The sequence below is a fragment of the Hemiscyllium ocellatum genome, chromosome 26 (assembly GCF_020745735.1).
Source record: "Hemiscyllium ocellatum isolate sHemOce1 chromosome 26, sHemOce1.pat.X.cur, whole genome shotgun sequence".
Lineage (NCBI taxonomy): Eukaryota > Metazoa > Chordata > Chondrichthyes > Orectolobiformes > Hemiscylliidae > Hemiscyllium > Hemiscyllium ocellatum.
The window spans coordinates 3,788,243-3,932,421 of record NC_083426.1 but is presented as its reverse complement, the minus strand read 5'-3'; the positions used below and the strand labels follow the sequence as shown (position 1 = coordinate 3,932,421).

The 144,179-nt window shown below is 42.3% G+C and overlaps 1 protein-coding gene across 1 annotated transcript; it reads left to right on the top strand.

Moving 5' to 3' along the window:
• The first annotated feature begins 40,172 nt into the window (after nucleotides 1-40,172).
• lrig2 (leucine-rich repeats and immunoglobulin-like domains 2) lies at nucleotides 40,173-136,696 on the top strand. The gene is made up of 19 exons (XM_060845280.1): nucleotides 40,173-40,379; nucleotides 89,848-89,919; nucleotides 90,018-90,092; nucleotides 94,475-94,609; nucleotides 97,841-97,984; nucleotides 101,146-101,289; nucleotides 102,799-102,942; nucleotides 103,941-104,084; nucleotides 107,274-107,354; nucleotides 111,537-111,608; nucleotides 112,417-112,485; nucleotides 113,917-114,080; nucleotides 118,430-118,750; nucleotides 120,064-120,345; nucleotides 121,428-121,877; nucleotides 124,679-124,831; nucleotides 125,165-125,323; nucleotides 125,711-125,995; nucleotides 131,825-136,696. Exons 1-19 carry the CDS (start codon nucleotides 40,180-40,182, stop codon nucleotides 132,055-132,057), a joined length of 3,327 nt encoding a protein of 1,108 aa, XP_060701263.1. The 5' UTR covers nucleotides 40,173-40,179; the 3' UTR covers nucleotides 132,058-136,696.
• Nucleotides 136,697-144,179: the final 7,483 nt, after the last annotated feature.

Below are 144,179 nucleotides of genomic sequence, written 5' to 3'. Positions count from 1 at the left end.
ATACTCCAACACACTCACACCACCCTGTCTAATACTCCATCACACTCACACCATCCTGTCTAATACTCCAACACACTCACACCACCCTGTCTAATACTCCATCACACTCACACCATCCTGTCTAATACTCCAACACACTCACACCACCCTGTCTAATACTCCATCACACTCACACCATCCTGTCTAATACTTCAACACACTCACACCACCCTGTCTAATACTTCAATAACGCACTTACTCCAGCCTGTCTAATACTCCAACAAAACACTCACTCCAGCCTGTCTAATACTTCAACAACACACTTACTCCACCCAGTCTAATACTCCAACAAAACACTCACTCCAGCCTGTCTAATACTCCAACACACTCACAACACCCTGTCTAATACTCCAACAACACACGGACTCCACCCTGTCTAATACTCCAAAACACTCACACCACCCTGTCTAATACTCCAACAAAACACTCACTCCAGCCTGTCCAATATACCAACACACTCACAACACCCTGTCTAATACTCCAACACGCTCACAACATCCTGTCTAATACTCCAACACGCTCACAACACCCTGTCCAATACTCCAACATGCTCACAACATCCTGTCTAATACTCCAACAACACATTCATTCCACCCTGTCTAACACTCCAACAACACACCTACTCCACTGTGTCTAATACTCCAACACAATCACACCACCCTGTCTAATACTCCAACACACTCACACCACCCTGGCTAATACTCTAACAACACACTCACTCCACCCTGTCCAATACTCCAACACACTGACCCCACCCTGTCTAATACTCCAACAACACACTTACTCCACTCTGTCTAATACTCCAAGCCACTCACACCACCCTGTCTAATACTCCAACACACACCACCCTGTCTAATACTCAACAACACACTTACTCCACTCTGTCCAATACTCCAACCCACTCACACCACCCTGTCTAATACTCCAACACACTCACACCACCCTGTCTAATACTCCAACACACTCACTCCACCCTGGCTAATACTCTAACAACACACTCACTCCACCCTGTCCAATACTCCAACACACTGACCCCACCCTGTCTAATACGCCAACAACACACTTACTCCACTCTGTCTAATACTCCAAGCCACTCACACCACCCTGTCTAATACTCAACAACACACTTACTCCACTCTGTCTAATACTCCAACCCACTCACACCACCCTGTCTAATACTCCAACACACTCACACCACCCTGTCTAATACTCCAACACACTCACACCACCCTGGCTAATACTCTAACAACACACTCACTCCACCCTGTCCAATACTCCAACACACTGACCCCACCCTGTCTAATACTCCAACAACACACACACTCTACCCTGTCTAATACTCCAACACACACACACCACCCTGTCTCTAATACTCCAACTCACTCGCACCAGCCTGTCTAATACTCCAACAACACACTTACTCCACTCTGTCTAATACTCCAAGCCACTCACACCACCCTGTCTAATACTCCAACACACACCACCCTGTCTAATACTCAACAACACACTTACTCCACTCTGTCTAATACTCCAACCCACTCACACCACCCTGTCTAATACTCCAACACACTCACACCACCCTGTCTAATACTCCAACAACACACTCACACCACCCTGTCTAATACTCCAACAACACACATACTCCACTCTGTCTAATACTCCAATACACTCACACCACCTTGTCAAATACTCCAACCCACTCACACCACCCCGTCCAATACTCCAACACATTCACACCACCCTGTCTAATACTCAACAACACACTTACTCCACTCTGTCTAATACTCCAACCCACTCACACCACCCTGTCTAATACTCCAACACACTCACACCACCCTGTCTAATACTCCAACAACACACTTACTCCACTCTGTCTAACACTCCAACCCACTCACACCACCCTGTCTAATACTCCAACACACTCACACCACCCTGTCTAATACTCCAACAACACACTTACTCCACTCTGTCTAACACTCCAACCCACTCACTCCACCCTGTCTAATACTCCAACCCACTCACACCACCCTGTCTAATACTCCAACAACACACATACTCCACCCTGTCTAATACTCCAACACACTCACACCACCCTGTCTAATACTCCAACACACTCACACCACCCTGTCTGATACTCCAACACACTCACACCACCCTGTCTAATACTTCAATAACACACTTACTCCACCCTGTCTAATACTCCAACAAAACACTCACTCCAGCCTGTCTAATACTTCAACAACACACTTACTCCACACTGTCTAATACTCCAACAAAACACTTACTCCAGCCTGTCTAATACTCCAACACACTCACAACACCCTGTCTAATACTCAACAACACACTTACTCCACTCTGTCTAATACTCCAACCCACTCACACCACCCTGTCTAATACTCCAACACACTCACACCACCCTGTCTAATACTCCAACAACACAGGTACTCCACTCTGTCTAATACTCAAACACACTCACACCACCCTGTCTAATACTCCAACAACACACTCACTCCACCCTGTCTAATACTCCAACAACACACATACTCCACTCTGTCTAATACTCCAATACACTCACACCACCTTGTCAAATACTCCAACCCACTCACACCACCCCGTCCAATACTCCAACACATTCAATGTTACCACATGAGCTGCTACAACATGCTACCTCATTGTCAGTCTCTAATGTTCCCCAGTAGCAGCTACTCATTCTCCCAGGCTGATCTTTATCCACTCTTTTGTCTGTCCAACTGCTTTTCGCGCTCTCTGTCTCCGGGGTCCATCCCCACCTATTGTTTCCTATTTGTTGTTCATTCATGGGTTGCGGGTGTCACTGGCTAGGCCAGCTGTTATTGACCATCTCTACAACCCCATTGCTGTGGGTCTGGAGTCACGTGGAGGCCAGACCAGGTAAGGATGGCAGTTCCCTCCCTGAAGGACATCAGTGAACCAGATCAGGTTTTTTCCAGCAGTCAAACTCTTAATTACCCCGGAAGACTTACATTAACTCTGTTTCTCTCTCCACAGATGCTGTCAGACCTGCTGTGTTTCTCCAGCGTTTTCCCCTTTTGTTTCTGTTTTCAAGCATCTTTGGTTTTTTTGTCACCAAGTTTCCAACACCAGGTTTGGTGAGAGCTTTGGCTCTGCACTAATTGCATGAATTCATCTCCCTTCAGCTCCTCTAAATTCCCTCTGATCTCACTGGTTTTAATTCCGGGTAATTAAAAACACATAATTAGTCACCTCTCTCTCTCTTCAGCGCATTTCCAAACTCCATCATCAGCTCTCTCTTATACCCACGAGGCTAGTGTTCTTAATAATTAATATCACAAGGAATTTTAATATAATCACTGGCATTTATGTTAACATTCTGTCACGCAGACACTCACAAAGGGTAGTCAGGATGGGCCCAAGCATTTTCCAGCCGACAAAGAGCTTTTTGAAGTCCACTTATGATGTGGAGGTGCCTGTATTGGACTGGAATGGATAAAATGTCTAAAGATGTGCAGGTTACATGCACTGGCTGCGCTAAATTGCCCATAGTATTGTTCAGGGATGTGTAGGTTAGGTGCATTAGTCAATGGTAACTATAGGATAGTAGGGGAATGGGTCTGAGTGGGTTACTCTTCGGAGGGTTGGTGTGGACCTGCTGGGTCGAAGGACCTATTTCCACACTGTAGGGAATCTAACATCACAAATCACACAACACCAATAAACCTGTTGGACTATAACCTGGTGTGGTGTGATTTTTGACTCTGAAGTATAGCTGGTATTTTAACATCTGAAGTTCAGCTCAGAATTATTACAGGGCAAGCTCCCTTAAGCAGCAATGACTGGGTCTTTTCAAGTGAATTGGAGGATAAAGGTTTTGCTAAGAATAAACAGGGCACGGTTGGAGTGCTGTAAAAAGGCTTTGGGCTCCTTATTTTCAGAAAGATATACTGATATTGGAGATAATTCAGGGTAGGTTCACTGGACTCAGCCTGGGTACGGAGGGGTTGAATAGATTGGATTTGCACATGGTGGAATATAAAAGAATGAAAAGCAACGTTATTGAAACAAAAACTTCTTAGGGGACTTGGCAGGTCAGGTGCAAAGAGGTGATTCCCCTTGTTTCTTTCATTCATTGGATGTGGGTATCACTGGCCAGGACAGCATTTACTGCCCATCCTGAATTAGCCAGCAATGGGTTAAAAGGCAATCGTATTATTGTGGAGCACATGGAGGTCAGGCCAGGTAAGGATGGCACTTTCCTTTTCTCAAGGACGTTACTGAGCCAGATGGGTTTTCCCAACATTCGATCCTGGTTTCTTGGTTATCATGAGACACTCAATTCCAGACTTTGGACTGAAATGCCATCATCTGCCATTAGCAGGATTTGAACCAGAGGAATGTCTTCTCTGAAAGGGGAGTGAATCTGTAGAATTCTTTATGGTCGGGGCGAGAGAGGTTGGGTCTTTAAGTAGATTCCAGGCTGAGATAGACAGATTTACAATCAGGAAGAGAATCAAGGGTGATGGGGATCAAGGGATTTATCAGATCAGCCATGATCTCATTGAACAGCAGAGCAGATTAGATGGGCCTAACATCCTGTTTCTGCAGCTGGGTCTTGTGGTCTTATAATCATTTATCTGCATTCAAAAGGGGGACAGTCCCACACACACTGACCCTCACTGGGGTACAGTCCCACACACACTGACCCTCACTGGGGTACAGTCCCACACACACTGACTCTCACTGGGGTACAGTCCAACACACACTGACTTTCACTGGGGGACAGTCCCACACATACTGACTCTCCCTGGGGTACTGTCCCACACATACACTGACTCTCACTGGGGTACTGTCCCACACACACTGACTGTCACTAGATTAGATTACTTATAGTGTGGAAACAGGCCCTTCGGCCCAACATGTCCACACTGACCCGCCGAAGCGCAACCCACCCATACCCCTACATTCACCCCTTACCTAACACTACGGACAATTTAGCATGGCCAATTCACCTGACCCGCACATCTTTGGACTGTGGGAGGAAACCGGAGCACCCGGAGGAAACCCACGCAGACACGGGGAGAACGTGCAAACTCCACACAGTCAGTCGCCTGAGTCAGGAATTGAACCCGGGTCTCAGGCGCTGTGAGGCAGCAGTGCTAGCCACTGTGCCACCGTGCCACACACATTGACCCTCACTGAGGGACAGTCCCACACACACACTGACTCTCACTGGGGGACAGTGTCTCACACACTGAGTCTCAAATGTGTATGATTCAATTACAGAAAGGGTTAGTGACAGAGACCCTGGAGCAATGAGCAGAGTGGGTGGATGATGATGAATGGAAGGGAATAGTCTCTGAACCAGTTCCAACCCCTGAACCAGCAGCAAACCCTGCTCCGAGTCAGCTTCTGATGTAGAATGCTATGAGGCAGGATCAATGGTGAGTGAGTGACTTGTAACAGTTCAGGCTCTGACCCACTAATCCAAATGGGGAGATGGTCAGAACCTTGAAGCAACTCTAGTGAATATGTCCAGCCTAGTCTCCCAGCAAAGTCTCTGCCAATTAACTGCTCTGCAACTTCACACAGCCGCATCCTGATGATGGGACGTGATACTTTTCAGTAAAATTTTAAATTAAAACAAAACCTGCATCAAAGGGATTTTGAATTGTCTGAACTGCAAACTTGAGTAATTTCAGGTTCACAGGTCATTACTCAGAGGGGGATTGGAGGATTATGGGAGTGGGGCAGTGCAACGTGGGGAAACTTATTTTCATCTCAAAGATCTGGATAAACTAGGAATGGTTTCTGGTGGTTCTCTTTTGTTGTCCAGTTGCTCCTCCTGGTGGTGATTTAGGAAATCTTCTCTATTTAAACTCTCAGAGGCAGCAGCTACATAGGCACTTCTGGCGTGGATTTTCCCAATAGCCAGCCAGTTGTTATTCCATGCAGCATCAGCGTGGGAATCCCTGTAGAATTCCCATCCAACCTGATGCCAAGAGAATTTCCCTGGGAATTGAGGATTCTGCGGGGCAAACTCTGTCCAAAAGTGTCATTCAGTAAAAGTTACTCAGGAGATATTAGACTCTATTAAAATCTCCATCGAACCCCTGAGTAATTATTCAACTGACTGCTGACATATCTCACATGCTCCTGGCTGCACTTTGCCCCCCAACGTCTCTTCCACATCCCAGACCTGGATCTAACCTGATCTCCGTCCAAGGTCTGACCCCCTGCCTCACTCCCCCCACGCCCCCACCCCTGCCACCTTGCCATCAGCCCCAGGACTCCCCAACAACACCCTACCTCCCAATTATACATACGGCAACTGCTCAGCCCAAGACTGTAAGAAATTACAGAGAGATGTCAATGCAGCCCAGTCCATCCTGAAAACCAGCCTTCCATTCACTAACTCTGTCCACACTTCCCACTGCCTCGGGAAAGCAGCCTACATCATCATAGACCCCTCGCAATCTGGTTAGACTCTCCTCCACCCTCTTCTATCGGGCAGAAGATACAGAATTTTGAAAACACATACCAACAGAATCAAGCACATCTTCTTCCCTGCCATTATCAGATTTATGAACAAACCTCTCATATATTAGAGTTGATTTTTCTCTGAACCTCCTCTCTAACCTTTACACTATATTCTGCATTCGGTTCCATGACTCTGATGTACCTTTGTAAGGTATGATTTGTCTGGGTAATGCAAAACAATACTTTTCCCTGTACCTCGGTACATGTGACAATAATAAATCAAATCAAATCAAACTTATGCCCTTTTGCCACTTTGTGCTTTATCATCTGCTCACCTACTTCACTTGGCCCCTTGCAGCTTACTCCCTACTCTCTGGCTTGTTATCTACCTGGAATCTTAGCTATCTAACAACCTACTTAACTAGCATCTTCCCCCTTCCCACCTGGCACTGCACTGCACTCACTTGGTGTCCCAGCACCTTCCCCCACACGTCCTTACATACTTATACTGTCAAAGCGCCTGACTGTGTGGCTGAACATTAAAACCTTAGAATACGCATTGACTGCTATGAGAAAGAGGACATGGCTTGACTTCCCTCGTTATCCTGAATGGGAGGGACCAGTTAGACTGAAAGTGCTCTCCTCATTTCTGTACAGAATCTCTGATTTGATTTGATTTATTATTGTCACACATACGGTGGAAAGTTTTGTTTTGCACGTGGTACAGGCAGATCGCACCATACAAAGTGCATTAGGAAGAGAGCGAGGAATACAGTGTTACAGCTGCAGGGAAGGTGCACATTAAATTTAAAATTTGGGAGGTCCATTCAGCAGTCTAATAACAGCAGGAAGAAGGTGTTCTTTAACCTGTCAGGACATGTGTTTAAGCTTTTGTACCTTTTGCCCTGATGGAAGAAGTTGGAGGAGATTATGACCGAGTTGGGAGGTGTTTTAATGATGTCGGTACCTTCCCGAGACAGTGAATCTCCTGTCAGAGACACACAGCTGCTTCTGCAGGGAATGAAGGAGCAGAGCAGCAATCTGCGAATGATTGCCTCTCTCCAAAACTCGAGCCCAATGTTTTCCAACAACTCTCCTCTTTATTTTAATCCTTCAAAGGCTGTGGACAATTTTGGTTTGAGAAAGAAAAAATTGGGCATTAATTATTTTGTAATGTGTTAAAAGCTGTAACAAACACAGAAGTTGCTGGAAAAGCTCAGCAGGTCTGGCAGCACCTGTGAAGAGAAGTTAGAGTTAATGTTCCGGGTCCGGTGACCCTTCCTCAGAACCTCAGGTTCTGATGCTGCCAGACCTGCTGAGGTTTTCCAGCAACTTCTGGTTTTGTTTCTGATTCACAGCATCCGCAGTTCTCCAGGAATTTGTGTTAAAAGCTGTCTCTGCCAGTGCAGTACCAAGGGAGTGCCACACCATTGGAGACGGCAACTTCTGGATAAAACATCACAGTGAGGCTCTGTCTGCTCGAGCAGCTGGATATAAAAGATCATTTGGAAGAAGAGAAGCAGCTCTGGTCAATACTTATCCTTCAAACAGCATCACATCGTATGGTCATTACCATAATGCTGACTGAGCGCGCTCACTGGGCACAGCCTTGCTGCTCTGGTTATAACAGCATCTACACAACTTGAGAATTTCGTCAGCTGCAAAGCTTTTCTGGGAAGTCAGACATGGTGAAAAACACTGAATAAATGCAACGTCTGTTTTAGTTACAGAATAAAGGAGGATATGAGATGACAAGGTGGGAGGGATTAGGGGTAGAGGATATGGTGGGAGAGGATACGAGGGAGAGGATATAGAGGGAGAGGATACGGGGAGAGGATACAGGGGAGAAGATACGGGGGAGAGGATACAGGGAGAGGATACGGGGGAGAGGATACAGAGGGAGAGGATACAGAGGGAGAGAATACAGGGGAGAGGATACAGAGGGAGAGGATACAGAGGGAGAGGATACAGAGGGAGAGGATACGGGGGAGAGGATACAGAGGGAGAGGATACAGAGGGAGAGAATACGGGGGAGAGGATACAGAGGGAGAGGATACAGAGGGAGAGGATACAGAGGGAGAGGATACGGGGGAGAGGATACGGGGGAGAGGATACAGGGGGAGAGGATATGGGGGAGAGGATACAGAGGGAGAGGATACAGAGGGAGAGGATACGGGGGAGAGGATACAGGGAGAGGATACAAGGGGAGAGGATACAGGGGGAGAGGATACAGGGGAGAGGATACGGGGGAGAGGATACGGGGGAGAGGATACAGGGGGAGAGGATATGGGGGAGAGGATACAGAGGGAGAGGATACAGAGGGAGAGGATACAGAGGGAGAGGATACGGGGGAGAGGATACAGGGAGAGGATACAAGGGGAGAGGATACAGGGGGAGAGGATACAGGGGAGAGGATACGGGGGAGAGGATACAAAGGGAGAAGATACAGGGAAGAGGATATGGGAAGAGGATACGGGGAGAGGATACGGGGGAGACGAAACAGAGGGAGAGGATATAGGGGGAGAGGATTCAAAGGGAGAGGATACAGGGGGAGAGGATACGGAGGAGAGAGGATACAGTGGAGAGGATACAGGGGGAGAGGATACAGGGGGAGAGGATACGGAGGAGAGAGGATACAGTGGAGAGGATACAGGGGGAGAGGATACAGGGGGAGATGATACAAAGGGAGAGGATGCAGGGGGAGAGGATACAGGGGAGAGGATACAGGGGGAGAGGATACAGGGGAGAGGATACAGGGGAGAGGATACGGGGAGAGGATACAGGGGGAGAGGAGACAAAAGGAGAGGATACGGGGAGAGGATACAGAGGGAGAGGATACAGAGGGAGAGGATACAGAGGGAGAGGATACAGAGGGAGAGGATACAGAGGGAGAGGATACGGGGGAGAGGATACGGGGGAGAGGATACAGGGGGAGAGGATACAGAGGGAGAGGATACAGAGGGAGAGGATACAGGGGAGAGGATACAGGGAGAGGATACAGGGGGAGAGGATACAAAGGGAGAGGATACAAAGGAAGAGGATACGGGGGAGAGGATACGGAGGAGAGAGGATACAGTGGAGAGGATACAGGGGGAGAGGATACAGGGGGAGATGATACAAAGGGAGAGGATGCAGGGGGAGAGGATACAGGGGAGAGGATACAGGGGAGAGGATACAGGGGGAGAGGATACAGGGGAGAGGATACGGGGAGACAATACAAAGGGAGAGGATACGGGGAGTGGATACAGGGGTGAGGATACGGAGGAGAGAGGATACGAGGGGAGATGATATGGGGAGAGGATACCGAGGGAGAGGATACAGGGTAAGACATTACGGGGGAGGGGTTATGCAGAAAAGATACTGTGGGGTGAGGATATGGAGGGGAGAGGATACGAGGGAGTGAATACGGAGGGAGAGGAAATGAGGGGAGAGGATACGGATGGAGAGGATATGGTGAAAGGGAACACATTGGGAACACGTCAAGAAATTTAAAAAGTTGCATTCATATAGTGCCTATTACAAATTCCAGCCCTATCTTTTCCAGCTCTGTATCTCCTTTGGTATATGATTAATAGTCGGGCCAGGACAACCGATGATGGATAAATAATGGGGCCTTGCAAGTTGCATCCATATCCCAAGTATGATAATGATCTGTATTTATATATCACCTTTAAGATGTGATAAATTCCCACAGGTTTTCAAAGAAGTGACAGTCAAACGCAACATAAAATCAACCACATTGAGGTAAGATTGGGGCAGGTTTGGTACAGACAAAGATCTGGGTCTTGGGGAGGAGTGAGAGGTGGAGATCTCGAGATTTTAGGGAGAGAATTCCAGAACTAAGGATCCAGGGAGGCATTAGAGGTAGTCAAGAGGCCAGAATTGGAAGATCACAGATGTTGTAGAGAGTTCCAAGGCTGGAGAAGATTATAAAGATGGGAACACCATGCAGAAAATTAAAAACAAGGATAGAATTTTTAAATAGAGAGGCTGTTCAACTGACAGCCAATGTAGACCAGCAAGCCCAGAGGAAATAGGTGAACAGGACTTGGCGCAAGTTAAGAAATATTCAAAGTTTTATATGAGTTCCGGTTTGTGGAGAATCAACATATTTCAAGCATTTGTTGTTTGCTCCAAGTCACTCTTGGCTGTTGTGCATCTTCCACTAAAACAGTGGCTGTGTGTTAAAAATATTTACTGAGACATGACTAGATTACTTACAGTGTGGAAACAGGCCATTTGGCCCAACATGTCCACACCGACCCACCACCCACCCATTTCCCTAACACTACGGGCAATTTAGCATGGCCAGTTCACCTGACCCGCACATCTTTGGACTGTGGAAGGAAACCCACACAGACACGGGGAGAACGTGCAATCTCCACACAGTCAGTCGCCTGAGTCAGGAATTGAACCGGGGTCTCTGGCACTGTGAGGCAGCAGTGCTAACCACTGTGCCAACGTGCCGTCACGCTATGTTAAAACCACATGTATTCCTTTATTGAGCTGATTTAACCCATTTGTTGCCAGAAGTCACATGACACCAGGTTATAATCCAACAGGTTTATTTGAAATCACAAAGTTTCAGAGTGAGGTGAGAGAGAAGCGCACAGGCACATGATTTGAAGGCAGAGAGCTCAATGGGCAGAGGATCAAAAAATCATATAAATGGTGCAAGTGGAGTGATGATGGGCTGAATAATAAGTCTCTGCAGGTGATCAAAAGTGTCAGACAGTGTGAGTAAAGTGTCAACAGCTGAATCGCAAGGGAAGGGATGGCCTGTAATCTGATTAATTGAGGCAGAGACATAATTATAAAAAATGAAAATTAACGTAGTGCTTGAAACAAACCAAATGACTGGAATAGTATGATAGGGATAAGAGTCAAATACTGAGTGTCTAACCAAAGTAATAAGTAATCTAAAACAGTACAAACTAGTTAAGGGAGAGAGAACATAACAAGGTGATGGTGTCATAACAGAACATAAGTTGCTCATGTTGTACCCCTGTACAAGAAAGGTAGTAGGGATATTCCAAGTAACTACAGACCAGTAAGCCTGATATCAGTGGTGGGAACGTTGCTGGGAAGGTACTGAGGGATAAAACCTAATTATATTTGGAAAAGAATGAGCTTATCAGTGATAGGCAACATGGTTTTGTGCGGGGGAGATCATGCCTTACAAATTTAATATTGGTCTTTGAGGAATTGACCAAGTTGATGGAATGAAGGAAGGGCCGTAGATGTCATATACATGGACTTTAATAAGGCGTTTGATAAGGATCCCCATGGTAAACTAATGGAGTTCTTTAAGGAGGTGACAAGGCAGGTTGATGACGGTCGAGCAGTGGATGTGGTGTATATGGACTTCAACAAGGCATTTGATAAGGTTCAACTACGAGAAAGTGAGGACTGCAGATGCTGGAGACCAGAGTTGAAGAGTGTGGTGTTGGAAAAGTGCAGCAGGTCAGGCAGCATCCGAGGAGCAGGAGAATCGATGTTTCGGGCATAAGCCCTTCTTCAGGAATGAGGCTGGTTTGCCAAGTGGGTTGAGATAAAAGGTAGGGGGGGGAGTTTGGGGGAGGGGCACTGGGAATACGATAGGTGAAAGGAGGTGAGGTAGAGGGTGATAGGCCGGAGAGGGGGTGGAGGCAGAGAGGTCTGGAAGAAGATTAGAGGTCAAGAGGGCAGTGCTGAATCCGAGGGTTGGGACTGATATAAGGTGGGGGGAGGGGAAATGAGGAAGCTGGAGAAATCTGATAAGGTTCCCCATGGTAGGCTCATTCATAAAGTCAGGGGGTATGGGATACAGGGAGATTTGGCTATCTGGATTCAGAATTGGTTGGCTGGCAGAAGGCAGAGAGTGGTTGTAGATGGAAAGTATTCTGCCTGGAGGTCAGTGTTGAGTGGGGTCCCACAGGATTATGTTCTTGGGCCTCTGCTCTTTGTAGTTTTTATAAATGATTTGGATGAGGAGGTTGAGGGGTGGGTTAGTAAATTTGCAGATGACACAAAGGTTGGAGATGCCATTGATAGAATTGAGGGCTATTGCAGACTGCAGCACGACATAGACATGATGCAGAGCTGGGCTGAGAAATGGCAGATGGAGTTCAACCTGGATAAATGCGAAGTGATGCATTTTGGAAGGTTGAACTCAAATGTTGAATATAGGACTAAAGACAGGATTTTTGGCAGTGTGGAGGAACAGAGGGATCTTGGTGTTCAAGTACATAATCCCTCAAAGTTGCCACCCAAGTGGATAGGGTTGTTAAGAAAGCATATTGTATTTTGGCTTTCATTAATGGGGGATTGAGTTTAAGAGCCGCGAGGTTTTGCTGCAGCTCTACAAGTCCCTGGTGAGGCCACACTTGGAATATTGTGTCCGGTTCTGGTCACTCTACTATTGGAAAGATACAGAGGCTTTGGAGAAGGTGCAAAGAAGGTTTACCAGGATGCTGCCTGGACTGGAGGGCTTGCCTTATGAAGAGAGATTGACTAAGCTCAGACTTTTCTCTCTGGAGAGAAGGATGAACAGAGGTGACCTGATCAAGGTATACAAGGTAATGAGAGGCTTAGATAGAGTCAATAGCCAGAGACTTTTCCCCAGAGCAGGATTGATGGGAATGAGGGGTCACAGTTTTAAGATATTAGGAGAAAGGTATAGAGGAGATGTCAGAGGAAGGTTCTTTACACAGAGAGTTGTGAATGTATGGAATGCGTTGCCAGCAGTGGTGGTGGAAGCAGAGTCATTGGGGACATTTAAGCACCTGCTGGACATGCACATGGATAGCAGTGAGTTGAGGGATGTGCAGGTTAATTTATTTTATTTTACATTACAATTAATCCTCAGCACAACATCGTGGGCCAAAGGGCCTGTTCTGTGCTGTACTTTTCTATGTTCTATGTTCTATGACATGAAGATTGGTGGAGTAGCAGAAAACATAGTGGACTGTCAAAGAATACAGGAGGATATAGATAGACTGGAGAGTTGGGTGGAGAAGTGGCAGATGGAATTCAATCCAGGCAACTGTGGGGTAATGCATTTTGGGAAGTCTAATTCTAGAGCGAACTATACTGTAAATGGAAGAGCCTTGGGCAAAGTTGATGAGCAGAGAGATCTGGGAGTTCAGGTCCATTGTTCCCTGAAGGTGGCTGCACAGGTGGATAGAGTGATAAAAAAGGCATGTGGTATGCTTGCCTTCATTGGTCAGGGTATTGAGTATAAGAGCATGGCAGGTCATGTTAACATTGTACAAGACATTGATTCGGCCGCATTTAGAATACTGTGTACAGTTCTGGTCACCACATTACCAAAAGGATGTGGACGCATTGGAGAGGGTGCAGAGAAGGTTTATGAGGATGCTGCCTGGTATGGAAGGTGCTAGCTATGAAGAGAGGTTGAGTAGGTTAGGTTTATTTGCATTAGAAAGAAGGAGATTGAGGGGGGACCTGACTGAGGTTTACAAAATCATGAAGGGTATACACAGGGTGGATAGAGACAAGCTTTTTCCCAGGGTGAAGGATTCAATAACGAGAGGTCACATGCTCAAGGTGAGAGATTAAAAGTTTAAGGGAGATACATTTAAAAAGTACTTTACACAGAAGGTGGAACGCGTTGTCAATAGAGGTAGTAGAGGTGGTAGAGGCAGGCACGGTAGATTCATTTAAGGAGCATCTGGACAGATACATGAGTAGGTCAGGAGCAGAGGGATACAGATCCTTTGGAATTGGCGACAGGTTTAGACAGTGGATTTGGATTGGCTCAGGCTTGGAGGGCTGAAGGGCCTGTTCCTGGGCTGTAAATTTTCTTTGTACTTTGTTTAACACTAAGGTCCTTTTATACAAATAGAGAACACTGGGGTTACATGTAGCGTGACATGAATCCAAGATCATGATTGAGGCTGCCTTCATGGGTATGGAACTTGGCTGTCAGTTTCTGCTCGGCGATTCTGCATTGGTGTGTATCTTGAAGGCCACCTTGGAGGATGCTAACCCAAAGATCAGAGACTAACGTCCCTGACCACTGAAGTGTTCCCCAACTGGGAGGAACATTCCTGTCTGGGGATTATTGCACGGTGTCAATTCATTGTCGGAGCATCTGCATGGCCTCACCAAAGTACCATGCCTCAGGGCATCCTTGTCTGCAGCGTATGAGATCGACAACATTGGCGGAGTCACGTGAGTATCTGCCGTGTACATGGGGGATGGGGTGCCCATGTGTAATGGTAGTGTCCAAGTCGATGATCTGGCATGTCTTGCAGAGGTTGCTGTGACAGGGTTGTGTGATGTTCTGGTCGATGTGGTCCTGAAGGCTGGGTAGTTTGCTGCAAACAATGGTCTGTTTAAGGTTTGGCAGTTGTTTGAAAATGAGAAGTGGAGGCTTAGGGATGACCATAGTGAGATGCTCATTGTCATCGATGACCAGTTGAAGGCTGTGAAGAACATGGCATAGTTCCTCTGCTCTGGGGAAGTACTATTTGCCAAGGGTACTGTATTGGTGGTGTCCTGTCATAGAGTCATAGAGATGTACAGCATGGAAACAGACCCTTCGGTCCAACCTGTCCATGCCGACCAGTTATCCCAACCCAATCTAGTCCCACCTGCCAGCACCCAGCCCATATCCCTCCAAACCCTTCCTATTCATATACCCATCCAAATTCCTCTTAAATGTTGCAATTGTACCAGCCTTCACCACATCCTCTGGCAGCTCATTCCATACACGTACCGCTCTCTGCGTGAAAAAGTTGCCCCGTTAGGTCTCTTTTATATCTTTCCCCTCTCACCCTAAACCTATGCCCTCTCGTTCTGGACTCCCCCCACCCCAGGGAAAAGACTGTCTATTTATCCTATCCATGCTCCTCATAATTTTGTAAACCTCTTATAAAGGTCACCCCTCAGCCTCCGACGCTCCAGGGAAAATAGCCCCAACCTGTTCAACCTCTCCCTGTAGCTCAGATCCTCCGACCCTGGCAACATCCTTTTAAATCTTTTCTGAACCCTTTCAAGTTTCACAGCATCTTTCCAATAGGAAGGAGACCAGAATTGTACGCAATATTCCAACAGTGGCCTAACCAATGTCCTGTACAGCTGCAACATGACCTCTCAACTCCTGTACTCACTACTCTGACCAATAAAGGAAAGCATACCAAATGCCTTCTTCACTATCCTATCTACCTGCGACTCCACTTTCAAGGAGCTATGAACCTGCACTCCAAGGTCTCTTTGTTCAGCAACACTCCCTAGGACCTTACCATTAAGTCAATCCAATCATTGTCAGAGCTCAGTGCAGAGTCGAAAAGGGCGGTGCTGGAAAAGCACAGTAGGTCATGCAGCATCCGAGGAGCAGGGGAAATCAATGTTTTAGGCCTAAGCCCTTCATTAGGAATGTAATGAAGGGCTTATGCCCAAAACATTGATTCTCCTGCTTCTCGGATGCTGCCTGACCTGCTGTGATTTCCCTGCACCACCCTTTTCGACTCTGACTCTCCAACATCTGCAGTCCTCACTTTCTCCGAGAGGTCATTGCTAACACCAGGCGGCGCTGCAGCATCAGACAGGACAACCACTGGTGGAGACAGAGTTTATTTCTGAGAACTCTGAGTAATAATACCAAAGGGAATTTCTTTTTCCCAAAAGAGACTTCAAACATTAAAGAGTTGAGGAGGCAGGAGGGGTGAAGCCAGGCAAATCTGTGGAGATTTACTGCTGAGAATCTTTGTTTTCAGAATAATTCTTTCCTTTAAAACTGCAGGGGTTTGACTATATTCTCTAAAAGTATTCTGCTATAAAATATATGTAATGTGTTTAAGTTATTTTCAATTATTTATTTAATATTATTTCAGTATACGGCAGAACAGGTTGGATGGGCTGAATGGTCTACACTTGCATCTCTTTTATTCCAAAAAGACGTTGACAGGTTGGTGCAGGGGTAGATGGTCGGCAGGTGAAACTCAACACAGACAAGTGTGAGGTGATATACTTTCATCAGAGGAACATGGAGGCACAGTACAAAACAAAGGCACAATTATAAATGATGATCAGGAGCAGAGCGCTGAAGTTATTAACAGTAACAGGACAGGTGAAGGGAGCAGTCGTGAATACACTGTACCCGAGGCGTTATTAATGGGCCTTAGAGTATAGGGGCAAGGAGAAAGAACAAAGAATAAAGAACAAAGAAAATTTATAGCCCAGGAACAGGCCCTTCAGCCCTCCAAGCCTGAGCTAATCCAAATCTACTGTCTTAACCTGTCGCCCATTTCCTAAGCATCTGTATCCCTCTGTTCCCCACTTACTCATGCATCTGTCCAGACACACCTTAAATTAATCTTCAGTGCCTGCCTCTGCTACCTCTGCTGGCAACACATTCCAGGGTCCCACCACCCTCTGTGTCAAGTACTTGTCACGTGTATCCCCCTTAAACTTTTCACCTCTCACCTTGAAAGCGTGACGTCTCGTTATTGAATCCTTCACCCTGGGAAAAAGCTTGTCTCTATCCACCCTGTCTATACCACAGGAGTTGTTGAACATGTATAAGGCAGTCGAGTGTCCACAGCTGGAGTATTGTGTACAGTTCAGCGTGCCACACTTTGGGATGTGGACACATTAGGGAGAGTGGGGAGAGATTTGTGAGAATGAATCCGGGGACAAACAGGTTTTGGTTATGATCATAGATTGGATAAGCTGGGACTGTGCTCCTTGAGGAAGAGAAGACTAAGGTCTGATAACAGAGAGTAAATGTTCCCAATCATGGAAAGATTGAGAATTTAGAAGGATTCAGAATAATTCATCATACAGAATCCCTACAGTGAGGAAGCAGGCCATCTGGCCCATCAAATCCACCATGACATTTCAAAGTGCATCACAGTCAGACCCATCCCCTACCCTATCCCTGTAACCCTGCATTTCCCATGGCTAATACACTGAACCTGCGCATCTTTGGACTATGGGAGGAACCCAAGGCTGGAGTCAAACCTGGGTCCTAGTGCTGTGAGCCAGCAGAGCTAACCACTGAGTTACCGTGCCACCCTGTGTGGTTCAACATTTTCATGCACAACTGGTCAAAGTCTGGAAGGTACTGCCTGAGTGATTGCTGGGGGCATTCGGAAAGGAGTTAGACTGTGATCTGTAAAGGAACAATGTGTAGGGTTCTGGGGAGAAAGCTTGAGAATGAACCAGCAAAGACACACTGGACCAAATGAACACCTTCAGCATTGTGACAATCTTGTGCCCCTACGTTTAGTGAGTTTAAATCGCCAGGAAAGGTTTGGACTTTTTAAAATTGGAATTGTTTTATTTTAGCTGATGAGCTAATTCCAGCTGAGTTTGTTAAACTTCCTCAGGCTCTTGCTTTTAAACGCATCAATGGATCAGAAACACAGGCATTCATGAACAGCTTCATTGTGATGAGCGCCATGCACCTGTGTAAGGCTTCTCGCTAACACAGCGTGGACAAAGTCAGAAGTCACATGACACCAGGTTATAGTTCAATAGGTTTATTTAAAATCACAAGCTTATTTGAGCACTGCTTCTTTATACAATATGGCTGGCGTTCTGACTTTCTCCAACCCCAGCACCTCCGCAACAACACAGCAAGAGTGGTCCTCGCTAAAAAGAAAATAGACAAGGCAGGGTTCCTCTGCCGCTGACCCTCAGCACTGGGACCTCAGTCCAAACCCTGTATCCTGCACTTGCGGAGAGATGCTAACAATACTGCAGTGCTTGAGGAGTACTCACTCTACACAGTCAGCCTCCGGGCATGAGCATGGGTTAAATAAATATCAAGAAGTGCCATACAATAGAAATCAGGAGAAGAGTACATGATTATTTCTGACAGTGCAGTTTGAGAACAGGAGTTGGTAAGAGGTTGACAAGAGCCAACAAGATTCTATGCCATGATCTGTCATACAAAAGAACAAGACCTCATGAGCAAAGTGACATTAGGATATCTAAAACATTCTTTCACTCCTTGATCCCAAATAGAGATTGACTGTGGAGTGAAAACCAACATCTTCCACTCACATCATCCCTCCAGACAAGGTAATGGTGTTGTGGTATTATCACTGGACTATTAATCCAGAGACCCAGATAGCATTCTGGGGACCTAGGTTCAAATCCTGCAATGGCAAATGGTGGAACTTGAATTCAATAAATATCTGGAATTAAGAATTGAATGATGACCATGGATCCAGTGCTGATTGTTGGGGAACGACCCATCTGACTCACACATACCTTTAGGGAAGGAAACTGCCATCCTTACGTGGTCTGGTCTACATGTGATTCCAGACCCACAGCCTTCTGGGATGGGCAATAAATGCTGGCCCAGCCAGTGATGGCCTCATCCTGTGAATTAGTTAAAAAGCAAGGGAAAAATTGACAATAAAAAAGACAGAGCTGAGCTGACCAGGGCACTAAGCAAGAGAAATGATCAATAAGAAATGCTCTCTAAATGAAGTCTTTAAATATGGCAGAGATTTTCAAGTAACCCAGGCAACATCAGCAAAGCTTTCAATTAAGAACTGTGAGGAATTTGCACATTCTCTCCATGTCTGTGTGGGTTTCCTCTGGGTGCTTTGGTTTCCTCCCACAGTCCAAAGATGTGCAGGACAGATAGATTGGCCATGGGAAATTACCCCATAGAGTCCAGGGATGTATAGTATAGGTGGATTAGCCATGGGAAATGCAGGTTTGTAGGTATGGAGCAAATTGAGGTGGGATGCTCTTTGGAGAGTTGGTGTGAACTTGTTAGGCCAAATGGCCTGTTTCCACACTGTAGGGATTCTATGAAGAACGTGCATTTTTGTAGGATATTTTACAATCTTAGCCTGTTTCAAATGTGCATTACAACCAATTAATAGGATCTGAAACCTGAGGTCTGTTGTAAAGAAGGGAGTAGGACTGACAATTAATACACAGCAAGATTCCATAGAAAGCAGTGTGATAGTAGGCAAACAATTTACTTTCAGTAAGTGTTGGCCACTGGATAACTATTGGCTGGAGGTCTGGGGAGAATGCTGCTGTCCTTACAGAGGGATCGTCCACACCCATGCAAGGACCTTGGTTAAAATCTTATCTAGTGGATGGCACTTCTGACAGTGCAGCACTCCCTCAGTGTGGGAACTGGGACTTGCAGCTTGAGTTTTATCACTGGGGTTGAAGATCAGACTCAGGAGCCAGATGGCGCTACACTCTGAGCCACCACCTCACAGGGACTTCTCAATTCCAAAGGCCCACAGGAATAAAAAAGGCAGGCTTTGCTAGGTTCTGCATTTCAGAAAATCTGTGTGACTTTACTCTCTCTCTCCGCACTGCGCTCTTCCTTTCTGAAATGAAAATGTCTCACTTGTTTTTTTTTGCAGATGCTCAACAGGAGTTGATTAATGGGAACTGTGTCCCTTTACAGCAATCCACTGATTGTTACAACTCCATCTGCTGCTCTCCTGCTTGTTAACTGACACTAATCATCCCTAAAATCAATTAGAAAATGGTCATGGAGGGGAAAGAAGTTATTCACATTTTCGGCAGTTTAACACAGTTCGACTGAGTGAGACTTTTATTAAAGGCGTGTTGATATCATTGACATCTGAGTTGAAAGCCAAATGATTCTCCTCATTAACAGGCAGTGTGCTGTAAAGGAGAGGTGTTTGAGATTATTTGCAGCATCTGCCACTTGACTGGGTCATGGAGAATCATTCCAAGTGTTCACCCTGGTGAGGTGAGCAGTTTTAAAATCAATCTTTACATCACAGCTTTTGAAGTAGCTCTTTAATTTGGGCTGATAGATCATAGTTCTACGCTGGTGGATTGTCACATACTCTTCAACTTATAGACATAGAGATCCTCTGCCTGTGCTGACAAAGGTCAGAGTTCTGCAAGGGTTGACACAGAGCGCTGATGCTACATTAACTGTTTCCTTCCCCTCAATGTGATCAAGTCAGAGACACAGTCTGTCTACTACGAGGGAATATAACATTTAGTGAGAATCAGCCTGCTATATCTGGATAATGATCAATGGGTGCCCAGCATAAATAAATTAATTGTTAATAAAAAAAGTTTCAATTTCTAGTGTAATATTTAAAGTCCAGACTACAACCATTGGACTTATGCTGCAGGGTTAATGTCCCTCCCTTTTGGGTAGAAGGCTCTAGTCCTCCATGTTCCAGACGTGTCTGAACAGGTTATTTAACAATAGTCAGTTCATCTAAAAATGTCATGGTTGGGTTCTTGTGCAACCCTGCGTAATAGAAAATCACGCTTAAAGTGTTGGTGGTGTAATTATGTGACAGCCAACACCTGTTTTCAAAGTTCACACTTTAGAAACAATATCCCCAATTTGTCAGCATTGAGGAAAGGTGCATTATAGTTGAACAACCTGTATCTCCAATCTTTGGCTCAATGAAAGGAACTTTTAACCCACTGCTCAGTGATCCCACTGCTCAGTTCAACATTTTGGAAGTGAGAACAAAAGAATTGAACATTATTTAATCAAAGAGAAACTGTAGAAAGCTGCATCACAACAGGACTTGTGGGGACTTGTGCATGAAACGCAGAAAGCTGCTACACAGGGGCAGCAGGGAGTGAGGAAGGGTAAAGGAATGTTGCCATGGGCACCCGCATGGGCCCCAGCTATGCCTGCCTCTTCGTAGGATATGTGGAACAGTCCATCTTCCGCAACTACACTGGCACCACCCCTCACCTTTTCCTCCGCTGCATCGATGACTGTTTCGGCGCTGCCTCGTGCTCCCACGAGGAGGTTGAACAGTTCATCCACTTTACCAACACCTTCCACCCCGACCTCAAATTCACCTGGACCGTCTCAGACTCCTCCCTCCCCTTCCTAGACCTTTCCATTTCTATCTCGGGTGACTGAATCAACACAGACATCTACTATAAACCGACTGACTCCCACAGCTACCTGGACTACACCTCCTCCCACCCTGTCCCATGTAAAAACGCCATCCCGTATTCCCAATTCCTTCGTCTCCGCCGCATCAGCTCCCAGGAGGACCAGTTCCAATACCGTACAGCCCAGATGGCCTCCTTCTTCAAAGACCGCAGATTCCCTCCAGACGTGATCGACGATGCCCTCCACCGCATCTCCTCCACTTCCCGCTCCTCCGCCCTTGAGCCCCGCACCTCCAACCGCCACCAGGACAGAACCCCACTGGTTCTCACCTACCACCCCACCAACCTCCGTATACAGTGTATCATCCGCCGTCATTTCCGCCACCTCCAAACGGACCCCACCGCCAGGGATATATTTCCCTCCCCTCCCCTATCAGCGTTCCGAAAAGACTATTATCTCCATGACTCCCTCGTCAGGTCCACACCCCCCACCAACCCAACCTCCACTCCCGGCACCTTCCCCTGCAACCACAGGAAATGCAAAACATGCGCCCACACCTCCCCCCTTACCTCTCTCCAAGGCCCCAAGGGATCCTTCCATGTCTGCCACAAATTCACCTGCACCTCCACACACATCATCTATTGCATCCGCTGCACCCGATGTGGCCTCCACTATATTGGGGAGACGGGCCGCCTACTTGCGGAACGCTTCAGGGAACAGCTCTGGGACGCCCGGACCAACCAACCCAACCATCCCGTGGCTCAACACTTTAACTCTCCCTCCCACTCCACCGAGGACATGCAGGTCCTTGGACTCCTCCATTGCCAGAACATAACAACATGACGGTTGGAGGAAGAGCGCCTCATCTTTCGCCTGGGAACCCTCCAACCACAAGGGATGAACTCAGATTTCTCCAGTTTCCTCATTTCCCCTCCCCCCACCTTGTCTCAGTCGATTCCCTTGAACTCAGCACCGCCCTCCTAACCTGCAATCTTCTTCCTGACCTCTCCGCCCCCACCCCACTCCGGCCTATCTCCCTCACCTTGACCTCCTTCCACCTATCACATCTCCATCGCCCCTACCCCAAGTCCCTCCTCCCTACCTTTTATCTTAGCCTGCTGGACACACTTTCCTCATTCCTGATGAAGGGCTTATGCCCGAAACGTCGAATTTCCTGTTCCTTGGATGCTGCCTGACCTGCTGCGCTTTAACCAGCAACACATTTTCAGCTCTGATCTCCAGCATCTGCAGACCTCACTTTTTCCTAAAGGAATGTTGGCCCTTATTTCTGTGGGTCAGAGTATAAAAGTAGGGATGTATTACTGCAACCGTACAAGGTGCTGGGAAACCACCTCTGGAGCACTGTGAGTAATTTTGTTCCCCTTATCTGAGGAAAGATATCATTTCATTGGAGGCAGATCAGGGAATGTTCACTGGGATGATCCCTGGTGTGGAAGGATTGTCTAATGAGCAATGGCTAAACATGTTGGGGCTCTACTCACTTAAGTTGAGGAGAATGGGAGGTGATCTCACTTAAACATGTCAGATTCCTAAGGGGTTTGACAGAGTCAATGCTGAGAGAACATTTCCCCTCGTGGGAGGGTCTAGGACCAGAGGGCAAATCTCAGAATAAAGGGGCACCATTTTAAGACTGAGATAAGGAGGAATTTCTTCTCTCAGAGGATTATGAGTCTTTGGAACTTCTGGGAGAAGAATCCTTGTCTATATTTTAGTCTGAGATCGAGAGATTCTTGATCAGTCGGGGAAAGAAGGGCTATGGGGATAGGGCAGGAAAGTGGACGTGAGGAATGTTGGAGCAGCCATGACCTAATTGAATGCGTGGAACAGGCTGGAAGGGCTGAATGGCCTACTCCTGTTCCTATTTCTTATGGTTTTATAGAAGACTTGGGTTTTGTCCCATTGGCTCCAGACATGTCTGAACAGGTTATCTAATTATAACTATTGGTTCATTTGAAGGATGTTTCAACACCAAGCACTCATCTCACTGTCCCATGATCCATTTCAATGTAGCCCTCAACCCACCTGACTGTTTCTCACTACAACATAAAATAAAGGCACTGGAGGGAAAAATTCCACTTAGAGAGAGCACGCTGATGGTTGTTTAATCTGAGGACCACTACACATCAGGCAAGGTTGAGAAAGTGGGACCCCTAGTAACCGCAACTGGCCTAGGAATTGAACCTGTGTTGTTGCTGTCATTCTGTGTCATAAACCAACTGTCCAGCCTACTGACCTAAACTGCCCCATCATGATCCTTAACCCAACCACCCAGCTTGCTATAACCTCTCTCCAACTTCACTATTTCACTCAACTCTAGTCATCACCTTCATTATTTTGCTTCGGTTTTGCCTGTGCTCTTTCTTGCTGTATAAGAAAACTCTGGCACTGGGCGAATGTGAACTTTTTTTAGCAAATTTCATCAGAGCACGGACTCTCTCTGTTAGTCTTATCACAGCTGCAATGTCCTGGTTCTCACACTCTTTGTCAGACCCTGAGTATTAAACAGGGATTTTGCTACAACTCTGTTTGAGAAACACTGACAGATTCCATGGATCAACTGAGGGGCTGAGATTTATACAAATAATCTGCAGTGTCAATGGTCAGCTCTTCAAAGGAGTTTTGGTGGCTAGCACGTCATGCTGATGTGCTTCACAATGTTTAACTCTTTCTCATTTAGTTTCTGATTAGACACAAAACCCACAGTTCTACATGGAGAGTACTGTCATTCTCATTTACACTGTCATGATGGTGATATTGGACCAGCCCGATCCCACAGCGAAACCAGCTTTGCAGGTTGTATACTAGATGAACAAAGACTGAAAGAACTGCAGATACTGGAAATCTGAATCAAAAACAGGAATTGTTGAAAAATCTCAGCAGTTCTGGCAGCATCTATGGAGAGAAATCAGATTAACATTTGGATCCAGTGATCCTTCCTTAGATGGTAGCTAGGAAAAATGTATTTTTTATACAGAAGACAGGTTTAGGGGGAACAAAGAGAACAAAGAGAGCAAAGAAAATTTACAGCCCAGGAACAGGCCCTTCGGCCCTTGTCTAAACCTGTTGCCCAATTCCTAAGCATCTGTATCCCTCTGCTCCCCACCTCCTCATGCATCTGTCCGGACGCATCCTAAATGAATCTACCGTGCCTGCCTCTACCACCTCTGCTGGCAACGCGTTGCAGGCACCTACCCCACTCTGTGTAAAGTATTTGCCGTGTGTATCCCCCTTAAACTTTTAATCTCTCACCTTGAAAGCATGACCTCCTGTTATTGAATCTTTCCCCTGGGAAAAAGCTTGTCTCTATCCACCCTGTCTATATCCTTCATGATTTTGTAAACCTCAATCAGGTTCCCTCTCAATCTCTTTTTTTTATAATGAAACCAATCCTAACCTACTCAACCTCTCTTCATGCCTAGCACCTTCCATACCAGGCAACATCCTCTTAAACCTTCTCTGTACCCTCACCAAAGTATCCACATCCTTTTGGCAATGTGGCACCCAGAACTGTACACAGTATTCTAAATGCAACCGAACCAATGTCTTGTACAATGTTAACATGACCTGCCATGCTCTTATACTCAATACCCCGTCCAATGAAGGCAAGCATACTATATGTCTTCTTGACCACTCTATCCACCTGCGCAGCAACCTTCAGGGTACAATGGACCTGCACTCCCAGATCTCTCTGCTCATCAACTTTTCCCAAGGATCTTCCATTCAGTGTATAATTCGCTCTAGAATTTGACTTGCCTATATGCATCATCTCATATTTGTCTGGATTGAAATCCATCTGCCACTTTTCTGCCCAACTCTCCAGTCTATCTATATTCTCCTGTATTCTCTGACAGTCCCTTATGCTTTCTGCTACTCCACCAACTTTCATGTCATCTGCAAACTTGCTGATCATACCAACAGTGCCCTCTTCCAGATCATTTATGTCTATCACAAACAACAGTGGCCCCAGCACTGACCCCTGTGTGACACCACTGGTCACCTTTCTCCATTTCGAGAAACTCCCTTCAACTACTACTCTCTGTCTCCTGTTGTTCAACCAGTTCTTTATCCACCTAGCTAGAACACACTGCACACCATGTGACTTCACTTTCTCCATTAGTCTACAACGGGGAACCTTATCAAACACCTTACTAAAGTCCATGTATATGACATCAACAGCCCTTCCTTCATCTAACACTTGGTCACTTCCTCAAAGAACTCTATTAAGTTGGTAAGGCACAATCTCCCTCACACAAAACCATGCTGCCTATCACTGATAAGCCCATCCTTTTCTAAATATAAATAGATCCTATCCCTCAGTACCTTCTCAGCAACTTTCCCACCACTGACATCTGTAGTTACTCAGAATATCCCCACTACCCTACTTGTACAAGGAGACAACATGAGCAACCCTCCAGTCCTTCGGTGTTTAAGAATGCCAAAAAGATATCTGTCAGGGCCCCAGACAGATTTCCTTTCTCACCTCCCTCAGCAACCTGGGATAGATCCCATCTGGTCCTGGGGATTTGTCCACCTTAATAACCTCTAGCCTACCCAATACATCTTCCCTACTTATGTCAACGTGATCCAGACTAATCAAACTTCTATCTCTATTCTCAACATTCATCATGTTCCTCTCCTCAATGAGCAATGAGGAAGATGAGAGAGTTTTTTTTCTCTCTCTTTCGATTCTATCCCCACCTATCATTTATTCTTTCCCTCTCTCCCCCACTCCAACTTTTGTATAAAAACCCTCCTTTTCCGAGCTACCATCAGTTCTGAGGAAGGGTCACTGTATCTGAAACATTAACTCTGATTTCTCTCCACAGATGCTGCCAAGACCTGCTGAGATTTTCCAGCAATTTCTGTTTTAGACTGGCTGTACATTTGACTTTTTGCAGTTGGTTAATGTGGTGTATAATCATGGAAACATATTCATTAGAGGCTGCATATGTTCTTTAACAACAGAACGAATGTTTATTTTACATAAGAGAGGCTTCAGTCAAGCAAAATGATAAATACAAACATGAAAGATTTTAACAAAAAGTGCCAAAATGATGTTACAATGTGTTTCACAACACCATCTATTTACAGACACTCAGTTCCACAAGATATCACTCATATCCCCAACTCTTCAAGAGTTAACTTTTAAATCTTACATTTCTGATTCCTCCCAATTCTTTTCCCTTTGACTAAGGAGACAATTTTATGATTCATGTTTAAGTCTAGGGCATGAATCTTTCACAATGCTGACAGCATGGAGTTTTTTTCAGTTCTAACAACTCGAAAATTTCTGTCCAACCTCCCCTGGCTTGGAAACTTCACATACTAAGACAGTTCAGTAATGGATTGCCCTGACCTGAAACTTAATTCTCTTGCTGGAAGAAATTGTTTTTTCTCCTGAACTGAACACCTAATTCTTCTGAGATAAAGTGAAAAGTTAAAACTAATGACATTTTGGTCTGTTGTAAACTCAGCAGTGTAAACATTCTGTCCATTAACACCACAGGAATACTACCAGGCGCTTAACTGAAATCATGTGCTTTCTTAGAACTGACACACTGAGGTCACTGCTCTCAATGAGTTTCTGACTTGCTGTTTAAAAAAGAATTACTCTCTCAGAACTGACCCACACCCATCTGCCTCCAGGTTATAATCCAAAGCCAAAAGTAAAAGATATAATACACCTTCCATCACAACATGAAATGGATTAACAGAAGTTAATAGCATTGTTTCTGCAACATATTTTACTATCCTGTGATACCCAGTATAGCTCTTATCAGAAATGCAACAGCTACCATTAGGTACAAAAGGCAGCAAAGGAAGATCCCACAGACAGCAAGGTGATTATGACCACGCTATCAGTGTATCTGATGTTGGTTGAGAGACTAATTTTAGTTCCAGTGCCAGGAAAATCAACAGAATCTATTCCATCAGTTGGGACCACCTGAGACAGTGCAGCATTCCTTCAATGAAGCACAGTGACTGTCGGGATGGGTTAAATGGCCCAGTCTCTGAAGTGGGACTTAAACATGCAACCATGACTCAGGGGAGATAGTTGTGGGAACTGGTAGTGCAAAAGCTGACTGCTGTATTTCCAAAATTATGGGAGCGACTGTATTTCAAAAGTGCTTTGTTGGCTGTGAAGCATTTTGAACACCTGAATGCAAATGCGAGTCTTTGCTTTAATCTCATGTTCCCATGAAGTCACAAACATGGAGGGGTAAAGAGAGGGTCCTCTCCAAGTGGATGTTTCTGGCACAATGTCATGAAACATGCTGGGTGACAGAAAAGTGTAAGGAGATGACACTGAAGATCCTGATAGGTTTCTCTGTGGGAGGATAGGCAAACAGCAGAGCCAGGTCACTGCCACTCTCATCTCACTATCATCAGTCAAGTCAAAACTGGGGGAGGGGATTTCATAAAACAATACAGCACAGGAATGGTCTCTTCAGCCCACCATGTCCATGCCAATCTCAGTGCCATTCTAAAGTAATCCAATCTCCCTGCACATGCTCCCTCTCACTCTATTCCCCTGCCTATTCATGTCGGAGAAAGTGAGGACTGCAGATGGTGGAGTTGAGAGTGTGGTGCTGGAAAAGCACAGCAGGTCAGGCAGCATCTGAGGAGCAGGAGAATCGACGTTTCAGACAAAAGCCTTTCATCAGGAATGAGGCTTGTGGGCCGGGGAGTGAGAGATAAATGGGAGGTGGGTTGGGCTGGGGTGAAGGTAGCTGAGTGTGCAATAGGTAGGGAAAAAGGGGATAGGTCAGAGAGGTGGGTGGAGCAGATTGATGGGAAAAACGTTGGACAGATCAAGAGAGCAGTGCCCAGTTGGAGGTTTGGGACTGGGATAATGTGGGGTGAAGGGAAATGAGGAAACGAGTGAAATCCCCATTAATCCCATGGGGTTGCATTGTCCCAAGGTGAAAGATGAGGCATTCTTCCTCCCGGCGTTGGGTGGTAAGGGTTTGATGGAGTGGGAGGGGGAGTGGAAGTGGAAGTGTTCAGCCATGGGGTGGTGCGTTGGTTGATGTGGGTCTCCCAGACATGTTCTCTGAAACAATCTGCAAGTTGGCATCTTGTCTCCCTAATGTCGAGGAGACCATATCTAGAGCAATGGATGCAATAGATGACATTTGTGGAAGTACAGGTGTCAGATGTGGGAATGATCCTTTGGGGCCTTGGATGGTGTGGGTGCAGGTTTTACACTTCTTGCGGTGGCAGGGGAAGGTGCCAGGAGTGAGGTGTGGGTTGGGGAGGGTGGGGGCCTAGATCTGACATGGGAGTCATGGAGGGAATGGTCTCTCCAGAATGCTGATAGGGATAAGGAGGGAAATATGTCCCTGATGGTGGAGTCTGTTTGTAGGTTTCTTCCTCCGTTTCTTCCTCTCCCACCATCCCAACCAGTATCCAACCATCGACACCCTCATCTGCTTGGCTGAACTGGTCCTCACCCTTCACAACTTCTCCTTCCAATCCTGCCACTTTCTCCAAACCAAAGGGGTAGCCACGGGCACCCACATGGCTTCCAGCTATGCCTGTCTGTTTGTTGGGTATATGGAACAGTCCACCTTCTGCAGCTACATTGGCACCATTCCTCACCTTTTCCCCTGCTTCATCGATGACTGTATTGGCACTCCCTCATGCTCCCACAAGGTGCTTGAACAGTTCATCAACTTCACTAACACCTTTCACCCCAACTTCAAATTCACCTGGACCATCTCGGACATCTCTGTCCCCTTCCTCTCCATCACCACCTCTGGCGACTGACCAATCACAGACATCTACTACAAGCCCGTGGACTCCCACAGCTACCTGGCCTACACCTCCTCCTAACCTGCCTCCTGTAAAAACACCATCCCTTATTCCCAATTCTGCCGCATCTGTTCCCAAGATGACCAATTCCACCTCAGACAGTCCTAGATAGCTTCCTTTTCCCAAGATTGCAATTTTCCCTCTCACATGGTCGATGATGCCCTCCAACTCATCTCCTTCACTTCCTACACCTTCACCCTCAAACCCAAACCCTCCAATCACAACTAGGACAGAACTCCCTGGTCTTCTCCTTCCACCCCAGTAACTTCCATATACATCACATCATCCTCCACCACATCTGTCACCTACAAAGAGATACCACCAGGGATATATTTCCATCCCCATCCCTACGAGCATTCCGGAGAGACCATTGCCTCCATGACTCCCTCGTCAGATCCACACCTCCACTCTCCCCAGCCCACACCCAACTCCCAGCACATTCCCTTGCCACCACAAAAAGTACAAAATCTGCACCCAGACCTTCCCCCTCACCTCTGTCCCAAGGCCCCATGGGATCCTTCCACATCTGACAGAAATTTACCTGTACCTCCACCAATGTCATCTACTGTATCCGTTGCTCCCGATGTGGTCTCCTCTACATCGGGGAAACAGGACGCCAACTTGCAGATTGTTTCAGAGAACATCTCTGGGAGACCCACACCATCCAACCCACTGACCCGTGGCTGAACACTTCAACTCCCCCTCCCACTCTGGCAAGAACATGCAAGTCCTGGACCTCCTCCATTGCCAAACTCTTACCACCCGATGCCTGGAAGAAGAACACCTCATCTTCCCCCTTGGGACCCTGCAACCACATGGGATCAATATAGTTTTCCTCATTTCCCCTCCCCCCACATTATCCCAGTCCCAAGCCTCCAACTCAGCACTGCCCTCTTGACCTGTCTATCGGTTTTCCCATCTATCCGCTCCACCCATCTCTCCGATCTATCACCTTCTTCCCCACCTTCATCTACCTATCTCATTCTCAGCTACCTTACCCCCAACCCCTCACCCCTCCCATTTATCTAGCCCACAAGCCTCATTCCTGATAAAGGGCTTATGCCCGAAAACTTCGATTCTCCTGATCCTCGGATGCTGCCTGACCTTTTCAGCACCACACCCTTGACTCTGCCTATTCACTTGTCTGTCTAAATGTCTCTTAAATGTTGCTATTGTATCTGCTTCTACCACCTTCCCCAGACAGCACATTCCAGGCACCTATCACCCTCTGTGTAAAAACGTTGCCTCACACATCTCCTTTATGCTGTCCCCCTCTTATCTTAAATCTATGCTCCCTATTATTTGACATAACCACCATGTGAAAGAGTTCCTGATGGCATTAAGCCATTCACAATGCCAAGGACATATTAACAGATAATACCTCTCTTAAGGGGTAATGTATTATTAGAACTGGGACTGAGTTACTCGAATATTTTTTATATTGTTCACACAATCTGTTATTAAAGACCCTTTGTCATTAAGGTGACACCCCATCTGATTTTCCAGGGGAGTGTGTGGCACACTTAAAAGTTGAGCAGTGACCTACCCAATCTCTAAGCTCAAACAGCTGGCCATTAATTCAATTTCTCATCTCGAATTTGGCTGTGCACAGTTGCTACATTTGCAAATAAAACTACAATAACAACATTTCTAAAGTTAAAAATCACACAACACCATTTTATAGTCCAACAAGTTTATTTGGAAGCACTAGCTTTCGAAGCGCTGCTTCTTCACCAGGTGGTTGTGGAGCAGATTCATAGACACAGAATTTATAGCACATTTCTAAAGTCCTTCAATGTCTATAAAGCACTTTGGGTCATCCTGAGGTTGTGAGGGCACTATCTAAATGCAATCAGTTTCTTTCTCTCTCTGTTTTATTGTTGAGCTTTGAGAATAAGGTACTAGGTGAGATGGAGACTTTTGTTTCTATAGTCCCCATCCCCAATTATAATGAAAATTATAACCATTTCTCTTCAGATCTCAGCAGCACGTCAGTATTAAATGAACTAAAAGTTTGCAATTATAGAGTAGCAGATGGCTGTCTCTTGATAATGATTGCCTGAAACATATCAGACCAATCTGAGGCTCAAAACCATACCCTGAACATGGTAATTATATAATTAAATAGATAAAGTGATAGGTTAATGAGAATTTCATACTTGAGATCTAATTGTCAAAGCACAAGTTTGTAACACACTTTTCACATCCTCCGAAGTATTTTACAGATACTGGAATGCTTTAACTTAGGAAATGTGGCAATCATTGATGTCTCAACAAATTTCCAATCTTCTAATGGCCACTCTAATTGGATCTGCTTAAGGAATAAATATTAACCAGAATATCAATGATAAAACTCCCATTATTCCTCATTAATTCCTCAGTTGAAAGACTGAACCTCTAACAGTGTAGTACTCTCTGAAGAAGGGTCACTATAGCTGAAACGTTGACTCTGTTTTCTCTCCATAGATACTGGCAGACCTGCTGAGTTTCTCCAGCAATTGTTGTGGTTCTGTTCGCCGAGCTGGAAGTTTTTGCTGCAAACGTTTCGTTCCCTGGCTAGGGAACATCATCAGTGCTATTGGAGCCTCCTGTGAAGCGCTGCTTTGATGTTTCTTCCGGTATTTATAGTGGTAATAAATACTATAAATACCGGAAGAAACATCAAAGCAGCGCTTCACAGGAGGCTCCAATAGCACTGATGATGTTCCCTAGCCAGGGAACGAAACGTTTGCAGCAAAAACTTCCAGCTCGGCGAACAGAACCACAACAACGGACACCCGAGCTACAAATCTTCAACCAGACTTTCTCCAGCAATTTCTGTTTTTACATGTAGCTTCTGTCAGTACCCCACTGGAAGTGTCAGCCTAGGTTGAATGATTATGGTTGGATTCAGGATTGAGAGATCTAATAATAGAGGCATGGCCAGCTCTTGATATTACAAAGGAGTATGGATTAGAGTGGTGCTGGAAAAGCACAGCAGGTCAGGCAGCATCTGAGGGGCAGGAAAATCGACGGTTTAGGCAAAAGCTCTTCATCAGGACTCCTGATTCCAGAATCAGCAGTCCTCACTTTTGCCTATTACAAAGGAATGTGGTGACTTTAGTCAGGTCAGAGTTTAATAGTGTGCCTGCCTAGTTCTACGAGATAGTTGTTTCTTAACAATGTTGAAGAACTAGTCACAGTGACATTCACTTTGTAAATACGACCATGTCAGTAGGCAGTCAAATTGTGTAATGATATTCGTCTGTCTAGCTCAATCAGTACAGCATGGGACTCTTATTCCATCCCACTGCTGTACATTCGAGCCCCATACTTGCCACTGAATCATTTCCACTGGTGAAAAGAATGAGATTTAAAGTAATTGGCAAAAACACTATAAGAAAGTACTTGTTCCACAGCTATCGGTTAGGTTTTGGAATGCACGTTGAGAGTGTGGCACAGACACATTCAAAAGGAGTCGAGAGTGTGGTGCTGGAAAAGCACAGCAGGTCAGGCAGTGTCCAAGGAGCAGGAGCAGGGCCTGATGAAAGGCTTGTGGCCGAAATGTCGATTCTTCTCCTCCTCGGATGCTGTTTGACCTGCTGCGCTTTTCCAGCAACACACATTTGACTCTGATCTCCACATTTGCCGTCCTCATTTTCTGTGAGCACATTCAAAGGGAGTCAGACTATTATTTGGAAAGGAGCAACGTAGAGGGAGAAGGCAGAAGGATAGCATTCAGTGAAAAGCTCATCCAGAGAGCTGGTGCAGACCCAATGGCCTGAAAGGCCCCATTCTGTGTTCAATAGTGCTAAGATGTTTCGGGCAAAAAGGAGAGCCAGTGATACGCTCACAAGAATCACTCACTGAAACAGAATGAAAAAGTGAAAAACCCTTGCATTTGCATTGTGCTTCTTGCAACTTTACGATGCCCAGAAATGTCCTATACAGGAACAGACTTTGGCCATTCGTTCTCTCATTTCGATAAGATCATGACTTTCTAATTACTCCACCTTCCTGCTTACCTTCCATTAAAAAAAAAGACTCTTCCATACCAAAAATCTACTCACCTCTGCCTTAAAAATATCCAAAGTCAGAAGTCCCACGACACTAGATTTATTTAAAATCCGAGCTTTCATAGAATCCCGAGAGAGTGGAAGCAGGCCATTCGGCTCTTTGAGTCCAGACTAATCCACAGCGAGCACCCCGCCCAGACCCACCCTCCTACCCTACCCTGTAATTCCAAGGGCCAATCCGTCTAACCTGCACATCTTTTGACTGTGGGAGGAAACCCACGCAGATACAGGGAGAACGTGCATACTCCACACAAACAACTGCCCAAGATTGGAATCAAACCCAGGACTCTGGCTGTGAGGCAGCAGTGCTAACGACCGAGTCACCGTGCCACCCCTTCATCAGGTGAAGTAGAGGGAAGCACACAGGCACAGAATATATGACTGTGAACAGATAAGTGCAAATGGTATCAGTGGAGTGGCAATAAGCTGAATAATAAGTCTCTGCAGGTGATCAAAAGTATCAGACAGTGTGAGTAAAGTATCTACAGCTGAACAACAAGTGAAGGGGTGTCTATGAACCAATTGATTCAGTTAGAAAGATAATTACAAAAAGTCAAAAGTCAGATGGTGCTAGAGACAGACCAAATGGCTGGAATAACATGAGTTATTCAAAGATTCTACTCCAACTGTTCTTCAGGAAGAGAATACCAAAGAGTTGTGACCCTCTGAGGAAACAAGACATTATCCTTGTCTCTGTCTGAAAGGAGCCATCCCCTATTTTAATTCTGCCACAAGAGACAACATCCTCTCCACATCCATGTGGTCAAGTCCTTTCAGGACTTTACATGTTTCAATCAAGTTATTTTTCCAAACTCCAGTGGGCTCAAGCCTTTTGTCATAAAACAAACCCCATATTCCAAGTGTGTGGTAAATCTTTTCTGAACTGTCTCCAACAAATTTACAGGAGAAAGTGAGGTCTGCAAATGCTGGAGATCAGAGCTGAAAATGTATTGCTGGAAAAGCGCAGCAGGTCAGGCAGCATCCAAGAAACGTCGAATCTCCTGTTCCTTGGATGCTGCCTGACCTGCTGCGCTTTTCCAGCAACACATTTTCACCAACAGATTTACAGTCTTCCTAAAAGAAAGAGATCAATACTGTTCACAGAATTAAGAGTTTAATGATGACCATGAAACTGTTGTCTAGTGTCAGAAAAACCCATCTGATTCACTAATATCCTTCACTAATATTCACCTGGTTGAGCCTACATGTGACTCCAGACTCACATTTACCTCTTAATAATAAAAATAAATAAATAAACTAATAAATAATAGACGTTAGCCTACCCAGTGCCACCCTTGACCCTGAGAATGAATAATAGAAAATAGTACCAAAGACTTATGCCCCAGAATTGGCTTCTTTCCTAGCCGAAAATGTGTTGCTGGTCAAAGCACAGCAGGCCAGGCAGCATCTCAGGAATAGAGAATTCGACGTTTCTAGCCAAGCTATTCCAAGTTACAATACTGGTATCCACCCGACAGTGTGGAAAATTGTCGAGGTATTTTCTGTACAGAAAAAGCAGGTCAGATTCTATCCAGCCAATTACCACCCCATCAGTCTACTCTCAATCATCAGTGAAGTGATGGACGGTGTCAGCAACAGTGCTATCAAGCAGCACCTGCTCAGCAATAACCTGCTCAGCGACATCCAGTTTGGGTTCCCCCAGGGTCACTCAGCTCCTGACCTCATTACAGCCTTAGTTCAAACACGGACAAAAGGGCTGAATTCCAGAGGGGAGGGGAGAGCAAAAGACTTTGACATCAAGGCTGCATTTGACCAAAGGAAGGGTGGCCCAGCCAGTGATGACCACATCCCATGAGTGAATAAACAAACTCCCACAGTAATGGGTTTTACACTAAATGGAACAGCAGGAATAGGAGGAGACCAGTTAGCTCTTCAGCCTAGTCCATATTTCAGACTGGTTATTGTTTATGTGTCCTGGAATTCTAAAGAAGCATTATTTCAATGCACACATGGAGGGAAATGCAGAACACCAATGGAATTGATGATCAGTACTACAGTGCTCTGGGTACAGATGCTCTTGGACTTCTAGATGTTTACAGCATAGAAGGAGGCCATTCAGTCCATCATGTCAATGACTGTCAGCAAAGATCTGAACTACACAAATCCCATTTTTTGACCCATGGCCATGGAGGCTATGGCAATGCAAGTGAACATCTAAATACTGTTTAAATGTTATGTAGCTTCTGATTCAACTACATTTTCAGATAGTGAGTTCCAGATCCCCATTACCCTCTGGTTGAAAAACATTCTCCTCAACTGTCCTCTTAGCCTTCTATGTCTTACCTTAAATCTATGTCCCCCTGGTTACTGTCCGTCTACTACTGGAAAAAAAGTGCCTTCCTATCCAATCCATCAATGCCCCTCACAATCTTTTACACCACTGTCAGATTCTCACTCAACCTTTGTTGGTCTAAGGAAAACAACTCCAGCCCATCCAATCTTTCCTCACAGTTCAGACCCTCCATTCAGGCAGCATTCTGGTCAATCTCCTCTGAACCATCTGTCGTGCAATAACATCCTTCATATAATTGTAGTGAGTGCAAGGAGGTCAACCAGGTGGACTTCATAGAATATGGGTTCCCTGATCAGACCTGGTCCAAACAGAGAGCACTGGCCAATAGAAATGAACAACAGTGTCAGACAGCCTGTTCACTCCGAGAGTTGGCTTGGAGGGAGCTGGATCAGTGTCAAGGACTCTCCATGTGTAAATAAAGGATGACTTGGTGGTGGGATACTGGTTCCTTGAAGTTATTTCAGTGGAAACAAGAGAAAACATTCCTGAAGACGTTCATTCACAACAGTTGTTTTGAGTTGGGGTAAGCATTTCTGGCATCATGCCTGTATTTGGGAAGCTTGACTCATTCAATCCTACCGTCAAAGACCGGGCCCAGAATATGGAAAGAATAGGTTATTTTTTGCAGGCAAATGATGTTGGGGCAGATGAAAATCAATAAGTAATTCTCCTGACGGCTTGTGAAGCTGCAGTTTTTAGATTATTGGCAGCCTGACTTTCCTTGAGGCACCAGATACAAAAACATTTCAAGAGTTGATGGATTTACTGAAGAAATATTATTACCCTAAGACTTCCCTCTAATTCTGAGATGCTATCAACTTTACTCAGCAATTTGACAACCGGGGAATCCATATTGGGACTTTTGACCAGGTGAAGACGACTAGTAAAGGCATTTGACTTTGGTTTAACCCTAAAATAGATGTGAGGGACTGTTTGGTATGTAGGATTAATGATGCAACCATACAAAAGCGCCTATTAGCTAATACCCAATTGGACTTTAAACAGGCATGATAACTGGCTTTATCATTGGAAAATGCAAGAAGTAGAGCATATGAGTTGCAGGATATTCTGGTGGAAGTAGACACTCTCACCAATCTGACTGAGCTTGGGGAACACCAATGCAGGGAATTGCATAGCCTCACACTTGCTCGCCCACAGCAAAACCCCAAAACAAAGCCAAGCCTCAGCCGGAATGTTAAAATTTTCTTCAGGATCAGAAATAGCTAGCCATTGTAGCGGATGTCAGTATGTGGACTGAGGACAGTAAAGAGACCCACCAGATCTAAATTGAATAATATGATTCAGAGATCGGTATACAGGAGAATGCACACCCTGGAAATATCTGGTTTGGAAAAGTTAAATTGCTTAGCAACATCCAAATCAAAACCAATCAAAACAAGTGTCTGTCTAAATGGTCACCCAATTCTAATGGAGGTTGATATCAGCACAGCCATTTCAGTAATTGCAGAACAACTCTTCAAAAAATTTGCATGGGACTCCAGCCCATAAGTTTGTGTAAGGCCTCAGCTAGACTGAGAACTTATACCAGGGAACCTTTACAGATTAAGGGTACAACTTTGGTTCCGGTCTCCTATGAGAAGCAGCCAGTTCGGTTACCACTGATTATTTTAAAAGGTTCAGGCATAAGCTTGATGGGGCAAAATTGATGGAGAAAGATTCACCTAGATTGGTTCAGCAATTTTTGATGAGAAAATGTCTGTGTGAGTGAAGTCTTAATTAAATATCCAGAGTTTTTCAAGAAGGTCTAGAGATTATCAAAGGTTGAGAGTGTGGTGCTAGAAAAGCACAGCAGGTCAGGCAGCATCCGAGAAGCCAGGGAATCGATGTTTCAGGCATGAGCCCATTTCCTGATGAAAGGCTCATGCCCAAAATGTCGATTCTCCTGCTCCTAAGATGCTGCCTGATTGCTGTGCTTTTCTAGCACCACACTCTCGATTCTGATCTTCAGCATCTGCAGTCTTCACTTTCTCCTCCCAGATTATCAAGACCACCTTTTATGTTGTCCAAGAAGCAATTCCATGATTCTGCAAGGCCTGCCCAGTGCAATTTACCTTATGGCCAATCGGTCGGCATGGACGAGTTTGGGCCAAAAGGCCTGTCTCTATGCTGTAGGACCCGATGTCTCTAGAGGCAGAAATCAAAGGATTGGAAAGTGAAGGAATCACCAAACTAGTCCGGTTTGTGGCATGGACAGCACCAGTCATACTGATTGTGAAACCTAGTGGGTCAGCTTGCCTTTGTGGTGATTTTAAACGAATGGTAAACTGATTTTTGCAGGTGGATAAATCCCCAATCCCTTGCTTAGAGGATTTATATGCAAAACTGGCAGGGAGGAGCTGTCCTTCATGAAACTGGACATGAGCCATGCATACTTGCAATTGCGGTCAGATGAGGATTCCCACAAGTATGTTATAATTAATACACATAAGGGTTTGCACCAATATACAAGACTATCTTTTGGATTATCGTCAGCCTGCGTAATTTTTTCCAGTAAATGAAGAAAACATTTTACAAGGTCTACCCCAGGTCACGGTTTATCTAGATTATGTGCTAATAACAGGTAGCAATCAGAGAACTTGGACATAGTCCTTAAACATTTCTCAAAGGCCGACCTATGGCCTTAGAAGAAAAAGCTGACCTACTTGGGCTACAGAGTTCACAAGATTGAATCACAACCATTGGAAATTAAAGTGAGTGCAATCAAAGGTGCACCTACTCCCACTTCTGTATTGGAGCTTAGGTCTTTCTTTGGACTGGTAAACGATTATGGAAAGTTCATACATAACCTGGCTTCCATCCTGGCAACTTTGCATCAACTCTTAAAAAAGGGTCAGCCTTGAAAATTGTTGCATTGCCAAGCCATAGCCTACAGAGAAGTGAAGAAATAGCTATCATCCTCTAAGGTGTTGGCATTAAATGATCCCACATGAGACCTGGTATTGACATGCGATACCAACTTTAAGGGCATTGAAATAGTCATTGGATAGACATATGGATGAAAATGGAATACTGTAGTGTAGATGGGCTTCAGATTGGTTCCTCAGGTCGGTGCAACATCAAGGGCCGAAGAGCCTGTACTGTTCTATGTTTGATTCTGGATTAATGGTTCTGGAAGTGCACAGCAGTTCAGGCAGCATCCAAGGTGCAGCCAAATCGACGTTTCGGGCAAAAGCCCTTCGATTTCGCTGCACTTTGGATGCTGCCTGAACTGCTGTGCTCTTCCAGCACCACTGATCCAGAATCTGGTTTCCAGCATCTGCAGTCATTGTTTTTACCTATTCTATGTTCGATCTCTGGCTTAAATTGGCACCCTTCAAGACTATGCCCTAGAACATAGAAGGATACAGCGCAGTACAGGCCCTTCAGCCCTCGATGTTGCGCCGACCGAATCCTACCTAACCTATACTAGCCCAATAACTTCCAAATGCCTATCCAATGCCCACTTAAATGACCATAAAGAAGGAGAGTTCACCACTGATACGGGCAGGGCATTCCATGAACTCACAACCCGCTGTGTGAAGAATCTACCCCTAACATCTGTCCTATACCTACCACCCCTTAATTTAAAGCTATGTCCCCTAGTAACACCTGACTCCATTAGCGGTAAAAGGTTCTTAGTATCTACCCTATCTAAACCCCTAATCATCTTATACACTTCTATCAGATCTCCCCTAAACCTTCTCTTCTCCAATGAGAACAGCCCCAAGTGCCTCAGCCTTTCCTCATAAGATTTTCCTACCATTCCAGGCAACATCCTGGTAAACCTCCTCTGCACTCGTTCTAAAGCTTCCACATCCTTCCTATAGTATGGCGACCAAAACTGCACACAATACTCCAGATGAGGCCTCACCAGAGTCTTATACAACTGCAACATGCCCTCGGGTCATTTACGGTCCCATGAAGGGAAATATTCTCTTTGCATTTACCACTTAAGAATACTATACACTTTAATGAGATCACCTCTCATTTTTTAGAGTATAGTCCCAGGTGTGGTCTTATGAAAGTCCTTCAGATATTTCATAACCTATTCAGAAAGACACTATGATAAACCTCTCGAGCAGGTGGGACTTGAACGGAGTCTCCTGCCTCAGAGGTAGGGACACTACCACTGTTCCACAAGAACCTCCACTCTCAAGGCTCTGCTTAACTGCAAGCTGCATGCTCCAGGTCTGAGCTGCTCTTTGATGAGCTGTCACCTGCGAGCGTGGCCTTGCCCTTTAAGAAGGCGGGAGCTCTGCGAATGACTGACGTCGGCCGCAGCCAACCACAATCCAGTGTGGGTTCAACTCCCCATTGGGCGGGCCCAAGCCTTTGATTGGCATCGATTCCATGCAATGGGAGGTCCGAGGCGGGTCAATGGCGACGGGGCGGAGGCGGGACTCGGTTCGGGCACTCCGTGGGCGGGGCCGGAGTAGGGGCAGGCCGCGGAGAATGGGAGCTTTGTGCAAGCGGTAGCCGCGGCGGGTCGAGGGTCTTTGGGCATCGGCGGAGAGCGAGAGGCGTCAGTGCGGGGAGCCGTGGTGTTATACGGCCGGCGGGCGGGGTGGGTGTGTGTGGGGTCCGGGGGTTTGTTGTGTTTTTGTCGGTGGGGGGATTCTAAGATGGCGGTGGCGGGGCCTCGGCTCGCTCCCGGGTTACTCGCGGCCGCTCTCCTCCTGGCAACAGCAACAACAACAACAGCAGCAGCAGCTTCTTCCTCGGCTTGTCCCCCGCAATGCTTCTGCGACGACGGCCTGGTGGATTGCAGCAGGCGGCAAGCGGCGGCGATTCCTCAACAGCTTCCAGTCTGGGTCAAGCAACTGTGAGTGTCAGGCGGGCGGGCGTGAAAGTGAAATCAGGGGCGCGGGAGGGCCCGGCACACACTGCAGAGAGTATCATTGTATCAGCCTGAGCCCAGAGCAGGACAGGCACTGACACCCTCAGAAAATTATTACACCCTCAGCAATTATTATACCCTCAGAAAATTATTACACCCTCAGAAAATTATTACACCCTCAGAAAATTATTACACCCTCAGAAAATTATTACACCCTCAGAAAATTATTACACCCTCAGCAATTATTACACCCTCAGAAAATTATTGCACCCTTAGCAATTATTACACCCTCAGCAAATTATTACACCCTCAGCAATTATTACACCCTCAGCAATTATTACACCCTCAGCAATTATTACACCCTCAGAAAATTATTATACCCTCAGAAAATTATTGCACCCTTAGCAATTATTGCACCCTTAGCAATCATTGCACCCTCAGCAAATTATTACACCCTCAGAAAACTATTACACCCTCAGCAAATTATTATACCCTCAGTAATTATTACTGAACATCCCCATTTGCAAAAAAAAACCTGCTGGAGACCACAGCAGGTCAGACAGCATCTAGGGAGAGAGAGAGAGAGCGTGTTCAGTGCAGATTCCAGCATCTGCACTAATTGCTCCTACATCCCAATAAAAACCTCCATTTGCAAACTTCATCAAAATGCTCGGCCTTCCTCTCCTCAGGTGTCAGTTTTGACCTTTCTCGCCACGTAGGGCTGGAGTGGAAGGTCATTAACGCCCCCACTCTGTCTCCTCACAGACGCTGCTTGACGGGTCCCCCCCCAACGCCTTTCCCAGCACTTTCTCTCCATTACCCATTTCCAGAAGCTGCACTGGTTTGCTGCTTGTTATTTTGCAAGTTTTGTATGGTTTCCAGTGTCTGAGGGGGGTGGTGTACTTTTGAAGAGATGCAAGATATCACCCAGAATGATCTGGCATTCTTCCCCCTCCAGAAGCCCTGACATTCCCCACCCTCCCTAAGAAGCCCTGACATTCTCTTTCCCCCCCCCCCCCCACAGAAGCCTTGACATTCCCCCCTCCCCAGAAGCCTTGACATTTCCCCCCCTCCCCAGAAGCCTTGACATTTCCCCCCCTCCCCAGAAGCCCTGACATTTCCCTCCCCTCCCCTCCCCTCCCCTCCCCTCCCCTCCCCTCCCCTCCCCTCCCCTCCCCAGAAGCCTTGGCATTCCCCCCCTCCTCAGAAGCCTGGACATTTCCCTCCACCTTCCCAGAATGATCTGATGTCACCCCGCTCCCCCCCCCCCAAGAAGTATCCAATGTGTACCCCCCCCCCCGAAGTATCCGATGTGTACCCCCCTATTCCCCATTTCCCCAGAATGATCTGGCTTTCCCCCTCATCCCCAGACTGGTCTGATATTCTTCTCCTCCCCCAGAATTTTTATCTTGTGATAAAAATAGAATTTGCAACCCCACTCCTCTAACCAGCAAGCTAGTGGCTGTGTTCATTTAGATTTGTAACTGAAACGTTTAACACTTTGTGACACAAAACATTGAACTTCCAGGTAGTCTTCCCATAATGAAAATTACATTTTCATTTTTCAACCCCCCTCAGAACTGCTTCGCATCAAAAATAAATCCTATTTATTTCCCAGTTGCAGTTTCTGCAGTGAATCAAATCCATCCGAGCCAGCAGCTGTCATGATGCATATCAGCCCTAGTAAAGTTTTATGATCTGGCCGACTCCCCTGATGGTGATTTGATCTCCCAATGCCGGCTGTGTATGAGCACATCCTGATATTTTCCCAGCCCCTTGTCACTGTTAAGTTGCAGTTTGGTCCTTGAGGGTATAGTAAATGGATTCTAATTGTTATGAGTTGGAGTGGATTGCTTAAGAGGGTAGTGGAAGCAGATTTAATAGAAACTGATTTAATAGTAACTTTAAAAAGGGAATTGGATAAATACTTGAAGGGATGAAATTGTAGAGGAGTGAGACTAATTGGTTAGTCCTTTCAAAGAGCCTTTAATTCTCTAATGTACCAAGTTTGTTCTGATCAGTTTGTGTAGGTTTCTGTAAGACTGCATTCTTCTCCATAATGTTGGCGAATTTAATTATGGTACATGACAAATTGCCTTCCTACACTTTAAGGTTCTGTGATTAGTTGTGGAGTGGGTACAAATTCGTCTTTATTGTTAACTGCTTTTTTCTGAGTGTTTCATATCCTGACTTATGTTGAAGTACATTCACTGTTAACATGTAGAAAAATGTGACAACCAAATTGTTCACAGATAAGAATAGGCTTTTCTTTTCTTTGCAGAGATGAACTTTGCCCAGAGTTTCTTATTAAAATACTCATTATTCAGAATAACTAGTTTACTGATGAATGTTGGTTTTTGTTTGACACATTGGAAGTTTTAACCCCAAGTAAGAGTCTCGAAAGGGAAACTGGATTGCGATGTGGATTAATCCCATTTGATACTTCCTGTTTTATCGACTACCTCAATTCTGATTCCATTCATTCATGCTGTCTTAAGGTTCCACGTTTCATTTCATCAGTCCTGTGCAAAAATTTGTTTCAACAAAAATAGAGCAACACATTGCATATACCTAGAAAAGCAAAATCAGATTGAGTTCCTGTTCATGAGTATTTGGTACCCTTGCCAAGTCAGGATATGAAAGTTAAATGTGAGCAGCATCTGGGATGATGCCCACCACAGTTAAATGCCCTGTAACTCTCAGTTGAAGAGTGGTCAGTTGTGAGTTGCCTGCAGGATGACTGGTGCTCGCTGAATTTTACTAGAGCACAGTTTTTGCTCTGTTCTTTATTTTTAGCTCGAGTAATAATGTGTACAACTGCTTAAAATGTTTTTGCAGAGCCTTGCAAGTGTTTTTCTTCTGTTTGCCAGTGTCACTGGCTAAGCCAGTATTTATTGCTTATATCTATTTATTGTTGAACTGAAAGACATGCTAAGTTACTTCAGAGGACAGTTAAAAGTCAATCACATTAATGTAAAACAAAGAATCCTGGATGATGGAGATATGAAACAAACAAAAACAGAATTTGCTGGAGAACTTCAACAGGACTGGTAGCATCGATAGAGAGAAAAACAGAGTTAACATTTCAAGTCCAGTGAACCTTCAGAACTGTCCAGAATTTCTGAATTTCTTCCAAGAATCAGTCACATGTGGGTCTGGAGTCAAAGTAGGCTAGAACAACAAGTGTAGCAGGTTCTCTCCTTTAAGATCATTCATGGACTTTTAGGTTTTTTCAACAATGACAGTAGTTACATGGTTGCCATTTTAATTGCAGATATTTATTGAATTCACATTTCACCATCTGCCATTATATTAGACTGGGACTCTGGATTACTAGTCCAATGGCACTCCATAACACCACCATTTCCCCAGCTAACTTAGAGTGACTTATGTATAGACTGTGCAAGGATCTTTGGGTGACGTTATGGCCATGCAACTTGCAGGAAGCATTGTTTGGGGAATAAAGGAGCTTTCATGTTTTAATTAATATGCTAATGTTGATATCATTCTGTAAGCCACAATGTATAGCAACAAGTTCTCTCTAACCCCACACTCCTAAGAGTAAAGTTTAATTAGGCCAGTTTTAGCAGGTGTAGTTATGAATGGCTAACTTGGTGCAGAGCAGAGATCGATTGCATGAAGTTCCTAGTGTACAGCAATTACTCACTGAACATACTTTCTGTTTGAAATGGAATTACTTTTAAATATCAGTAGATTAAAAAGGAAAATTGTACTTTTATCTGGCTTCTTTCACTATTTAAGGATGTCCCAAAGTGCTTCACAGCCAACAAAATGCCTTTGAAGGGTGCATTCTTTTGTAAGGTAAAAGAAATGTAGCAGTTAATTTAGGCACAGTGAGCTCCTATTAACAGAAAGCAAATAGGTTAATGATGAGATTTTTAATGTTTTAGAGATAAATATCAGCTGCGAGAATGAAGTGTATGCAGAGGTTGTCTCAATGTGGACATCTAAGCCTTCAGAAATGGGCAGGCTTATGGCTTTCTATCACAGATATACTGAGAAGCCCTTCAATAAGATTTTATTTTAGTTTTTTGAAGTATGGATAATGGCTACAATTTTTCCACTTGTGCAGTCAACAGTTCAGATCTCTCTACTAAAATAATCTAATGGAGGAGAGACTGCAAGCTGGCAATGGCAGAAGGGGAAATCGTAATTGTTAAAGTGTACTGGTGTGTTGTACTATAGCAAAGTGGCGCTGGGTGGATATTAAATAAAAAGTTTCATTTATTTAGCTGCTTTAACATTGTAAGACACCGATATTATCTGACAAAATTTGACATTGATTCAATTTGGAGTTATCAGGCCGTATAACCAAAAGCTCAGTCAAAGAGACAGATATTTTACTGTCTTTAAAGGTGGAAGAAGGACATGGAAGATGTAGAGTGTGGGGAAATAGATGGTGACATCTTGAAATATGTTCATATTACTGAGGTGGAGCTGCTAGATGTCTTGAAATGCATAAAACTGGATAAATCACCAAGACCTGACTAGGTGTTCCTGCAAATGTGGTACTACTGTCTGAGAAAGGTAGTAAGAAAAAGCCAGGAAACCATAGACTGGCGAGCATGACGTCAGTGTTGGGCAAATTGTTGAGGGAATCCGGACACACAGGATTTACATGTATTTGGAAAGGCAAGGACTGTTTTAAGGATAGTCAGCATGGCTTTGTGTGTGGGAAATCATCCAAGGAGCAGGAGAATCGACGTTTCGGGCATTAAGAAGGGCTAATGCTCGAAACGTCGATTCTCCTGCTCCTTGGATGTTGCCTGACCTGCTGCGCTTTTCCAGCAACACATTTTTCAGCTCTGATCTCCAGCATCTGCAGTCCTCACTTTCTCCGCGTGGGAAATCATGTCTCTCAAACTTGATTGAGTTTTTTGAAGAAATAACAGAGGATTAATGAAGGCAGAGTGGTGCACATGATCTATATGGACTTCAGTAAGGCTTTCGACAAGTTCCTCATGGGAAACTGGTTAGCAAGGTTAGATCTCATGGAATACAGGGAGAACTAGCCATCTGGATACAGAACTGGCTCAAAGGTAGAAGACAGGAGATGGTGGAGGAGGGTTGTTTTTCAGACTGGAGGCCTGTGATCATTGGTGTGCCACTAGGATCCGTGCTGGATCCATTACTTTTTGTCATTTATATAAATGATTTGGATGTGAACATAGGAGGTATAGTTAGTAAGTTTGCAGATGACACCAAAATTGGAGGTGCAGTGGACAGTGAAGAAGATTATCTCAGATTACAATGGGATCTTGATCAGATGGGCCAGTAGGCTGAGAAGTGGCAGATGGAGTTTAATTCAGATAAATGTGAGGTGCTGCATTTTGGAAAAGCAAATCAGAGCAGGACTTATACACCTAATGGTAAGGTTGTAGGGAGTGTTGCTTAACAATGAGACCCTGGAGTGCAGGTTCATAGCTCCTTGAAAGTGGAGTTGCAGGTAGATAGGATAGTGAAGATGGCGTTTGATATGCTTTCTTTTATTGGTCAAAGCATTGAGTACAGGAGTTGGGAGGTCATGTTGCGGCTATACAGAACGTTGGTTCAGTCATTTTTGGAATATTGTGTACAATTTTGGTCTCCTTCCTATACAATAGATGTTGTAGTGTTCAAGACCTTGTAGCACAAGGACTAAGGAAGTTGTTTAAAATTGTGTTAAGCTTCACAGTAGGAAATAAATGGCAGTATGTCACTATTAAAAAATTACTGCCATGTTAAGCAGAGTGCATTGTTTCAGATTTAATTAAATTTGTCCTTCCATACGGAACAACATGATCACTTTTGAAAAAGATATCAAGCTCAGATTGTGGTGTTGCCAATCAGTGCAAGGTTAGATGAGACAGAAATCCACTATGGTCAGTAGGACACAATTCTTCCTTTTAATAGTGACGGATTTCTTATGCATGGTGTTAGGATATTCTAGAAGCCCATGAAAGGACAGAGATGTAGTTACTTCTTAGGACATTGGGGGCACTGTGAACCTATAGTTTAAAATGATGACCAAAGTAATTTTTAATTCTGGGATTATTGCCATAACAAATAACAAAGCTGATGTTCAAATGAGAGAACATTTAAACTAAGCGATTAGATTAAGGTAAACTATGTGATAATAAGACTAGGAAAATGTTTCGAACATATAGTAATTCTTTGTGTCTATGATACAGAATGTCTCAAATATATGTAAAGCCTTTGTAAAAATGTTTCCAGAATACATAGAACCTTTGCAAATTATACCATTTTGAAGAAGGCTTTTGTTTGTGAAAGATCACGTTGCATGAATTGAGATCAGAAAATAGTATAACTAACGGAGCTTATCGATAGATTTTCAGAACTTGTACATTTTCTCCAGCGAACCACTCGATCTTTCATGCTTCGCTGTAACAGCTAAGTTTCTGCAGCTAAATAAACGTACCTGCTTTATATCAAATAATTGGGTAAGTGTGGTCACTCCTTAAAAGAACACGCTTGGACGAATTCCGTCCTAACGTATGGTGACCCTGTAAGTGGAGGAGGAGACCACAGGTTGGCAGATTGGGAGGCAGACAAACTTTTCGGCCGAAACTTTAAGGTGAGGAAGCGCCTGTTACATCAAAAGCTTCCAGTAGTTAACTTTTGAGTTAGACATTTGTCTGCTTTTTAATCCTCACCAACTTGAAATTGAATTGATTTGGACACAAAGGTACAGAATCTTAGCTGGTACGTCACTTTAAATCTTCTAATGTTAATTTCTCTCCGATGTTAAAATTCTTCTAGGTGAGGGGAACCGCGGACCCCGTCGTGCACACTAAAAATTCCTAGAAGTGAGGAGTCTCCGCCGTTAAAATTCTTCTAAGTGAGGGGATTAGCTATGTCCGCCGTGCAAATGTGAAAGTCCTAGAAGTGAGGAGGGAAAGTGTCGTAGAATTTGTCTCCGCCAGTTTAAAATTCTTCCAAGTGAGGGGTTTGGCTAACCTTGACGCGCTAGTGTACACTAAAAATTCTTGGGAGTGAGGAGACTTGCAGTAGGAATTAGTCTGAACCGTTTCCTTGTAGGGATTTTTTCCGCTCAGACGTCTATTCTTAAAGACGTACTGTTTTGAAAGCGGATCCCAATAGGGAAAAGAGTCAGATGATTGAAGTGGATATCTGAATTTGTATGTTTCTGTAAGTATGTGACAAAGGGGCCGGCCAGAATAGGAAGAACGAACAGAAGCTGCTAATATAAATGACTATGTGTATGTATGAGTAAAAAATCTATTCGTTGTAAGAGAGAGAAAGTCTCTGGGTGTGTAAAATCTGTGTGTTTAAGTATTTTTAAGTTTGTAAAAATCTATGAGAGTAAGAGAGTTTCTGTGTTTGTGAAGATCTAAGTGTGTATAAGAATCTCTGTGTGTGAAAATCTGATTGCGAGAAAGAGAGAGTCTCTGTGTGTGTGAAAATTTGTGTGTGTGTAAGAATCTTTTTGTATAAAAATCTCTGTAAAAAAGAATCTCTTTGTGTGAAAATTTGTATGGGTCTGTGGAATTAAGAAACTGTGTGTCATATCTCAAAAAGAGAGAGAGAATTTTACTGCTGCAAGCTTTATCAGTGTGTCTGCCTGTGAGCAGAAGGCTTCTCAGCTAACAAGCAGTTTAACACTGTGCTCTGGCTTGAATTCATCTGTTTGTTAATTTTTTATGTTTAAGACTTGTAGTCTGTCATTTAATTCTGTGAGATATTTTTGATTGTTATTTCATGAATGCTTAACGTGATTTTCTTTCAGGATAGAATTTTAATAGATATTGAGAAAGGAGAAAAGATTAGTTGGTAACTGATAAGGTTAAACCCCATTTTTTGAGAGAAAATTTTATGTTTAAATGAAAGTAGTATAAGGTGGACAGCAGAAAAATTTATTTTTGACAACAGCTTACAGTGGAAAAAAAGGAGAAAGTGTCAAAGAAAGATAGAAACAGAAACAAAGGGGGGGGCAAGCTTAGAGTCAGATAAGAGAAAATAAGATGGAGGAATTAAATTTTGGACAACCAAAATTGCGCCACCTCAGGACAGAATGTCCTGGAGTTCCCTGGTGGAGACTCAGTCTAGGTGGGAATACGACCCTAACGGGTCGACTGCTATTGGACTGTGTAGCTTTACAGAAAGAAACTTTAGACCTAGTCTTAGGACAGGCTTTAAATCAAAAAGAACTTATTATAAAAAAGATTAAGGAGACTTTTCAGAATGTTACATTAATGACAAATATACTAGAGGGTCTCCGAGAGTCTCCTAATACTTTAGTACGCCAAGTGATTGACTTGGGCAAACCCCCTACCAAGGGGATAAGTCAGGACACGAATGAGTCACTGGGGTGGAAGACCAAATTTGTGGTAACTTTTACACCACAATGGGATTTGAACTGTTTGGTAGCATCTGTGTACATCCCCCCGGAGTTAAAAAATAATGAGTCCAACCCAGCACCTGTAACGACAAACCCGATAACACAGACAGGGAAGGTTTTAGAAGACGTTAAGAAACTTATTGAAAAAAATAATACATTTAAAGAAGCTCAAAGAAAAATACAGAATCTGGATAAGAATCTTAAGCTGTGGAGGAGCAGAAACGGGTTCCCCGCAGATGACCAACTGTTTTTTACAGCTGCTGATTTTGACGAATTTCAATCAAAAATTCAAGATAATTTGACAGAGAGAAAAGAGGAAGCAAAGGAAAATGTTTTTAGTAAAATCAAATTGTCAACGAAAATAGATGATGAGGACGTCTATCTACGGGAATTATTGGCACGATTCCAGAGCCACTTACTCATGCTGCCCACTATTGAGACTGCAGAGTTAGCTGGGGATAGACAGGGCAGATTTGATTATGTTCTATTATAAAAAAAAGTTTTCCATCCGACTATTCCAATGTTCTTATAAATATAGAAGAGACAGTAGGTAATCGTGCTCAAAATTTATCACACCAGGTAACACGTTGGAAAACAAAATTAATATTTCAAAAAAAAAATCTTGTTTAGAGTGCATCTTATTGGATAGGGTCCAAAAAGCTTGGGATGTCTGTATTGTGGGAATCAGGACAGTAAAGCAACTAAATTAATATGGAATTTAGTAATCAGTTATGAAATACAAACTGATTTTAATAATGTTCTAAATTAATAATTGTTGATTCAATTTCAAAATATAGTATTAAAGCTGCAGATAAGGATTATAAGCGAAGCAATTTCTAGTTCAGATATTAGAGTATTTGTATTATGGGATTCGGCTATAGCTCAGACACTCTATTTTGCGTGAGTAAAGTTTTTAAAACATTACGAAAAAAAGCTTTGAACTTTGGTATAATTACTGAACCTATAAAGTTCCCTTTTATGTACTCCCTGTGTCAATTCATAGCAAGTACAACTTCCAAATAAATTGTAAATATGTTTTAATGTATATATTTTTATGGTTTGGCAGTCATTGACTTTCAATTTTTTTTTCTTTTCTCTCTGGTTTCCATTGCCACTGGGGTGTGAATTGCTTGTGGTTTATAATGATTTTTTTTCCATAGACTGTGGCTCCCAGGTGTGTGTGTGTGTGTGTTTCTATTTGGACGAGGAACTCCCATTGAGTTTAATTCACAGTTGTATAAGCGACATTGAGATATTTTTAAAATTAAAACAATATAGAGCCAAAATATGTAGTGCCCTGGATCCAGTATTATGTTGACAGTGACTTCAGGGTCAAGTTGCAGACAGAGTTAATTTTTCTTTTAACCAAAATAACAAACTGAAGTTTCAGAACAAACAGAGATAGATAAAGAAAAATCGAAGGTGAAGGAGACAAAGGGAAGAGGAACCAAGAGAGAAGGACGGATAGAAGGATTGCGAGAAATAAGGGTTAGGGGTAAGGATACTCACAAAAGACTGTGGAAAGAGAGGGAGAGTGTGTGTACAGCTAGCAAAACAATTAACACCTTATGGTTTGGTTTGAATGCACATTTGTTGATGATTGAATGAGTAAGTTTTATTCACTGAAGCGTGAGTTCCAGGATTGTTTTAAATGTGAGTTTTATGAAAACTTAACATGATTAAACTGAGGGTCTAACTGTCTTTTCTTTTATCTTTTTACATACAAAATATGTGAAGGTCAGTTGAAGTTTAAGTTCAACAGTGGGTAGTTGTAAAAACAAAAACTTCCATGGTTATTATCTGTGACCTTGGATTCGACCATTGTGCATGCGTTAGAAGTTTTTAAACTGGAATTGACAAATTGTTGTAAGACATCTCTGATTATTTTAAGACCTAAAGTATTTTAATTGAGTAATGATTGACCAGCAGTACTTAAGAAAACTAATTTTGGATCTAAAATGGGGAACTAAAACTGAGTGATCACAATGGTCTTCAAAATTGGTGACTGTATGCATTTTACATTTTGAAAATTGAATACTGGATAAATGGACGTAAATATATAAATATGCTTACAAGTTAGTTACAGGCATTAAAGTAAGACAAGCATGAATTGGTAAATTGGTGTTTAAGGATATGGGAATCTAAGGACATTGCAATATTTCTTAGAAGAAAGGAAAATGGAAGAACGTAATGATTTGTCCCCTTTGGAAAGTACCGATAGAAAACGAGGAGATTAGGTGAGTGTGTGTTCTCCTCACTAGTGGGGAGGTCGGAACATATAAGAGGAAATAACTAGACTTACAGTGTGGAAACAGGCCCTTCGGCCCAACAAGTCCACACCGACCCGCCGAAGCGCAACCCACCCATACCCCTACATTTACTAGACTTACAGTGTGGAAATTTACTAGACTTACAGTGTGGAAAACTGTGGAAAACGGTCTTGGTTGAGAATTTGATAGGATTTTCAGAACAGATTAATCTATGATAAAAACCCAGTATGTATATGTGGGCTGGTTTAATGTCTAATTTAAATATACTATTTACTAGGGAAAAAAGGAAACTTATATGGGGATACTGGAGCGCTCGTCTGTTGAAAGCATTGTGTTACGGAAAGTGAAACCTGCCGCTGTTCTTTCCTCCCTCCCTCTCCAGACAGTCTTCTACTTCAATGCGTTTTGTTATTTTTTGTATTTTCTCGCCACATTGTAAATAATTATCAGGCTATTCACATAAAGTGACTGGAATGATGTATCTTTTGTTTGTGTTAACAAGACATTTGCACCATCCGGAGTTGTTCGCAGTTTATCAAAATAATCAAACAGCATTTTTTTTCTCTCAATTTAATATTTAGTTTTGTGGGGGAAGTTTAGTAGGTCTCTATGTCTGTCTTTTCTAAGACCTGCAGGCAAGCATTTTTACATGATCATCGTGCTACTGCTTTAGCCTCAGTAATCAATGATTTTGAGATGCTAATATTCTGCCATCGGTTTTGATTAGATTCTGAGCTGAGCTTATTGCGTGGAATGGGTGTTGAAACTCTATCTATTCAAGCTTCGCACTCTACCATAATGATTTCATTCACTGTATCAATTTTGCTAAATGGTTTATTTGCACAAGGTTGATTCGAAATTTAGTTCTAGAGGGAAATGGGATTTTCTGAAGAGGAATAAATTTTAAGTCTTAAGGATGCTTGGATGATAGAGTAATATTATATTTTTGTATTACAAAGTCTGGATTTAAATTTCTGGTTGTTTTATAGTACTTTTCACAGCTATTCACTAACAGGAGGGATTCAGTCCTGGTCACACAGATTTTGTGCCAATTCCTAATACAACTGTGGTCAAACACCTAATTTTAATTCCACAATTCCAAACCTGGTTATGACGGTTCTAGGAAAGATGAGATAAGAAATCAGATAGATTTTTCCATATTGGTAATATAACACTATGTACTAAAATGTTGCATTTATATTCCTACAGACTTCAAGTCAAGCACTTTCTCTTCATTTTTTCAATTATGCAGATCTGATTGTGGCTAAAACCTTTTAATACTTTGAACAGGTCTTCATTAATAAGCATCTGGACACATACCTAGTAGGCTGTACAAAGACAGCTATGATTAACTTTAGCTTTTTCATTCACTAAATTTTAGTTGTGGTTAAGAGTAAGGGACTTATTCCCCTTGTTCATTATTAAGTACTGGATATGAATTTAGTACAAGGTTTCAAAAACTGGAAGATGACCCTACCCCTGTTGAAGGAGGAGCTTATGGGTCTGTGATTAATTAGTAAATGGAAAATTGGTATGGGGCTTACTAACAAAATTAGATTAAAAGTTACTTGTTAAAGTCTGATGAGTTTTTGATATATTACATACATTTCCAAAAATGAGATTTCTGAATTTATCATTGCATGATTAAGGTTGCTCGCAATTGATGTTTTGAATTATTGCTCTGTCAATAGCAACAATTGAGTACTTGCTGCCCTACTTAAAGAAGAGCAATACATTTAGTAATTTCAAAACCAACAGATCAGTAAAATTTGTACCAAATAGTTGCAAGTATGTGTAAAATCACCAGAAGATTGAATCAGTTACATTTTTTACCTGGTACAAAGCAGACCAATACATCTAGCTTTGTTAATCCATCCTTACAGAATTCTATACTGTATCAATCTCAATTTAGGCTGAAAACATTTCTACAGTTTATGCCAACAAAACTCTCACTGTCCAGCAAGAAGCATGTTTCAAGGGTAGCACAACTAGTTAAATCTCCCTATTGGAGATGGAATGACATGGTATGCTTCTGTGCAGTGTTCCATCACTATTGGCAAAGCTCCTACACTAGAAAAGTAAACAAGTCAGACAGAATTGGTGACTTTCTGGCTGCATGTCAGTAGCTTCTGTTGTTGGGGGGGGAGACCCTTGGTTTACGCATCCCTGCTGCTATTTTTATTACCTGTGGTTATTGTTATGTGTGTGCCATGTATCAGGACGCTGGTGACACGACCATGACCTGACGGGAAAGGATGACTCAACACCTGCATACTGGTGTTCCGCAGCAGTGCTGAAGGAGCCTGTGATGGGGGCGGCTCAGGGAAGGATTACGGAATCAGAACCAGAGAGGATGGAGGCTAAGAGAAGCGCGGGACAACTAATGATTTTACTATATGACTGTATTTCTTTTTTAATCCTACTCATTCCAAAGCTCTAATTGTGAGGGCTGTAGTCCAGAGACCCCCTAGTTGTGTTTTGTTTCTTACTTCCCCGTTACAGATTGGAGACAGTTAAATTTGTGCCTTAATAGTCAGGAATTTTGAAGTGCTGTGTGTCTCGAGGCTTGAGAAACTATTGATCATGCAAGAGATTCCTAAACATCGTCTGGTATCGAGAGCCACTGATCACTATGATAAGCCAGGTGCCACTGCCCTGTGCGTTGAAATGGAAGTGGATTGCATTGGTCATTGAGCAACGACTGGTTAGCCAATGACGGGTAAGATTCCTCGAGCTGAGGGACAACCTAAGACAGGCACAGTCGTGCATTGACTTTCAGAATGGTGGCCTGTGGACATGTGGTTTTAACGGATGCCTGGCCTTGGCATCTGTCTTGGGAATCTGGACTAGTCTCTGGCTTGCCGAACAGCAGATATAAGTAAGTTGTGGACACAGCACATTATATTCACATTGTTTTTGATTAAAAAAAAATAAATGCAAGCTATGTGGCTGATTTTGAAGCCGATTTAAATGTATTACAAGAAAATTCGGCATTGTGCCAGTAATATGAAAATCTATTTTGGGATTTCATGATATAGTATAGTGTGACTGGTTAATTGGTGGGTGTACAATCTGGTGTTCTTTGGACAACTGACCTTCACTCTACAAGCATCCAAGCTCATTCATTTTTTTTTCTCTATGGTTCTCTACTATTTGTTATCATGCTCATTTATACTTTATGTTTTGTTAATTTTAATAAAGTTTTTGTAGTTCTTTTGTTAAAATAAGAATAATTTAGAATCAAATACTAATTGTTGATTTTTTTGTAGTAAGATGCTGCTTAGGGACCCCTACACTCTTAACTGATGTCTCCTTAGAACCAGACGGCCAGGTCAAGATGATATGTTCAGAAAAGCAAAAAGGACACGAAGAATGCGTCCGTAGACACACCTGGCCCCGGTTGCCGCACAATATTGCGTTTGTAACGGTTTATGTTGTTATGGCCTCTGAAGAGGCCAAGGGGGGGAATGTTAGGATATTATAGAAGCCCATGAAAGGACAGAGATGTAGTTACTTCTTAGGACATTGGGGGCACTGTGAACCTATAGTTTAAAATGATGACCAAAGTAATTTTTAATTCTGGGATTATTGCCATAACAAATAACAAAGCTGATGTTCAAATGAGAGAACATTTAAACTAAGCGATTAGATTAAGGTAAACTATGTGATAATAAGACTAGGAAAATGTTTCGAACATATAGTAATTCTTTGTGTCTATGATACAGAATGTCTCAAATATATGTAAAGCCTTTGTAAAAATGTTTCCAGAATACATAGAACCTTTGTTTGCAAATTATACCATTTTGAAGAAGGCTTTTGTTTGTGAAAGATCACGTTGCATGAATTGAGATTAGAAAATAGTATAACTAACGGAGCTTATCGATAGATTTTCAGAACTTGTACATTTTCTCCAGCGAACCACTCGATCTTTCGTGCTTCGCTGTAACAGCTAAGTTTCTGCAGCTAAATAAACGTACCTGCTTTATATCAAATAATTGGGTAAGTGTGGTCACTCCTTAAAAGAACACACTTGGACGAATTCCATCCTAACAATGGAGAACATAAGTCATTTCCATTAGGGTTTTTTGAAGTTATAACCATCCTTAGGTGTATTAGATTTGACTGATCCCAAGATTGCTGTATGATTATCAGTATGAAAGACCTGTTAGTTTTTTGTTCAGAAATGCCCTCCGGCTTTCCTATTGCAGCATCTAATATTTTTCTCTAAAATGCAACAAGGGTTTTTGCCATCAATACTACCAGAAACCTTACCTGCAAACGTTGGTTCTTCTCATCATTGTTTTTTGTTCCCTCAAGTTCTGAAGGCACTTTGGACCCACAGCACCATGATTTCCACTTTTTAAATCAGCTTTAATAGGAATTGAATCTGAATACTTGGAAGATGGAAATGTTTATACTCTCAATATATAATTTTATAAAATGAATAGTACATTTTTAACCATTTAAAATATTCTGAGTGATTTTTGTTTCAAAAGTTCAAATGTTGTTTGTTTCATTGCAGCAATTGGAAACTGACAGAAAAAAGAATTTTCTTCTGGTTCATGGTGCAATTACAATGGTGTAATTACAAAATTAGTTTTTGTTACGTTACTTTAGTTTTTTGGTTACATTCCTTCAGAGAGGAGTCCACAGTTATGATGTTTTGTGTGTGTGGAGGAGTCATGTCGTAGATGTTGTGTTAATCAGCGTTTGTTAAGCTTGATTTAGCAAATGTCTGATTTAAATAAAAATTAATGTAGTGTAACGTCATGTGAATGCAGTTATTTATTCCGATGGACAATTGAGTTATCCTGTCCATCATTCCCTACTTGAGGGAAAATGTTTTCTTAAACTCCCAATAAAGCAATCAAACTGATATAGGATATTGGTTGTCAGCTTTACCTATTCCCAACTATCTTGGCGCAAGACTCCTGAGTGAGATGTTTTGGAGTGTTCAGTGAGCAAAGGATTCTTCCTGATATGCACAGTTCTGGATTCATCTTCAGCTAATGTTGTTATTAATAGTAGCCTATCATCGGAGTTCCAGTAACAGTGAGGCTTTAAACCAGATGTTAGGTTTGAGACTGTCATTGGACATCTGTTCATTGACCTGTCTGCACTGCAGCCATGTCAGAGCCTGCTGATTGTTGATTGAGTCAAAAATCATAGAACATAGAAAGATACAGCGCAGTACAGGCCCTTCGGCCCTCAATGTTGCGCCGACCGAATCCTACCTAACCTACACTAGCCCAATAACTTCCAAATGCCTATCCAATGCCCGCTTAAATGACCATAAAGAAGGAGAGTTCACCACTGCTACTGGCAGGGCATTCCATGAACTCACAACCCGCTGTGTAAAGAATCTACCCCTAACATCTGTCCTATACCTACCACCCCTTAATTTAAAGCTGTGTCCCCTAGTAACACCTGACTCCATTAGCGGTAAAAGGTTCTCAGTGTCGACCCTATCTAAACCCCTAAACATCTTATACACCTCTATCAAATCTCCCCTAAACCTTCTCTTCTCCAATGAGAACAGCCCCAAGTGCCTCAGCCTTTCCTCATAAGATTTTCCTACCATTCCAGGCAACATCCTGGTAAACCTCCTCTGCACTCGTTCCAATGCCTCCACATCCTTCCTATAGTATGGCGACCAAAACTGCACGCAATACTCCAGATGAGGCCGCACCAGAGTCTTATACAGTTGCAACATGACCTCAGGACTCCGGAACTCAATTCCTCTACCAATAAAGCCCAGTACACCATATGCCTTCCTCACAGCACTATTTACCTGGGTGGCAACTTTCAGAGATCTGTGTACATGGACACCAAGATCCCTCTGCTCATCCACACTACCAAGTAGCCTACCATTAGCCCAGTAATCCATCTTCTTGTTACTCCTACCAAAGTGAATGACTTCACACTTAGCTACATTGAATTCCATTTGCCACATTTCTGCCCAGCTCTGCAACTTATCTATATCCCGCTGTAACCTACCACTTCCTTCCTCATTATCCACAACTCCACCGACTTTTGTGTCATCCGCAAACTTGCTTACCCAGCTTTCAAGCCCTTCCTCTAGATCATTTATAAAGATAACAAAAAGCAATGGTCCCAAAACAGATCCTTGTGGTACACCACTAGTAACTGCGCTCCAAGATGAACATAATCCATCAACTACTACCCTCTGTCTCCTTCCAGCCAGCCAATTCCTAATCCAAACCTCTAATGTATCCTCAATGCCACACCTCCGTAGTTTTAGCATTAGCCTACCATGGGGAACCTTATCGAACGCCTTACTAAAATCCATATACACAACATCTACTGCTTTACCCTCGTCCACTTCCTTAGTCACCTTCTCAAAGAACTCAATAAGGTTTGTGAGGCACGACCTGCCCTTCACAAAACCATGCTGGCTATCCTTGATCACGTTATTCCTATCCAGATGTTCATAAATCTTATCCCTTACCATTCTCTCTAAGACTTTGCCCACCACTGAAGTCAGACTCACTGGCCTATAGTTACTAGGGCTATCCCTACTCCCTTTCTTGAACAAGGGGACCACATTCGCTATCCTCCAGTCCTCTGGTACTATTCCCGTTGACAATGACGACATAAAAATCCAGGCCAATGGCTCTGCTATCTCCTCCCTAGCTTCCCATAGGATCCTGGGGTAAATGCCATCAGGCCCAGGAGACTTATCTATTTTCATCCTCTCCAATATTCCCAGAACCTCTTCGCCGCATATTTCCAGGCCATCCATTCTAATCATTTGTGACTCCATATTCACATCAGCAAAAGTGTCCTGTTCCTGAGTGAATACTGATGAAAAGTATTGATTTAGTGTCTCTCCAATCTCCTCCGCCTCCACACACAACTTCCCACTACTATCCTTGACTGGACCGATACCTACCCTAGTCATCCTTTTTATTCCTGACATACCTATAGAAAGCCTTTGGGTTTTCCCTAATCCTACCAGCTAAAGACTTTTCATGTCCCCTTCTCGCTTCTCTTAGCTCTCTCTTTAGATCCTTCCTGGCTACCTTATAACTCTCTATCGCCCCAACTGAACCTTCACGCCTCATCTTTACATATGCCGCCGCCTTCCCTTTCACAAGGGATTCCAATTCCTTACTAAACCACGGCTGCCTCACAAGGCCCTTTACACCATGCCTGACTGGTACATACTTATCGAGGACACGTCGTAGCTGCTCCTTGAACAATCCCCACATCTCATTAGTGTTCTTCTCTTGAAGCCTGTTTTTCCAATCCACACATCCTAAGTCATGCCTCACTGCATCATAATTTCCCTGCCCCCAGCTATAACTCTTGCCCTGCGGCGCACACTTATCCCTCTCCATCACTAAAGTAAAAGTCACCGAGTTGTGGTCACTGTCCCCGAAGTGCTCACCTACCTCCAAGTCTAACACCTGGCCTGGTTCATTACCTAGAACCAAATCCAGTATAGCCTCACCTCTTGTTGGCCTGTCTACATATTGTGTCAGGAAACCCTCCTGCACACATTGGACAAACACCGACCCATCTAATGAACTCGAGCTATAGCTCTCCCAGTCAATATCTGGGAAGTTAAAGTTCCCCATAACAACCACCCTGCTACCTTCACTCTTTTCCTGAATCATCCTCGCAATATTATCCTCTACTTCTCTAGGACTATTAGGAGGCCTGTAGAAAACACCTAACAGGGTGACCTCACCTTTCCTATTTCTAACCTCAGCCCAAACTACCTCAGATGGCAGGTCCTCTTCCATCGTCCATTCCACTGCTGTAATACTATCTTTGACAAGTAATGCCACACTTCCCCCTTTTTTACCCCCATGTCTGATCCTACTAAAACATTTAAACCCTGGAACCTGCAACAGCCATTCTTGTCCCTGTTCTACCCACGTCTCTGTAATGGCCACAACATCGAAGTCCCAGGTACCAACCCACGCTGCAAGTTCACCTACCTTATTTCTTATACTTCTGGCATTGAAGTATACACACTTCAATCCACCCTTCTGTTTACAGGCACCCTCCTTCGAGATCGCTGCATTATTCATAACCTCCCTACACTCAAGGTCCTGTACCCTAAAGCTACAGTCCAGGTTCCCATGCCCCGGCGGAGTTAGTTTAAACCCTCCCAAAGAGCACTAGCAAACCTCCCCCCAAGGATACTGGTGCCCCTCAGGTTCAGGTGTAGACCATCCTTTTTATAGAGGTCCCACCTTCCCCAGAAAGAACCCCAGTTGTCCAGAAACCGGAATCCCTCCCTCCTGCACCATCCCTGTAGCCACGCATTTAACTGCTCTCTCTCCCTATTCCTCGATTCTCTATCACGTGGCACGGGTAACAAACCAGAGACTACAACTCTGTTTGTTCTAACTCTGAGCTTCCAACCTAGCTCCCTGAAAGCCTGTCTGACACCCTCACCCCTCTTCCTACCTATATCGTTGGTGCCAACGTGGACCACGATCTGGGGCTGCTCCCCCTCCCCCTTAAGGACCCAGAAAACACGATCAGCGACATCACGTACCCTTGCACCTGGGAGGCAACATACCAAACGTGAGTCACTGTCGCCCCCACAAAACCGTCTGTCTGTACCCCTCACTATCGAGTCCCCAAGAACTATCGCTCTACCTTTCTCCACCCTTCCCTTCTGAGCAACGGGGCCAGGCTCCGTGCCAGAGGCCTGAACCTCGTTGCTTGCCCCTGGTAAGTCATCCCCCCCCACAAGTATCCAAAACGGTATACTTGTTCTTGAGGGGAATGACCGCAGGGGGTCCCTGCACTGGCTTCCTCCTCCCACTCCCCCTCACTGTCACCCATCTATCTTGAACTTTCGGAGTAACTACTTTCCTAAAGCTCTGATCTATGACCCTCTCTGCCTCCCGAATGATCCGCAGTTCATCCAAATCCAGCTCCAGTTCCCTAACACGGGCTTGGAGGAGCTGGAGATGGGTGCACTTCTTGCAAGTGTACTCAGCAGGGACGCTAATGGCTTCCCTCACCTCATACATGTCTGTCTTTTGATGGCATTTCCTCCATTGAATGTCTCATTCATTAAGGTTCCATTTTCACTTTCCAAACCTTTGAATTCTATCACCTAGGATAGCCCACACTTGGGAGCACCACCACCTATATATCCCCCTCAAAGTTGCATGCTATCCTTACTTCGAAATGTGTCAGTTTCTTTACTGTTATTGGATTAAAGTCCTGTAACCACCTCCTCAACAGCCCTGTGGGTGCCATACATCTCAAGGACAGCAGCAGTTCATAAAGCTGGCTCATCGCCATGTCCTTGAGGGCAGTATGGATGAGCATTAATTTCTGTCTAACCCTGTTGTGTCCACATCCATGAAATAAATAAAAAATAGTCTCCAACTGTTTATCTATCACCTGTTTTCCACTCTCCAAAAGTACTACCTGCTGTCAAGTAGAAGGTTAAATACCTGACCTGCCACCATTAAGAAATAGCACACAACTTTATTTACAACAACAGATCTGATATGAAACAGTCATGCAACACAAGAAGTGTAGCAAAAGCATTCTTGACATGAAGCTGAACTCTTCCTGAGTACAACCCTGAATAAATATTCTTACTAGCCTTAGTGGTTCATTTGAATAGGTAGTCTGAACATTACCATTCTGTCGGTTTGTCTGCCTTTAAGAATTGACTTTAGGATCCTTTGCTTTAAATTATATTGCATGGTCGTCTTCATTACTGCTACAACAGAGTCCTCCAGATATTTATCCTTACAAGTGTCTACCACTGCATCAGAACAATGTAAGCCTGTAGTTTGCTGTCGTGTGCAAAATTCTGGAAATGGCATACCTTCCTTTTCAAAATTTCCTTTCTCTTTTTTTTTCTGCTTACAATTCTTACATTGTTCTTCCTTGGGTTCCCCTGTCCATTGGTTTCTTCCTCCTTTTCTTTCTACTTCTCTCGACTGTTCTCTTTTACCTCTTGCTCTGTGTGGCTGCTCTGTATGCTTTTCACTGTACTCCTGTACTCAGTTACAAGAAGCAACGTAGACCAGGAAACATCTAATAATGATAGAATAGTAACAATGTAGCAAGGGTAATCTCAATATTAAAGTTTTGCAATGCTGTAGATCAGAAACAAGAGAAAATGCTGAAAGTGCATACAGGAACAGTTGAAGTTTCAAGTAAAGACCTTTCACAGATACTGCCAGACCTGTTGAGTCTTTCCAGTATTTTTTTGTTTTTATTTTATATTAAATTTTTTCTTCCAGCTAAGTACAGAAGGTCAGTGTGGAGGAAAACTTAGCTTGAATTGATGCAATGTATACGTGTAAAACTGTCACTAGAAATAAGAAATGCTTGCAAACATCTGCCAAGCTGATGGTAAAAGGGGACTCTGGATACTGAAAATATGAGGTTCAGTTGTCCAATTGCTTTATTTTCTTAACCTTTAAAGATATGAGCAACTTTCTATAAGTTGGTGTTTAATTTGTTTTGTTGCATTTTGCGCAGTGACTGCTCATAAAGTCATACAGAGTGGAAACAGACCAGTTGATCCAATCCATCCATGCCGACCATGTTCCCAAACTAAATTAGTCCAACCTGCCTAAGCTTGGCCCATGTCCCTCCAAGTTAGGCAGCATCCAAGGAACAGGAAATTCAACGTTTCGGGCCAGAGCCCTTCATCAGGAATGAGGAGAGTGTGCCAGGCAGGCTAAGATAAAAGGTAGGGAGGAGGGACTTGGGGAGGGGCGATGGAGATGTGATAGGTGGAAGGAGGTCAAGGTGAGGGTGATAGGCCGGAGTGGGGTGGGGGCGGAGAGGTCAGGAAGAAGATTGCAGGTTAGGAGGGCGGTGCTGAGTTGAGGGAACCGACTGAGACAAGATGGGGGGAGGGGAAATGAGGAAACTGGAGAAATCTGAGTTCATCCCTTGTGGTTGGAGGGTTCCCAGGCGGAAGATGAGGCACTCTTCCTCCAACCGTCGTGTTGTTATGTTCTGCCGATGGAGGAGTCCAAGGACCTGCATGTCCTCGGTGGAGTAGGAGGGAGAGTTAATGTGTTGAGCCACGGGGTGGTTGGGTTGGTTGGTCCGGGCGTCCCAGAGCTGTTCCCTGAAGCGTTCCGCAAGTAGGCGGCCCGTCTCCCCAATATAGAGGAGGCCACATCGGGTGCAGCCCGAAACGTCGAATTTCCTGTTCCTTGGATGCTGCCTAACCTGCTGTGCTTTAACCAGCTACACATTTTCAGCTCTGATCTCTAGCATCTGCAGACCTCACTTTTTACCCCATGTCCCTCCAAACCTTTTCTATTATGAACTTACCCAAATGTATTTTGTACTTGTATCCATCGCTTTCTCAGGCAGTTCATTCCACACCTGAGCCACTCTGTATAAGTAAAAGGTTGCTCCTCCTTTTTAAAATCTATCACCACTCTCCTTAAAAATATGCCCCCTAGTTTTGAACTCCTGCATCCTAGGGAAAAGACCTTGTCATTCACCCTATCTATGCCCCTCATGATTTTCTAAACCTCAATAAGGTCACTCCCTCAACCTCCTACACTCCAATCTATTTCTGTATCTCAAACCCTTCTTTCCCAGCAACATCCTGGTGAATCTCTTCTAAACCATCCCCAGTTTAAAAATATCCTTCCTATAACTTAAAAAAAATTCAATAACAATTATTCTTGTAAATGAAGAATGACACAGCCATGATGCAGCAAATACTGTGGACTTTTGTGACTGAGGTTTGAATGTCTAAGATAACAAGATATTCCACTGATAGATACGTGTCTAGTCTCCCAATAATTCCTTGTGTGAATTAGTCTTTCATTGAGCCAGAAAGTATTTCAGCCATGTAACATTGAATCAAAGCACATTGGTCTGAGCTGACTGTAAAAACAAGTAATTGTGCCAATGTAACATTTCTTCTATAAATTCAAAGTAATGTTCATTTCAAGTTCTAATTGTTTTATTCTTTGGTAATGACCAGAAACAATGCATCTGCTACTGAATGTGAAGTGTGTGGGGCACTTACATGAAATATGCAATATCATGTTTGTGTCTTTTGTACTGTCCTGAAAACTATCCCTGCGGATCTTGCATACTGCTGTTTTTGTTGTCTTCCTCCTTCCCATGGACTTCACCTCATCCAAAACTCTGCTATCCAAACTCTGGCTTGTACCAAGTTCCCATTCCTCTTGTGTTTGCTGACTGACAATAGGCTACTGATCCCTCAAATGTACACATATAAGATTTTAATCTTCATTATTAAATTCCACTATAATTTTGCTGGCTAACTCCTCTCCACCAACTCTTTGGCCTACTATTAATTGAGACCTTTTGTTTTACACTCTACTTGCTTGTCCATCTTACCCTGGCTTTACTGCAGTACTAATGGCCATTCCTTCAGCTATCTTGGTCCTAACCATGAAATTCCATCGCTGGATATCTCTGCTTCTTGTCTGCATCCATTACTTTGGATTTGACTTCTACAAGTTAATGAAGGCAGCATTTATGGCCGTTGCCACCAGTAGGGTGCTTCAAGTTACAGTGTTTTTTTGCGCACATGTGTAAACTGGTTCACAATTTGGAGTTGACCATTCAATAGGGAGTAGAATTCACCAATTGAGAGTAGCTTTGTTCTGAAGTCACGTCAGGGCTTTACTCCAGGTTGACATGACAATTTACACTAAGTTGTATACGTGAGCAGATAAAAATCATTGTAAGATTACTGTAAGTGCTTAGATAGGGAACAAAAGCTCAACAAAACATAGTTTAAAAACATTGTTAAACATTACTTGAGCTGAATTAGGGTTAGTAGGTACCAAAGGGCCCTTTGCGCAACTGACAGTTGCTTTCCTGAAGACATCCTGCCGCCTCAGTCACTGACAGTTTGTAGCTAAGCAATTGTTAACAAAAATTGAAGGTATTCAGTAGGGAAGTTCATTTCGTGGGAATTGTTTGTACACGTGCTGTTTCATGTGCTTATGCAAATGACTCAAGCCCCATTTTAAATGTCAGCCTGCATTGGGAACAGGCACTGTTTAATTGGAACAAGGGTAAGCCATTCAGTTCGTTGAGCCTGCTCCACTATTTAATGACAATAACATCATTTAATACATCAATAATTTTTTCTCAAGTCCATCCACATATCCTGTATATCATTGTATAAAATCTGTAACAATCTCGACCTTAAACATACTCCCAGACAGTCTTCTGTGTTAGAGAATTGCAAAAGTTCACAATCCCCTCAATAAAACAAAAATTCTCCTTGTCTTGGACCTAAGTGGTATCACCTTTATTTTTAAACTGTGCTTCCGAGTTCTGGGCACTCTAACCAGGAAAAATGTCTTGTCTGAATCCACCCTCTGTATCCCTTAAGTACTTAGAAAATTCCAGTGAGAACATCTTTCACTCTTCAAAATTCTGGAAAAACGAGGCTAAATTTGCCCATTTTCTTAATAAGCCAGTCCTGCCATCCTATAAAAATCATTATTCTCCCTCAGACAATAATGTGCTTCCTGAAATAAGCAGACAAAAACTGTACACAGTGCTCCAGGTGCAGTCTAACCAATTCCTATACAATAGAAGGAAGACTTCACTACCCAATGAAATCTAATTATCCAGCCCTACTATGTTTTCAGGGTTGTGGGAGCAGACTACTCGAAAAGCTGAATGTGAGTACTAATGTTTTACTGCAAAACTGGTTAAATGTTTCTCTGTACAGTAATAAGCTATCAGCATGAAGAGAAAATTTCATCTAAGATATCAGGTGAAGAATGTTAAGTTTTATAGAACAAGTCAAATTCAGTTTGTCGAGAGTGGAGTGCTGGAAAAGTACAGCAGGTCAGGCAGCATTCAAGGAGCAGGAGAATCAACAAATTCAGTTTTGTCATGTGTGCTTTATCATCCATCTCAATAGCTATGGATCAGTGGTATCTCTCTGTTTCTACTAAGGCAGAAGGTTGTGGGGTTCAAGTCTTGCTTCAGATACTTGAGTGCACAAACGTAGACTGATGCTTCAGAGTGCCATCTAGTCCCTCAGGCAGATGCAAATGTTACCATAATCATAGCTTGGAAAAACAGGCAAACTTTTTGGTGCCCTCAGCCAAAACAGATCATCAAGCTTGTTATCACATTGTTGTTTGTAGGATCTTGCTGTGTTCAAAAAGGCTGCCATTTTGCAGACAGTAGGACCTTGTTGTGGATCGTGGTGCTGTGTTCATTCTTCGGTACTGTATGAAGGGAATACTGCACTAAATGTGCTGCTGCTTTTTGGAAAACTGAGGCCTGAGTTATCTTCTCTGGTTATCAGTGAAGATCCCCACAGAATTGATTCAAAGCAGAGTGCATGTCTGAAGCCAATATTTATTTTCATTTCACTTCACTTTTCAAAAAGAACTGAATATTGTCATGTTGCTGTTTATGGGAGATTGCTCTGAAAATTTAGCTGCTGTGATCTGACATTGCAATTGGGTCTTTTCAATCGGAACCTTAAAGCACTCTACAACCAAAGACCTGAAAGGCATAAATGAATTGCAAGTTTTTCTTTCCTGAAGGTTCTTACATTTTTCACAGACACTGGTTTTAAAAAAAAATGTTTAATTCTAACATTGATATTGTTTTGCATTCTCCTCCTGTAGTTCTCAGAGCCATATGAGCAGTGGTTGCTTGTATGATTTGCTGTATTAACTGTGGAAGTTAATGTAAATTAACGAAGGCTGTAAGTGGAGCTTGTCTGCTCCATGTTTCAAAGTACCAGTGCATATAAACATGTTTATGCTAATTTGAAATGGACTGCTTTTTTCCCCCTGTTTTGTTAATTGCAGATTAAAATGGTTTAATTTTAATTTTTGTTACAATTGTTAATTTAGCTCTGAAAATGTCATCAGGCAACAAATGTTTGTAGATTAATTTGTTGTATTGGCAGATACAGTTTTGTAAGTGGAGGGATATGTTTTAAATTTTTATTGTGGTGGCAAATACAGCAGGCTAAGATGTTCCAACAGCTGTAGTACTTTTATATATAGCAGTCAATCATTACACATTATTCACAAGACTTGACAACCAAAGCTACCACCTCCTGGATATGACAGTGTAACAGTTACATTTCTGATTTTGTAATCCAGGTATCTGAGCCAATAGTCAAGAAAACATGAACTCTCTCGATATTATATGACTTAAAGGAATTGAATTTGGTTTTTAAACGCTACAAATAAAAAACTGGCGACTGTGAAGGTGATCACTAAACTGTCTGATTATCTCACAAAGGCAACTGGTTAACCAATGCCATTCATATTTAACTGGTCCAGTCCAAATTTGACTCCTGTCTCTTAGCCAGTCTCTGAATTGACCTCAAAGCCATCCACATGTATTGAATATCTATATCAGGCAAATAGAAATGGGTAATAATCTTGATCTTGACAGTGCGTCTTTTTAAAAGTTAAGCATTTAATTGCTTTGCACAATATTTTAGATCTGTGTTGGGAATATTTTGCTGTTTGAGTTTTACCTGCTGTGCTTATTGCCATCTTCTATCGGACAGTATCATGTCATAGAATTTTGATTATTATTTTGGTTGTTCTGTTCAAATTGTAGACTACTTTGTCTGGATTGCTGCATGGTATTGTTTGATTTCAAACCCCTTGATCTGAGGGCTCTATAACTTCATCAGATAGGCTTTCTTCGGTGTCGTTTTAAGTGCCTAAGTAGACTTTATTGTTATCAGGCAGTATTAAGACTTCAGTGGTGTGAATTTTAATAGCTCTGCATCAGATATCTGTGATCTTGACAGAAAGGTGCCAAGAACTTTGAACTCATAATTTAAAGGGCATGAAGCTGTCAGGTTAATGGAAGCTGGGTGTGTTTGGTTTATTATCTCAACTACGAAACTCATTGGGATTTACAGTGTGCACTTGAAGTGACCTTTGAAGGAAGCAAACCAGTCTTTTTGTAGGGCTATAAAAAGAATCTGTCAAATAGTGCAATATGAACTTAGTGTGATCTGAAAAAGAATACTTTGGATGAGCAGTTACCTACACCCGAGTTGTGAATTAATGATTATAGATCACAAATGTTGAGGTAGACATTAAGAGACATTTTGTTAATTGTAGATTGGGTCATTGAAATGAGACAAGGGAATTTTCTTGGGTTCTGACAATTGGGCTTGCAATAAAGTAAGTTTTTTGTTTTTCTAAACTCTGGTGTAATCTGACAGCCTTCAAGATTATAAAGTGTGAATGATAACTGCAACTGGTTAATGAGATGGCTTATTAGAATACAAATTAATTTAAATCACAAAAATTGAAGTGACAAGCTTATGGAATAATTCATTCCACAGGAGATAGTTACAGTTAGAATGTGAAAGTTTTGGCCACATATTGTTGAACTAGGCTTTTTTTACTGGGGTATTAAATAGTTGGATAAAAGAACTGTTAAATATTTTGAACAGTGGCAGTAGAGTTGTGTGCAACAGTTTATAAAGAAAAGCTGGCACAAACTTGCACAAGAGTTAAATGCTGAACATCTGAAATAAAAATGGTCATGCTGGCAATAGTGGAACATAAACACAGAGCATGCAGCTGGTCAAGTCCACTGTATCATTCACTTAAATCGTGATTGATGATCTACCTCAATGTCACTTTCCTGTGCTATGTCCATATTCCTGATGGCATTAACTCCAGAAATCTACCTTTCTGTCTTGAACATGCTCAGTGAGCTTCCACAGACCTCTGGGGTGGAGAATGCCAAAGATTTCCCCACTGTCTGAGTAGAATGTTTCTGCTCATCTCATTTTTAAATGGCCTTCCCCCTTCTTCTGAGACTGTCTCCCTTGGTTCTAAATCACAGCCAGGGGAAACATCCCATCCACATATACCCCTCTCTATGGCAAATAGATCTTTCTTTAGATAAGCAGACCAAACTCTACACCACTCCACATGTGGTCTCACGAAGACCCTATATCATTGCAGCAAGATGCTATTATTCATATATTCAAGCTCCTTTGCAAAAAAGACCAATGTACTGTGTGCCTTCCTTATCGATTGTCCTATCCGCATGGTAACTTTAGTGACTCATGAATAGAGACATCAAGGTTTTTACTTGCTACTTTTATTTTCTATCAAAGTGGATAACTTCACACTTTATCGCACTCTCTTCCACATGCCCATGCTCTAATCCATTCACTTTACCTGTCCATGTCTGCTTAAACCTCTTCCATGCTCTTTCTTGGAATATTGTTCTCCACACTGAAGTTTGCAGACTCAGCAGGTTTAGCAGTATCTGTGGAGAAAGAAACAGGGTTGATATTTCTGATGAATGATCAACTTGAAATATTAACTCTGGCATGGTGCCTGACCTCTGGCTTAAAGGGCAGTTTCGATGGGAATGCTGAAGAACCAACTCAGCCCGTCTCTTGTGGTATTTGTTTCACTGTCAGTGTTTATAGAAAGGTGTGTAGCAGTCTTCCTCTAATTCTGTGTTTATTGTAGTGGAGATATTTACGTTCCCATGGTGTTGCTGTCAGAATTTATGACTGTGGAATTTTAGTACTGTTTCCAAATTCTGTAATATTTTGCAAGTATTATACAAAGAGAAGTATAACACAGGAACAAGCTCTTTGGCCCTCCAAGCCTGTGCTGATCATTGTGTCCTAAAGTGAAAAAAACAAGCCTTCTGTCCTTATTCAGTCCCTATCTTTCTTTTCGCTCCCTACTCATGTAACCATCCAGAAGCCCCTTAATTGTCACCAACATACCTACTTCCACCATCTCTTCTGGCAATGCGTTCCAGGCTCTTACCACTCCCTTAAACTTTTCTTCCTCTCACCTTGAACCTGTGCTCCTTGTAATTATGGGGGTTGTGGTTAAATACAGGTTCCATCTATTGGCCTGAACTTGTCTAGAAGGTTTACCTTAGGAGTTGCAAGGAAATTGAATATCAGAAATCAAGAGCTCTGCCAATCCATTTGAGTATTACATCAAGTACACCTGAAGAACTCAGGCTCTACCCCAATATGATTTTACTCCTTTCAAAACTAATGCTCTTTCCTTCTTTTGTTCACTTGGCTTCTGTTGCCTCTGTGGCTGAATATTGTGGGGAAGTGCACTTTATGGTCTCTTTTCAATGCGTTGATGTTTGTCAATACATTAAAAAGTGAGTACAGTTGTTGAAGGTATGATCCACAGAGTGTGATAGACTAAGCATATTGTTTTGAGAATAAATTCTTCAATCAGACCAGTACATTGCTGTCTGAAGAATGAATGATGTTTTCATAAAGTGTTAATTTGTTAAAAATAAATTCTGGATTAGAGGTGCTGGGAAAGCACAGCAGTTCAGGCAGCATCCGAGGAGCAGTAAAATCAACGTTTCGGGCAAAAGCCCTTCATCAGGAATACAGGCAGAGTGTCAGAAGGGTGGAGAGATAATTGAGAGGAGGGTGGTTGTGGGGAGAAAGTATCATAGAGTACAGTAGGTGAGTGGGGGAGGGGATGACGGTGATAGGTCAAGGAGGAGGGTGGAGTGGATAGGTGGAAAAGAAGATAGGCAGGTAGAACAAGTCATGGGGACTGTGCTGAGCTGGTAGTTTGGAACTAGGGTGAGGTGGGGGAAGGGGAAATGAGGAAACTGTTGAAGTCCACATTGATGCCCTGGGGTTGAAGTGTTCCGAGGCTGAAGATGAGGCGTTCTTCCTCCGGGCGTCGGGTGGTGAGGGAGTGGCGGTGAAGGAGGCCCAGGACCTCCATGTCCTCTGCAGAGTGGTAGTGGGAGTTGAAATGTTGGGCCACAGGGCGGTGTGGTTAATTGGTGCGGGTTGATGTTCCCTAAAGCGCTCTGCGAGGAGGTGTCCAGTCTCCCCAATGTAGAGGAGACTGCATCTGGAGCAACAGATACAATAAATGATATTGGTGGATGTGCAGGTAAAACTTTGGATGTGGAAGGCTCCTTTAGGGCCTTGGATGGAGGTGAGGGAGGAGGTGTAGGCGCAGGTTTTGCAATTGCTGCGGTGGCAGGGGAAGGTGCCAGGATGGGAGGGTGGGTTGTCGGGGGGGCGTGGACCTGACCAGGTAGTCACAGAAGGAACGGTCTTTGCGGAAGGCGGAAAGGTGTGGGGAGGGAAATATATCCCTGGTGGTGGGGTTCGTTTGGAAGTGGCGTTTCCTAAAGGAGCCTTCCACATCCATCAAAGTTTTACCTGCACATCTACCAATATCATTTATTGTAGCCATTGCTCCCGATGCGGTCTCCTCTACATTGGGGAGACTAGATGCCTCCTTGCAGAGCGCTTTAGGGAACATCTCTGGGACACATGCACTGATCAACAACACCGCCCTGTGACCCAACATTTCAACTCCCCCTCCCACTCTGGCGAGGACTTGAAGGTCCTGGGTCTCCTTCACTGCCGCTCCCTCACCACCCGACGCCTGGAGGAAGAACGCCTCATCTTCCACCTCGGAACACTTCAACCCTAGGACATCAATGTGGACTTCAATAGTTTCCTCATTTCCCGTTTTCCCCTACCTCACCCCAGTTCCAAACTTCCAGCTCAGCACTGTCCCCATGACTTGTCCTACCTGCCAATCTTCTTTTCCACCTATCAACTCCACCCTCCCCCCGACCTATCACCTTCATCCTCTCCCCCACTCACCCATTGTACTCCGTTACTTTCTCCCCACTCCCACCCTCCTCTCATTTATCTCTCCACCCTTCAGGCTCCCTGCCTTTATTCCTGATGAAGGGCTTTTGCCCGAAACGTTAATTTTACTGCACTTTAGATGCTGCCTGAACTGCTGTGCTTTTCCAGCACCTCTAATCCAGAATCTGGTTTCCAGCATCTGCAGTCTTGGTTTTTACCTTATTAAAAACAAAGGTAACCCAAGTACATTACAAGTTGAATTTGCCTTTTTGACAATGAATGTTAGTGTATGCCACCTACAAAATTATAAAGATTACATGTGAGCTACAATAGCAACATGAGGACTTGTTAGTGGTCTGTCTTTCTTTGTTCCCCCCAAATGCTTCACAGCCAATAAAATATTTTGAAGCATTGTCCCTGTTGCATTGTGAGAACTGTAAAAGTTAGTTTGTGCACTGCAATCTCTGGCATACAGCTCTGAAATATTGATGATAGGGGCAATAAATGTTAGCAAGACCACTAGAGAGACCTCTTCTGCTCTTTGCATAATAGCTCTTACGACCACCTAAGACGGTATTGGAGCTCAGTAAGGGTGCTAGCACTAAGCCAATTGGTCATTAATGTTCTGGGTGTAGGTTTGCTCGTTGAGCTGGAAACTTCGTTTTCAGACATTTCGTCAACATACTAGATAACATCTTCAGTGAGCCTCTGGAAGAAGTACTGGTGGTGTAGCCCGCTTTCTATTTATATGTTTGGGTTTCCTTGTGATGATGTCGTTTCCTACGGTGATGTCATTTCCAGTTCTTTTTCTCAGGCAGTGTAAATGGGGTCCAAGTCAGTTTGTAGATGGCATTCCTACCAGAATTCTGTGCTTCTAGCAATTCTCATAGGTGTTTGTGTTTGGCTTGTCCTGGGATAGATGTGTTGTCCCAGTCAAAGTGGTGTTCTTCCCCATCCATATGTAAGGATATTAGTAAGAGTGGGTCATGTCTTTTTGTGGCCATTTGTCATTTCTCAGCCCACTTCCGCAGCTGATCAAGGTCTTGTTACAATTTATGATAACCTTCCTTACTGTACGCGATACCGCCTATTTAGTGTCATCTGCAAACTTATTAATCATGTCTTGGACATTCTCATCCAAATCATTGATATAGAAAACAAACAGCAATGGGCCCAGCACTGACCCCTGAGGCAATCCACTAGTTGCAGGCCTCCAATCCGACCGACATTCTTCCAGTATTACCCTTTGCTTCCTACCATCAAGCCAATTGTGTATCTAATTTCCCAGCTCCCCCTGGATTCCATGTAATCTCACCTGTCAGAGCAGCCTACCATGTAGAACCTTATGAAAGGCTTTACTGAAGTTCATATCGACTCCATCTACCGCCCTGCCCTCATCAACCTTCCTGGTCGCTTCATCAAAGAACTCTTAACAAATTTGTGAGGCACGCTCAAAGCCATGCTAATCTAATCAAAGCCTGTCTTTACAAAAGCATGTATATCTTATCTCAGAATTTTCTCAAGTAACTTACCTACCACAGATGTTAGGCTTACTGGTCTATAGTACTTAGTCATAGAGATATGCAGCATAGTTCCCAAGTTTTCTTTGCAGCCCTTCTTGAGTAAGGGCACAACATTCGCTACTGGGACCTCACCTATGCCTAATGATGCAGAAATGTCAGCCAGGGCCCCTGCAATTTCTTCTCTAACCTCTTGCAGTGTTCTTGGATATATCTGGTCAGGGCCAGGAGATTTATACACCTTCATACTTTGTAATATATCTAACACCTTCTCTACTGTGATATGTTCTGTCCCCAAGATATGAGTACTAACTTCCCCAAGTTCCCGTGTCTTTCTCCACAGTAAAATATTCATTGAGGACCTCTCCCATCTCCTGCAGTTTCACACATACGTGCCCACTTTGGTGCTTGAGGGGCCCTATTTTCTCTAGTTATTTTTTTCTTTAATATACTTGTAGAACCTCTTTCGAGTCACCCTAATCTTCTCAGCCAAGGCTATCGTATGCCCCCTTTTTGCCCTCCTAATTTCCTTCTTCAGTAAACTCCTGTATCTCCTATATACTGGGGATTCCCTTGATCCCAGCAGCCTGTACCTGAGCCCTAGCACCATTTTTCTGGTCGAAGCCTCAATCTCTTGTTCTCCAGGTTTCCTTCTTCCTGTCAACATTGCCTTTTGTGCTCACAGGAACATATAGACCTTGAACTCTAGCTCTCACTTTTAAAGGCACCCCATTTGCTGGAGGTCCCTCTGCCTGCAACAAACTATTCCAATCAACCCCTGCAGGTTCTAGTCTAATTCCATCAAAATTCATTTTGCCCAAATTTAGAACTTGAATGTGAGGACCAACTTTGGCCCTCTCCATAAATATTGTAAAATTAATAGAAATATGGTCACTGGTCCCAAAGTGTCCCGTTTCTTTCCCCCCCCCCCCCCCCCCCCCCCCCCCCCCCCCGTCACTTCAGTCTCCTGTCCTGCCCTATTTCACAAGGATAAGTCGAGTTTAACCCTTTTCTGAGTAGGACCCTCTGTATACTGCACAAGGAAAGTTTCCTGAACTCACTTAAAGCATGTGGGAGGCTTTCTTCTAATTCCAATATCTAGATTGCTGTTTTGTTTTCAAATTGGGACTGGAACTAATCAGTTTCTGCATGTTGTTGAGTGCTTAGTTTGTGGACTATTTTGAACTAGTTTGGGTATTCCTGCTCCTCGGATGCTGCCTGACCTGCTTGGCTTTTCCAGCGCCACACACTCAACACAGATGTGCAGGTATTTGTTATCCTAAATCAGGCTGCAGTTATTTTGCAAAGCAGTGTGTATCATCAATAGAGTCATAGAGAGCAGCATGGAAGCAGACCCTTTGGTCCAACCCGTCCATGCTGACCAGATATCCCAACCCAATCTAGTCCCACCTGCCAGCACCCAGCCCATATCCCTCCAAACCCTTCCTGTTCATATACCCATCCAAATGCCTCTTAAATGTTGCAATTGTACCAGCCTCCACCACATCCTCTAGCAGCTCATTCCATACACGTACCACCCTCTGTGTGAAAAAGTTGCCCCTTAGGTCTCTTTTATATCTTTCCCCTCTCACCCTAAACCTATGCCCTCTAGTTCTGGACTCCCTGACCCCAGGGAAAAGACTTTGTCTATTTATCCTATCCATGCTCCTCATAATTTTGCAAACCTCTATAAGGTCACCTCTCACCCTCCAACGCTCCAGGGAAAACAGCCCCAGCCTGTTCAGCCTCTCCCTGTAGCTCAGATCCTCCAACCCTTGTAAATCTTTTCTGAACCCTTTGAAGTTTCACAACATCTTTCCAATAGGAAGGAGACCAGAATTGCACACAATACTTAGATTGAATATGAATGTCTCTCTGTTTTTATCCTTAGCATTGCACCAAATTTATGTATTGACTTTAGTAATGGTGCTTTGTAAACTCTTGTTGGTAAACAGCTTTTGAGTGTGTCGTGATATTTTTAGCTTGAAAGTAAAGTAGCTTGCCCTGCTACAAGTTAACTTCAGGCTTGGGTTTCTGGCAAGATTTCAATAAGTTTAAACCGTTTTTTCTCCATTTTTTAAAAAAAGCTACTTCCTTCACAATTGAACATATACAGGAGTGATATCAAATCAACTAACAAGCTGTATTAATGTGGTGCGTTTAATGTAACAAAAATCATCTAAACTTGGCAAGTTCATTAGAATCAAAAAGTTGATACATGAGGTAATAGGACACAATAATTAGCTTGGTCAGTTAGCTTGAGTAAACAGAGAAAGTGTGTGTGAGTGAGATAGATGCACAAAGGTTTAGGGAGGGAATTTGAGTTTATAGCCATGACTGCTGATGGTAAGCTGAAGGCACTTTTGTGTTGTGCTCAAGTCCAAAATTAGAGCACAATGTCAAAAGAATTGTGATTGGAGGAATTCAATATGGAACGTAAGATATGTAGTACGCAATTAGATTGAATGCACCTGCTGAACCATTAAATAAGAAATTGGCAGATCTAATCCTGGCCTTAACTTCATTTCACTGCCTACCATCCTCCTCCTTTTAAACCTTCTACTTCTTTGTACATCAAGACCTGTCTGACTTGACCTTGAACATATTTCATAGCCCAGCCCCTCTGGTCTCTTGATGTAAGGAATTCATTTCATTTTGACATCACTTGGATGAAGTACTGAGGGTAACAAGGGGAAAAATGTGGGAAATATTCTTTTTAAGTTTGTTTATGGCAAGTGGGCAATGATAGTCATGTCTTGCCCTTCCCTGGTTGCACTAGAGAAGGTGGTGAGCTGTTGATTTTGAGTACATGTGGTATGATGAACTCTCAATGCTGTCAGGGATGGATTTCCAGGATTTTGATCCAATAAAACTGAACAAACAACAATATATTTTAAAATCAGGATGGTGAGTGATTTGGATGGAAACTTGTCCCATGTTTGAGATGAATAAAAGCAGTGGAGATGAGGAATTGATTGAATGTTTTCAGGACAATTTCTCAGATCAACATGTTATAGCACAAACCAGAGAATGGGGATTTTGACCAATGAGATAGGCTTAATTACTGACCTCATAGTGAAAGCACACTTGGGTAGTAGTGACCAAAATATTTCTGAAATTTGCATGCTGTTTAAGGGAGAAAAGTGAGAGTCCAAGACTACTATTTTAATTTTAAACATGAGCAATTATGAGGGCATGAAAACAGAGTGAGCAAGAGTCAGCTGGCAGTTTAGATTAAGACTCAAAAAAAAGACATCATTGTGCAAATATAGGTGGCCGGTCAGAAGAATGGACTGAATATTAAAGAAAAACAAAGAAAAAGTTACAAGTTCTAAAGGAAGTTAGTCAAAAATATAAGAAAACATAGGAAAAGTGTATTCACATGAATTAAAAGAAATTAACAAAGTAAGTGTCCATCCATATAAAATGAATCTGGGGAATTAGTAATGGATGGGAAGGAGATGGCAAACAAATTGAACAAACGTTTTGAGTCAGTCTTCACTAGAGACAATACGAGTAACATCCTGGAAATAACTGTAAATCAGGAATCGAAAGTGCAGAGGCAACTCAAAATAACCAGGAAAGTAGTACTGAGTAAGTTGTTGAAAAGGCAAATTGACTAATCCCCAGGTCCTAATGGATTTCGTCTTAAAATAGCAGCCCATAAGATGCTTGATGTATTTTCTTTAATTCTCCAAAACTTATCAGATTCGGGAAAGATTCATTTTATGTTAGAAAACAGTCAAAATACCTCCATTATTTGAAAAAGAATAGAGGTAGAAAGCAAGAAACTACAGGCCAGTTATTTTATCACCTGTCGTAGGAAAAGTAGTAGAAGCTATTATTACGTTATGACAGGGCACTGGAGTAAATTCAAGGTAATGCAACAGAACCAATCTGAGTAGGAAGCCGGAGCAGGAAACTGAATTAGATGATCAGCCATGATCATATTAAATGTTGGATCAGGTTCACAGGGCCAAATGGCCTATTCCTGCTCCTGTTTTCTTTGTTTATATTATCATTACATAATGCTAATCTCCTGCTTTTCCCCATCCCTTGCACACTACTACTGTCCAAATAACCACCCAGTGTCCTCTTGAATGTCTGAATCGAACTTGCAGATCAGGCAGCATCCAAGCAGCAGGAGAATCAACGTTTGGAGATTCCTGATGAAGGGCTCCAGCCTGAAACATCGATTTGCCTGCTGCTCAGATGCTGTCTGACCTCCTGTGCTTTTCCAGCAACACACACTCAACTCTGATCTCCAGTATCTGCCGACCTCACTTTCTCCTCCTCAATTGAACTCGCCTCCATCACACTTCCAGACAGTACCTTCCAGACCCTGACTACCCCCGAGTGAAAATGTTTTTTTCTGACATCACCCTTGATTCTTTTACATTTCACTTTACATCTATACCCTCATATTCTTGCTCCTTTTGCCAGTAGGTACAGTTTCTCTCCCCCTCTGTCCAGTCCATTCATGATTATGAAAGCTTCTATCAAATTCCTGTCACTGCCTGCTCTCCAAAAATAGTCCCACCTACTTCGATCTATCTTCATAATTAAAGTTTCTCACTGCTGGAACCATTCCTGTAAATTGATCTCTGCATTCTCCAGTGCACTCACCTGTTTCATTTAATGGAGTGCCCACAACTGGAGACAGTACTGCAGCTGAGGGCAAACAAGTTCAACATCACCTCCTTGCTGTTGCATTCTATGCCCCTATTAATGAATGAAAGGACACTATACTCTATTACTGTTCTTGCTCCTTGGTCCTGTCACCTTCAATGATCTGTGCATGTATAAACTCAGGTCCCTCTGCACCTGCACCCCTTTTAGAATTGTTCCCCTTACTGTATGTTATCTTTCAATGTTCTTCCTACCAAAGTACACCAAACTGTCACATCTCTTGTCATCTATTTGCCCACTCCTCTTATTTGTTGGTGTCCTTTTGGAGTGCAACATTGTCATTCAGTTTGCAATTCTTATTGGACTAGCCATATAAATACAGTGGCTACAAGAGCAGATAGGAGGCTAGGAATCCTGCAGCGATAAACTAACCTTTTGACTTCCAGTGCCTGTCATCTGTTTACAAGACCCCAGTTCAGTTCCAGCAACATTCAGGAAGTTTGACACCATCTGGGGCAAAGTAACTGCATGAACACATCACATCTGCAAATATTCACTTCCCACTATAGACACACAGTTTCTAAGACGCACTACGGTTCTTCAAGGCTCCTTAGACAACATCCTCCAAACCCTTGACAATTGCAATCTGGAAGGACAAGGGCAGCAGATGTCTGGGAACCACCACCTGCAAGTTCCCCTCCAAGCCGCTCGCCATTCTCATCTAAAAATAAATCACAATTGCTTCATTGTTGCTGTATCAAAGTCCTGAAACTCCCTCCCTAGGTAGTACATGTCTGCCTACACCAGATGGACTGCAGCGGTGTATGAAGACAACTCTCCACACCACTTTCTCTGGGCCAATTAGGGATGGCAATAAATGCTGACCCAGCTGGTAAAGCCCACTATCCCCAAACAAATTTTTTAGATCTGTTTTAAATTGATAGCCCCTTGTTCTGAAACTCTAAATTCCTCCACAAGGTGAAACATCCGGTCAGCATCTATTCTTTGAGATTCACTCAGATTCTGATATTTTTCAATACAATCATCTTTCATTATTTAAATAGCAGTGACTATAGTTGCAAACTGCTCAACTTGTCTCAAAAGGCAGTCCCCTCCTTCCAGGAATCAACCAAATGAAAGTTCTCTAGTTTGGCTCCAAACCAATTAAGCTTAAAGATCACAATTGTACAATTGGTAGCAAGACCTCGCCTTCTATATCCCATTCTCCATGCAGTAAAGACTAAGACCCCATTTATCTTCGTAATTACTTGCTATACCAGCATGCTAGCTTAGGATTTATATACAAAAACACATTATTCTGTTGATAATTGTGTAATCTGGAATCATTATCAAATGTAGTGAAAATTCATATTCACTGCATTTACCATTTCCCCTTTTTAACCACCCTTCTCTTTACATCTTCTAAAATTTGTCAGGCATCATTTTCCTTTCTTCTTTTTTCATGTTAACTCTGCTTGATTGTATTGTGATTTTCATAATGCCATGCTACTGCTTCCTCAATGGATTCAACATAGGAAGAGGATGTTCCTCAGTACTCCCAGTGAGGCCCCAATGATGCTTAGAATGTTAAATTGTTTTCTGTAAACAGTTGTTGACGAAAGGTCCATGATCTATTTTCTGCTGTTCAATGTGTTTCTACATTTTAACAAAGGTATGATTTGAGCAGGAAAGTGGGATCTGTCCAGTGGAGGAGACTAACTTGATGGGCCAAATGGTAATCTAAGATTCCAAGTATGTGAACCAGTCCTAAGTTTGCACACATCACTGCTAAAAGCTCAGTTTATTTGTAAGGAGTCCTTTGGGTTGGATTGCAGTTCTTCACAAAGTGTCCTTATGTTACTCAAACAGATTTGTACTTGCTGTGAGCTGCACATAGTTTCAGGCAGTCTCCTGTTGAATTTTTGGTGTGCTGTACATTCAGCATTGGTTATAGTGAGCCTTTTTTCTAAAAGCAAATACATAAAGTAGCACAAAGAATTCTACGTATTCAACAAAATAAAGTTTTTTGACAGATATTGATGATTATTTCACTAGTGGCAGGCACATTGAGAATGCGATACAGCAGTGGATGTTTGGTTCATTGTGCCTCTGGTGTTGACCGGTTTTCGGCTGGAACTATCTGGTTATGATTCCCAGTGTTGTTTTCTCTTTTTTATTCCCACCAGTTGTCTAACTTAATTAGAATTACTTATCCCTGAATTTTAAAACACTGCAATTCTCAATGCTTGATCTTGTCTCTTCAAACAGCATTCAAATAGTTTTGCCGATGCTTGAAGGAGAAAACATTGTCAAATTTTGATTAATTCATCCGTGCCACACTAACAAAGTCATCATTTATTTCCCATTACTAAATGCCCTTGAGAAGCTGCTGATTAGGACACTATAAACCTACAACCCCCCACTGGCATCTACCTAACAATGGGGAAAATTGCCCAATAATGTTCTTTGATGTAAAAGTATGCAGAAATGTTGCAATACTGTTCAAAGCTTTTAGTTGCTGCTAACAATTTTTAGCATTGGTGGTATCGACCTTGTGTCCTCATAGATTCAGCCAGATACTCTCAAATTATATGTCGACTTATTATGCTAGCTTCAGTGAATAAATTGCTGACTGAAGTAAATCTTTTGCTCTAAAACAACTTCTTTTCCACCATGTTGACCTTCTCAGATGTGATTAATGTCCAAAAAAACTCTTGTTTTATTTCTGTCACTAACTCTCTGTAGATAAAGATACCGTAACAGGCCATCTAGTCGTCTTGTAGACGTTTCAGCTAGTGAACAAAAGATTTAGAATTCCAAATAGTGTTAATTTACTATTTCTGTACTATGAATTTGTTCAATTCTGTGGCTATTGAGGCGTTTTATACGCATCTAATTGTAATCATGTGAGGTTGTTGGAGGAAGTTGTTCATTGTCAATAGGAAGTAATTGGACATCTGGAGTAACCATTGGAAACAGTTGAAATTTGCCAAGGCAACCTCCTTTTTCCTTTGCAATCTGTAGTAAAACATCTAGAAAAACTTTGTTTCGAAGAAGAAAAATTTTATTATCTACTGCTTTTGAAAATCCAGCACTCCTGTATATTGAAACTTCTTTAACACACGCATGCATCAGTACATTGTTATTTCCCCAGAGAAGGCTGGTTGACATGTTGCTCCCTGGGTCTCCATTTCTTCCTGTATGTTGTGATGAACAGCTAAGGAAACCTGCCTCATTAAGAACTAAATGTTTATTCGACTGGCCACTTTAACAGAATCAGTGATGCATTGTGCAATTGTTGGCGCATTTTCTGCAACTGGCTGGGACCCAGGGTGAAGAGTGGAAGTGAAAACCACCAATATCAGCATTCCATGTGCAAAGTTAACTTCCCCTTTCAGATATCAATTCAAATCCATTATCCCTCTTTCCCTTTTCTTAAATTGGTCCTGAAAGGAAAGTGCTGACTTGTGATTTTTTTTCAGAGGCTGGAGCAGTTCTCTAATAGATTCCATTAGTTGTTTCATCTAGTGAGTTTGTACAGATAGTTTAATTGCATCACATCCAAACCTGATTCTATTTTACCCGGACTCCCATGAGCATAATTTCTAGCAAGGGTCAGTGGATAGAAATCAGGCAGAGCAATAAAAGCAAAAAATACTGTAACCACTGGTTTGGCAGCAACTGACATCAGAACATAATGTTAGTTTTAAAAAAAAAGGGTGGGGGGAAGATCTGTGATACAGTAGAGGTGAGGATTGATTACATGACAAAGATGTGGTTAGTAACAGGGCAATAAATAAATAAAAGATGGGGGGGGGTGGTTGGGGGAGGTTCACCTAAAACATCCCCACTGATAATAAAAGGAATGTAGACTGGATAATTCCAAAAATAACCCTGCTCTGATTTTTTAAGAGACAGAGAAAGAAATGATTCCAAAACAGTGTGTTGGAAAAGTGAGTTTTTATTTCAGATTTTCTGCATCCACAGTACTTTGCTTTTATTTAAGAAAGATCATTTTTATTGTCTGACATCATGCAATAAAATTTAATTAGAAAAAAACTGGTGATACTGAGAAAAATGAATGTCAATACATAGGAGGAATGCTGAGGAAGGTAACTGAAAGCATGATCAAAGATTGACTTTTGAAAGAAGCCCTGAAAAGAATTGTGGGTGGGGGTGAAGGCAAAAGGCAATTCTCGAGCATTGGCTTTTGGCACCCAAATGAATGCCTGTAAGTGTTGCAGCAAATTAAATTCTGGAATTCCCTACCCCTCCGCATTACAGGAATACTTCACCATAACAGGATCTCCAGTGATTCAAGAAAGCAGTCCACAGTGACCTGAAGAGGAACTTGGGATGGACAATAATTGCTGGTTGTTTTGCCACCAGTGCCTATATCCCAAGAGTTGACATTTCAAAATATATGGAAAAGAAATGTGCAGATTGAAATAATTGCATCTTGCAACTCAGGCAGCAGTAAAATGTGTACTTTAACTATTTTGCAAATCATTCTTTGAAACAGATGTATTAAAAATTGGCGAGAAGAGGCATTTGTGTTCAGAAAGGAATCAGCCCTCACCTGAAAGTTGGAGCTCTGGATAATGGCAGACCTTTTAAAGCTTAGAATCAGTAAGCTTGTGTTTCCCAGACACTTTCTGTGCTTCCAGTATCTGAATAATTCAGACATTGATGGCACTAAAAGGCTACATTATCAGCACCTGTGCCCTGTGTAATATCAGAGCTGTGAATAATTTATGACTATGCAGTTATGTACATGGAACTAACTATTGGTTCTGCAGCCACTTATTCAGAATTCAAAGCATTCTTCTATTAATTTATTATAAACACTCGAATAATGATCTAATATTATTGTTTCTGTTCCGTGGTAAGTTTAAGGATGCAAGAGTTGGTTGTATGTTTAGAATATCCTCATTATTTAAATATGGGACCATTTTGCATTTCCTCCCTGATGTGTTCAAATCTGATTAAGTCTCTGATTTATTTGTGTGTCAATAGTTATGTTGCATTTCCTGTGTTGCTCCATTTATAATGTAGAATATAAGAAAACACGAGTGCAAAACAGGAAGGAATTTGTAGGCCATTAATACTGCTCTACAATATGTTCTTGCTGGATCACTGACTTTGTCTAACCTGTTTAATCTCCTGTGTAAAGAATTCTTGATTCCTGAAGGTAATAAAGCATTTATTTTCATAACTGCTGTTAAACCCCAACTTGCTGTAATGGTTGGGCAGTACAGTTCCTCAACCTTGAACCCCTTTTAAACCATTGTCATATTTGAACATCGTGAATTAGGTTGTGCTTTTTTGAGTCTACTTTTAAAATGAGTTAATCAAGAAGGGTTCTGCTCTTATTGCTCTTATAACAAGCATTTTGTTTTAAATATCTGATGATTTAAATTTTAGACTTATGTGTTAGGTTCTGTTAGTTATATGTGTGAAACTATTAATTTTATCTGTTTTCATTGAAGGAGCTTAAACTATCATCAATAACTTGTATTTGACAAATGACAGTGGTTCTTGCAGCTGAGCAAGTCCACACTCTATATAGACATCAAGCCATATGCCATCGCTGGACCTACAGATTGTGAAATAATGTGATATCAAGAATTGGAATGAATATTAGTCTCACTGGATTGCCACAGAAATGATTTTTCATTAGTTTAGTGTGAACAGTGATCTGATTCTTTAGAAAAATGAACTCATGTTGTAATATGATATGTCGTATAAAGTTTCATTTGAGAGTTGAACTATGAAAAACCTAGAGGCTTTTAAGAGCTTTGTTGGTTTTTCAGCCATTGGTCAAAGCATGTTATGTTACAAGTATACAGCCTTGGCCCAGTTGTAGCTCTCATCAGGGCCAAAAGGTTGTTTGCTCAAGCCACACAAAAGACAGTACCTTTATACAGGCTTCAGTGCAGTATTGCAGGAGTGCTGCACTATCGGAGGTTTTTTTTTCTTCATTTCTTGATGTGGGTATAACTGGCAAGACCAGCATTTGTTGGCTGTCCTTATTTGTTATTGAAATAATTTGGCTTTTAGGGCATTTCAGAGGCAAATCTATTTTCAGAAAACCATCGTACATAGGAGCAGAAATAGGCTATTCAACCCATTTTGTCTGGTCTACCATTCAATCATGACTGATAGGTTTTTCAGTTCTGTTCTCCTGTCTTCTCCCTATAATTTTTGATCCCCTTATTAATCGAGAACCTGTCTACCTCACCCTTAAAGATGCTCATGACTTGGCCTTTACAGCCCTCTGCAACAGTGAGATTCATCAACCTCTGGTTGAAGAAATTCCTCCTCATCTCTGTTCTAAATGGTCGTCCCTTCACTCTGAGGTTGTGGCCTTGGGTCCTACTCTGTCCTAATGGAAACATCTTCTCCATGTCCAGTCTGTCCAGGCCCCCCTCTATTCTGTCAGTTTCAACTTTTGGCCCAACGTCTCTCGGCCCGGCATGATCTTTTGGCAGTATGTGGCGGTCTCTCAGCCCAGTGTGGACTTTCGAGGTGATTCCTCGCAGTTTAGTCCCACTGTAGCTAAGCACTTAAGAAAAACTGTAATGTTTGAACTTTAAGCTTAATTTCTTTATTTTCTAACAAGGTCTGCAATGTGTAACTTTTAACCTTATCTCATATGTTTTACACTATACTATAATTACTGCAATGTTTAGCTTTCTACCTTGTTCTAAAGGTTCTGTACCTAGGTACTTGTATTTAATGTAGCGCCTTGTGTGGCGACATTAAACACTTTTCACCATACTTTTTGTACTTGAGTGCATGTAAAATAAAATAAAATCAAGATCCCCCATATCTTTCTAAACTCCATAGAGTACAACCGCAGAGTCCTTAACCACTCCTTGTATGGCGAACCCTTCATTCTTGGGATCAGTCTTGCAAACCTCCTCTGGACCCCTTCTAAGACCAGCATTTCTTCGATACGGAGCCCAAAACTCTTCCAAATATGGTTCGACCAGACCCTTGTACAGCTTCAGTAGAATGACCATGCTTTGTTTTCTAGCCCTCTTGAAATGAATGCTAAGATTGTATTTGCTTTCGTAACTGAATCTGCGTGTTAATCTTAGGAGTCCAAACATAGGATTCTCTTGTTTCTTTGTGCTTCAGATTTGAGAAACCTTTTTCTGATTAGGAAATAATTTACCTCTCTATGCTTACTGCCCTGGTTTATAACCTCACACTTGTCCACATTGTTTGCCCACTCTCCTAGCCTGACTCGGTGCTTTTGCAGCCACCCTGTTTCCTCAACTCTACCTGTCCCTGGAAGAGACAGGCACCTTAACTGGATGCAAAATTCTCATGACCTTAGTTGGAAAACTGTGATGTTCTTTTATCCTTGTCACTATTTATTCATCAAACATTAGCTTGTGTTCTTTATGTGCAGATTAGCAGTCTTCTCCATCTAGGTTAAAATGACTGCTTTGAAAAAGTAAGTATTTGGAATGTCTTGAATGATGGTATAGATGCAGGTTAGTTTTTTTAAAAACTGTATCAATGCAGGTATTTAAAGGATTTTGCTGTGAATACTTTTTTTTCCCCAGTAGACAAATTGAGACAATTCTATACAACTTACTAAGCACTGTAGTAACCCAGTCGGTAAGACAAAGTGTTTTAACTTTGTATTTTAGATTTTCGTTGTCTGCATTCCAATGCTAGCGCAGTGTTAGTGATATGGTTTACGGTTTAAAATAGAAAATGCTGAAAAAGAATATATGAAGATAGAGTCAATGCTGAAAACATAAAATACTGTAGTCTCTTTCTTAGAACATGGAACATTTCAGCACAGGAACAGGCCCTTTGGCCCTCCAGCCCTGCGCCATTCCACATCCTCTATCTAAACCTGCCATCTATTTTCTAAGGATCTGTATCCCTTTGCTCCCTGCCCATTCATGTATCTGTCTAGATATATCTTAAATTACGCTATCGTTCCCACTATTATTACCTCCGCTGGCAACGCATTCCAGGCACCCACCACCCTCTGCGTAAAGAACCTTCCACATATATCTCCCCTAAACTTTTTCCCTCTCACTTTGACTTCGTGGCCCCTAGTAATTGAGTCCTCCACTCTTGGAAAAAGTTTCTTGCTATCTACCCTGTCTACACCTTTCATGATTTGGAGATGCTGGTGTCGGACTGGGGTGTACAAAGTTAAAAATCACACAACACCAGGTTATAGTCCAACAGGTTTAATTGGAAGCACACTAGCTTTCGGAGCGACGCTCCTTCATCAGGTGGTTGTGGAGGGTTCAATCGTAACACAGAATTTATAGCAAAAATTTGAAATGTGATGTAACTGAAATTATACATTGAAAAATTTATTGTCTGTTAAGCCTTTCATCTGTTAGAATACAGTGATAGTTTCACTTCTTTCATGTGTAAATCTCATGATTTTGTAGGCCTCAATCAGGTCCCCTCTCAACCGCCTTCTTTCCAATGAAAATAATCCTAACCTACTCAACCTCTCCTCTTAGCTAGCACCCTCCATACCAGGTAACATTTTGGTGAACTTCCACTGCACCCTCTCCAAAGCATCCACATCCTTTTGGCAATGTGGCGACCAGGACTGTAAGCAGTATTCCAAATGTGGCCGAACCAATGTTTATACAATTGTTGCTGAAAATATGTTGCTGGAAAAGCGCAGCAGGTCAGGCAGCATTCAAGGAGCAAGAGAATCAACGTTTCGGGCATGAGCCCTTCCTGAAGAAGGGCTCATGCCCAAAACGTCGATTCTCTTGCTCCTTGGATGCTGCCTGACCTGCTGCACTTTTCCAGCAACACATTTTCAGCTCTGATCTCCAGCATCTGCAGACCTCACTTTCTCCTCCTTTATACAATTGTTATATGACCTGCCAAGTCTTGTACTCAAAACCCCTTTTAATGAAGGAAGGCATGCTGTATGCTTCTTGACCACACTACTGACCTGCGTTGCTACCTTAAGGAAACAATAGACCTGAACACCCAGATCTCTCTGGACATCAGTTTTCCCCAGGACTTTTCCATTTACTGTATATTTCATTCTGGGATTGCATCTTCCAAAATGCATCATTCCTGCAAGTGAACACACACTGTATTTTAAACCTTTACCACAGTGTTTTGTTTTACTCTGCATAGTTTGCAACCACATACTGAGCATTTTCCGGTTTTTTGTTTAGTATTTTTTGCCCATCCTTACTTCATACTTTGTTATGGTGAGATTTAAATTCATGATTTCTCAAAAAAAGACTCTAGGGCAGAATTATTGTGGTACTCCATTGGGTAGATTTTACATTCCCTATGATTTTCAACAGGATAAGCATTTGGCAATTAGGCACAATCTGCTGTTTAATCCTGTGTGGGATAGGAACAGAAGATAAACACTTTATCCCTTTGTGTTGCAATTTGGAAGTTAGCAATGCATGACTTTGTGATAGGTTCCCTGAGTTGACACCTTGCTTCCATTTCAGTCCACTGTGTGAATGAGTCAGGGACTGGTTAAATGAGCTTCTCAAATGTACAGACAACCAGCTGCTGGCATAGAAAATTATTCAGCCTTTAATGCAGTATTTCAGCTCATTTCCTGCTCAAGTCGTGTGTTGCAAGGAGCTTGTAGGTAATAATCCGATTATACTGTGTCAACTAAACATTTAGCAGATTCAGCATTTGATGATAGAATTTTTGCTAGGTTCCCAATGGGGTAAATTTTTATTTCTAACTATTTAAATATTTGACTGTTGTGTTCAGCTTTTAACTTTTTAAAAATTATTTTCCTACTTTGTACTAAGAAGGACTGTAATGTTTAGCTTTTAACTTTGTGTCTGAATTTTTCTACTTAAGATTTTGTACCTTGTATCTAAGATGGTGCCAAGAATGGGACACTGTACACTTTTCACTGTCCTTATGTACTTGTATATTTGAGTACACATGACAATAAAATCTAATTCTAAATGAGTAAAGCTGATTTGGAAGGTGATAATATTCATTCTGTTTTGATCCTGACCCCCTTATTTTCCGTTAGTTTCCTAAGATTTTCACGCTCTTATGTAACTCTGTACCATCACCCTCTATTCTTCCTTGTACAATTCATCATTCCTTGGATGTCCAGGACAGTTGGCCTACTCCCAAACATCCATTAAAATTAGACACTGTTGAGTGGAATGTGAACCACAGCCTGATTTGAATTGCTGCCTTCCGTCACAACATAATTATAGTTTAGCAGTGATGTGGAGGTGCCAGTATTGGACGAAGTTGAAAATCATATGACACCAGGTTACAGTCCAACAGGTTTATTTGAAAGTACAAGCTTTTGGAGCACTGCTTTTTCATCAGGCAGCAGGGTAAACCTGCAGTTTTGGTAAATCAACATTTGCAGGCCGATTTCAGGAGCAAAATGTTTTTGAAGGACATTATCACTGTAGAGCTGATCAAACCATATTTAATTGGTTTTCCATTCCTCAGTTGCATCCTGTGTTATTTCAGAGATGTCATTTGTATTTAACAACTTAAAAATAGTGTTGAAGTTGGCAGTGAACCCGCGAGTCCTGTTGTACCACTGGCTGATTGGTGGTGTAGCATACTTGTATAGTACTTGTTACAAACATTCACCACCTCTTGTTTTGATATTTGTATGCATGTGGTATATTTTGAATGATTACTTCACATAATCATGGGCTGTGTCTGGCACACATGATCTCCGTCTCTGGCTTGCACATGTGTTCCCATCGTACAATCCCCTGTAGGTCAAGTAGAGGTAGTTAAAGATTCAAGTATGAAAAAGAAAGAGAGAAAACCAAACTAAGTTTAGAGCAGCTTGGACCTTTGAGATAGGCCAAGCTTTTACAGTAGACAGCACTGAAATAGTCAATAAAAGTGAAAAAAAATCCAGGTTTAATGAGCCTGTTTTCATCCAAGTGTTGAGTGATATCATTGTTGTACAGATGAGCATTTTCTTAAGTGAAACGTGACCAGAGACTGAGGGCAAACTCCAGACTATACTTCAATAGAGACATTGTTCATGCATGTTAAGTCTGTCAGCAGCTGTGTGCAAATTGTGACTGAGCAGCAGACTGTGGAAATCTCATACAGTATTGCCTCAGTTATCCATCTTGCTTTACAGTCCTGTTAAGATTATGATAGACTTGGACTTGAATATTACAGTCAAGCTGTCAGCACTAGGAGCCGGCTGTCCTCTTTCCAGTAAGAGGTACAAGCAAAGAATGCAGACTCTCAGAGTCTTCAATGCTTCTAACCTTCCAGTAAATGAACAGGGCATTTAGCAATTGCTGATGGATGGCTCATTTTAACAATTTGTCAACAATGGTCACTTCACTTTCCAGGGAATGATATATTGACAATTTGCAACAAGTGCACCTGTGCATGAATTTATGAGCACTCCTGAATTTTCTGTGCAGAAACATCATGATATGAGTTCCATGTGCTGGAACTATGGAAATAGAAAATGAATAATGCTGATCCACTTTTTTGAAAGAAATAACTCCATATTAAAGTTTCAGTTTCCCATCACATTTCGATTATGATGTCTAATTTTGTTTTAGTTTTGGACTCTGTTTTGAAGTGGTTCTGTTCGCCGAGCTGGAAGTTTTTGTTGCAAACGTTTCGTCCCCTGGCTAGGAGACATCATCAGTGCTCTGGAGCCTCCTGCGAAGCGCTTCTTTGATGTTTCTTCCGGCATTTATAGTGGTCTGTCCTTGCCGCTTCCGGGTGTCAGTTTCAGCTGTCCGCTGTAGTGATTGGTATATTGGGTCCAGGTCGATGTGTCTGTTGATGGAATTTGTGAATGAATGCCATGCCTCTAGGAATTCCCTGGCTGTTCTCTGTCTGGCTTGCCCTATGATAGTAGTGTTTTCCCAGTCGAATTCATGTTGCTTGTTGTCTGAGTGTGTGGCTACTAGAGATAGTAGCCACACACTCAGACAACAAGCAACATGAATTTGACTGGGAAAACACTACTATCATAGGGCAAGCCAGACAGAGAACAGCCAGGGAATTCCTAGAGGCATGGCATTCATCCACAAACTCCATCAACAGACACATCGACCTGGACCCAATATATCAATCACTACAGCGGACAGCTGAAACTGACACCCGGAAGCGGCAAGGACAGACCACTATAAATGCCGGAAGAAACATCAAAGAAGCGCTTCGCAGGAGGCTCCAAAGCACTGATGGTGTCTCCTAGCCAGGGGACGAAACGTTTGCAACAAAAACTTCCAGCTCGGCGAACTGAACCACTACAACAAGCACCCGAGCTACAAATCTTCGCACAAACTTTGAACTCTGTTTTGAGTAGTTTGTGGCTTTGATGAATTGTGGCTTTGGTTTATATTTTATGTTCCTTGCCTCTCCTAAAATGCTCTGTTGTGGAAAGATAATTGTAGGATGATTACTGTTGACAGGTGAAGGGCATGCTTTCCTATAACAAAATTGGGAAACTTAATGCATTATTGGGATGATTAACTTTTTTTTTAATGCTTTAGTTTTCTTTTCATTCTGATGAAGATTGTTGGTGGCTATTTCATTCTTTTTACATTGCACATGCACTGAATTTAGAAATTCTGTCTCTTTTTATCACACAGCAAGAATTTGTGTTTGCTTTAGCCATTAATGAAATGATATATCCCAAAGTGTTTCATAGGAGTTTAATCCAAAAAAAAGGGGCAGGACATAGAGGTGTTACATGCATGACCAAATGTATGATGAAAGAGGTGAATTTTAAGAATGGTCTCGAACTGAAAAGTGGTCAGCAATGTGTTTTTAGGAAGAATAATGGATTGGTAGCAGAGGAGCAGGTTTGAGATTGGGAGAAAACCATGAAAAGATTCAAATATGACTTGTAGAACTGTGGGTGAGCAGATGTCAGGTCAGCATGGGCAGGCTTGATGGATACAGGAGATAGAATTGCTCTTATCCTATGTTGTCACAAGTGTTTAATTCGCCTCTCTTTGATTAGGACTGGGAAAATCTTATGAGACTTCAACATTGATTTTAGAATTCTTTCTTATTGCAGAGACTTGAGTCGTAATCAATTGGTTTCCACAAAGCACCTAGTTTTCGAGGGTCTTCACACACTTCTGGAAGTGTAAGTAGTTTGAGATATAAATTCTGTGAATTACTTGAAAGAATTGAATGTTAAATATCAGAAGTTTTCAAACTGATTAATCGTTTGTGCTCTTCAAGGAATATCAACTACAATCTACTCTCTACAATCCCAACACTGGGCTCAGCCACAGCCAACATTACCATCCTGTCACTGTAAGTAAAATATTAGGGCTTAATTCTGAAACCTGCTTTGTATTTGTAATTTTTAAGAGAACATACTGTGTAACTGCTGACACATTTTGCCACTTCGGGGAGAGCTTGCCACAGTTGTTGTGGGATCACGACATTATGAATGTTACAGGGAAAATCTACATCACTATTTTTAAATGAAGTTGTAACAGTTGTAAAAATCCCAGATCACCATCTCATGACAAATAGCTGACAATGTTTTTAACTCCACCATTTGTGCTTTGCAATTGTTTATGACCTCTTTAAGATGATGAATATTGGCACTTAAAATGGAACAGTTTCTGTGTGTTTTAGTTGCATTCCCAAGTCAAGTATGGGACAAGTATGTGAAGAACATACCTCATTTTATTACTGGCTCATCTGTAAGACTCAGCTACCCTAACCCTGAACATATTTTAACTTGCCACAACAACCATAATGTGACATATTTTCCCAAGGTATCATAATTACTGCTAAATTAATGTTAGTTTCCAATTTCATTTTTCATAACCAAAGTTTTATTAGATAACTTTGCCTGTTGTTTTGTGCTGGTGTTAAGCTAATCTTGATGCATCCTAATCTAACCAGTTGCTTTGGCATTCTGCATTTTAATTTGGCAGTTTTGGAAATCACTCATTTTGTGCCTTCCTGTGATTCTAAGTGTTACAGTTTTAACCAATCTTAATTTAGTTAAGATTCAAAAGTGAAAATGGCTTGATAGATCATAAGATTTTTAAATTTAGTTACCGTAGTGGTCTGTGACTACATAGTCATAGAGATGTACAGCATTGAAACAGATCTTTGGTCCAACTCGTCCATGCCCACCAGATAATCCCAACGCAATGTAGTCCACCTGTCAGCACCAGGCCCACATCCCTCCAAACCCTTCCTATTCATATACTCATCCAGATGCCTTTTAAATGTTGCACTTGTACCAGCCTCCACCACTTCCTTTGGCAGTTCATTCCATACACGTGCCATCCTCTGCATGAAAAAGTTGCCCCTTAGGTCACTTTTTTATCTTTCCCCTGTCACCCTAAACCTATTCCCCTGTAGTTCTGGACTCCCCAACCCCAGGAAAATGACTTTGTCTTATTTATCCTATCCATGTGCCCCTCATGATTTTATAAACCTCTATATGGTCACCCCTCAGCCTCCGGTGCTCCAGGGAAAACGGCCCAGCCTTTTCAACCCCTCCCTATAGTTCAAACCCCCTAACCCTGGCAACATCCTTGTAAACCTGTGGGCGGCACGGTGGCACAGTGGTTAGCACTGCTGCCTCACAGCGCCAGAGACCCGGGTTCAATTCCCACCTCAGGCGACTGTCTGTGTGGAGTTTGCACGTTCTCCCCGTGTCTGCGTGGGTTTCCTCCGGGTACTCCGGTTTCCTCCCACAGTCCAAAGATGTGCGGGCCAGGTGAATTGGCCATGCTAAATTGCCCGTAGTGTTAGGTAAGGGATGAATGTAGGGGTATGGGTGGGTTGAGCTTCGGCGGGTCGGTGTGGACTTGTTGGGCCGAAGGGCCTGTTTCCACACTAAGTAATCTAAATCTTTTCTGAACCCTTTCATATTTCACAATAGGCTGCCATTTTAACATTCGATGTTCAATTTTAACAAACAAACATAAGTTTGTTACACAAAATAATAAGAAAAAAAGCTAAAGGAAAATTTACAAATATCTTGTATGCAACCAAAACACACCTTTTTCTGAGCAATATCCTGTACAAACACTCTGCCTGGATGAATGCAGCTCTAACAACACTCAAGAACCATCCAGGACAAAGCAGCCCCCTTGATTGGCACCACATCCACTCCCTCCAGTAGCTGCGGTATATACTATCCATAAGATGCACTGCAGAAATTCACTCAGGATCCTGAGCACCTTCCAAGGCTGTCCAAACCCATGACTACTTCCATGTAGAAGATCAAAGCAGCAAATACATGGTCACGCTACCACTTGCAAGTTTCCCTCTGAGTCACTCGCCATCCTGATTTGGAAATATACTGCTGTTCCTTCATTGTCACTTGATCAAAATCCTGGAATTCCCTCCCTAAGGGCTTGAGAGTCAACCTACAATATGTTGACTGCAGTGTTTCATGAAGGCAGCTCGCCACCACTATTTCAAGGGCATTAAGGATGGGAAATAAATGCTGATCAGCCAGTGACATCCATGGGCTGCATGGTGGCACAGTGGTTAGCACTGCTGCTTCACAGCGCCAGAGACCCAGGTTCAATTCCCGCCTCAGGCGACTGTGTGGAGTTTGCACATTCTCCCCATGTCTGCGTGGGTTTCCTCCGGGTGCTCCGGTTTCCTCCCACAGCCCAAAGATGTGCGGGTCAGGTGAATTGGCCATGCTAAATTGCCCGTAGTGTTAGGTGAAGGGGTAAATGTAGGGGTATAGGTGGGTAGCGCTTCGGTGAGTCGGTGTGGACTTGTTGGGCCGAAGGGCCTGTTTCCACACTGTAAGTAATCTAATCTAATAAAAAAAATGTCCCATGAAAGAATTTTAAAGAACTAAACCATCACTGGAGGTTTTAGTTGAAAAATTGTAGCCATTATGCTAGGGAATTGCAGTTTAAAAATAGGAAGTCTTGCTATAACAGTACAAGGTGTTGGTGAGTCCACACCTGCAGTATGATCTACAGTTTTGGCCCCTGAATTTAAAAAAGGATATATTAGCTTTGGAGATAAACTTTGGAGTGCTGGAGAAACTCAGCAGGCTTGGCTGCATCTATAGAGTGAAAAGCTGAATTAATGATTCAGTCTGACGAGTATTTGTTTTATTATAGTGATATTGGAGAAAATTCAAAAGAGATTTCTTAGCCTGATTCCTGGTCTGAAGGATTTGTCATAATAAGAATGACTTAATAAGTTAAGCCTTTGTTCATTAGAGTTTGGAGAAATGAAGAATGATCATATTTTAAACATTCAGTATTCTGAGGGGTCTTAGCAGGTAAGGTGTTGAGAAGATGTCTTCCCTATTAAGGGAACATTGAATTAGGAATCATTATTATAGAATGAGGCAAAACCCATGTAAAACTGAGATATGGAAGAATTTCTTATGAATTTAATGAAATTCCTTGCCTTGGTTTGTGGAGGCTCGGTCACTGCAAGTATTGAAAGTCGAGGTGGATAGCTTTTTGAAGTATCGGGAAGTTGAGGACTATGAGGAGCTGGCACAGAAGAGTCGAAGCCATAATAGTACAGGTTAACTGCGCAGGCCTGAATGTCCTCCTATTTCTAATGTTCTTATCAATCTAATGGACTGGAGTTGAGAGAGTCATTCATGGAAAGCTTTGAACTAACTCTCAATCAATTAATTTACCATTTGATTCTACGTAGCTAGGTCACCACAACATTATGCTGCTTGGCAGCTATGCTTGTTTTGTCAAAGACTAAATTGTGAAATAATTATTTGCCACAGAGTGGAGAAACTTTGTCAATAAGTAGGTCACAGATCTATTTTTCTATCCTACACTTCAGAATTCCCTCTCTAAATGTCTTCTCTCCACCTCCTTTTCCATTACTTCTAAAAATCTACTCGTTTGAGCTAAAGTCTTAGTATTTTTGAAGATCTGTTGAGTTGGAAGTGTCATTTTTATTATGTTGTGGAGGTGTTGGTGTTGGACTGGAGTGAGTAAGGTCAGAAGTCACATGACACCAAGCTATAGTCCAGGTTTATTTGAAATCACAAGCATTCGAAGCACTGCCCCTTTGTCAGGTGAGGCTTGTGATTTCAAATAAACCTGTTGGACTGTAACCTGGTGCCGTGTGATATTTTTGTTTAGATTGCACTTTAAATGTGGCATGAATATTTCTCTTCCTTAAAGGCACTGTGCACATTTTGCTACAATTTCGCCATGTTTGAGCCACATTCCTGATTTAAATTCTTTAACTCCCACAGGTGAAATTTGAGTCACTGACTTGATCTATTATATTGATAAAAAGATATCTACAATATTAGAATATTTAAAGCCAATTTAAACATTTAGAGAAAGTGGTCCTCAATTCCTCGGTGAGGGAAACAGTTTTTCTTCAGTTGACCTATATTACTTATTATAATTGCATTTTAAAATATTCTTTGAAATATGTTTTTGGTGTTGTGGCTGTTATCAAACAGATTTTAATGCATTCAAATTATATAGTTGTTTTAAAATTGGCTTCACACTCCAAATATCTCCTGCCTTCAGGTTTTCAATGGCAGGTTTTTCTAAACTCTCAGTGGAAAAAATGGTAAAAATCCAGGCAGTAATTTTGAGGTTTTTTTTTATTGGAAGCATGCTTGTGATTCTTTGCGGCATGACAGAATAATTAGTGAGAAAGTTGAACAGTGACTTTTCTGGTATTACCTTTTACTTTTGCAGAACACACAATCGGGTAACAGAGGTAACTGCTGAGGACCTTCTACCATACAGCGCTTTGGAAACCTTGGATCTGAGCTCAAATTTAATTTCAGAAATCAAAACTTCTTCGTTCCCTATAATGCAACTGAGAAACCTGTGAGTAACTGATCTGCACTACTTTTCTTCATGTTAGGAATCACACAACACCAGGTTATAGTCCAACAGGTTTAATTGGAAGCACACTAGCTTTCGGAGCAACGCTCCTTCATCAGGTGCATCTCCAAATCATTTCTTCTTGTTAGTGCTCCACTACATTGAGTGTGCTGAGCTTCAACAGTTTAGTTTAGGAATCACAGGGAGATAGAGTGTGGCAACATTGGTGATACGTTGCAAACTAAGGGAGAGAGCTGCTAGTGGTGAACCAGAACATATTGTCCATATGGGACTGCCTTGCATTCTGCAACAAAACCTTGCCATTTTTTTAGGGATATCACTTAATCTGTGCTGTGTCCTGACCAAAAGTAATATCAGTTGAAGCTTTGAAATTTGTTATTTATCTGTTCAGAGACATAAGTGTGTCGAGTGTTTTTTAAAAAAATCGATTCATGTATTTTGTGGGAAAAGGCCAATGGCTAGCTGATAATTCAGCTCTTATATTGATTCTCCTGTTATAATCAGCTGCAACTACATCATTGTTTTGTTGCAGAGGAGAAGGGGAAAAGGCATGGAAATCTGGAGAGAGTATGTACCATTTATGTATTCCATTTCAGAGAAAATTCTATTAACATGCCTTTTTTTTCAAAGATCCCATATGGTAACAATAAATGTCTTCATTTTACAGCATTCATTTGTTGTTTTTGAACCTAATTCTTAGAATATCAGCTTGTAGGCATCCAGGGCTCTTGTCCAAAACCTGTTCAGCATTTCAGCTCATACAATGAATTTAAATCATAATGCTGCAGTAAAGTTTATTGAATGGAATTTGCAACACAGCAGTGTTTGTTCTGTACTTCAGTGCCCCGCCAATCAATCTGCAAATAATTATTACTGTGATCCTGTGTCAAACATTTTAAATGTCAAAATCAATTATTTTGCCTTCTGTTTGCTTTTCTTTCTAATGTAATTCATTTTAATCTTTGCTTTCCCCATAGCATTGTAGTCATTAAACATCAGAATTACCCTTATCTGTAGTTTGTGTTTATCATGATGGTGGATTTTCGTGTCGTGATATTTCTTTAAAATAACCATCAACACATTCAGAATAACATAAGCATCAATAAAAGTAACATGAGCTGAATATTACAGAAGAATATTTAAATTATTTTAAATTATTTTGTAGTTGATGACTTCTTTTTAAACACTTTTAATAGACCTGAAGGCAGAAGAATAATCCTGATTCATAGCGGTGGATTAAATAGTATTTGTTGAATTGCATGCAAATGTCATTTCAATTATAAACTGAAGTGTAAAACTTTCTGAGCTGCATCATGCAACCCATTCTGATGGGTTCTTTGGAGCCCGGTGTACATTATTCTGTGTCTTACCAGTCAACAGATAGCATATACAGCCAGAACTCTTAAGACGCACAGGGGTTTTCTTTTCAAGTGGTATTTTCTGATGTATGAATATCCTTAATGGGCTGGGCACTAAACGCTCTCCATTCACCTTTCGAAGTTTGTGACTGGGCATATTCTATAATACATCATTTTTACACAATGCACCCAGCTCAAAACTGTTTGATATACTGATTTACAGTATAGATTTTTCTCTGTAATCTGCTGTAAAATTTGCGAGTCCCGAGGATTCACAACATTGCTTAGTTAGCTGAATAGATGACATTGATTCTGGAGGCTAGATGTATCGCCAGCAGTTAGGAGTTTTTCTACATAACACAGATAATAGTGGGTCTGGTGGCCCTTTCTGGACAATTAGTTGAAAACTGTATGTCTTGTGTTAATAATTTGTCAGTTTAACTGATGAATCTCAAGCAGTGTCCTTTGCACACACATACACACACACTTAGCTGTGCTGACCTGAACTTGGACTTGCCAGGTTTGTATTATTGGGGTGTTTTTCTTTACGGAAAATGTTTGCTGTTCATAGTAGGCAGATGGAATTTCTTCCTGTTTTGAATTTGAATAGCTTAATTTTAAAGCCTTTGAGCATGGTGAAAGAATTTAGTGCTTGCCAGGCATCTAGTTCTCTTAGAGTTAAGTGTTAAAGCGAGATATGTTGAAATCTATCTGTACTTTTAATATTGAGAACTGCAGCTTTGGTGTGGGTGGCGTATGGGATTTATGCTCAAGTTGCTGCTTTTTAAATTCATTATGACTGATCTCAAAAAGGAAGGCAAACATGTTTGCACTGTGAAACCCATTGGGGCACATTTGCATTGCCTTGACTAGACCCAATGAAGTTCTGTACAATGGAACAGTTTTACACTTGTGTTTGAGATTATAAGATGCTTGTTTATAATAGCATCAGTTTTTATTAAAGCTTTTGATTGCAAGAAATGCTGCTTTTGTGGATGTGCCAAGCAACATCCCTTGTGACTGCAGACTTTTTCATTGAACCTTGGCAAACAGGGGAAAAGATGTTCAATGCGCTGTAAGAAGCAATTTTTTAAAATATTGGTATGTCAGGTAAATAGACAACTGAGTTCTGAACCAAGGCAGCAGTGTCCAGGCTTTTTTTTAAGTAGTTTTATTTTGTGCTACTTAAAGTAAATAAAAACAGCAGTAGAACATGGTGCCAGTTTGTGTCTTTTATTTGCTGAGTGAAATGTGATGGTTTAAGTCTGGTTAAGTCTTGTGTGTCACTTGTTATATATTAATCTCCTGTTGCAGTAATCCTTGTGGTTATCTCTCGAGTGTGATTGCTCATTTGAGCTGGATAGTAGCTGCAACTCTCAAAAAGCAAACAGACTCATTTCATAAATGGAATTTACTAATGAGAGAGTGGATATTTTCCCATCACTGTAGGCTGGATTCAGCACCATAGTCATCAGTGAAAGCACATTATGTTGCCTCAGTAAGTCATCCAGTCATCAGATGAATATATTTAAAAAGGACAAGCAAACACATCTTAACCAGTAACTGAAAGTAATCAACTACCTGTCCTGTGACAGCACCAGTTCAATTCAATAAAAATTGACTACTTTGTCTGTTATTCAGCGCAAAAGGTAAAATGTTATGGCTACAGTTGCAGACTTATCCCAGTAGGAGGTTTCCGGGTTACTCCAACCTCTCTCACATTGGAAAGGCATGGAACTCCTAAGATGTACAGGCAGGCTTTGTTACTTAAGCTTTGCTTTTAAATTCCGAAATACAGTATGAATATTTGACTTCCAAAAATTTTTTTAGTAATACAGATATGTCTTGTTTTCAGACACTTGAATAATAATCGAATTACCATCCTAGAACCGGGCTGTTTTGATAATCTGTCCAGCACCTTGCTCGTCCTCAAACTGAACAGGAATAAAATTACTGTCATTCAGCCAAAGAGCTTCCACTTGCCTCAGCTTCAGTACCTGTGAGTGGTTTTATGGCTTTCATAGTTCGGAGTCTAGATGCATATTTCATTGACTTTTTGATTAAAAATATTGTTCCTTATGTAACAGCTTTTGAAGGAGATAGAGGCTGGATCATCAAAAAACAACCCTGTGGTTTGTTCTGAGTTGCTTGAGTGCAGGTTGAATTTGTGGCTAGCAGGATCAATTGTAATATAAACTGAAAACACTGAAGAGTTTAGCAAGTCTCCTAGCATCTTTGGAGAGTGAATGTGAGTTAAAACTTAAAGACATTGTCCTGATGATAGTAACTCTTGTCATGTACAGGTTCTGCCTCCATAATTATGGTCCAGGTTTTCAACAGCAGCAATATTTATCTTTATCTTGAGTACAAGATGAACCTACAACCAGTTTATCATGGAGTTTATCGTGCAACTTTTAAAAGCTTCACTTTGCACTTGAAATTTTAGTTAAATTCTATTTTGAGAGGGTATCCAATGAATGGACGTTTAGTGCTTCCTTCTGTCAATTGTACAACTGTGTACAGGTGAAGAAGGAATTGTTGCTGAAAATGTGTTGCTGGTTAAAGCGCAGCAGGTCAGGCAGCATCCAAGGGACAGGAAATTCTACGTTTCGGGCAAAAGCCCTTCATCAGGAATGAGGAAAGTGTGTCCAGCAGGCTAAGATAAAAGATAGGGAGGAGGGACTTGGGGGAGGGGCGATGGAGATGTGATAGATGGAAGGAGGTCAAGGTGAGGGTGATAGGCCGGAGTGGGGTGGGGGCGGAGAGGTCAGGAAGAAGATTGCAGGTTAGGAGGGCGGTGCTGAGTTGAGGGAACTGACTGAGACAAGGTGGGGGGAGGGGAAATGAGGAAACTGGAGAAATCTGAGTTCATCCCTTGTGGTTGGAGGGTTCCCAGGCGGAAGATGAGGCGCTCTTCCTCCAACCGTCGTGTTGTTATGTTCTGGCGATGGAGGAGTCCAAGGACCTGCATGTCCTTGGTAGAGTGGGAGGGAGAGTTAAAGTGTTGAGCCACGGGGTGGTTGGGTTGGTTGGTCCGGGCGTCCCAGAGGTGTTCCCTGAAGCGTTCCGCAATTAGGCGGCCCGTCTCCCCAATATAGAGGAGGCCACATCGGGTGCAGTGGATGCAATAGATGATGTGTGTGGAGGTGCAGGTGAATTTGTGGCGGATATGGAAGGATCCCTTGGGGCCTTGGAGAGAGGTAAGGGAGGAGGTGTGGGCGCACGTTTTGCATTTCCTGCGGTTGCAGGGGAAGGTGCCGGGAGTGGAGGTTGGGTTGGTGGGGGGTGTGGACCTGACGAGGGAGTCATGAAGGGAGTGGTCTTTGCGGAACGCTGATAGGGGAGGGGAGGGAAATATATCCCTGGTGGTGGGGTCCGTTTGGAGGTGGCAGAAATGACGGCGGATGATACGCTGTATACGGAGGTTGGTGGGGTGGTAGGTGAGAACCAGTGGGTTCTGTCCTGGTGGCGGTTGGGGGAGCGGGGCTCAAGGGCGGAGGAGCGGGAAGTGGACCTTCCCCTGCAACCGCAGGAAATGCACCTCCACTCCCGGCACCTTCCCTTGCAACCGCAGGAAATGCAAAACTTGCGCCCGCACCTCCTCCCTTACCTCTCTCCAAGGCCCCAAGGGATCCTTCCACATCCGCCACAATTCACCTGCACCTCCACACACCTCATCTATTGCATCCGCTGCACCCGATGTGGGGAGACGGGCCGCCTACTTGCGGAACGCTTCAGGGAACACCTCTGGGACGCCCGGACCAACCAACCCAACCACCCCGTGGCTCAACACTTTAACTCTTCCTCCCACTCCACCAAGGACAAGCAGGTCCTTGGACTCCTCCATTGCCAGAACATAACAACATGACGGTTGGAGGAAGAGCGCCTCATCTTTCGCCTGGGAACCCTCCAACCACAAGGGATGAACTCAGATTTCTCCAGTTTCCTCATTTCCCCTCCCCCCACCTTGTCTCAGTCGATTCCCTCGAACTCAGCACCGCCCTCCTAACCTGCAATCTTCTTCCTGACCTCTCCGCCCCCGCACCACTCCGGCCTATCACCCTCACCTTGACCTCCTTCCACCTATCGCATCTCCATCGCCCCTCCCCCAAGTCCCTCCTCCCTACCTTTTATCTTAGCCTGCTGGACACACTTTCCTCATTCCTGATGAAGGGCTTTTTGCCTGAAACGTCGAATTTCCTGTTCCTTGAATGCTGCCTGACCTGCTGTGCTTTAACCAGCAACACATTTTCAGCTCTGATCTCCAGCATCTGCAGACCTCACTTTTTACAAGAAGGAATTGTTGTCTAGTGCTGGATCTGCTCCTGTAGTAATTTTGTTTTGGGACTACTGACTAGATTCAAAATTCTCTTCTTGTGTTTTAAAGCATAGAAAAACATTACATTTTGGAGCATTTAATAGGGAAGAATTAATACTGGTTTGATAGATTTATTTATATCAGCTTGAGGGTAACTGGATTGAAAGTCATTCCAATGTCTGCAGATATTAAATATTTGTTGCGATACGGTACTTTATCTTCCCCATTGTGAATTATAATAAAATGAGAAGTTTATTAGCGCAGGTAGATCTATGTCAGTAATGCTTTTGAAGTTATTGCTGAGTGTCATGAAGTCTAACAGGAAAGCTCTCTTAACTAATTAAATCCTCTTTGCACACAATGAGCACTATGACCTTTTGGCATGGACAGCATATGTCAGGCCTGTCTCTAAGTACAACTTGTTTATATTTAAAAATCTTGTCACAAGTGGTCTTTTTGTCCCTGTTCAGCTGTGTGTAAGGAAAACAACTCCCAAGTATGTGGAAAAACAAACAGCCAAATGTAGGTAGGATTTAATTCACTGAATATGGCAATTGTCAGTGCCCAGCCTTGCGAGTGGTGGGGATACTGGTGTGGTGATACCCTATTGCTAATAATTGCCTCTGTTTTTCTTGTTTCTGCTCCAAAATATTCAAACTATGTGGAAGCCACATTGCAATTAGAATATCTAGAAGTATCTTCCAAAAGCAAATAAATTTGCAATATGCATTCATTCTTGCAGTGGTCAATATGATGGCTTTTTATCTGGTTCTTCTTTTTTTTTCCCTTTTTATCAAGTTTAATCAGCAGATTTGATGACTTTGGGTTTTCTATTTAAACAGGGAGCTAAAACGTAACAGAATGAGAATTATTGAGAGTCTAACGTTTCACGGCCTCGACTCATTGAAGTCATTGAAACTGCAGCGTAATGGGATTTGCGAGCTGAAGGACGGAGCCTTTTGGGGGCTGAATGAAATCACGGAGCTGTGAGTCCTTTTGATGACTATGCTGGAGTAATTACTTTTTCCCAGTTGTTGTCTAAATGACACTTTGAAGTGCTTTAATGCATAATGAAAAAATGGTAATCTTTCGTCTTCCTACAGTGAGGTTAATGACAGTCTTATCATTTCTATGTAATCTGGAGTAGTTACACATTTTAAGCCATTTCTTTCCAACACTGACCAGGACTGAGATACAGATTCAGCCTGTGGAATGTTTGGATGTGGTAATTGACCTGAGAGCATCTGGCAAGGAAGGACGGAATTCGTCAGCTGGCTCTCTAGTAGGTTCATTTGTGAGGAGTTACCTGAACAGCCTTCCAGAATTTCCTATTAGAGTTCAAAGCCAAACCTACATGATTATTCAGGATGAGAAACTGGATGTCAATGAAGCTAAACCATATTAAAGGAGAGTTGGAGGGAACCTCCACCTTAAAATAAAACTCTAGCTGGATATTCTTGATACCACGAGTGTAAAATTAGAACAGCCTTCGCTTTTAACCAGTAATTGTATAATATCACAGTAGCTCTGTGAAAGTCTTTGTCAACTCTTGAACTTGGTTTAAAATCATTAATCTGTTGTCTGATTACTTTTGAATCAAAAATGTCTAAAAAGTAGTCTTGCTAAACTGGACGTGGGATCTTATTTCATCTCTGTGTTAGAATATTATGCAACTAGAATAAGGTGTGCACTATGCAGGGTTGTATCTCAATTCTCCAGGTAAACAGATAATTTTATAGATTTTGAAGGAATATTTGAAGAAATCTGGAGTACTGCATGCAGTTTTGGTCCCTTTGCTTGAGGAAGGCTGCCTTGGCACTGAATGCAATTCAGAAAATATTCACTAAATTGATTCTAGAGATGAAAGTTTTGTCTTACGATGAGAAATTAAAGAGTTTCGGCCTGAACTTACTAGAGTTTAGAAGAAGTTTAATTGTATATATGATGCTAAAGAGGATTGATGAAAATGTAGAGCAAATGTTACCCTTTCTGGGGAAATCTCGAACAACAGGTCATAGTTTTAGGCTAAGGACTGACAGATTTAAAACAGATGAGAGGGAATTGTTTCTCTGTGGGTCACGACTCTATGACATTCACTACTTCAGTAGACACCAGGACACTGAATAAATCTGCGATGGTGGACAGATTTTTAATTAGTAATGGTTTAAAGTGTTATGGGGAGCAAGCAGGATAATGGATTTGAGGCCGAGATGAAATCAGCCATGATCGTATTGAATGGTTCAGCAGGCTAGAGGGGCTAAGTTGTCTGCTGCTGATTATGAAAGTATGTTGCAGTTTGATGAAACTGGATCTCGAGTCGCTATCAAGCAAAAGGTTTTTGTTCGAATCTGATCAGTTTGGAATTGCTAACCATTTATTTTGCTAAGAATAATGACATGCATAGAGGCAGCTTAGAAATGTTCCAGTTAGTCTGAAACAATGCATCGTTTCTTTTCTCTATTATAGAAATCAGCTGTTTCTTTTTTCCTTTCTAGAGACTTGGAACATAATAACTTAACAGAAGTCACCAAGGGCTGGCTATATGGCCTCAAACTGTTGCAGCATCTCCACCTGAGCCAGAATGCCATCACCAGAGTCAGTGCAGATGCCTGGGAGTTCTGCCAGAAGCTGACTGAATTGTGAGTTTTTTTTCCCCCATTTTATCCTCTGGCCCTTCATTTCTGGCGCCTCATTCATCTTAATTGTGACACTCCACCATTAGCGGGCATGCATTCACTGCCTGAGCCATGAGCTTTGAAATTCCCTATCTAAACCCCTCTGCCTTTGCACCCCTCTTCTTGTTTTGTCAGACATTCCTTCAAATCTTCCTCTTAACCTTTTAGTTACTTGTTCGAATAATTAACAAAAATTTTATTTGATAATTGCCCCATTGAAGTTCCTTGGGGCATTAAACTGTCTCCAGGACACTGTTGTAAAAAGATATTGATTTTAATACAGCATAACTGAATCCTTAAGAAAAGGCATAAGAGCCAGCTTAAAATCTGGGAGCATTGCTTATTCTTTGCATTACTGTGTATATGCAATGAGTTACTTAATATCGTAGATTGAATGTATTTTCATTTGTTGGTAAATCAAATTGGTTGGTTAATTGTGACATAAGTGATTGATGCAGCTGTGCTTTGCTCTAACAAAATTTGTTCATCCATCTCTCAATAGATTATCATAAATTCCAATCATTTCATGTCTAGAGCACAGCTGAGTCTAATCTACAATGAATTGCTTTTTCTTCAGGACATCAGATTTAAATAAGGAAGCATCAGTTGTTCCTTCTCCAACTATTCTGCTTCTTCATTCATATAGTAGGCAGGAGGCTGGAAGAACTTCATTCATTAATTAAATTTGACCATTTTACATGGAAATTATCACCTACCAAGTGTGCATTGGAACAGAGCATATGATGCTGTCTGCGATAAAGAATCTACCTGCCAAACATAGCACTGAAGTGTCAAAATAAGATTGTTTTTGAATCTGTATAACTTGAAATGGTGTTTTGGATACTGTAATATTACTGTATCCAGATAAAAGATTGCATATTGGTTGAAGAATTCCTGTAAATAGGATGGACGAACTGGATCAAATTGATTTATGTTGAAATTTTTGTTTCACTTTTATCCAGAGACATGACATACAATCAGATGACTCGTTTAGATGAGTCTACTTTTGTCGGCTTGAATTTGCTTGAGAGTTTGTACATGGGAGACAACAGAGTAAGTTATATCGCTGATGGAGTCTTTAGCAGTTTGTCTAACCTGCTGACACTGTAAGTACACAGAATAAAATAGCATTGTATGATAAATACAATGAGTTTGATCTGTTACTATAATGCATGTTTTTTACTTCTACTTCTGGTAGAAAATGTAGGAATTGGTACATCTTAGACTGCAAAAACAAAAGTGTAAGGAATTTCTGTACACCAGCACTCATTAACTTAACTTCAAGGTTATGTTAGAACAAATGTCTGTCAATGCTGGAATCTGTAGTGGAAACAAAAAATACTGGAGAGATCACAGTGGCTGGTGCAGCCAGGGAGAGAGAGAGAGCGCGCAAGCTAGATGACTGTTCATCATGTGACATCAGCTCTGATGAAGACTCATCTGGACTCAAAACATTAGCTTGTTTTCTCGCCATGGATGCTTTCTGACTTGCTGTGATCTCCTGCATTTCTTGCTTTCAGTATAGAATTGAATCATTTGCTCCCACCCCACTAACTATTCTCTATAAACTTGGTCAGCTTATAAGCTTGAAATTGGGACTGGAAATCATTGCTGGCCAGTGGGTAGCCAATGAGTCACATGTCCTCCATCAGGAACTACAATGCTCCACTGTAATGGGCAGTAAAGCTGTACCTTCTGCATCACTTTGCATATGTTGGACTACTTTCTGGACTGAATTTATGTCAAGATGAATAAACAAATAACAAAAATCCTATTTTAAATTTGTGACAATGAGTTTGATCTGTTACTATAATGCATGTTTTTTACTTCTTCTGGTAGAAAATGTAGGAATTGGTACATCTTAGACTGCAAAAACAAAAGTGCGAGGAATTTCTGTACACCAGCACTCATTAGTTATGATCCATCTGGTGTACCCAGCTGTATGAATAGGAATGCAGAGGACGAGGGACGTTCATGCTGATTACACAAGAGATGAAGTTAACAGGCTGTAGATTGAACTCTAGCTTTATCTTTTCCTGTTTCAGTCTGCACTGTCTGCTAGTATATTATAAATGAATCCTCTTTTCTGTTCTCCCATCTGGCCAGGCAACTGCCAGGCAGATATTATGTCAAAAGTGCTAAGTGAGCTGAAGTGGGAAAAGGAAAGGTCCAAAAATAAATTGGATGGGGATGAAGGAACTTGGAATTCTTTGTCCTTCGTGTAACCTTTAGTAGTAGAGTGATCATAACTGATCTGCTTTGGTTCAAAGTAACATTAAATGGAAGAACAAAGTAAGTTGTGTTGTTGGACCCTAGGGGGGAGGCATGTAAAAGGAAATGACTGGCAAGCTTCAGTTCAGGGTCACTGAGTGTATTCATGTTTCAGGGCATTGCTGATTAATGAGGCTCCAACTATTCGTGCCTGACTAGTTGTGAGGAGAAAGGAAAACTAACTGATCAGTGTAAGGGCACAAGGGTGGAATTAATTTGTTTAGTCAAAGTGAAGTTAGAATAAAGCGTGATACATTTATTTTTCCTGCTCAAACTTTTGGACGGATTCATGTAAAGTGTGTATTTTTTGTGCATTGTGGTAAAAATGTGAAAGCTTGCCTCTTAGTCTTTACCTCTGGCCATGGATTACACAAATCAAAGCAATAGAACGTGTTAGGCTGAAACTATTTCACACCAGTATGAGATTAGAGTGCCATTGATAATCTCTTGCTTATTGAGGTCTTTTTCACGTAAGGTTTACAGAATATGACCCAGAAATTTTAAATTAGAAATCACCAATTACCCCACCATTTCAAACAATACCAAACAATACCAAACGTGCATCTCCATCCAGGCACTAGTTTCAGAATTCACCTCCAAATTCTGGCAAAAATTTTAATCAACAGTGTTCAGGAACTGCCTATTTTACTGGGCTTTCACTTCCATTACAAGTATCTTAAAACTGTTGATAAAATGATATAATGGTTACACAAAAGAGGTGTCCGCTCACTTGTTGAGTCCACGCCAGCTCACTGCAACAGTAATTTCCTTGCCTGTTATCCTTAAACTTTTACTATATTTTTTAATCTTCAAGTACTTATTAAAAAGCCTTTCATGGGTCACAATTAAATTTTCTACAATTTTTCTAGGCAATTCATCCCTTGTGTAATTTCTTCAAATCTATCCTTCTTGCAAGAAAAGGCTTTAACTGCTGCAGAAAGTTTTGTTCAAAAATTTGGCTGCTTTGTGAGATGCAGAGGACACATTTTCAGTGAGAGGCAATACAAATGTGCAAATCTTTCATACGCAAAGCTGTAGGGATTCCCTTTTGATGGCAGATACAGTTCCAAAATGTTTAGCGGTCTTTGCCATTTCTGATGTTAACAAACTTGTTTCTAACTTTGTGTGTATTTACCTCAGACACTCAGCATCTGTGATGCTCTTTAATTTAACTCAGTGGTAATGGTATAATATTATACCTCTTGTAGTTGCACGTTAAATGAACTGCAAATAAGAAGCAAATTTGTGTACTATAGTCCAATTATCCTCCGGCGCTGTAACTCCTTCTCTGAGATTACACTTAGTCTTGAGTTTTATGGTGGAATGGTAATGTCCCTACCTCTGGGCCAGAAGATCTGGGCTCAAATCTTATCTGACCCAGAGGTGTTTCAGAGCATGTCTGAACAAGTTAATTGACTACACATGGTGTTGACTGTGCACATGCACTACCTCTTTTTTTGAATTGTGATTAATTTTCAAACTTATTTTTCTGTCGTATAGTATTGGTATCAGAATTTGGTCTTTTGGTACCATTACATAGAGAGGATATTTTCAGTTGTTTGAGATAAAATCTGGACTGGAGACTGCGAAGTGGGGATCATAAACAGGAGAGTCACTGATCAAGCCAATAAAATTTCAGCAGAGTCCTTTTTACTCTGAGTAGTTAAAATGTGGGACTGGTCACCATAAGAAATATTGTAAGTGAATAATAGGTGAATTTAATGCAAAGGTAGATAAACAAAAGGGGTGCAGGTTGAATGAGATGGAGAGGAGATATGTGTGAAGCACAAGTGCCTTCATAGACCAATTGGATTGAATGGCCTGTTTCTTGACTTTTCTTTTTAAGTTTTATCAGAGTCTACCAGTGTGCTGGGTTGCTTGCATTCAGTTTGATGTTTCTTTTGTATTTTCAATTTTTGCAGGGTACTGTATTATTACTGTGGTGTGTGAGAATTGGTAACTTAGATTATTTGATTGTCTGTCCTATTTATAAAAGTAGAATAACAGCAGTTTTCTTCTTGCAGTGATCTCAGGAACAACGAAATTTCATGGGCCATCGAGGATTCAAATGGTGCTTTTACCGGATTAGCCAAGCTGCGAAAGTTGTACGTACTTGATAAACAGAAATTACTGTGGTTCATGGTGCTTTAATTTTAAATCTGTACTTTTGTACATAATAAAGAACAATACCACACAGGAATAAGTGCTTTATCCCACTAAGCCTGCACCAATTGCTAATCCTTATTTAGACCTGCTATTTCTTGCCCATATGCTTTTTCTATCCATCTGTTCACCTCTCATTCATGTATCAATCAAGTATGCCTTAAACATTGTTAAATTGCCTGCTTTCATCAATTCCACTGGCAGTGCATTCCAGGCACCCACCACTCTGTGTGATACAATTTCCCCACACTTCTCCCTTAAACCTTTCCTCCTAACCTTGAACCTGCCCTGTCTTGTAGTTGACCTCTCCACCCTGGGAAAAAGCCTCTGATTATCCACCTTACCTATGTGTCTCATAATTTTGAACATGTCTATCAGGTCATCCCTCAGCCTCCATCTTTCCAGGGCGGTAAAGTGGCTCAGTGTTTGGCACTGCTGCCTCAGCACCAGGGTCCCAGGTTTAATTCCAGCCTCAGATGACTGTCTGTGTGGAGTTTGCACATTCTGCTCCTGTCTGTGTGGGTATTCTCCGACAATACAAAGTTATGCAGGTTAGATGAATTGGCCATGCTAAATTGCCCATAGTGTTCAGGGATGTATAGGTTAGGTGCATGAGTCATGGGTAAATGTAAGGGAATGGGTTTGGATGGGGTACTCTTCGGACAGTGTGGATTTGTTGGGTCGAAAGGTCTGTTTCCACACAGTAGGGACTCTAATTCAAAACATTGAGTTTATCCAACCTCTCCTCATACCTAGAACGCTCCAGACCAGGCAGAATTCTGGTAACATTTCTTGGTACCCTCTCCAAAGCATCTACATCCTTCTGGTATTGTGGTGACCAGAACTGCGCACACTATTCCAAATGTGGCCCAGCTAAGGTTTTGTACAGCTGTAACATAACTTGCGTACATGTATATTCGATGCCCCAGCCAATGAAGGCAAGCGTGCAGTATGCCTTCTTGACCACCTTATCCACCTGCGTTGCTAGTTTCAGAGACCCTGTGGACCAGTGCACGCAGATCCCCTCTGTATGTCAGTGCTGCTAAGGGATCTCCCATTTATTGTGTAATTCACACCTGAATTTGATCTTCCGAAATGCATCACTTCGCATTTAAAGTCATAGAGCTGCACAGCATGGAAACAGACCATTCAGACCAATGTTGAAAAATATGCCGGAAAAACACAGGAGACCAGGCAGCATCCAAGGAGCAGGAGAATCGATGTTTTGGGCATAAGCCCTTCTTCAGGGTTTATGCCCGAAACGTCAATTCTCCTGCTTCTCGGATGCTGCCTGGCCTGCTGCGTTTTTCCAGCATCATATTTTTCAATTCTGGTCTCCAGCATCTGCAGTCCTCACTTTCTCCTCCATTCAGTCTAATGCTGACCAGATATCCTAAATGAATCTAGTCCCATTTGCCAGCATTTGATTCCTATCTCCCTCAACCCTTCCTATTCATATACCCATTTAGATGCCTTTTAAATGTTGTAATTGTACGAGCCTCCACCACATCTTCTGGAAGCTCATTTCAAACATGTACCACCCTCTGTGTGACAAAGTTGCCCCTTAGACCTCTTTTAAATCTTTCCCGTCTCACCTTAGTTTTGGACTCTCCCACCCTGGAGAAAAGTCCTTGTCTATTAATCCTATCCATGCCCTTCATAATTTTATAAACCTCAGCCTCCGTGCTTCAGGGAAAATGGCCCCAGTCTGTTCAGCTTCTCCCTGTAGCTCAAACCCTCCAACCCTTGTAAATATTTTCTGAACCCTTTCAAGTTTCACAACATTCTTAATATAGTTGGGAGGTCAGAATTGCACACAGTATTCTTAGGTCAACTGTGATGTCCAGATACCTGAAACCAAACAGCAGAGGCACTCGGCTGTGCCGGTTTATTTCACCATTTGATTCACTTCCCACGCAATCACTGTCTTTATCTCTGTTCCTCCTCTTTAAAGTGTTGTTCTTTTGATATTTTTCCCCAAAGTTCCAAAGTAATGCAACAGCTTATAAAACAATAATTACTGCTCCTAGAATTTGAGGAAATCTGCTCCAACACATAAAATACCTCAAAAAAAAGGAGTGGCTCTTGCAGCCACATTTTTTTTCCCCGCCTTCCACCTTTGTCTGAATTAAACTCCACCTGCCATTTCTCTGCCCAAATCTGCAATCTATCTATATCCCATTGTTTCTTTTGACAGTCCTTCTCACTATCTGCAACTCTGCCAATCTTGGTGTCATCCACACAATAAATGTGTCAGCACTGATCCCTGTAGAACACCGCTGGTTACTGATCTCCATTCTGAAAAGCACCCTTCCACTGCTATTCTCTCGTTATTCTATGACTAAGCCAGTTCTGCATCCATCTAGCCAGCATACCCCAAGTCACATGAGACTTTACTTTTTATACCAGCCTGCCCTGAGGTACCTTATCAAATGCCTTACTAAAGTTTTGGTGCTGAAAATGTGTTGCTGGAAAAGCGCAGCAGGTCAGGCAGCATCCAAGGAATAGGAGAAACAACATTTCGGGCATAAGCGTTTCGGTGGGCAACTTCTACTGCCCTTCTCTCATCAATCTTTCTTGTCACCTCCTCGAAAAAACTCAATCAATTTGGTGAGGCATGACCTTCCCCATACAAACCCATGCAGCCTATCCCTAATAACTCCATTCACTTCCAAATGTGAATAAATCCTGTCTCCCTATCTTCAGCAGTTTCTCCACCACTGATATCAGGCATAAACTTGCCTACTGAGTTGCCACCCTTTCAAATCCATGGCTGCAGTAACCTATTCCCCCATTGCTCATGTTAAGCTAAGTGACGCATAATTTTAGAAGGACAAAAACTATATCCATCCAACTTGTGTTTTTTGCTGCTACTAATGTGAAACTATGTATCATGTCATCTTTTAGAGATGACAAGATCCAAATTCCTGAAGTTAAATATAGGCTGTGGTGTGAGTGGGCTTTATTTGTGTTTTCAAATACCCACCATCATCTTGCTGCTACTTATCTCTGAAATTTCCTCCGAGCCCACAACCCTCCGCAGTTTCTGTGCTTCTCTAATTCTGGCCTCTTGTGCACACCACTCGTAATTGCTCTATCATTGACTGCTTAGGTTCCAACTTCTAGAACTCCCTCCCTACACCTCTGAGCTGTAACCTTGCTTGTCTCCTTTAAGAGGGTTTATATTACCTACCTACTGTACAGTATCATATGTTGTTTTGCAGAGCTCCTCTGAAGCACCTTGAGACATTTAATTAGTTTAAAAATCACACAACACCAAGTTATAGCCCAACAGGTTTATTTAGAAGCACTAGCTTTTGGAGCACTGCTCCTTTGTCAGGTGGTTGTGGAGTATAAGATCGTAAGACACAGAATTTATATCAAAACTTTACAGTGTGCTGTAACTGAAATTATATATTGAAAAAGACTGGGATTGTTTAAGTCTCTCTCCTTTTGAAATGAACATGTTGGTTTCATTCCTTTTGTATGTAAATTGAAGAACTTTTTTAAAGTTACATTCTCAAATGAACTTTAACAATTGGTGTCATGTGGGCCCAGATGATGCATTAGTTAGGTTAACTGTAGAGGTGAAACAGTTGGATATGAAGTTCCCCTTTGACCAAAATCTATAAATGTATACTTTATAGCTGGCTCACTGCTGAGATCGTGGATGAGCATCTTGAAGAATTTTTATTTTCTTGCTTTTCGCACCTAATCTAGGGATGTAAAAGTCATTTGTGGTCTACACATTATTGCTCTGCCCTAGACTTGATCTTTTGCTCAGGCTTGTTCTTAGTGAAAAACTGACAGTATATTCAATGCTGGGTCTTTTTCTCAAAAGGCCTATTTGGTGCCAGTTGTATTTGGCTACAAGAGCTGCTTTTCTGTAAATCCAAGATGCAGTTTCCAATGTTTTTGTTAGACCCATTGTCTTGGTTGTCTTCATCTGCATACATACTCAGGAATGCATGCGTAATGGCACAAACTGCATAGGGAACTTCAGAACCAAAGTTACAAGAACAATAAAAAGCAGCTAGTGTGGAAGAATATCTAGAAACCTTCTCTTTTGTAATGGTACTAATCCAAGAAGTATGATTTGATAAATACTGTTTCATTCTTTGTAGAATCCTGCAGGGCAGCAAAATAACATCCATCACAAAGAAAGCATTTTCTGGGCTGGAAACACTTGAATACCTGTGAGTATCCACTTCAAAATAGTCCTCCATTGTATAGTCACGTCACCAAAATAAAATTTAAAAGCATGTTCTTCTGCATTTATATTAGATGATAAATTAGTCCTGAGTTTCCATTTCTAATTGCACTTTGTCAAATAATTCTGTGGATGAAAGATTTCTGTGCCAGGTTTTAACTCCTCATGGTTGCAGCCTAAATCCTATGGTGTGCCAGTTGTTAAGGCAGAATGACACTGATATGTCACTGCTTACTGACCAGGAGGCAGAACATGAGAATTTAGATGCGGATCCGATTTTGTCATAAAGTGTTAATACCTTTTGAGTTTAAGCAGTGACCATTGTTTAATCATCATTGCCCACTTTAAGTTGCCCCACACAGCAATCGAGAAGGTACTACACCTTGCATTCTCATCCCCTTCAAGATGCAGTACAAGATTGGCACCACAAAATAATTTAAAGATATTTTGTAATTAAGTGAATAGGTCACACATGTAATCATCCTGATTAAATGACCACCAGTTAGATGAACTAACTCGACAAGCACTATTTCAAGAGGAGGTGGAAATTCTCCGTGTGTTCTGGTCAAACCCCATTCCCCTAAGCCACCAGAAACCAATATTAACTAGTCCTTCAGCTCATCAGTTTTTTTTTAAGATTTCTTGCTGTATGTAAAATGGTTGCTGACCTTTTCTGTATAAGTCATTGCACTTTAAAAATGAGCCATTGTGTGTGAAGTGCTTTGATATGTTAAAACTCTGGTATTCCTTTCAACTTCTAGTTTTTAAGCAAGTTTACTTTATCTCTCTTTTAGAGATTTGAGCAACAATGCCATCATGTCTATTCAAGAAAATTCTTTTGCCCAAATGAGCTTGAAAGAACTGTGAGTATTAAAAAGATTGTATTAAATCAATCAGTACAGGATGAAGTAATTTAATTAGAAAGCCTTTCTGTGGATGAATGCATTCCTCGTTCTTGTGTATAGCCTTCTCCACTGAATCCTGATTGATGCCTGCTCATTATTTGAAAGTTATTGGGTTTGGGAGTGGGGTGAAGAGGGAAGGTAGGAAGGCAGGTGGTTTTTGTACATATCCAAAATCAGGAGTAATGTCAGTAAGTTGGATGACTTTTAGCAAGTGTTTGAGTGGTGAGTGGTTTAATGAGAAATGTTCAGTGGCTAAATAAAAGGGGTTGCTTTTGTTTGCTTATGCAGTTCATCACATGCTGAGGTTCATTTGGAATAATTGCTGTCCTAAGGTTCAGTAGTAAAGGTGGCTGAGTTGGGGTGAGCAGGTGATGGAAGAGGGCAACATATTACACGAGTAATGCAAACCCTATAATTGTCAAGCTGTATTTTAAGAAAGACAGCTGTGGAATCGAACTTGCTGGTTAAAATGTCAACTGAGGTTGGCTTCTCTCTTTCAGGGGATGAGCAAATTCTGGTTTTTGAGTTTTATTAATGGGATTTGAGCTTAAGAATGCTTAAATGTACTTAATTAATCCACTTATTTTAAGAGGATTAAGGTCTCCATTAAATAGGCATTATTTCAAGGCACCAGCAATTTTAGTAATAGGTTGCCACAAGTGGGTGGACCTGAGTGACTTGCTGGTGAGTTCCACCGCTTGAGCCGATTTCGCTGCTTTCAGTGAGAATCCGTTTCTGTATCTTCACTCTGTTTTCATGCCTTGATTTGATATCTGTAGGTATCTTGTATGCAACAAAATAAATTAATGGGAAGCAGCTTGTGTTTTGTTACACAAGTCTGTTGTTAGTTGTTATTAGTACAAGTGTTGGACACATGATAACTCAAACATGTATTATTCAAATTGACTAACACCGCCTTGATGCATTGAGGACTTGGTTATAAACAGTGTTCTTTTTGCAGTTTACCCTGTGCCAATATGAAGACTAATCTAAAAAGAGGATTGCAGTCTGCTGTCAGCGATATTGCTGGGAGGGTCCTTTTGTTTTCAATCCATAAACAAAATGCTCCTGTTAGAGCATTGCTAATGCTGTGCAGTGTGCTTATCACTTATCTACTACTAAATTGCCAGTTACTGTCATACATATGCATAACATCACTTGTTGTGCCACTTATCTTGGGTTCAGTCCCCTCTTTATTGAAGAGTAATGTCTAAATTAAATGTGGTCCAAGCCCTGACAGCAATTATTCCTCTGTCACAAAACCACTTTGTCTTCACCTTGTGATGAGTTAGTTATTTTCTCAAAAGCTCCTATAATTCACTGCCTCGCATTCAACTCTTCACTGTTACACATTTCTGAAGGATGTATATTTGTATTTGCTCTCTGCAGGGGCCTGAACACATCCAGTCTTCTGTGTGACTGTCAGCTGAAGTGGCTGCCTCCATTTCTGGTGGAAAAACAGTTTCAGCACATGGTCACTGCCAACTGTGCTCACCCTGTGTGGCTGGCAGGGAAAAGCATCTTTAATGTTGATGCAGAAGACTACATTTGTGGTTTGTATAATTCATGTTTATTATGGCTTAATTTATAGCTCAAAAGTCCTAGCAAGTGCCTGTCTGCCTCAGCTTGTTTTGTGATCTAGTTTTCTCTTACTCTTTGCTGAATCTGCAAAGTTAAATGAATGTGTCAATAATTGGAAGGTGCAAATTGAGCTGAATAACTGCTGGTGCTTATGATGTAACTTGTTACAGACATTGGATTGAAAATAAAAGACATTAGACGTCAGCTGTTTGTTTGAATTAACTATGTATGGGAAACATATTGACATTATCTCATTTATTCTTAAAATTACATTAAAACTACAGCTCCTAGAATAAAAGGAGTAGAAGCAACATGGGTACAAAATTGACTGTGTAATAGAAACAGGCAATTGGTCAATGGATAGTTTTCAGGCTGACCAAAGGTTTTTTTAGATTAGATTCCCTAGTGTGGAAACAGGCCCTTCGACCCAACAATCCACACCAACTCTCTGAAGAGTCATCCACCTAGCCCCATTCTCCTACATTTACACCTGACTACCTAACACTATGGGCAATTAAGCATGGCCATTTCACCTGACCAGCACATCTTTGGATTGTGGGAGGAGCACCGGAGGAAGCCAACGCAAGCACTAGGAGAATGTGCAAATTCCCCACACAGTCGCCCAAGGTGGGAATCAAACCCGGGTCCCTGGCACTGTGAGGCAGCAGTGCTAACTACTGTGCCACCCTTTGTACTGAATGTCTCTGGGGTTAGTGCTGGAATCTTTTCCCTGGTATATTTGAATGATCTAGAACTTGGTATGCAGGGGACAACTTCAGATCTTGAGGATGATGCAAAATTTGGAGGCAGCATAAACTGAAGAGGGCGGTGAATAATTCCAAGAGGACATAAGCAAGTTGTTGGAGTGGACTGAAAGATGACAGTTAAAATTCAATGCAGAGAAGTCTAAGGTTATGCATTTTAATAGGATGAACATAGACAGACAGTTGAAAATAAGAATAACGTCACTTGAGGGTGCTGGAGCAGGCAAACCTGTGCAATGATCACTGGTGGCAGGACTGGTAGATAGTAGTTGAATGAAGTGCACAATCCTGAACTCTAAATAAAATGCCTGGAGTACAAAAGCAAAGAGGTTATGCTGAACTTGTTAGACATTCCCTCGAGTATTTTGTACAATTCTGGTCATTGCGCTGTAGAAAGAATATGAACACATTGAAGAGAGTGCAGAAGAAATTTAGAAAAAATTGCTCCAAGGATGAGCAAGTTCAATTATGAGGATAGATTGGGACTATTCTACTTGAAGAGAAGAAAGCTAAGAAGAGAGAAAATAAAGTTTTCAAAATTATGGGAAATCTATAGATGGGACAAAACTGTTCTCACTCGTAAAAGGATCAAGAATGCGATGGTGCAGATTTAATGCATTTACAAACGTAGCAAATGTAATATGAGAGGGGAAAAAGTACTTTACAAAAAATTTGTTCAGACATGGAATGCAGTGGGTGAAAGTGTGGTGGAGGCAGGTAAAATTGAGGCATTCGAGGCCTTTGAAGGATTATTTAAATAGATATAATGTATATGGGGAAAAGGTAAATGGGTGGTTCAAAGTCATAATGCTCTTTGAAGAGCTGGTGCAAACACTGGTTGAATGCCCTCATTCTGAACTGTACCAATCTATGCTTTTGTAAGTTAAATCTAATCAATGTATATATTTATTCCCTGACTTGGCACTGTTATCTATGTATCAGGATCATATTACAGTCAGTATTGGAAATTTCATATGTTCTCAGCAGAATCTCTTCTGCAAACTTCTGTGTTCCTACAGTTAACTGCAGATGATATTGTACATTAAGGCATGAAGACTGGTTGCACAGATTAGTCTTCCATTCCTTTTTAGTTTAGAAAATTAAGGGTCTTCTAATTGAGGTTTTGAGATCGTTAAAGGAATAAGTACGACCTAATTTCTTTTGTGGGAATTGGAAAGTCCAGAATAAAAGTGGCATGATCTTGAAAGTAGAGCTAAGTTGTTCAAGGTTTATGTTCTAAGTACTTTTTAGTGTAAGGGTAAGTGAAAATTTGTAATCCTCTTCACCAAAAAAGCTGATGCAGGAGTTCACTGCAAAATGGCAAAAGTGAGATTAGTTTTGTGCATAATGTGGGGTATGAACCCAAACATTAGGGTACAGATCCCTCATGATCCATTTGAATAGTGCAGATATGAGCTAAATGGTCTCGTCCCACCCCTGTTTCTGGTCTCCTCTACTTGGCATGTTTTGTATATCTTATTAACTATTTTGCATTTATATTGATTTTGCTTAGATGCCACTTAGAACATGTTTTATGTCTCAGCATTTTGTTTTACAAGTAAGCTGTTCACACAGCAGCCCAGATGAATGTGTTGAAAATTATACTGCTGCGTGTCTTGTTTCAATGTACACTTCGCACTTTTCATTTGACGGTGCTCAAGTCATTCCTTCTGAAGACCCCAACTCCATTTGGACTGAGCTTTCCCTTGTTGGGACCTTTCACCTGGCATCAGGGTCCAACCATTCACAGCGGTTCAAGTACTAGTTGTAGCTCACCCACCTGATTTTTTAATGGCTTGAGTTATTCATTATCCAGTCATATCCAACTGATGAAACTTGGGTAATGTTGATGTGCCTGACGGAAAATAAAGCAAAACAATTTTTGCATGCCGAATGAACTCGGGAAATATGCTTCGTATTTGCATGCATAGGATGTAATTGGTCAACAGGTCAAACTGATATCTGTGCTCCAACTTATTCGTAATTATTTAGCTAATAGCCATCTAGATTATGTATCAAGTACTGAGATTTACACAGTTCCTGTCAACTTTTTTCTTAGCTTCTTTAATAAATGGGCACAAGAGAATTTGTCTGTGTGAACTTGTAAGTGCAACCTTTCAACTATTGGGGCCAATATGACTGCACTAATGACAAGTTAATAAAGATGTTTTTTAGGGTTGAAAACATAAAAGGGTAGAATGTGACTGAGCCACATTTTGCACACCCTGGCCTAATTACCCATGGTCCTTCCCACCTATCCACTCCACCCTCCTCTCTGACCTATCACCTTCATCCCCTCCCCCATCCACCTATTGTACTCTTTGCTACCTTCTCCCCAGCTCCAACCCCCCATTTATCTCTCCACCCTGGAGGCTCCCTGCCTTCATTCCTGATGAAGGGCTTTTGCCTGAAATGTCGATTTTCCTGCTCCTCGGATGCTGCCTGACCTGCTGTGCTTTTCCAGCACCATTCTGGTTTCCAGCATCTGGGGTCCTCACTTTTGCCTAATTATCCATGGTTTCGAACTCTGCTTTACCGAAAGACTTGTGACTGTTCTTGATTTGCCTGGGGTCAACTAATTCCTGATGGACCGAATACGGTTTTCTGAAAGGAAGTGTTTTGCTTGTTGAGAAGGTTTGACAAATAAAATTACTTTGAAGACATAACGTCTTTAGACCAAAGCAATTTAAGGCTGATAGAGATATAACTAGGTCACAATTATCCCAAGATCATGAAAATGTAGAGCAGCAAATAGGGAAGAGGATTTATTAAATCATAGAATCATAAAGTTTCTATGGTGCAGATAGAGGCCATTCTGCCCATCAAGTCTGCACTGAGCCTCCGCAAAGCATCCCACCCAGGAATCCCCTGCATTTACCATGGATAATCTATCTAGTTTTCACACTTTTGGACACTATCACACAGAGGAAACTCACGCAGACGTGGGGAGAATGTGCAGACTCCACGCAGACAGTCACCCAAGGCTGGCATCAAACCTGGGTCCCCGAAGTTGAGGCAGCAGTTTTAACAATGTGCCCCAAATTAAGGGAGTTGGACAAAGATGACATGTGAGATGAATTTACTTATACATTCTGTGGTTTGAATTTGCTGAATTCATATGATCAGATATTGCAAATCTTTTGGTGCTGAATACCCACTTGTTCTGTTTATCTGCCTGTTTTTGTCTAATTGGAATGTTTGAAAGTAACTTCATATTACTATCTGCAGACAGACTTTGGTTGACAGTAAAGAGTCAAGTGTCAAGAGTGTGGTGCTGGAAAAATACAGCAGGTCAGGCAGCATCCGAGGAGCGGGAGAATCGACATTTTGGGCGTACGGATGAAGAGCTTATGCCCGAAATGTCGATTCTCCTGCATCTTTGATGCAGCCTGGCTGGCTGTACATTTCCAGCATCACTCTGTCATCTCTGACCTCACCATCTGCAGTCCTCACTTTTTCCGAAGAGTCAAGTTGTGTAAAACATAAACAGGTGCAACCTCACTTTTGTTTTTGTGCTGTTGCCTAAAATTTGGGTGTTGCTTTTTTTCACTCTGCAGATGCTTTCCCTCGGCCAGTGATCACTGTCCATCCTGAAACCACTGTGGCTTTGAGAGGGATGAATGTCAGCTTTAGTTGCACAGCTTGCAGCAGCAGTGACTCGCCCATGGCTGCTGCCTGGAGAAAGGACAGTGAATTATTATATGAAGCTGAAATCCAAAACTATTCTAGCTTGCAAGAACAGGATGGTGAATTCGTCGAATACACCACCATACTGCAACTGCGCAATGTCAATTTCACAGACGAGGGGTGGTATCAGTGTGTCATCACAAATTACTTTGGCTCCAATTACTCGAACAAGGCAAAGCTAACGGTGAATGGTATGTTGATTTGTTTGCAGGCTGGGGGTGGAGGGGTATGTAGTTTTTATGTCCTGTTCAACTATTCGCATTTTGCTCCATAACCTTATATGTGAATAGACATATCCAAAAGCAATAATGCAAATTTTATTCATTCAACCACTGAATCTAACTGAGGCTCAACTTCCTGCTGGAAATCAGGTCTGTAAGTCTTATTAAATAATTTGTACCTGTACTATCAATTTATTATGTTTTAAACAGTTTGGAAAAACTCAGTTATACCCAATTTTATATTTACACTTTCTCCACATTTTAAGGCATATTTTCATTTTCACCAATTCCCCAGTTTCATTCTCATCTCTCCACATTTAAACTGGTTCTTTATGTTAATCCTAAAGACATGAAAACAGAATGGATGAAAGCTTTCTCAGTTTCATTTTGTTTACCTTTAAAACTGCCCCTTGCTTTCATGTTACTCTTCCTTCCAGAAAAGAGTGAGTAGATTTACCACCCAGCCTTCCTATTCCATCTTTGTTGAAACACCAGTGTATAGGTATTAATGAGCTGCTGAGTGAATTAAAGACCATGGCTCTACTAGTGATGTATCCATTAGTACATTCACAAAATGTATGCTTGTAATAGGTCAAAAACAAAATGCTAAACTGCCCAATGAATTAACATAAAATTATATGGTCATTGGGGCTATTGTGTACCTGTAACTGTATAGTATAAAGTCTGTTCCCTTTTACTTTTTGGATTAATTTTTAGTAAAAATAGATATGCATTTATGGTTTGGAGGAATGCATAATGTGATACCTGATCTCTCAGACCCAAAACTGATCAACAGTTTTCTTCAACTTGGATAATATTCAACCAATTAAGCAGGTTTTCATTATTTTTAAAAAGAATGCATTTTATTGAATTGTTGGAATCCAGGTATATCGACTCTCGGTTTCACTTGGGCTCCCGTGTTTGTTCTTGATTCCTATTCCCAATGCCACTGGAGAGTAAACAAGTAGAGAAGTTATAGGTAAGATTGTTGTCCCAGTAAGCTTTAAATTGAAAAGTAAACAGATATTTGCCTCCAACCACCTGGAAAGCTCTGGAATTCTCCATCCAAACTAGAGTACACCTTTAACCATCGTTCTTCTTTTAAAGCCTATTAAAACCCATGTCTTTGAGTATGCTTTTGGTCATCTGAGTTAGTTCCTCAATGCCAAATAATGTTTGAATGTGGTCCTGCATGGTGTCTTGATATTTTCTATATTGTGGTAAACTAATGACAGTTTCCTGTTGCTGACATAATTGTTTGCTGCTTGTTTTGTTCCTATTAGAACTCCCCTCATTTATGAAAACCCCCATGGATTTAACAATCCGGACGGGTGCAATGGCACGGCTGGAGTGTGCTGCAGGAGGTCACCCGATGCCACAGATTGCTTGGCAGAAAGATGGCGGCACAGACTTTCCAGCAGCACGGGAACGGCGTATGCATGTCATGCCAGAGGATGATGTGTTCTTCATTGCAAATGTTAAGATGGAGGACATGGGCATGTACAGCTGTATGGCCCAAAACACAGCAGGAGGCATTTCCGCAAATGCCACACTGACTGTCCTAGGTGAGAGGTTGGCTTTCATGAAAAATGTTGTTAACTTAAAGGCTACAGTTGCTTGAAAAAGTTAATGTCTAAATTGATAAAGGAGCAAAGTGATTCCAAGTACAAGCACATGCACACACTTAGATTGAATTTTGGCTGCTTGCTAGATTATTGTAGCCTTGACCAATATTTACTATATTTGACTCACTGAAATGACAGGGGATGTATTCTTATTTCATAAAATAGCTTTGTGTCATCAGCAAATTTGGATATACAGAGGAATCTCGATTATCCAAACGAGATGGGCGGGCACTATTTTGTTAGGATAATTGATTATTCAGTTCATCGATTAAATGCCTTTCCTCTGGGACTGGGAGTTTTCTGTTAAGTCCACTGCCTGTTCGGGAGACGAGGCAGCAGCACACTGTTAGTGAGCACTCGCCCCCCCCCCCCCCCCCCCCAAACACTGCACCCCACCTGCCATCCAACATTGCCCCGCCTGACCCCCATGCACCCTCCCGGCAGCCAGCCAGACTGGCCACCAAGAACAAGACTCCACACACTCTTTCTCTCTCTCTCTCACACACACACACACACACACACACACACACACACACACACACACACACAGCCCTACACACAACTTTTTGACAGGTTCCACCTTTGCCCTGTACAGAACAATGTTAGAGAGATTATCTAGGGAAGGGGGGTTTAGGGTACATGCCTATGTTGAACTCCAGGAAATGTGTGGTGGGGGGAGAGAGAGAAGGCAGGAGGTCAGTCATTTGGAGGCAGTGCCTGGGCTCCCATCAGTCCTCTGTTGCATTTCAGAAAGCGGAGTTCACTTTTAATCAGAGTATACAAAATACGCGATCAGTGTTGGAAACACGTCTTTGATGTAAGGTTTCTATCGGGACCTCGAGATCTCCTTCGGATAATCTATTATTTGGATAATCGAGGTTGCTCTGTATAACTTTCTATGCCATGATTCTGGTTGGCAATAAACATTGTGAATTATGTGAACCTGAGGTGTTCGCAAAGTTGTTAACCCTGTTACCAGGCTGGACTAATCTGATTCCTCTGTTCTCTTCCTCTACCCTCAGAAACTCCCTCATTTGTGCGGCCATTAGAAAATCGGACTGTTGCGAGAGGAGAGACTGCAGTTTTACAGTGTATAGCTAGTGGTAGTCCCACTCCACGCCTGAATTGGACCAAGGACAATGGCCCTTTAACAGTAACAGAGAGACACTTTTTTGCTGCTGCCAACCAGCTTCTGATCATTGTGGATGCTGGCCCAGAGGACATTGGGAAATATACCTGTGTCATGTCAAACACGCTTGGAACAGAGCGAGGGCACATTTTTCTGAATGTGATTCCAACTTCCAACTGTGACTCCATGCAGAAAACCTCTGTCTTTGGAGATGACGGCTGGACAACAATTGGAATTGTAATCATAGTCGTGGTGGTTTGTGTGGTGGGCACGTCTCTGGTCTGGGTGATTGTTATCTACCACATGAGACGAAAGAGTGAAGATTACAGTATTACAAATACAGGTACACAAGTTTAAAACTGTTTTCATGTTTCCATAAAGTACTACACCATGACATTTTTATTTCTATTGTAAGTTCTTACATCTGCATTTATAATTGAAGTTACCTATGTAAATATTCACAATGTAACTACAGCCTCCTGATAGTGGTAGTGCTGCAGCATATTTATATGTGTACTCTAATGTAAATGCTGACTTAAATCATTGCGGTGAAGTCTGTATGGACTAATGCCCTCTGTATTCAGACTGGAACGTGAACAGTCTGTATGGTTCAGTGAAACAAAGCATCTCCACCAAGATGCTAACCTACTATTCTTCTCACCGGATACAGAAACCCCACTGTGTAGTTTTTCTTTATCCTGTAGTGCCTGGCCTTATCCAATTGGAACTCAAGTCTGCACTTGCTTTTTGTGCACAATGACAAAAAAAATAGACATGGTTTTATTATGTGCGTAGACAGTGTAGAATATAATTTTCCTCAGATGGCAATATTTTATGTGTTAATAGATTCCAGGTGGTCTTAACTCAAGTTAGAGTCTGGCCACATGATAATTTCTTGGAATGAATTACTACAGAAACTGTGTCGAGGGCTACAAAAAGCAATAACAAATGTAATTTTGGTTCTCATCCTTTAAATGGCATCTCCAACCCATCCCTTGCCTGCTTTATCTAGTGAAGCAGGTATGGTGCTAATGTAATTTGCATGACTGAATTGAATGGTCATGTTCAATTAACAATCAGCAAGGGTCCCCTCCACTATGGAGGATTATCGAGTATTTTTGTCGAAGGATGGTGTTTGTATTTGATAGATGACAAACTTGCCAGTAGTGATTTAAAGGCTTAGCTTGTAACTGGACCACTATCTCTGGCTATGTGATGTGCACAGCAGTTAGTGTACTCTTTGCTGACTTTGTAAGGAATGCGGGTAAAAAGTGAGGTCTGCAGATGCTGGAGATCAGAGCTGAAAATGTGTTGCTGCTTAAAGCACAGCAGGTTAGGTAGCATCCAAGGAACAGGAAATTTGACGTTTCGGGCCAGAGCCCTTCATCAGGAATGAGGACAGGGTGCCAGGCAGGCTAAGATAAAAGGTAGGGAGGAGGGACTTGGGGGAGGGGCGATGGAGATGTGATAGGTGGAAGGAGGTCAAGGTGAGGGTGATAGGCCGGAGTGGGGTGGGGGCGGAGAGGTCAGGAAGAGGATTGCAGGTTAGGAGGGCGGTGCTGAGTTCAAGGGAATCGACTGAGACAAGGTGGGGGGAGGGGAAATGAGGAAACTGGAGAAATCTGAGTTCATCCCTTGTGGTTGGAGGGTTCCCTGGCGGAAGATGAGGCGCTCTTCCTCCAACCGTCATGTTGTTATGTTCTGCCGATGGAGGAGTCCAAGGACCTGCATGTCTTCGGTGGAGTGGGAGGGAGAGTTAAAGTGTTGAGCCACGGGGTGGTTGGGTTGGTTGGTCCGGGAGTCCCAGAGGTGTTCCCTGAAGCGTTCTGCAAGTAGGTGGCCCGTCTCCCCAATATGCAGGAGGCCACATCGGGTGCAGCGGGTGCAATAGATGATGTGTGTGGAGGTGCAGGTGAATTTGTGGCAGATATGGAAGGATCCCTTGGGGCCTTGGAGAGACGTAAGGGAGGAGGTGTGGGCGCAAGTTTTGCATTTCCTGCGGTTGCAGGGGAAGGTGCCGGGAGTGGAGGTTGGGTTGGTGGGGCGGTGTGGACCTGACGAGGGAGTCACGGAGAGAGTGGTCTTTGCGGAACGCTGATAGGGGAGGGGAGGGAAATATATCCCTGGTGGTCGGGTCCGTTTGGAGTTGGCGGAAATGACGGCGGATGATACACTGTATACGGAGGTTGGTGGGGTGGTAGGTGAGAACCAGTGGGGTTCTGTCTTGGTGGCGGTTGGAGGGGCGGGGCTCAAGGGCGGAGGAGCGGGAAGTGGAGGAGATGCGGTGGAGGGCATCGTCGATCACGTCTGGGGGGAATCTGCGGACCTTGAAGAAGGAGGCCATCTGGGCTGTACGGTATTGGAACTGGTCCTCCTGGGAGCTGATGCGGCGGAGACGAAGGAATTGAGAATATGGGATGGCGTTTTTACAGGGGACAGGGTGGGAGGAGGTGTAGTCCAGGTAGCTGTGGGAGTCAGTCGGTTTATAGTAGATGTCTGTGTTGAGTCGGTCGCCCGAGATAGAAATGGAAAGGTCTAGGAAGGGAAGGGAGGAGTCTGAGACAGTCCAGGTGAATTTGAGGTCGGGATGGAAGGTGTTGGTAAAGTTGATGAACTGTTCAACCTCCTCGTGGGAGCACGAGGCAGCGCCGACATAGTCATCGATGTAGCGGAGGAAAAGGTGGGGGGGTGGTGCCAGTGTAGTTGCGGAAGATGGACTGTTCCACATATCCTACGAAGAGACAGGCATAGCTGGGGCCCATGCGGGTGCCCATGGCAACTCCTTTAGTTTGGAGGAAGTGGGAGGATTGGAAAGAGAAGTTATTCAGGGTGAGGACCAGTTCAGTCAGTCGAAGGAGGGTGTCAGTGGAAGGGTACTGGTTGGTGCGGCGGGAAAGGAATGCCTCTTGTTTAAAAATGACATACCAAATTAGTTCAGTCTCTTTATTAAGACTCTGCTGACACTTACACTTTTGTGTAAATTGGTGACTTAGAAAATAACATTGGTCTTATTTCAATGTTAATGAATTAACTATCCTAGTATAAAGAAAGGATTTCTTCAAATGCAAGTTTAATAGATGGACCTAAAGTATAAATATTATTGCTCAGTGTAATGTTTTAACAAGCTTACTCTGTTCCTCCTAGATGAAATGAATTTGCCCGCTGACATTCCAAGTTATCTGTCATCCCAAGGAACGCTGTCTGAGCCTCAGGAAGGCTACAGCAACTCTGAGGCTGGAAGCCACCAACAGCTGATGGCCTCCACTGCCCATGGCTACATACATAAAGGAACTGATGGTGAGTAAAGTTGGCTGTTCTGATTTGTGCCCTAGCTTGTTGGGATGGTGATTTGACTTCAGTGCCACAGCGTTCTGGTTATAGTTGATGGATTCAAACAGGAAGAAAGGTAAAAATGGAGTTAGACATACAAGGGTACCTTCTTCACCCAGAGCTTAATAAAGTTGTGGAATAAATTACCAGTGTGGGATTTTGAAGCAGGCTGGTTCAACATATTCAGTGATATCTTCCTTCCCACTTGGGAACTTCCCCAGGTGAATGGATTTCTATTGTTCCAGTATTCTTTATGATGTACTAACATAGCCTTTCAAACTTGTTGTTTTTTCCAAATAGGTATTTGCTATGTGGATACTGGGAGTGAGACGGATGCTGATTTGCTGACCACTCCCCTTGGTACAAACCTGCATGGGAGAATGGGATGTTTCTATGCAGGGCGAAGCAGCTTCCACCCGAGTGAGCCTCGTGAAGGACTGGCACAGCAGACCAACCCAGGTGTGTATTACAGCTGCTGTTCACGTTTGGGGGAACCAGGTAATATACATTTGGACTGTGTAAACTGCAGCACAATAAAACCTAAATCAGCAGCCCAGGAAAATGAGTCTGTTTCAAAGACTTGCATAATGTTTTACTTCACTATCGGTTTGGCTAATTTATTTTAAACGTACTGGTTCAAGTATTAATCAAGGACTTAAAGTCAAGAGACCTTGTGTACAAAATAACAGTTGCTTTTGCCACTGCAGCAACTCTAAATGTAGTTCTAGGTGGTTATTAAGATTAAATTGTAGATATTTCATATTTACTAAGAATCCAAGAAAAACTGCCAACCAGAGAATCGGCGCTTAAATTATTTACCTTTAACCTCTAAATCTGTGTTTTCAGGTGGTACTTCTGGGCCAGTAGTGATCTGCTCAGACTGTTACGACAATGCAAACATATACTCAAGGAACCGAGAGTACTGCCCATACACATTCCTTGGAGAGGAAGATCCCCTGGAACATTCTCTGACCAATATTATGGGTCAGCTTCCAAAGGACAGCTTCACAGTACATGCTCAGCATGAAGGTATAGCCATAGACAGTCTGATGACAGAGGCCAACATGTCCATTTATTTAACAAATCACAACAGGAAAAGCAATCCAGCAAGTGCACAGCAGCACCAGAAGGGTAAGTTATTTGTTTCATTTATGAAACCTTGAGTCTCTCCAGCAATAGCCAACTTTGAGGCAGAATGACAAAAAAATCTACAGCCCACATCTTACAACGAACATAGTTTAGAGAATGCCACTGCTATTTGTTTGAATTGAGTTTGAATATTGACAGATGGGGACATTGAGCTATACGGTTGTAATGTCTGTCTTAGTTTGAATGATCTAAAATGGAGCATAGATTGCTATCTGGTCATCTTCATTCTCTAGCTTTAAGAGTTTGGACAGGCCAGATATCCTGGATGGAAATGATACCGGGTAAACTGGAGCAGTGGGCTAGCGTGGAGTAAATGATACCGGGTAAACTGAGCAGTGGGCTAGCGTGGAGTAAATGATACCGGGTAAACTGAGCAGTGGGCTAGCGTGGAGTAAATGATACTGGGTAAACTGAGCAGTGGACTGGTATATCTTCAGGTCCAGTTGGGCTTCATCCTTGTGTCACAAGATTGTTTACTGATGAAATAGTAGATTTACTGATAATTTTCCCAAATTCACTTGATTTAGTAAAAATTCCAAGTGACTGGACAACAGCAAATTCAAGAAGAGAGGAAGGTAGAAACTAAAGAGAAGTTAGCTGGACACCTGTCACAGGGGATCGATTGTTCGTGAAATTATTGCTGGATATATAGTAAAGTTCAAGGTAATCAGTAGTCAGCACGGTTACCTTAAAGGGAAAAGAGTATTATGAGCAGTGAAAACATTAGTTCGATGCTAGAGTACATTTAATAAAGTGCCATGTTAAATGTTATTTCAGAAATGAAAGCTCATGGTGTATGCTGTAACATTAACATACATAAATTGGTAGACAAAAACAGAATACAGCCTCCAAGCTCTATTGTGGTTCCATTCTGGAGTCCATTCACATGTTAAATTGTACTTAATCACAATACAATGCAGGATAATATAAAGTAATAATTTATACGTCCATAAAACATTTGTAATGTCGAATCTTTAAAATTGCGCCCGTGTACAGCATCACATTCATAAGTTGAACATTTGTAAATCGGAGAGCCCTTGTTTGCATATGTGGATCTTTGTCTAATTGTTCATAGGTTGTTTGAAAGAAAGGAATCTTATCAGGGGTCTCTGTTCAACATTGATTTAAATGAGGAAAGCAAAGGTGTGGTAGCTAAATATGCAGATGCGATCAAGATACGTAGAAACGTACATTGTGAAAAAGACAAGAATTTGTAGACTGACATAGATTAAATGAGTAGACAGAAAGCTGGCTGATGGAGAAGAATGTGCGAAAATATGAAATTGGTCCACTTGGCAGGGATGATGATAAAAACATGTATTTACATGGCGAATAATTGTAAGATTCAAACATACAAGGTTTTGATGTCACAAAACATTCATGTGCATATACAGTATATAAAGGACAGTAACCCATTACCCTTCTCAGTTATTAGTAGAAGAAGGAAATCAGCATAAAAGATGTTATACTTTAGTTATAGTGGACATTGGTGAGACTGCATACAATCATACAGCACAGAAACAGACCTTCAGTCCAACCAGTCCATGTCAAACATACAAGTAAAAAGTGAGGTCTGCAGATGCTGGAGATCAGCTGAAAATGTGTTGCTGGTTAAAGCACAGCAGGTCAGGCAGCACCCAAGGAACAGGAAATTCGACGTTTCGGGCAAAAGCCCTTCATCAGGAATGAGGAGAGTGTGCCAGGCAGGCTAAGATAAAAGGTAGGAAGGAGGGACTTGGGGGCGGGGCGATGGAGATGTGATAGGTGGAAGGAGGTCAAGGTGAGGGTGATAGGCCGGAGTGGGGTGGGGGCGGAGAGGTCAGGAAGAAGATTGCAGGTTAGGAGGGCGGTGCTGAGTTGAGGGAACCGACTGAGACAAGGTGGGGGGAGGGGAAATGAGGAAACTGGAGAAATCTGAATTCATCCCTTGTGGTTGGAGGGTTCCCTGGCGGAAGATGAGGCGCTCTTCCTCCAACCGTCGTGTTATGTTCTGCCGATGGAGGAGTCCAAGGACCTGCATGTCCTCGGTGGAGTGGGAGGGAGAGTTAAAGTGTGAGCCACGGGGTGGTTGGGTTGGTTGGTCCGGGCGTCCCAGAGGTGTTCTCTGAAGCGTTCCGCAAGTAGGTGGCCCGTCTCCCCAATATAGAGGAGGCCACATCGGGTGCAGCGGATGCAATAGATGATGTGTGTGGAGGTACAGGTGACCTTGTGGCGGATATGGAAGGATCCCTTGGGGCCTTGGAGAGAAGTAAGGGAGGAGGTGTGGGCGCAAGTTTTACATTTCCTGCGGTTGCAGGGGAAGGTGCCGGAAATGGAGGTTGGGTTGGTGAGGGGTGTGGACCTGACGAGGGAGTCACGGAGAGAGTGGTCTTTGCGGAATGCTGATAGGGGAGGGGAGGGAAATATATCCCTGATAGTGGGGTCCGTTTGGAGGTGGCGGAAATGACGGCAGATGATACACTGTATACGGAGGTTGGTGGGGTGGTAGGTGAGAACCAGTGGGGTTCTGTCTTGGTGGCGGTTGGAGGAGCGGGGCTCAAGGGCGGAGGGAAGTGGAGGAGATGCGGTGGAGGGCATCATCGATCACGTCTGGGGGGAATCTGCGGTCCTTGAAGAAGCAGGCCATCTGGGCTGTACGGTATTAGAACTGGTCCTCCTGGGAGCAGATGCGGCGGAGACGAAGGAATTGGGAATATGGGATGGAGTTTTTACAGGGGGCAGGGTGGGAGGAGGTGTAGTCCAGGTAGCTGTGGGAGTCAGTCGGTTTATAGTAGATGTCTGTGTTGAGTCGGTCGCCCGAGATAGAAATGGAAAGGTCTAGGAAGGGGAGGGAGGAGTCTGAGACAGTCCAGGTGAATTTGAGGTCGGGATGGAAGGTGTTGGTAAAGATGCTGGTCCTCACCCTGAATAACTTCTCTTTTCAATCCTCCCACTTCCTCCAAACTAAAGAAGTTGCCATGGGCACCCGCATGGGCCCCAGCTATGCCTGTCTCTTCATAGGATATGTGGAACAGTCCATCTTCCGCAACTACACTGGCACCACCCCCCCACCTTTTCCTCCGCTACATCGATGACTATATCGGCGCTGCCTCGTGCTCCCACGAGGAGGTTGAACAGTTCATCAACTTTACCAACACCTTCTATCCCGACCTCAAATTCACCTGGACTGTCTCCAGGGACGCTCCAGCCTCTCCCTATAGCTCAAATCCTCCACCCCTGCCAACATCCTTGTAAATCTTTTCTGAACCCCTTCTCGATTCACAATATCCTTCCGATAGGAAGGAGACCAGAATTGTACAGTTTTCCAACAGTGGCCTAACCAATGTCCTGTACAGCCGCAACATGACCTCCCAACTCCTGTAATCACTACTCTGACCAATAAAGGAAAGTATACCAAACGCCGCCTTCACTATCCTATCTACCTGTGACTCCACTTTCAAGGAGCTATGATCCTGCACTCCAAGGTCTCTGTTCAGCAACACTCCCTTGGACCTTACCATTAAGTGTATAAGTCCTGCTAAGATTTGCTTTCGCAAAATGCAGTACCTCATGTTTACTTAAATTAAACTCCATCTGCTGCTACTTAACCCATTGATCCATCTGATCACGATCCCGTTGTAACCTGAGGTAACCTTCTTCGCTGTCCACCACACCTCTAATTTTGGTGTCATCCGCAAACTTACTAACTGTACCTCTTATGTTCGCATCCAAATCGTGTCCTGTACACCTCAACATGACTTCCCAACGTCTCTAACCAAAAGACTGAGCAAGTGGGATACTGTGCAGTTTTAGTCTCCTTATTTAAGGAAAGATCCAAATGCATTGGAAGCAGATGAAGAGAACCTCAGAAGAGGTTTTTTTAAACTAATACCTGGAATGTTTATGGTGGTATATGAGGATAGGACAGATTGATCTGGTTTTCACTGATGTTTAGAAGAAGGAGTGGCTTAATTGGTGTGTATAAAATTCTAAATGGCCTTGACAAGGTGGAAATGGAAAGAATGTTTCCTTTTGAGGGTCAGTCCAGATATAGTGAATGCAGTTTTAAAATTGTGTCATCCTTTTAGGGCAGACATGAGAAATGTTTTAGGGTTGAGAAGTTTGGAACTCTGCCCCAGAAGGCAGTGGTGATGAGGTCACTGAACAAATTTAAGACAAGTGGATAAGATTCTCGCTAGGGGATAGGTGGAGATGGGAATGTGGAATTTTCAGTGAGCAGATCAGCTCTGAATTTATTGAGTGACGCAGGCTTGAGAGGCCAAATAGTGTACTTCTCCTATTTCATATATTTGTAGGTTATAAAAAAAATTCTGACAATTACTGAAAATTAGATTAGATTAAGATTCCCTATATTGTGGAAACAGGCCCTTTGGCCCAACAAGTCCACACCGACCCTCTGAAGAATAATCCACCCAGACCCATTTCCCTCTGACTCCTGCATCTAACGCCATGGGCAATTTAGCATGGCCAATTCACCTAACCTGCACATCTTTGGACTGTGGGAGGAAACCGGAGCACCTGGAGGAAACCCACACAAGCACAGGGAGAATGTGCAAACTCCACACAGACAGTCACCTGAGGCTGGAATTGAACCTGAGACCCTGGTGCTGTGAGGCAGCAGTGCTAACCACTGAGTCACCATGCCGCCCATATATAGCATGAAAATGTTAGGAATTCAGTGTCTCAAAAAGAAGTGGATTTGTGTTTATGGTAAAAATTCTGACATGAATCTAAAATAACATCATCATTCCTTCACCATAAATCAATCAGCATAAAATGCTTTGACCTTAACATTGGGAAAATAAATTCCTCTGTACCACAACTGCTGCACATTTTCGGGTGCTTTAAGGTTTTTTCCTTATCACTGCGTACTTGTGTAGGTGTGCACCATACCTTTACGAGAGACTGGAAGCTGGAACGGACTCGGAGAGGCACAGAATGTGCTGAAAGAAGTTAAAATGTTTGACTGTGAAACCAGATGAGTTCCCATGATACAAAAACAAATTCAAATTTGGCCAATCAATTTAAATTATGCCCCAGATATGAAAATCCAATTAAATTTGAATTTAGTATTTTGACAACAACAAACCAATGAAATGATCCAATATTTTGAGGGTATAAAACCGGACATTTTGAACAGTTGGGGGAGAACTGTCAAAAACACCAACAAGTATAGACTGCTAGCTGAAGAGCTCTCCCTAAGGTACCTGTTCATATGAAAGATCTGTGAAGCAGAATACTGAAGAAAAGCTGACAGAGAAAAACCTACAGAGGAAAATTGACAAAGCTAACTGGTTTTGAAACCTTTTTTTTGTAAATCTTGAATTAGGGTTTTTTTTAATTGGACCAGTATGGTAGAGTGAGAGGTAAAAGATGGGTTTAAGTGATGGAGTTGTAAATGGTTGTCTAATGTTTTCTTGTGGTTTTCAAGAATAAAGGTATTAATTTTTACTTTAAATTGTGAAATCTGTGATAGTTCATAGCCTCTCAAAATGTAAAAGACTATGGCACGAGGTGAGCTTCTGTATGTGTCGGGTTTAAATTAGCAGAGGGGTTTACCCTGTGTCATAACAAATTATAACACTAATTGCAATTGCTTTGTTATTTTTGATGCTCACTGAAATAGTTCAGTACAGTAAATAGTGTCTACATATTGAGTTTAATCATGCTCTAAGCATTGCTTAGGCTAAATGTGTGCACATATGAGGCTGAAAATTGTCGTGACTCAGTTTTAAGAACTAATGTTGTGTTAGAGTTAATTGTTGCATATTAATTTTCTCATTGTCTGTCTGTCTTTGCCTTTTTCATTAGAATCTTGCCCACAGCCTCCTTGGGGTTCGAATACAGATTCAGGACATTCTCATTATTCACAGCAACCTGTGACTATCCACGAGAATCCCCAGGCTTTTTTGGAAGGTGACAATGAGACAGAGGATGGGGCTGAACCCTCCGTAGCTAAAAGCAGACTGAGCCAGAGAAGCCTTGAGCAGAGCACTGGCAATGAGCGGACTGTAGACATGCAGGCTTATGGTGCCACTACGTAGACCATGTATGTGCTGAATGCACATATACTGTTGGTCCCCTGGGCATCAGAACCTCCATTCACTACCTCAAAGCATTGACACTGAGGCCAGAACTGGCTATGTATGTTTATGATTAGGCTTGACAGCTCCTCATCTTCATTTACAACAATCCTTCGAAGGAAGCAACAAAGAATGGTTCGTTATTGAGTACATTTTTCTGGTGTAAGCCACATTAATATGAGACTTTAGTATTTCAGCCACTATCCTAGGGCAACGATGACAATTGGAATTGTGGAATGCTCCCTGAAATATTGGCAAGCCTCTTGGAATCCCATAATAAAAATTAAAATTGCCTGCAGCATTGGCTATGGAAAATGCTCCCTCCAGCTAAATAATTGGACCCCTTAATTTTCTCTCTGTGTACTCACCAAAAATTCATCTTGTGTTCAGCTCAGTGTCCTCCTCCGTATAAGTCCAGCTTTGGAACGCTAAAATTAGGTTACTGGATATATATTTCATCATTCCAGTGAATGCAGTGTGCCGAATGTTACTGAGATTGTGCTGTCAAAACTGCAGAAAGTACATTTAACTGATTTGAGAGCAGCAAATGGATGAGTAATCATATGTAATTGTTCTCCTGTCTGAACTGACTTCACAAGAACACAATTGTGAGGTTTCCAGCTCCAGTTGGGACTTACCAATTAGCCTTTCGAAAAGAATCTCATCTTTGCCAAGACAGCAGCTCTCCGTTGTAAATGCATCCAAAAGAACATTCTCTCTTCTCTCCCAAGTGTGACAATTATGTCGGCAGTCAGCTGGCAGACACCACACTGAGTTATTAGTTATAATCCAGCTTCAGTGCAACAAATACAGAGCCATTACAGTATCCGGACTGTGCTTATAATGTAGGATATACTGATTGAATTGTGAGTTTTTGCACTGCTGCCAGAAGAAGATTTATAATGATAAATACATTCCTGGTTTTTTTTAAATCATTGGAGTTTTAAAAAGAACTTGCAGTGCTCCAGCCACAGTTAACTCAGTGTGACATGACTCTTGTGTCTCGCCTGCGAGATTTGAGCAGGACCATTTTTGGATTGGCACAGGACTACTGCTTAGAAAAAAGATAGTCTTCGATTGCCTGTCTGTGAGTGTGAGAATTTTAAAATGCCGGATGTTGGTTGGCCAGCTGATGTGTTCATGCTTGAGGTTGTCCTCGGCTGTTCAAGACTTGAACTGGAACCGAAGCAGTGACAACAGCTGCACTTAATGAAATTGAGTGGCAAATGCAGTGAGCCTCTCCTCCACGTGGATTGCCATATAATCTTGGCATGATAATCATAAACATCCATGCTTGGATTTCATTTTGGCTCTACTGGTGATTCCTTGTTGGTTAGCTAGCAGGAGAGAACGTGTTGGTGGGGGCAATGTCAAAGCATTAAACGGTTCCATGTGGCTGATAAACTTTCCTCCCTGGTCACAATGTCCTTGTCTCTATTGGAACCTTTGGTATAAATTGACTGTTGCATTTATAACTTTTATATATATTATATATATATATATATTCTATACATATGCACATGTTAAAATCAAATGTGGAGCCTTACATATTGTAAATAAGTTTCCTTTTTTAAATTATGGATTTGAAAGCTTGTTGTGAGAACTGGTGCACATGATATACATAGCTGGGCCAGCATCTTCACTCCCACAGTCTGCATTATCCTGAGTTAGACCTGGTAGTTGCAACTTTATCTGATAGTTCCAGTTATTGATATCCAAATACTACAGAACAGTGGAACATGATGAACAGTGGAGCTATTCACCACTTCCATGCTCAATTTGAGCCCTGTGCATCTAACAACCTGAATGTTTCATAATTACCTGTGATTATAGAGAGTGCAATCCCATGGTGTTAAAACATCAGAGTGAGATGGCAGCTGGAAACATCCATCTGAATCATCAGCTTCAGAAATTTTTTAATTCACCCATTGAATCAGCACCTGTTAAACTTCCTGCATCTACGTGGACCCACTCTTGATGTAGATGTGATCATATTGAAGTTGTACAGTAGCGCCTGTTGCTAAAACTAAACATTAATGTTTCCATGTAGCTCAGTAGCAACAGTTGCGTCTGCAGTCAGTTTGCTGTGTCAATGAAAGTGAAGTGCTGAAACAGAAACAGAGCATGCTGGAAACTCTGTACTCAACAGGTCAGGTAGTGTGTGAGGTGAGAGAAAAATAAACCAAGTTCATATTTCAGGCCAGTGAACAGTGAAAGCAATTCTGATGGAAGGTCACTGGCCTTGGATATTTAAACTGTAAAATGGAGATGAAGAAACCATGGCTAGACCCTAACTTTGTTTAAGCCTTTCAGGATTTAAACTATTGTTGGTCATTTTGCAGGGTATTAACTAAATAATCAATCCTGACTGAATGTTGCCTTCAGATGAACGTAATTCTAATTATGGTCAAAAAGTCAGTTTCAGCTTAATATTGATGAACACAGCATGTTTCTTGCAGGGGAGACTGAAAAATCACTCTAGATACTGTACCATGCCTACCATCTTGTATAGCATTAGGTCATGCATCAGTCTGCATGTGATGGGCAGTATCCAAGTCTGAACATGTGGGTACGTTCATCTTGTTCTAGTACAGGTCTCCAAATGTTTGGAGATTGAATTCAGTAACACTGTAAACTTGTGTTTTTAAATAGGAGAATTGTACAAAACTTCCCAATTATTGTGGAAATCCAACAGATTGACTAATGTCTGTCAGAGAAGGGAAATTGCCATTCTTGCATCATCGGACCCTACACATCTTTAGCTAACACTGTGGTTGACTCATCATGCTTTATCAGTGTCATCCATGACCATACAATAATCAACCACAAAGCTGGAAAACTACAAACTGCCAGCAGACTATTTTTGATGAGTGATTATGTCTGAAATGACCATTGATGAATTAATTGGGTTTTTGTGACAATCCAACACCTTTATAATCACTTCATAATGTTTTGAAGGAATTTGATTTTATGTTCTCTGAATGTTTATTACAGGCTGCTTTTACTACTCCAGGAACAACTGCACCCATGACCGACCTGTTTGTTCTCTGTCGTACTTGCTTTTGACTGTCCATATCTTAATGTCTTTGCCTTGCTCTTGTGACAAGCTGCCACCTGATAATGTGTTAATTGCAATTTGCTTATTTCTGTTTTCTCTCTACTTTTGAACCACAAGTTGGGGAAATTATGTGATAGAATTTCATTAATAATTCTTCAAAGTTTTGTGGGTTTTTAAACAAGCCAATGGTAATGATTAACAGCATATTTATTTGACCCGATACTGTCAGTGACTGTAGTACACTGATTTATTTCATTGATGTCAGGGTTTGTTTCAGTGATTAATGATTTACTTTGGTGAATTATTACTTAAATATTCCATTCTAAAACATGCATTTGTGATTGTGAACATCTGCTAAGGTGGATTGGCTGGTTAGGAATGGATTTCTGACTTTGTTTAATTCATCCAAATTTTGGAAGTTGACAGACAGGCCATTCAGCCAGTTTGGTCTTTGTTAACGTTTATGTTCCTGATCGGTTTTCCCCGACCCTACTTAATCTAACACAACTAGCATAACCTATTTTGTAACCTTTCTGCTTGTCTAGCTTCCCCTTAAATGTTAACAAATTCCATATTCTAAAATAAAGTATTGCTCTTGAGTAAAGAGGTTTCTACTAAATTCCCCATTAGTTACCATCTTATATTTGTGGGTACTAGGTTTAGATTCTGCTCCACAAATTGAAACAACGTTGTCAAATACTTTAAACAGTTTTAAAGAACTCATCAGATTGTCCCTTAAGTCTTCTCTTCCTCCAGAGAGGAGACCGAGCCTGTTGGCTTATTCCCGATAATTAGAATTTCTTGATTTTATATCCATCCTTGTAATGTAATGTTTTTGAAGTTTAATTTCTTGTAAAATCTACAACATTTCTCTGCTATTGAGATTGACAAAATGTGGAAAAAAGTTTGGTCAGGTGCTGTCACCTGTATTACAGAGGTGGCCCTGTCACTAAAGTCAGTTGGTTTCTGCCATCTAATGTCTTTGAGATGTTAACACTTTAACAGTTGTACTGTCGTTGCTGAGCTTTCCTCTCGTTCTTTCTCAATCTGAGTCTATTCTTGGTGGGTTAAGTATGGTCTGGCCCTGACCACAGATACTGTCTACATTTATTCACTTTCTTGCCCTGTAAATTCCACCAATTTACATAAACCCATGCGCCTCACCCACAAACTGTTACATCGAAATTTCGGCAGGCCTGTCATTCCAGCTCTTCAGTATCAAGATATTCACTCGTGACTAAAGCTCCCTTTCTGACCTTGCCTCTTCTGCCCAACCTCTTGAACTACCTCTCCTAACAGACCTCCTTTGAAACTCCTCATGAATAGGTACTGTGTTGCAAATCCCTCTTCCCAGCTACTGGACTCGGTGTCCCTCGAGAGATAATGTGCTGTGGACCATCTGCAACTGCTGTGTGCGATGTGTGACCAGTGTCTGTCCTGGTGTATATTTGTTGCTCCTCAGTTATCTGTACATTATGTAAAGCATGTGTAAAATAAACTTCCTGTAAAATATCTTGTATTTCTGCATACAGTAAAAAATATGAAAACTGAGCTGTGGGTATTTGGAATGTTTAAAGCGCCTTGTGACATGGTGATCAGACACAATGGGATTAGAAGGTGAGAATTAATTGGCCTAACGCGCACAAGTTATTTGATTTTATGTAAATGAAATTAAATTGTTCTTGTAGTCTTAGATTACCCCTCAGATAAGGTATTTAAAATAACAAAGGTTTGAATGGGTAGATTAAAGAGAAATATTTTTTCCTGGTGGAAATATGGAATAAGAGTGCAAAATCCTAAATTTAGTCATAGTACTTAGGAAAGATTTTTGCGCACAGATATGAGAAATCTGGAATTCCAACAGGCAGTGAATGTTCGGGTTTGGTGAAATTTTCAAGGTGAGGGAATATGGACAAAGTCAGAAGCCACACGACACCAAGTTACAGTCCAACAGGTTTGTTTGGAACCTCAAGCTTTCGGAGCACTGTGCCTTCACCTGACGAAGGCGCTGTGCTCGAAAACTTGTGATTTCAAATAAACCTGTTGGACTATAACCCGGAGAAAGTGAGGGCTGCAGGTGCTGGAGATCAGAGTCGAGAATATGGTGCTGGAAAAGCACAACAGGTCAGGCAGCATCCGAGGAGCAGGGGAGTTGATGTTTCCGGCATAAGCCCAGCCCAGTGTGGTGTGATTTTAAATTTTGCCCACCCCAGCACCTCCACATCGTGGAATATGGAGCAAAGGAGGGAAGCAAAGTTGAGGGGAGGGTTTAGCTGGGGTTTAATTAAATAATTAAGTGGGTGTGAGGCATTAAATGACCTCTTTTTTTTGGTGGGGGTGTAGTGTGATAAGGAGAAGGATGAGAGGTAAATTAGAAACCCAAATGCCTTTTTGCATGCACTACATAACATCCTGCAGCACACAACCCCTGGTTCCCCTCTTTCCCCCCCCCCCCCCCCCCACCCCCACACACACACACACACACACACACACACAATGATAGAAAAGGACCCAGGACTGCTTTAAAATGGGGTTCTTCTGATTTACATTTCACTCCCATTTAATAAAACTATTGGAATTCACAAGGTAACTGATGAGCTCATTGTGCCTGTACAAATGACAGAACCATCCGTTTTGATCCATTTCCATCTTTTTTTCCCCCATAACCTTGTAAATATCCATCCCCCTCAAGTATGTTTTCTCTAGAGTTTGGCTGGTTAAGGAGATCTGATCGAAGTCTTTAATGTATGAGCTAGAAGAGAGCAGGGACATAAACTGTTTGTACTAGTTGGAGATTCTACAACTGGGGCATGGTCTGAGAATTAGAGCCAGACCATTCAGGAGAGATAGTCATAGAGGTGTACAGCATGGAAACAGACCCTCCGGTCCAACCCGTCCATGATATCCCAACTTAATCTAGTTCCACCTGCCAGCACCCGGCCCATATCCCTCCAAACCCTTCCTATTCATATAACCATCCAACTGCCTCTTAAATGTTGCAATTGTACCAGCCTCCACCACATCCTCTGGCAGCTCATTCCATACACGTACCACCCTCTGCGTGAAAAAGTTGCCCATTAGGTCTGTTTTATATCTTTCCCCTCTCACCCTAAACCTATGCCCTCTAGTTCTGGACTCCTCAACACCAGGGAAAAGACTTTGTCTATTTATTCTATTTATGTTCCTCATAATTTTGTAAACTTCTATAAGGTCACCCCTCAGCCTCCAATGCTCCAGGGAAAGCAGGCCCAGCCTGTTCAGCTTCTCCCTGTAGCTCAGATCCTCCAACTCTGGCAACATCCTTGTAAATCTTTTCTGAACCCTTTCAAGTTTCACAACATCTTTCCAATAAGAAGGAGACCAATAGACACAGGAGTAGGCCGTTCTGCCCTTCGAGCCTGCACCGCCATTCAATATGATCATGGCTGATCAATCCTAATTAGTATCCTCTTCCTGCCTTATCTCCATAACCCTTGATTCCACTATCTTTGAGAGCTCTATCCAACTCTTTCTTAAATGAATCCAGAGACTGGGCCTCCACTGCCCTCTGGGGCAGAGCATTCCACACAGCCACCACTCTTTGGGTGAAGAAGTTTCTCCTCAACTCTGTTCTAAATGGTCTACCCCGTATATTTAAGCTGTGTCCTCTGGTTCGGCACTCACCCATCAGCGGAAACATGTTTCCTGCCTCCAGAGTGTCCAATCCTTTCATAATCTTATGTGTCTTAATCAGATCCCCTCTCAGTCTTCTAAACTCAAGGGTATACAAGCCCAGTCGCTTCAGTCTTTCAGTGTAAGGTAATCCCGCCATTCCAGGAATTGACCTCGTGAACCTATGCTGCACTCCCTCACTAGCCAGAATGTCTTTCTCAAATTTGGAGACCAGAACTGAACACAGTACTCCAGGTGTGTTTATCAATATTGTACGCAATATTCCAACAGTGGCCTAACCAATGTCCTGTACAGCCACAACATGACCTCCCAACTCCTGTATTCAATACTCTGACCAATAAAGGAAAGCATACCAATTGCCGCCTTCACTATCCTATCTACCTGCGACTCCACTTTCAAGGATCTATGAACCTGCACTCCAAGGTCTCTTTGTTCAGCAACACTCCCTAGGACCTTACCTGCTAAGATTTGCTTTCCCAAAATGCAGCACCTCTCATTTATCTGAATTAAACTCCATCTGCCACTTCTCAGCCCATTGGCCAATCTGGTCCAGATCCTGTTGTAATCTGAGGTAACCCTCTTCGCTGACCACTACACCTCCAATTTTGGTGACATCTGCAAACTCACTAACTGTACCTCTTATGTTCGCATCCAAATCATTTTTTATAAATGACAAAACGTAGAGGGCCCAGCACCAATCATTGTGGCACTCCACTGGTCACAGGCCTCCAGTCTGAAAAACAACCCTCCTCCACCACCACCCTCTGTCTTCTACCTTTGAGCCAGTTCTGTATCCAAATGGCTAGTTCTCCCTGTATTCCAAGAGATCTAACCTTGCTAATCAGTCTTCCATGGGGAACCTTGTCGAACACCTTACTGAAGTCCATATAGATTACATCTACTGCTCTGCCCTCATCAATCATCTTTGTTACTTCAAAACACTCAATCAAGTTTGTGAGACATGATTTCCCACGTACAAAGCCATGTTGACTATCCCGAATCAGCCCTTGTCTTTCCAAATACATGTACATCCTGTCCCTCAGGATTCCCTCCAACAACTTGGGTGATACAGTGGTTAGCACTGCTGCCTCACAGCGCCAGAGACCCGGGTTCAGTTCCCGCCTCGGGCGTCTGACTGTGTGGAGTTTGCACATTCTCCCCGTGTCTGAGTGGGTTTCCTCTGGGTGTTCCGGTTTCCTCCCACAGTCCAAAGATGTGCAGGTCAGGTGAATTGGCCATGCTAAATTGCTCGTAGTGTTAGGTAAGGGGTAAATGTAGGGGTATGAATGGGTTGCGCTTCGGCGGGTCGGTGTGGACTTGTTGGGCTGAAGGGCCTGTTTCCATACTGTAAGTAACCTAATCAAATCTAATCTAAACTTGCCCACCACCGAGGTCAGGCTCACTGGTCTATAGTTCCCTGGCTTGTCCTTACCACCCTTCATAAACAGTGGCACCACGTTTGCCAATCTCCAGTCTTCTGACATCTCACTTGTGACTATTGATGATACAAATATCTCAGCAAGAGGCCCAGCAATCACTTTTCTAGCTTCCCACAGAGTTCTCGGATACACCTGATCAGGTCCTGGGGATTTATCCACTTTTTGACCGTTTCAAGACATCCAGCACTTCCTCCTCTGTAATCTAGACGTTTTGCAAGATGTCACCATTTGTTTCCCTACAGTCTATATCTTCCATATCCTTTCCACGGTAAATGCTGATGCAAAATATTCATTTAGTATCTCCCCCATTTTCTGCGGCTCCACACAAAGGCCGCCTTGCTGATCTTTGAGGGGACCTATTCTCTCCCTAGTTACCCTTTTGTAAAGACCCTTTGGATTCTCCTTAATTCTATTTGCCAAAGCTAGCTCATGTCCCTGTTTTGCCCTCCTGATTTCCCTTCCTTTATACTCTTCTAAGGATTCAATTGATCTATACCTGACATATGCGTCCTTCGTTTAACCAAACCCTCAATTTCTTTAGTCATCCAGCATTCCCTATACCTACCAGCCTTCCCTTTTACGCTGACTGGAATATACTTTCTCTGGATTCTTGTTATCTCATTTCTGAAGGCTTCCCATTTTCCAGCCGTCCCTTTACCTGCAAATATCTGCCTCCAATCAGCTTTTGAAAGTTATTGCCTAATACCGTTAAAAATTGGCCTTTCTCCAATTTAGAACTTCAACTTTTAGATCTGGCCTATCCTTTTCCATCACTATTTTGAAACTAATAGAATTATGGTCGCTGGCCCCAAAGTGCTCCCCCACTGACACCTGCCCTGCCTTATTTCCCAAGAGTAGGTCAAGTTTTGCACCTTCTCTAGTAGGTACATCCACATACTGAATCAGAAAATTGTCTTGTACACACTTAAGAAATTCCTTTCCAACTAAACCTTTAACACTATGGCAGTACCAGTCGATGTTTGGAAAGTTAAAATCCCCTCCATAACCACCCTATTATTCTTACAGATAGCAGAGATCTCCTTACAGGTTTGTTTCTCAATTTCCCTCTGACTATTAGGGATTCTATAATACAATTCCAATAAAGTGCTCATCCTTTTCTTATTTCTCAGTTCCACCCAAATAACTTCCCTGGATGTATTTCCAGGAATATCCTCCCTCAGCACAGCTGTAATGCTATCCCTTATCAAAAATGCCACTCCCCCTCCTCTCTTGCCTCCCTTTCTATCCTTCCTGTAGCGTTTGTATCCTGGAACATTAAGCTGCCAGTCCTGCCCATCCCTGAGCCATGTTTCTGTAATTGCTATGATATCCCAGTCCCATGTTCCTAACCATGCCCTGAGTTCATCTGCCTTCCCTGTTAGGCCCCTTGCATTGAAATAAATGCAGTTTAATTTATTAGTCCTACCTTGTCCCTGACTGTTTGACTCACTTCTGTTCTCAGCTGTACCCATCTCAGATCGATCTCTTTCCTCACTATCTCCCTGGGTCCCACCAACACCCCCATCCCCCAACCCCCAACCGTACTAGTTTAAATCCTCCCAAGCAGTTGTAGCAAATTTCCCTGCCAGTATATTCGTCCCCTTCAAATTTAGGTGCAATCCATCCTTCTTGTACAGGTCATTTCTACCCCAAAAGAGATTCCAATGATCCAAAAATGTGAATCTTTCTCCCATACACCAGCTCCTCAGCCATACATTCATCTGCTCTATTCTCTTTCCTGCCCTCACTAGCTCGTAGCACTAGGAATAATCCAGATATTACTATCTTTGAGGACCTCCTCTTTAAGTTTCTGCCTAACTCTCTGTAATCTCCCTTCAGAATCTCAACCTTTTCCCTTCCAATCTTGTTGGTTCCAATGTGGACAATGACCTCTTGCTGGCCCCTCTCCCCCGTGAGAACATTCTGCACCCTCTCAGACACCCTTGATCCTAGCACCAGGGAAACAACCCACCATTCTGCTTTTTCTCTGCTGGCCACAGAAACATCTGTCTGTACCTCTGACAACAGGACCCCCTAACACAATTGATCTCTTGGAAGCCGCCGTACCCCTCGTTGCATTAGAGTCAGTCTCAATACCAGAAACCTGGCTGTTCGTGCTACTTTCCCCTGGCAATCCATCACCCCCTACATTTTCCAAAATAGCATACCTGTTTGAAATGGATATATCCACAAAAGACTCCTGCACTAGCTGCCTACCTCTCTTACCCTCCCTGGAGTTAACCCATCTATGTGACTGTATCTGAACTTCCTTCCTATAACTGCCATCCATCACATACTGTTGCTGTTGCAAATTCCTCATCGCATCTATCTGTCTCTCCAACTTATCCACTCGATAACCCTTATCCGCAGTAACCCTTAAACTCTCTTTAAACTCTCATATCTGACAAGAAGTACATATCACTGCAAAGGCCATCTTTGCTCCTTCACAATCTACAGACCCAGAAAATAACACTGTCTTGTTCCTCTACAAACACTGCCCCAGGTTAAATTAATAGCTATGGCTTATATTTTAAGTGTAATCAAGGGACTTACCTCTAAAAACACACATTCAAGAAAGAACCCACTATCCTCACTACTGCAGCCTTTCTTTTGGACAGACTTAAAACAACAACTAACTTATCTGATTCTGTGCTATGAACTTCGCCCAACAGTTCCTCCAAGATTAGTTGTGAATTTCACTGTTTGTTAATTTTCCCGGATGCACTCCGATGTCCAGCGATACACAAATTCAAACAGCAAAGGCAGTAACAGTGCAGGTTCTCTCTCTCTCCCCCTCCCCCCGTACTGTCCTCACCATGTGCTTCCTTTGTCTGTTCTTCTCCCTTTTAAACTGCTGTTGTTTTGACTTTTTTTTTCCAAAGTTCCAAAACAATGCAACAGCATCTAGAACAATAATTGCTGCTCCTGGAATTTGAGGAAATCCCCTCGAACACCTAAAATACCTCAAAAAAAAGGAGCAGCTCTTAACAGCCAGAAATATTTCCCGTCCTCCATCTTGGATTACCCAGAATCTTCTACACACGAAGGTGATCGAGGTTTGAAACTCTTCAATGAGTGGCGACTGATGCTGGATCAGTTGTCAGTTTTAAGTCTGAGAGAGCGAACTTACTGATAAGCAAAGACTTAACAATTTGTATTCGGGCCACATATCACCTGCACTCAGTGAATGGCAGAACAGGGTCAAAGGGCTAAATGGCCAACTCCTGTTCGTTTGTATTTATCTGATAACCTTTTGAGAGTTACTGTTAAATATGTTTTCAGATCCCTCAGGCAGTGTATTCCAAATTATCACTTGTTGCGTGAACTATTTAACTTTCCGCTGGCTATTTGATCAATTAATTTTAGTCGGTTGTTCTCCTGCCACTGGACATTTCCTCCTCAATTCTGAGTACTATTAAATCTCTCCCTTTGTTCTGGCTCCTAAACATATCTGAAGTTGCTCATCTCTGGTGTCATTCTGATAAATGTCTGGGTTTGTTTGTGGGTAGTTTTTGGGTTCAGTGACAGTTGTTTTTAAATCCTTGCTGTCTGCATAACTGAACATGGATACCAGGCAGAAAACAGTCTTGAATCCATAGTATCAACCTGAAAGAGCAAATTGCTCTCAAATACCCTACGTGTTTGTTTTCAAACAACAACTTTAGCTCAGAGCTGGTTATAAAGCAAGATCTTGCATTTGTGTTGCACAACTTCTCGGAACACTTCGCACCTCAAAGAGTCATAGAGATGTACAACCCAGAAACAGACCCTTCGGTCCAACTCGTCCATGCTGACCAGATGTCCTAACTTAATCTAGTCCCATTTGCCAGCACTTGGCCCACGTCCCTCTAAACCCATCCAAATGCGTTTTACAAGTTGCAATTGTACCAGCCTCCACCAGTGCACCTGGTGAA

What these genes read in the sequence shown, in the direction of transcription:
- lrig2 (XM_060845280.1), top strand. Translation starts at nt 40,180, where the DNA reads ATGGCGGTGGCGGGGCCTCGGCTCGCTCCCGGGTTACTCGCGGCCGCT. An exon ending in CTGAATGAAATCACGGAGCT is followed by an intron (nt 101,290 to 102,798) that starts GTGAGTCCTTTT and finishes TTTCCTTTCTAG; the next exon opens with AGACTTGGAACATAATAACT. An exon ending in GGCACAGCAGACCAACCCAG is followed by an intron (nt 125,324 to 125,710) that starts GTGTGTATTACA and finishes CTGTGTTTTCAG; the next exon opens with GTGGTACTTCTGGGCCAGTA.